Source organism: Phyllobates terribilis, unplaced genomic scaffold (genome assembly GCF_046119375.1).
Source record: "Phyllobates terribilis strain yellow unplaced genomic scaffold, ASM4611937v1 Scaffold_3__8_contigs__length_932513732, whole genome shotgun sequence".
Lineage (NCBI taxonomy): Eukaryota > Metazoa > Chordata > Amphibia > Anura > Dendrobatidae > Phyllobates > Phyllobates terribilis.
The window spans coordinates 645716851-645861029 of record NW_027362763.1 but is presented as its reverse complement, the minus strand read 5'-3'; the positions used below and the strand labels follow the sequence as shown (position 1 = coordinate 645861029).

Genomic DNA, 144179 nt, shown 5'->3' with positions numbered 1-144179 from the left:
TCCTCCAAAATGGAGGTGCCCGAGCAATGTTGTTGCACTGTTCACTACTCTGCTTCAGCCCTCAGGTCCCGTTGCCAGTTACCTGCCAGATTCCTGCCAGTTTGCTGTCTGATTCCTGCCTGATATTCCTCCTACCTGCTTGCTAGCCTGAGGTCCGACGGTCTGCCTTCCTACTCCTGTCAGTCTGTCTATGGACCAGCTTGCCCGCTCACCTGGGAGCGCACATCTGCTACCTGCCTGCTAGCCTACCTGGAGGCTCCGCCGTCACGTGCTGTGACCACCTGCCATTCCAGAGACTCCTGCCCGCTCACCTGGGAGCGCTCATCTGCTGCCTGTCTGTTGGCCTACCTGGAGGCTCCGCCGTCACGTGCTGTGACCACCTGCCATTCCAGAGACTCCTGCCCGCTCACCTGGGAGCGCTCATCTGCTGCCTGTCTGTTGGCCTACCTGGAGGCTCCGCCGTCACGTGCTGTGACCGCCTGCTATTCCAGAGACTCTTGCCCGCTCACCTGGGAGCGCTCATCTGCTACCTGCCTGTTAGCCTACCTGGAGGATCCGCCGTCACATGCTGTGACCACCCGTTTATCCAGAGACTCTCGCTTGCTCACCTGGGAGCACACATCTACCATCTGCCTGCTAGCCTACCTGGAGGCTCAGCCATCACAGGTCGTACCTACACTTTATCCAGAGACTGCCCCGGTCACTTGCCGTGACCTCCTGCCCGTTCATCCAGAGACTGCCCCGGTCACTTGCCGTGACCTCCTGCCCGTTCATCCAGAGACTGCCCCGGTCACTTGCCGTGACCTCCTGCCCGTTCATCCAGAGACTGCCCCGGTCACTTGCCGTGACCTCCTGCCCGTTCATCCAGAGACTGCCCCGGTCACTTGCCGTGACCTCCAGCCCGTTCACCCAGAGACTGTCCCGGTCACCTGCTGTGACTGCCTGCCCGTCTTCCCTGGTCGCCACCCGCTCCCTTACAAGGACCGCCCCCTTGTATAGTAGCTCAGAGGTTCCGCCTCCCAGACCCGTTACAGTTTGCTCGGGCCATGGAACCCGGTGGAACCCAAGCTCCCTCACTCTCGGACCTGTGTCATGAACTGTCCCGTCAGAGGTCCCAACAGGAGTCCATCCTGGGTCACCTGCGGAATGTCAATTCTCGCCTGGACACTCTGACTGCTCCACCAGCAACCACCGCCAGTGCCATGACTCGCAATCCGGCAGCTCCGCTGCCCACCAATACTATGGTATCCTACCCCGGACCCCGGCTTTCTGCACCTCCTCGCTTCGGAGGCGACTCCGCTCAGGCTCGGGGCTTTATAAATCAGTGCACCCTGCACTTTGAACTCCTGTCCCACCAGTTTAACTCCGACCGGGCCAAAATTGCCTTAATCATGTCCCATCTCACCGGGGAGGCCCTGGCCTGGCTAAATCCTCTATGGGAGAGAGGAGACCCCCTGGTGTCCGACTTGCCTGCCTTTCTCACGGCTTTTCGGAAAGTCTTCGACGAACCCGGACGGAAGACCTCATCCGCATCATCTCTGCTACGTCTCCGTCAGGGAAGTCTCACCGTGGGCCAATATGCCATACGGTTCCGTACCCTTGCCTCGGAGCTGGCCTGGGATAACGACGCTCTGGTATCTGTCTTCTGGGAGGGTCTGTCCGGCCGTATTAAAGATGAACTCGCCGGTCGAGACATTCCTACCACTCTCGATGACCTAATAACTCTTGCCACCCGGATTGACCTACGGTTCCAGGAGCGTGCCAAAGAAGTCACCCGTGAGAGAAGGTTTCCACGTCTAGCTCCTACTTTTCAGAAACCCGTCACTCCCTCCGTTTCTCCCCAGGTACACTCTCCTGAGCCTATGCAGGTCGACCAGACCAAGATGGTCAAAACCCGTCAGGACTTACGCCGTGCCGAGGGGAGCTGCTTCTACTGTGGCAGTAAGGAGCACCGGATCCGTACCTGCCCGGAGAGGTCTGGAAACGCCTGTGTCTAGGTTCGCTCAGAGAGGTCGACCTAGACAAGAATAAATCCTCTCCATCTCTGCTGCTGTCAGTCTCAATTATCTGCGGGGAGAATCGTTATTTCGAACTAGCCCAACTTGACTCTGGAGCGGCCGGGAATCTTATTTCACAGGCCCTGGTAGAAAAATACTGCATTCCCACCAAACCTCTGGCAATACCATTATCTGCCGCTGCTGTGGATGGGGGCCTCTTACCACGTCCCATCCAACTCATCACCGAATCCATAACTCTGCAGGTGGGAATGCTGCATTCTGAGAGCATCTCTTTTCATGTTCTGCCTGGACTCTCTCACGCCCTCTTACTAGGCCTACCTTGGCTCCAGAGACATGCACCCGTGCTTGACTGGCAGACCGGAGAAGTCCTTCGCTGGGGACAGGACTGTCATAAGACTTGTTTGGTTCCTGTTCATCCCGCCCGTCCTTCTCCTACCCCAACTAATCTACCTGGACTTCCGATTCCCTATTGGTCATTTGCTGATGTCTTTAATAGAAAGGAGGCAGAGACATTACCCCCTCATAGACCATACGACTGTCCTATCGACCTGTTACCCGGTACTACGCCTCCCCGTGGGCGTATTTACCCATTGTCCACTGCTGAGACCCGGTCGATGTCCGAATATATTGAGGAGAATTTGGCCAGGGGATTCATCCGGAAATCTAGCTCCCCGGCGGGAGCAGGCTTCTTTTTCGTAAAAAAGAAGGACGGCTCTCTCCGTCCCTGTATAGACTATAGAGGCCTTAACCAGATCACGGTGAAGAATAAGTACCCCCTTCCGCTCATTCCAGAATTATTTGATCGTCTGAGGGGGGCTAGAATCTTCACCAAACTGGACCTCCGTGGGGCGTACAACCTGGTCCGTATCCGTCAAGGGGATGAATGGAAGACTGCATTCAACACCCGGGACGGCCACTATGAATATCTGGTAATGCCCTTTGGTCTCTGTAACGCTCCTGCCGTCTTTCAAGAGTTGGTCAATGACATCTTCCGGGACCTTCTCTACTCCTGCGTAGTGGTGTACCTGGACGACATCTTGGTCTTCTCTCCGGATCTCCAGACTCACCGGAGGGACGTTCGTCAGGTCCTGCTCAGGCTCAGGCAGAATCACCTCTTCGCTAAATATGAGAAGTGCCTCTTTGAGCAGACCTCGCTTCCGTTTTTGGGCTACATTATTTCTCAGACTGGCCTACGAATGGATCCAGAGAAACTGTCTGCCATCGAGAAATGGCCCCGACCGGAGGGGTTGAAGGCCATTCAGCGGTTCCTGGGCTTCGCCAACTACTATCGCCTCTTCATACCGCACTTCTCTTCCCGGACTGCCCCAATTTCCGCGCTCACCCGTAAGGGCACTAATCCCAGAGAGTGGCCGCCTGAAGCAGAGGAGGCCTTTCTTTCCTTAAAACAGGCCTTCTCTTCCGCCCCGGTGCTGCATCGCCCAGATGGCAACAAGCAGTTCTTCCTGGAGGTTGACGCCTCCTCCTCTGGAGCCGGAGCGGTACTTACCCAAAAATCATCTTCCGGGAGAATGGTAACTTGTGGCTTCTTCTCCAAACTCTTCTCCTCTTCTGAGCGCAACTATTCCATAGGAGATCGAGAGTTATTGGCCATCAAGCTGGCATTGGAGGAGTGGCGTTACCTGCTCGAAGGGGCTCTTCACCCGGTAATAATTTACACTGACCACAAGAACTTGGCTTACCTCCAGCATGCCCAGAGACTTAACCCGCGCCAAGCTCGGTGGTCCTTGTTTTTTGCTCGCTTTGATTTTATTCTTCATTTTCGCCCGGCTGACAAAAACATCAAGGCTGACGCCTTGTCCCGATCCTTTCTGGTGTCTGATCTCGAGGAGGAACCGAAACACATCATCGATCCCGCCAGAGTAATGCAGGTGGCTCCCGTGAGTCTAAATCGTCTCCCTCCCGGTAAGACGTTCGTATCAGTACCTGATCGGGAGTGTAACGGGTCTGGGCGGCGGAACCTCTGAGCTACTATACAAGGGGGCGGTCCTTGTAAGGGAGCGGGTGGCGACCAGGGTAGACAGGCAGGCAGTCACAGCAGGTGACCGGGACAGTCTCTGAATGAACGGACAGGAGGTCACTGCAAGTGACCGGGGCAGTCTCTGGGTGAACGGGCTGGAGGTCACGGCAAGTGACCGGGGCAGTCTCTGGATGAACGGGCAGGAGGTCACGGCAAGTGACCGGGGCAGTCTCTGGATGAACGGGCAGGAGGTCACGGCAAGTGACCGGGGCAGTCTCTGGGTAAAGGATTGGTACGACCTGTGGCGGCAGATGATAGACGTGAGCTCCCAGGTGAGCAGGCGAGAGTCTCTGGATAAACGGGTGGTCACAGCATGTGACGGCGGAGCCTCCAGGAAGACCAACAGACAGGTAGCAGATGAGCGCTCCCAGGTGAGCGGGCAGGAGTCTCTGGACAGGCGGGTGGTCACAGCACGTGACGGCAGAGCCTCCTGGTAGGCTAGCAGACAGGCAGCAGATGAGCGCTCCCAGGTGAGCGGGCAAGCTGGTCCTTAGACAGACTGACAGGAGTTGGAAGGCAGACCGTCGGACCTCAGGCTAGCAGGCAGGTAGCAGATGAGCGCTCCCAGGTGAGCGGGCAAGCTGGTCCTTAGACAGACTGACAGGAGTTGGAAGGCAGACCGTCGGACCTCAGGCTAGCAGGCAGGTAGCAGGATATCAGGCAGGAATTAGACAGCAGACTGGCAGGAATCTGGCAGGTATCTGGCAGGTAACTGGCAACGGGACCTGAGGGCTGAAGCAGAGTAGTGAACAGTGCTACAACATTGCTCGGGCACCTCCATTTTGGAGGAGGTGCCTTTTATATGGGAGGTCCTCCGGCAATTGGCCGGGGACTCCTTAGGACGGCGCGCGCGGTCCCTTTAAGAGAGGGGGAGCGCGCGCGCGCGCCCTAAGCACACTGCCGGGGAAGGAGCGCGTGCCGGAAGCAGCGGGGAGAGAAGCGCTGGGGGACGCCGCGCCAGGAGCGGGGAGGTGAGAGGGACGGCGTCTCTGCCTAGAACGGGGCAGAGACGCCGATGCTACAGGGAGAAGATCCTACACTGGGGTCACTCGTCTAAACTAGCTGGCCACGCCGGTCAGAAAAAGACCCTCCAGCTTATTACCCGGCACTACTGGTGGCCTACCCTGCACAAGGACGTAATAGACTTTGTTTCTGCCTGTGTGTCCTGCGCCCGCAACAAGGTTCCGAGACATCTGCCAGCCGGTCGCCTCCTTCCGCTTCCAGTACCTGCTGCCCCCTGGCAGCATATAGCAATGGACTTTATAACTGATCTCCCCGTCTCTGCCGGTTGTACGGTCATTTGGGTGGTCGCTGATCGCTTTTCCAAGATGGCTCATTTCGTTCCCCTGCCAGGCCTCCCGTCTGCACCCGAGCTGGCTAAAGACTTTATCCGCCACATCTTCCGTCTTCATGGACTGCCCCTCCACATTGTGTCGGATCGTGGGGTACACTTCACCTCACGCTTCTGGAGAGCCACTTGTAAACTGCTAGACGTCACCCTGGACTTCTCCTCCGCTTACCACCCACAGTCTAATGGTCAAGTGGAGCGGATCAATCAGAACCTGACCAGTTACCTCCGGCACTTCGTTAATGCCCACCATTCAGACTGGGTGGATCTCCTGCCATGGGCCGAATTTTCTTACAACAATCACGAGAGCGAATCTTCCTCCAAATCCCCGTTTTTTGTAGTCTTCGGTCAGCATCCTCGGATCCCATTTCCCGTCTCCACTTCGGTGGACAATCCGGCTGCGGAATCTCTTGTTAACAAATTTTCCTCCATATGGGAGAGTACCCGGTCCGCACTCCTTCTGTCATCCGAGCGTATGAAAAAACATGCTGACAAAAAACGTCTGGATCCTCCTCAATTCCGTCCAGGGGATAAGGTCTGGCTCTTGTCCAAGTATGTCCGGCTCAAGATTCCTTCCTATAAGTTAGGGCCTCGGTTCATCGGTCCTCTGGAGGTCATCAGTCAGATCAACCCGGTGGCCTATAAATTGAAACTCCCGGCCAACTTGCGGATCCCTAACTCCTTCCATGTTTCTCTCCTCAAACCTGTGGTACTTAACTCTTTTTCCAAGTCTACAGGTACGCCTCCTGCTCCGGTTTCCGCTGAAAACGAATTTGAGGTAGAGAACATTCTGGCCACCAAAAGGGTAAGAGGGAAGACCCTTTTTCTAGTAGATTGGAAGGGATTTGGTCCTGAAGAGTGAACGTGGGAGCCCCGGGAGAACATCCATGCCCCTCTCATCCTAGCTAAATTTCTCTCTGGCCTAAAAAAGGGGGGGCCTAAAGGGGGGGGTACTGTAGCGCCGGCGTCCCTGCCCTCTGCTAGGCAGGGACGCTGTTCCCCTCACCCCTCTGCTCCGAGCCCGGCGTCCTCCTCCCGCTCTGCTGGCAGCGCGCGCTCCTTCCCGGCCACTGTGCTTAGGGCGCGCGCGCTCCCTCCCTCTTAAAGGGGCTGCGCGCGCCGTCCTAAGGAGTCCCCGGCCAATGGCCGGAGGACTTCACCATATATAAGGCACCTCCTCCAAAATGGAGGTGCCCGAGCAATGTTGTTGCACTGTTCACTACTCTGCTTCAGCCCTCAGGTCCCGTTGCCAGTTACCTGCCAGATTCCTGCCAGTTTGCTGTCTGATTCCTGTCTGATATTCCTCCTACCTGCTTGCTAGCCTGAGGTCCGACGGTCTGCCTTCCTACTCCTGTCAGTCTGTCTATGGACCAGCTTGCCCGCTCACCTGGGAGCGCACATCTGCTACCTGCCTGCTAGCCTACCTGGAGGCTCCGCCGTCACGTGCTGTGACCACCTGCCATTCCAGAGACTCCTGCCCGCTCACCTGGGAGCGCTCATCTGCTGCCTGTCTGTTGGCCTACCTGGAGGCTCCGCCGTCACGTGCTGTGACCACCTGCCATTCCAGAGACTCCTGCCCGCTCACCTGGGAGCGCTCATCTGCTGCCTGTCTGTTGGCCTACCTGGAGGCTCCGCCGTCACGTGCTGTGACCGCCTGCTATTCCAGAGACTCTTGCCCGCTCACCTGGGAGCGCTCATCTGCTACCTGCCTGTTAGCCTACCAGGAGGATCCGCCGTCACATGCTGTGACCACCCGTTTATCCAGAGACTCTCGCTTGCTCACCTGGGAGCACACATCTACCATCTGCCTGCTAGCCTACCTGGAGGCTCAGCCATCACAGGTCGTACCTACCCTTTATCCAGAGACTGCCCCGGTCACTTGCCGTGACCTCCTGCCCGTTCATCCAGAGACTGCCCCGGTCACTTGCCGTGACCTCCTGCCCGTTCATCCAGAGACTGCCCCGGTCACTTGCCGTGACCTCCTGCCCGTTCATCCAGAGACTGCCCCGGTCACTTGCCGTGACCTCCTGCCCGTTCATCCAGAGACTGCCCCGGTCACTTGCCGTGACCTCCAGCCCGTTCACCCAGAGACTGTCCCGGTCACCTGCTGTGACTGCCTGCCCGTCTTCCCTGGTCGCCACCCGGTCCCTTACAAGGACCGCCCCCTTGTATAGTAGCTCAGAGGTTCCGCCTCCCAGACCCGTTACATGTGCATAATAGTGAGGGGTACTAAAAGAAGCCATACAATCACCTTATACCTCTGGCTCATTAAAGTTATATGAAACATATAAGAGACAGGGAGTTTTACCTGTCAGGAGCTGTAAAAATACGCTAGGGACGGGCTGCACCTCAATGGGGAGGGTGCAGGTGTGCTGGGGGAGAAAATGGCTAGAAGGTTGGAGGAGTGTTTACAGGATCAGTAGAATATCAGGGAAAACAGGGGAAAAGACTAGCCCAAAGACTGTAACAGAGATATGAAGTTATGAAGTGGGGTGCAAGAGGGTGAAGCGGGATGTCTCACAGCGGCATGTGGTGCAATAATGCCGTGACGGAGTTTAAATAGGAGCAGTGTGTGGTAATTTACAATGATGCAGCGCAGCTGTGTTGGGAAACGGCCCGTGCGCATGCGTGAAGTGAATCATCGGCCGGAACCAGCCGAGGTCCCAGCGCAACTCCTACAATCGGAATGGCTAGTGCGCATGCGCGAATAAGATGTCAGCCGAACTAAGTCGAAAAAAGCTGAGAGGATAGCGTGACTCCTGCGATTGAGTCATCAGAGATGTGCAGGGACAGCGCATGCGTCCTGACATAGTATTCTGTGCGCAGCTATCGCTAATCAATAGCAAAGGAGGGTCAGTTATATAGAACAACACATAAGAGGAAGATATTAAGAGTGTGAATCGCTGATCGGGTTGACAGATTACTGGGAGGGGCTGGTGAGGACCCAGCGGTCATTGTGCACATTGGCACAAATGACAAAATTAGAGGTAGGTGGAAGGTCCTTAAAGATGATTTCAGGGAATTAGGCTGCAAGCTTAAAGCAAGGACCTCCAAGGTGGCATTCTCTAAAATACTGTCTGTACCATGTGCCACGCCAGAGAGGCAACGGGAGATTAGGGAGATAAATAAGTGACTCAGGAACTGGTGTAGGAAGGAGGGGTTTGGTTCCTGGAGAACTGGGCCGACTTCTCAGTTGGCTACAGACTCTACGCTAAGGACCGGCTGCACCTCAATGGCGAGGGTGCAGCTGTGCTGGGGGAGAAAATGGCTAGAAGATTGGAGGAGTGTTTAAACTAGGGATTGGGGGGAGGGTATTCATTTTATAGGTGGGGAAGATAGTGCAGATAGTGACCTGGGCACAAATAAAGAAATTGGGGATGGGGTTAGAACAGTCAATATAGTAAGAAGGAATAGAGGTACAGAGAGATACATAAAATGCATGTACACTAATGCCAGAAGCCTCACCAACAAAATGGAGGAATTAGAATTAATTTTGTTGGAAAATAATTATGACATGGTAGGGATATCTGAGACGTGGCTGGACGAGAGCCATAACTGGGCAGTTAATTTACAGGGCTATAGCCTGTTCAGAAATGACCGTACAAACAAGCGAGGGGGGGGGGGGTGTTTATATGTAAAATCATCCTTAAAACCCGTCTTGCGGGAGGATATATGTGAATCTAATGAAAATGTAGAGTCCCTGTGGGTGGAGATAAGGGGAGGGGGAAAAAATAATAAATTACTGATAGGAGTTTGTTATAAGTCTCCAAAAATAATGGAAGCAGCGGAGAATATCCTCGTAAAGCAAATAGATGAAGCAGCGACTCAAGGAGAAGTCATTATTATGGGGGACTTCAACTACCCTGAAATACATTGGGGAACAGAAACCTGTAGTTCAAGCAAAGGTAATAGGTTACTGACAACTATGAGAGACAATTACCTTTCACAACTGGTTCAGGACCCAACAAGAAGGGGGGCACTGCTAGACCTAATATTAACCAATAGGCCTGACCGCATATCAAATATACGAGTTGGGGGTCACTTGGGTAATAGTGATCACTAAATAATACGTTTTCATGTATCCTTTAATAAGATGTGTAGTAGAGGGGTTACAAGGACACTAAACTTCAGGAAGGCAAATTTCCAACGGTTGAGAGATGATCTTAGTGCAATAAACTGGGACGATATCCTGAGACATAAAGCTACACAAAGCAAATGGGAGACATTTATTAACATCCTGAATAGGACCTGTGCACAATATATACCCTATGGGAATAAACATGCTAGAAATAGGAGGAAAACACTATGGCTAAATAGAGCTGTAAGGGGGGCAATAAGTGACAAAAAGAATGCATTTAGAGAACTAAAGCAAGTAGGTAGTGATGAGGCATTAAATAAATATAGAAAATTACATAAATTCTGTAAAAACCAAATCAAGGCAGCAAAGATTGAGGCAGAGAGAATCATTGCCAGAGAAAGTAAAAATAACCCCAAAATATTCTTTAACTACATAAATAGTAAAAAACTAAAAAATGATAGTGTTGGCCCACTTAAAAATAGTCTGGGTGAAATGGTGGATGAGGATGAGGAAAAAGCCAAGATGCTAAATGATTTTTTTCCAACCGTATTAACACAAGAAAATCGCATGACAGAAAACGTGATTAGTGATAACAAAAATTCTCCATTAAATGGCACTTGCTTCATCCAGCAGGAAGTGCAGCGGCGTCTAAAAATCACTAAAGGTGACAAATCCCCGGGCCCGAATGGGATACACCCGCGAGTACTGCAGGAGTTAAGTAACGTCATAGATAGACCATTATTTTTAATCTTTAAAGATTCCATAATAACAGGGTCTGTACCACACGACTGGCGTAAAGAAAATGTGGTGCCAATATTCAAAAAGGGGACAAAAACTGAACTTGGAAATTATAGGCCGGTAAGCTTAACCTCTACTGTGGGTAAAATCCTGGAGGGTTTCCTAAGAGATGCTATACTAGAGTATCTGAAGAAGAATAACCTCATGACCCAATATCAACGTGGGTTTACGAGGGACCGTTCCTGTCAGACTAATCTGATCAGCTTTTATGAGGAGGTTAGTTCTGGACTGGACCAAAGAAATGCAGTGGATGTTGTGTATATGGACTGTTCAAAAGCTTTTGATCCGGTTCCACACAAAAGGTTGATACATAAAATGAGAACAATGGGGATAGGGGAAAATATATGTATGTGGGTTAAGAATTGGCTCAGTGATAGGAAACAAAGGGTGGTTATTAATGGAAAACACTCAGACTGGGTCTCAGTTAACAGTGGGGTACCACAGGGTCAGTATTGGGCCCCCTTCTTTTTAACATATTAATGACCTTGTAGGGGGCATACAGAGTAGTATTTCAATATTTGCAGATGACACTAAACTCTACAGGGTAATCAATACAGAGGAGGACAATTTTATATTACAGGAGGATCTATGTAAACTAGAAGCTTGGGCTGATAAATGGCAAATGAGCTTTAATGGGGATAAATGTAAGGTAATGCACTTGGGCAGAGGAAATAAAATGTATAATTATATGCTTAATTGTAAAACACTGGGCAAAACTGTCACTGAAAAAGACCTGGGTGTATTGGTGGACGACAAGCTCACGTTTAGTGGCCAGTGTCAGGCAGCTGCTGCAAAGGTAAATAAAATAATGGGATGCATTAAAAGAGGCATAGATGCTCATGAGGAGAACATAATTTTACCTCTATACAAGTCACTAGTGCGACCACACTTAGAATACTGTGTACAGTTCTGGTCTCCGGTGTATAAGAAAGACATAGCTGAACTAGAGCGGGTGCAGAGAAGAGCGACCAAGGTTATTAGAGGACTGGGGGGTCTGCAATACCAAGACAGGTTATTAGAGGACTGGGGGTCTGCAATACCAAGACAGGTTATTAGAGGACTGGGGGGTCTGCAATACCAAGACAGGTTATTAGAGGACTGGGGGGTCTGCAATACCAAGACAGGTTATTAGAGGACTGGGGGGTCTGCAATACCAAGACAGGTTATTAGAGGACTGGGGGGTCTGCAATACCAAGACAGGTTATTAGAGGACTGGGGGGTCTGCAACACCAAGACAGGTTATTAGAGGACTGGGGGGTCTGCAATACCAAGACATGTTATTAGAGGACTGGGGGGTCTGCAACACCAAGTCAGGTTATTAGAGGACTGGGGGGTCTGCAATACCAAGACAGGTTATTAGAGGACTGGGGGGTCTGCAATACCAAGACAGGTTATTAGAGGACTGGGGGGTCTGCAATACCAAGACAGGTTATTAGAGGACTAGGGGGGTCTGCAATACCACCAAGACAGGTTATTAGAGGACTGGGGGGTCTGCAATACCAGGACAGGTTATTAGAGGACTGGGGGGTCTGCAATACCAAGACAGGTTATTACTAGTGTTGAGCGAGCATGCTCGACACTGCTCGGTACTCGCCCGAGCATCTCACTACTCTGGATGTTCAGCGAGCACCGAGCATTTCCGGGTTACTCGGGCGGGAGCTCGGGTCTCCGCCCTGCACGTCTGGCGCTCTTTACAGAGCCAATGAACATGCAGGGATTGCCAGCCAGTCACTGTAATGCCGCAGCCATGTTTTCATCTAAATCCTCTTTTTTTTTCCTCAGTCAGACTGTACAAATACGCGTCTTATTAACCTTTTGGTATTCCCCCCCCCAAAAAAAAAATTGAGTGTGTCTGTGAGTGTTCAGACACAAATATATCTGTTTAAAAGAGTCAGGTTTCGGCCACATAACTAGAACTGTGGTTTTGCAGTTCCACGCTTCAAATCTCTGTATTATCCAGCTTTTTGCCTTTTTTCCATAAAAAAAAACTGTTTGAGTGTGTCGCGGACTGTTCAGACACCAAATACATCTGTTTAAAAGATACTGGTGTAGGCCAGAGAAATAGAACTGTGGTTTTCCTCTTCCACGGTTCTAATCTCCTTTTTATTACCCTTTTCCATTGATAGTGCGAGTGTAAGCTATTTTACTTCCTTTACAGTGGGCAAGGCGCGTGGCAAGGGATGTGGAACTGGACGTTCTGGTGATGGTGCGTGTAGAGGACGGGGCCGTGGCCAAGGTGAAAATGTGCCACAACCAACAGCCACATCTTCTCGCTCCCACTTCTTGACCGAATTACTAGGGAAGCACAGAACAACACCAGTATTGCGAACTGATCAGTGTGAACAGGTTATTAATTGGATAGCAGATAATACTTCCACTCACCTGGGCACCACCACCTCCGGTCTGTCTTCCACACGGTCAAGTGTTAGTAGCAGTGAGTCTCGACCGCATACTCCTCCTCACCCTGAGGCTCCTTCCTCCCACCATGCCGAGTGTCGTCAGACAGCAACTGATCCCACACTTGGACACTCTGAAGAGCTGTTCACTGGTCCATTTCCATATTTGGGCCCCTCGCCTGTTCCGCTTGAAGTGGTGGAAAAGGAGATCCCATGTAGCAATGGCCAAATATTTGAACAGCCACGGCCACAGGAAGGCGACGCTGGCAATTTGTCACAAGAGGTGGACGATGACGAGACACAATTGCCACGAAGTGAGGAGGAGGAGGTGGTGGATGATCTAGAAACTGACCCAATGTGGCAGGAGGACATGCAGAGTGAGGCCAGCAGCACACACGGGGAGGGAGGCAGAGTACCCCAACAGGCAGGAAGAAGCAGTGTGGTGGCCGCAGACAGAAGGCGGGCAACCGTTCCCCGTAACACCAACACGAGGGACGTTGCCAGTACAAGCGGTAGGTCTTCCAGAGTCTGGAATTTTTTTAAAGACTGCTGATAACCCCAAAAAGGCCATTTGTACCACCTGCCAGGCCAGCATCAGCAGGGGTGACAAAACTACCAGCCTGACCACCACCAGCATGATCAGGCACATGTCAGCAAAGCACCCGACTTTGTGGGGCGAACCCCAGGGTCCACGACCAGTGTCAGCGGGTGTCACCACTGCTTCTTCCGCTGTTGTGCATGTAATAGAACCCCCTGTTGTGTGTGCAAGGTAATCCCCTGTCCATACTGCATGCAAAGATGCCCTCTTCTCTGTCTTCACTTGTTATGGCAGTTTCTCAAGAAACAGCATCAACGTCCACATCCCACCGCAGTGTTCAATTGTCTATATCCCAGACCTTTGAACGAAAGCGCAAATTCACAGCCAACGCCCCACAGGCCACAGTCCTAAATTCGCACATTTCACGACTGTTTGCGTTGGAAATGCTGCCTTTTAGGCTGGTGGAGACGGAATCCTTCCGCAACCTTATGGCGGTGGCCGTCCCTCGGTACTCGGTCCCCAGCCGACACTATTTTGCCCGGTGTGCCATCCCCGCACTACACAAGCACGTGTCCCAAAACATCTGCCGTGCCCTCAACAACGCAGTTACTGGGAGAGTCCACCTGACAACGGACACGTGGACAAGTGCTTGTGGCCAGGGACGGTACATCTCCCTGACGGCACACTGGGTAAACATAGTGGAAGCCGGGACCCAGTCGGACCTTGGGATGGAACACATCCTCCCCACACCGAGGATTGCTGGCCCTATGTCAGTCAGAGTTGCCCCCACAGTGTACAGCTCCTGCGCATCATCCTCCTCCTCCTCATGTTCAGCCTCCATCTCAGATATCACCACGTCAGTTACAAGCTGGAAGCACTGCAGTACTGCCTCAGCCAAGCGGCAACAGGCTGTGCTGAAACTCATAAGCTTAGGTGATAAACCTCACACTGCTTGTGAGTTGTGGACAGCTGTGAAAGAGCAGGCAGATCTGTGGCTGAAACCGCTGAACCTACATCCAGGCATGGTCGTGTGTGACAATGGCCGTAACCTGGTGGCGGCTCTGAGGCGAGGCGAGATCACACACGTACCATGCCTGGCTCATGTGCTTAACCTCGTGGTTCAGCGGTTTCTTAAATCGTACCCCGAGTTGCCAGATCTGCTCGTCAAAGTACGCCGCCTGCCAGCTCATTTTTGGAAGTCGGCTACAGCTTCCGCCGCCCTTGCTGTGTTGCAGCAGCGTTTGCAGCTTCCGGCACACCAACTGGTGTGTGATGTCCCCACACGTTGGAACTCTACCCTCCACATGTTGCAAAGGATTTGTGAGCAGAAGAGAGCATTTGTGGAGAACCAGCTGCAACAAGGCCGTCGATATTCAGGTCAGACTCCACACATAAGACCTCAGGAGTGGACCTGGATGTCTGACATATTTACCATCCTGACAAACTTTGAGGAGTCCACCAAGATGGTGAGTGGCGATGACGCCATCATTAGCGTCAGCATCCCACTTGTCTGTCTTTTGCAACGCTCTCTGCAGAGAATTAAAGAGGAGGTATAGCAGCCAGAGTATGATGAGATGGATCAAGAAGCCGTAATGGGCGATTACACACAGCCCAGCCTCATCTCATCCCAACGTGCATTGGGGGACAATGAGGGAGAGGAGGAGGAGGAGGAGGAAGAACAGGAGCTGGTATCATGCGCTGTAGACGGTAGTACCTGTACAACTGTCATACCGTCGGTTCAGCGTGGGTGGCCTGAGGACAGGGGGGAGGAGGAGAGCATGGTCAGTCATCATCTTGGTGAGGACACGGAAGTCTTGCCCATTACCAGTCTGGCACGCATGGCTGACTTTATGTTACGCTGCCTTAACCGTGACCCTCGCGTTGTCAAAATGTTGGGTGACAGTCAATACTGGTTGGTGACACTTTTAGACCCCTGCTACAAGGAGAACTTTCACTCTCTTATTCCTGAGGTGGAGAGGTCTACAAAAATGGGGCAGTACCAAAAGGCCCTTGCTGCAGAACTGTTAAAAAAATTCCCATCTGAACATGCTGGCGGCAGAGGTCACAGTTCGTTGCCCAACCAAGGCGTACAGACGAGAGAGACACAACTCCAATCCAGCAGAGGCAGGGGAACACTGTCAACGTTCTGGGACAGTTTTCTGAGACCCGCCCAGCTTACAGGCCCTGAGGAGCGGGGTACTCTCACAAGGAGTGGAAAGTTTCAAAAGATGGTGAGGGAGTACCTTGCCGACCGTACCAGCGTCCTCCGTGATTCCTCTGTGCCTTTTAATTATTGGGTATCCAAGTTGGACACTTGGAATGAACTCACTCTGTATGCCTTGGAGGTCCTGGCCTGCCCTGCCGTTAGCGTGTTATCGGAGCGTGATTTTAGTGCCGCTGGGGGAATTATAACTGATAAGCGCACTCGCCTGTCAACTGACAATGCTGACAAGCTGACCCTTATCAAAATGAACAAGGGCTGGATTGGACCAGACTTTTCATCACCACCAAATGACAGCAGAGTAACATAAAGTCAAATCCACTGAGTTATTTCGGGAGGTGTATTCCCATGCACAGCTTCACACCCACACATGGGTATACGCTTCCTCATTTCGGCTGTTTTTTGCTCTTCTCCTTATCCTCAGCCTCCACCACCACTATACCACCAGGGTGCCAGCATTGCAAGTTCCTCCATCCTAATTTTTGGCAGCTTTTGCTTGGAAGGCATAGGCAAAGACTATGGGAGACCCACTCCCCAATAATGGGAATAATGTTTTTAATATGCTGTACTGCATGGCTCTTGTAAGGGGCATTAAAATCGTCTTGTTAAGCTACTGTGACCTCCACGTCTCTTCCAAGGGTCATTGATAGTCTTTTTATTCCACTGGGACCTCCACGTCTCTTCCAAGGGGCATTGATATTGTCTTTTTATTCCACTGTGACCTCCACGTCTCTTCCAAGGGGCATTAAAACAGTCGTGTTAAGCTACTGTGACCTCCATGTCTCTTCCAAGGGGCATTAAAACAGTCTTGTTAAACCACTCTGAACTCCACGTCTCTTTCAAGGGGCATTAAAATTGTCTTGTTAAGCTACTGTGACCTCCACGTCTCTTCCAAGGGGCATTAAAATCGTTTTGTTAAGCTACTGTGACCTCCACGTCTCTTCCAAGGGTCATTGATATTGTCTTTTTATTCCACTCGGACCTCCAGCACTCTTCCAAGCGGCATTGATATTGTCTTTTTATTCCACTGGAACCTCCACCACTCTTCCAAGGGGCATTGATATTGTCTTTTTATTCCACTGGGACCTCCACGTCTCTTCCAAAGGGCATTAAAACCGTATTGTTAAGCTACTGTGACCTCCACATCTCTTCCAAGGGGCATTAAAACCGTCTTGTTAAACCACTCTGAACTCCACGTCTCTTCCAATGGGCATTAAAACCGTATTGTTAAGCTACTGTGACCTCCATGTCTCTTCCAAGGGGCATTAAAACCGTCTTGTTAAACCACTCTGAACTCCACGTCTCTTTCAAGGGGCATTAAAATTGTCTTGTTAAGCTACTGTGACCTCCACGTCTCTTCCAAGGGGCATTAAAACCGTCTTGTTAAACCACTCTGAACTCCACGTCTCTTCCAAGAGTCATTAAAATCGTCTTGTTAAGCTACTGTGACCTCCACGTCTCTTCCAAGGGGCATTGATATTGTCTTTTTATTCCACTGTAACCTCCACCACTCTTCCAAGGGGCATTGATATTGTCTTTTTATTCCACTGCGACCTCCACCACTCTTCCAAGGGGCATTGATATTGTCTTTTTATTCCACTGAGACCTCCACCACTCTTCCAAGGGGCATTGATATTGTCTTTTTATTCCACTGGGACCTCCACGTCTCTTCCAAGGGGCATTAAAACCGTCTTGTTAAACCACTCTGAACTCCACAGCTCTTCCAAGGGGCATTGAAATGTTGTTTTTAATTACCTCTAACCTCCACGACTCTTCCAACGGGCATTGCATTTCCTCCTAATTTTAGTCAGCTTTTGCTTTTCAATGCATAGGCGAACACTAGGGGAGACCCACTCCCCAATAATGGGTAGAAGGTTTTTAGTAAGCTGTAATCCACGTCTGTTTCAAGGGGCATTGCAGTTCCTCATAATTTTTGGAAAGCCTTCCATTCACTGCTTAGGCCAACAGTGTACAGGAGACCCAGTTGCTATAAATGGAAAAAACGGTTTAGTGAAGGCCCTCTGACCTCCATGTCACTTCCAAGGGGCATTGGAGTGCCTCGAAATTTTTGGTAGGTATTGCACTCACTGTATGCCCTATAACTGTGTAGCCGAAGTGCTCTTTTTGGTACAGAAACATATCCTACAAGACATGTGTGGTTGGCTGGCCTGATATTGATGTGAATGGTCCCTGTTCCTCCTGCTCTTTCTCCTTTGCCACCACCTCATCCATCATTCATCACCTGAAGCTTTGTTTTAACGGGAGTCATAGAACTGGGATAGTAGCAGGAAAACATCCTGCAATCCTCGGAGGAGGTAGGATATGCGCCAAAACGCTGACCACCTCAGGCCTAGCCGCTACTACATACATGCGCTTGCATTCCAAGGAACAGAAAGCTAAGGAGATGGATGGCCTCATGATCATGAATAATTTACTCGTGTAGGAGGCCGACCACTGCTGCTGTCTACCTTCTGAACTTTGTGTTGAAGCCTGATTGACCCAGGACCCGCAATCCTCTACGTCTGGAGGACGTGTTGCATCCCAGTGTCCAACTGTGTCCCGGCTTCCACAATATTAACCCAGTGTGAAGGCGTCAGTGAGATGGACCATCCCTGGCCACATTCACTTGTCCACGTGTTTGTGGTTAGGCTGTCCTTCCCACTAAATGCACTGGGGAGGGCACAGGTAATGTTTTGGTATGCGCGCTTGTGTATAAGGTGCACCGGGACAAATAGGTGCGGCTGGGGACCGAGTATGGACACCCGGCCGCCCCCTGGCGGCTGGGGACCAAGCGTGGACACCCGGCCGCCGGGTGGCTGGGAACTAACTATGGATAACAGGCTGCCGACGCAGCCATGACGTGGTGGCCAGATTCTGCCTCCACACGCCTAAAAGGCCCAATTTCAAGTGCAAGCAAGCAAGCAGTATGGTATTGCAGCCTGGGTGTGGGTGGGTGGCAGGCTGCATACTTGCGCTTGCATTGCAAGGAATGGGGGAGGTACAATTGAACACTGCCCTGGGACAAGGACTTGCACGGGGATAGTTGCAAGTCTGCATCTTCTGATGCGGCAAGGATCACTTATGATGGGCACACTTTTAGGCAGTGACCTGGGTGTCAGAGATGCTTCTAGGGGTCTTCCCCATGCTGTTCCCATGTCTTTTCAGCACTGTATGCATGTGTCACACAGCACATGGCCAGATAAGGTTGTAAAATGTTAAAATGACATTTCCCGGTGAATGCATTTGTCACGGTTGAAAGCAATACAAAAATTCAAAAATGCATAAAAAATGCTACTTGTGAACATAGCCCAAGGTGTGGAGGAGTATTTTTGTTTTTGGTTATTTATTTTACCTTATACACAAGTCTTTACCCTGGAAAGGAAGTTCCTTAACATATTTCACAGGAAAACCGTTTCAGTTTCGTTTTTGAACATTTTATTGTGAGCCCGTAAAAGTGGCTTAATATCTCTGACCACGTTGTTGACAGCAGTGACCTGGGGGTCAGAAATGCTTCCTGGGGCGATGCCCATGCTGTCCCCATGTCATTTGAGCACTGTCTCTATCATTTTGGGCACTTTTTAGGCTTTCTACAGACTGCCGGGGGTGCCGCCGCAAAAATGCTCGGGTCTCCCATAGACTAACATTGGGCTCGTTGCTCACGGTGTGCTCGGCCCAAGTTTCGAGCACCTGAGCATTTTAGTGCTCGATCAACAGTAGTTATTACACTTGGGGTTATTTACTGTGGAAAAACAAAGGCTTAGGGGGGATCTTATTACTATGTACAAGTATATGAGGGGACAGTACAAAGACCTGTCTACTGATCTTATTACTCTGAGGCCTGAGATGGGGACAAGGGGGCATCTTCTACGTCTGGAGGAAAGAAGGTTTAATCATAATCACAGACGGGGATTCTTTACTGTAAGAGCAGTGAGACTATGGAGCTCTCTGTCACATGATGGTGTAATGAGGGATTCACTACTAACATTTAAGAAGGGCATGGATGCCTTTCTTGAAAAGTATAATATTACAGGCTATATATACTAGATTCTTTGATAGGGCGTTGATCCAGGGAAGTAGTCTGATTGTCGTATGGAGTCGGGAAGGATTTTTTTCCCCAATGTGGAGCTTAGTGTTTGCCACATGGTTTTTTTTTGCCTTCCTCTGGATCAACATGTTAGGCTATGGGGTGAACTAGATGGACTTAGTCTTCCTTCAACCTTAAAAACCTATGTTACTATGAACAGATGCCCACCAGGTCTCAGGTATAGAAACATATGGTGTATACCATCTCTTCATATAATTTATCTCCACCAGAAAACTTTTTCATTGCTTCAAAAAGGTCTCATTTAGTCCGACTCCCGTCTTTGATTAATTCACTTTGGACAAAGAAATTCATGTTTTTTTTAGGACATTAAGACTCAAAGTCCATTCCTCTGATGATGCGCTTCAACAGCCCTCTGGGAGCATCACTTCTTCACAAGGCAATAATGGAGGTAGTACAGGGTGGGCCATTTATATGGATACACCTAATTAAATGGGAGTGGTTGGTGATATCAACTTTCTGTTTGTGGCACATTATTATATGGGAGTGAGAAAACTTTTCCAGATGGGTGTTGACCATGGCGGCCATTTTGAAGTTGGCCATTTTGGATCCAACTTTGTTTTTTTTAAATGGGAAGAGGGTCATGTGACACATCAAACTTATTGAGAATTTCATAAGAAAAACAATGGTGTGCTTGGTTTTAACGTAACTTTATTCTTTCATGAGTTTTTTTTACAAGTTTATGACCACTTATGAAATGTGTTCAAAGTGCTGCCCATTGTGTTGGATTGTCAATGCCGCCCTCTTCTCCCACTCTTGACACACTGATAGCAACACCGCAGAAGAAATGCTAGCACAGGCTTCCAGTATCCGGTGTTTCAGATGCTGCACATCTCGTATCTTGATGGTATGGTGTGGTATATGGGGTCACCACCCATCTGGAAAAGTTTTCCCGCTGCCATAAACTAATGTGCCACAAACAGGAAGTTGATATCACCAACCATTCCCATTTAATTTAGGTGTATCCATATAAATGGCCCACCCTGTACATCGAATCCCAAGGAATCTAAGGAGACTTTCACATTTAAGCAACTCCAGCTACATGTACCAAGTAACTATAATCCCCCAAGAACATAACATCCCATTGAAATGTATATTTCTTTAGTCAAGAGGGACATAGGAGAAAAATTACAACAAATCCACAAGGGACGTCTACGTATTCACCATAACGTCTCCAGAGTTGAACAGAGAGACGTCAAGGACTTAAGCAATAATAAATCATTATTAAAGCCGCCGATAAAGGTGGATCAATTGTAGTCATGGACAGATCTTATTACACATCAGAGACTTACTCACAATTGAATGATCGGAATACTTATTCTCCTATCCCACGAGCCCCTACATTTGATATAGCAAAAGAAATACGCGATTTGGTCCATCAATTTAAAGTCTTGGGAGTCATAGATGCCAAATTAAGTGAATTTCTTATTAACTTCCATCCAGTAATTCCGGTATTCTATACCCTGCCTAAGATCCACAAGAATCTGCATTATCCACCAGGGCGACCAATAGTGGCATCTACTAATTCTCTTATCTCCTCTAGCCATTACTCTTGAGAAAATCCTAACACCATTATTACCATCTGTACTTTCATATCTTAAGGATATGTCACATATTTTATCATGTATACGTGATCTAGATACAGTCCCATTGTTACATTCCTGGTGGCATGCTTGCATGGTGCACCACCTCCCACCATGCAAGACCGCGATCTTACCTGTCAGTCCATGCTGCACTCTTTGTTTCAGTTCCTGCTGTGTCCATGTCTCTTGTCTGATTGCTTAGGGCGTTGGCGCGGCTTTCTGCTTGTTTCTTATAGCTACTGTGTGCACAGTCCTAATGCATCCCCAGCCTATTGCTGTGAGTCACTGGATACTTAAACCCCCTCCACCCAGTAGGAGGTACCTGAGCATCACCTTCACTCAGTTTGTCTTTGCAACTGAGTTGCCAGGTCCTGTCCTGTATCTAGTCTGTTTCTGCCACCCTGGGGGCAGTATACCCAGGCCTGTTACCTGTACTTGTGACTTTAGTCAGTTTCCACCACCCTTGGGGCTGAGTTCCCAGGCTCATTCCTGTATCTTGTTCCTGGTTCAGATCCTGTCTGAACAGTGTCCTAGTCCGTTACCTGTTTGTCTCTATGTCTGTACCTTTCCCCTTTCCTGCAGTATCTGAACCTGCACCTAACTCCAACTTGTTGTCTCTGTACTTCTGTTTGTGAGTTTTGTGTCCACTCGCTACTTCATTGCAAGTACTTTGTGTGTATCTGGTTCTGCTCGTTCTGTTTCCCTGCTTCTGTATCTAACTCCTGTGTTCTAGCTATCTTCTTGTGTTCTCCAGTCTGTTCCATGTGAACAGAGCCCTGTCCTGTCTACCACATCTGCGGGTTTTGCTCTGCTTTGCTTGTCTACCGCATCTGCGGTTTTGCTCTGCTTTGCTTGTTCACCGCATCTGCGGGTTTTGCTCTGCTTTGCTTGTCTACCGCATCTGCGGGTTTTGCTCTGCTTTGCTTGTTCACCGCATCTGCGGGTTTTGCTCTGCTTTGCTTGTTCACCGCATCTGCGGGTTTTGCTCTGCTTTGCTTGTTCACCGCATCTGCGGGTTTTGCTCTGCTTTGCTTGTTCACCGCATCTGCGGGTTTTGCTCTGCTTTGCTTGTTCACCGCATCTGCGGGTTTTGCCCTGCTTTACTTGTCTACCGCATCTGCGGGTTTTGCTCTGCTTTGCTTGTTCACCGCATCTGTGGTTTTTCTCTGCTTTGCTTGTTCATCGCATCTGCGGGTTTTGCTCTGCTTTGCTTGTTCACCGCATCTGCGGGTTTTGCTCCGCTCTGCTTGTCTTCAGCACCTGTGGCTCCGTTCCTGTATCCCTGTCTGTACTGGTCCCTATCCTGCCTGTGTTTCTACCTGCCAGTACCAGCTTCTCTGCATGTCAGCCGTGCCTGCCAGTGCCCACCTGTCTGCATACTAGCTGTGCCTGTCAATATTCACCTGTCAGCATACCAGCCGTGTTTGGCAGTACCCACCTGTCTACATGCCAGTCTAACCTGCCTGTTCCTGCATTCCCCGGTGTGGCTCAATAGCTGTGACCGGGGTCTGACCTGGAGCAGCGCCTGGTCCCTCTGCTCGGTTCCCCCTTGGTTCACGGAGTCGACTGAGCCGCCGTGCGACCTTGGTCGGATCGGGTTGATACTTAGTTACGCCCCTCCAGGCACTCCTCTGTTCATGGTACAGTGGGATCACTAATCACGCTCACGCCAGTCAGTCTGGGCGCGAGCGTAACATCCATCTGATAGCCTGTTGGTCACTCTTGACGTCAACAGTTTGTACACCAGTATTGATCATGAAAATGGTATTCAAGCGGTTAATGATTTTCTCAATGATACTACTACATTTTCTGCCGCGCAAAAAGAATTCTGTATTTCCATGTTAACACTTATTCTGACCAAAAATTATTTCATATTTGAAGATCAATTTTTCATGCAGATGACCGGAACCGCAATGGGCTCCAATGTCGCACCTCCATATGCGAATATTTTTATGGCCCATTTTGAAACCACATACATTTATTCTGATGCTCTCTTTCAGAAGCATGCGCTTATTTGGAAAAGGTATATAGACGACATATTCATGATATGGCAAGGGGACTTCACTACAAACTTGTTTCGCCTCAATTAATGACCAAATCCCCACTTGACTTTCACGTTACATCAACACTCTCATCAAATCAATTTCTTAGATACTAATGTCATCTTGGATAGTGAAGGTAAGTTAACTACTGATTTGTACACTAAGCCCACCGATAGAAACAGTCTCCTTCATTATTCGAGTTGTCATCCTTTTCATGTAAAGAGATTGTTACCTCGCTCTCAATTCCATCGGGTCAACCGCATTGTTTCCAACAGTCTCACTCGAGATATCAGATTAAGTGACATGAAACAGAAATTTAGAGATAGAGGCTACCCTGAAACCCTTCTATGTTTCTCTCAATCCCATTCGCAATATAGAGACCCCGAAGGTAGCATTTGTGAATACTTATCATCCATTCATGCGCTTCATTCACCGGGCTACTTACAAACACTGGGCCGTATTAGGCAATTCATATCCTAATATAGCTGAATTAAGAGTACCACCTTTGATATGCCAGAAGAAACCTCTTAGTCTCAGGAATTTACTTGTAGGTGTAACGCAGGTGTCGGAATACAACGCACAGAGACCACGAGGTGGGAACAGTCAGGGGTTGATATAACCACTTTATATGTATAACAACTATTCTGAAAGGGGTTAATAACAATGGTAACAAAAAGTAACTTGGAATAACAATAAGAGATCTTTTCAGTAAGTAACAGTAAACTTCTTTGCAAAAATGTGATGCACCCACTTGTGGGAGTCACCACGTGAGTTCTCTTTTTATCTGTATGGCCCTAATGGGGGTCACTGGTTCTTCCCGCTAGGCCACAAGTCTCTCCCAGATATAGTCAATCAGGTCCCTTTTAGCCTCCCACGCACCAACCGGCCCCCTCCCAACCTGAAGTCCTAATCCCAACTGTCCCCAGTACCGTAGGTGAGAGTTGGAAGTGAAATCCGTGCTCATTCGCGCGATTCCTCCGCTTTTGCTGACGCGTTTCTCCTGTCGCAGTCCTCTCTCAGCTGTTCTCAGCTCGAACGTCGACGCTAGTCTCGCAGGCTTGGGGTAAGGGGGTCCAGACCTCGGGTCTTGACAGGCGACGTTGGGTTCCGGGAACTTAATCGGTGCAGAGCGCAGGTCCTGACCGCACTTGGAATTTTTCCGGTACACAATATGGTAAAACCAGTGATGGCGTTTAAAAGTGCAACTCGTCCCGCAAAAAATAAGCCCTCGCACGGCCATATTGACCGAAAAATAAAAAAGGCCATGGCTCTGGGAACAAGGGGAGCAAGAAACGAAAACGCAAAAACGGAAAAACCCAGGGTCCTTTAGGGGTTAAAGGATACTTTACCTGCGATTCATCACATGTCATTTATTTGATTAAATGTCCTTGCAGGCCTTGGATATGTTGGGAAACTACCCAACATAAATCAACAATTAGATGTAAAAACCTATGCCGCCCATTCCATCACACTTCGTTTCCACGGGTCATAACGTATCGCAGTTAGGTTTTCAGGTATTGGAATCCATTCCCTTATCTAGGAGGGGGGCAATGAATTCAGAGACTGAAAGAAAGCGGGGCATATTGGATATACAAGCTACAAACTGCATGGACTTAACCAAGAGTATGTCCTTTTCTACTAAGATGTTACATACGTTGACTTTGTGCCTAGTGTTACGGTATGTCTGATTACTACTAATTTTTCTCCCCCTTTTTTCCTTTTAGGTCAGCTAGCACCCCATCAGGTATCAATTTTCCTTTTCTTTTTCCTGCTCCCCCTTTTTCTTCCTCTTTCCTTTCTTCTTTTCTTTTCTCGTTTCTCATTCTCTTTTTTCCCCCTTCCACCCTCTTTTTTCCCCTTTTCCTCCTTTTTTCTCCCCTTTTCTCTGTTTTTCCTTTTTTTCCTTAATCTCACCTTTCCCTGTCTTTTCTTTTTCTTTTCTCCCCTCTTTTTCCTTCCCTTTTTTACCTCCCTTTTCTTTATTATTTTCCCCTTTCTTTCTGCCTTTTCCCCCCTTTTCTTCTCTTCCTTAGATATATCTATTCTTTTATTTATGAAGCCTGGAAACTAGATCTTTGATGTAATTTGGGGTTCAGCTCCATTCACACTCTTAATATCTTCTTCTTATGTGTTGTTCTATATAACGGACCCTCCTTTGCTATTGATTAGCGATAGCTGTGCACAGAATACTATGTCCGGACGCATGCGCTGTCCCTGCACATCTCCGATGACTCAATCGCAGGAGTCACGCTATTCTCTCGGCTTTTTTCGGCTTAGTTCGGCCGACGTCTTATCCGCGCATGCGCACTAGCCATTCCGATTGTAGGAGTTGCGCTGGGACCTCGGCTGGTTCCGGCCTATGATTCACTTCACGCATGCGCACGGGCCGTTTCCCAACACAGCTGCGCTGCATCATTGTAAATTACCACACACTGCTCCTATTTAAAGCGCACGTGTCAGCAGGATTGTGCTCAGTAAACCACATACACTGTCAGGTGGGTGACATTACACTGATTAATATGATACCTTGGTTGATGAAATCCGTCCTGTGGTTGTTCTGTAATTTTTACTCTCAGTTTGGAGATAATGATATGCTCGTGCTCCGGGGCGGCCTGTGGGGGGGGCGGGGCGCTCTATCTGGTGCTCTGCTTACATATTCATCTGTATGCTCTTATGACAGCTCATTGTGCCTTCACTGACCTGCCTCCTATTTTACATAATGCATCTAGTAGTGCGGGGCTAGGTAACATAGGAGGCAGGTCAGTGAACGATCAGTGAGCTATCATAAGAGCATACAGATGAATATGTAAGCAGAGCACCAGATAGAGCGCCCCCCACAGGTCGCCCCAGAGCACGAGCATATCATTATCTCCAAACTGAGAGTAAAGATTACACAAGAACCGCAGGACGGATTTCATCAACCAAGGTATCATCATATTAATCAGTGTAATGTCGCCCACCTGACAGTGCATGTAGTTTACTGAGCACAATCCTGCTGACAGATGCGCTTTAAACTCAGTCACGGCATTTTTGCACCACATGCTGCTGTGGAACATCCTGCATACCACTTCATAGGTAATATCTCTGTTACAGTCTTTGGGCTATTCTTTTCCCCTGTTTTCCCTGATATTCTACTGATCCTGTAGATGTATTTTTACAGCTCTTTTGCAGGCCAGCACTCCTGACAGGTAAAACTCCCTGTCTCTTATATGTTTCATATAACTTTAGTGAACCAGAGGTATAAGGTGATTGTATGGCTTCTTTTAGTACCCCTCACTTTTATACACATACAATTGTGCGCAAAAGTTTACATACCCCGGCAGAATGTTTGCTTTCTTGGCCTTGTTTCAGAGAATATGAATGATAACAAAAAACCTTTTCCTCCCCTCATGGTTATTGGTCGGGTGAAGCCATTTATTGTCAAACTACTGTGTTTTCTCTTTATAAATCTTAATGACAACCAAAAACATCCAAATGACCCTGATCAAAAGTTCACATACCCCAGTTCTTAATACCGTGTATTGCCCCCTCTAACATCAATGACTGCTTGAAGTCTTTTGTGGTAGTTGTGGATGAGGGTCTTTATTTTCTCAGTTGGTAAAGCCGCCCATTCTTTTTGGCAAAAAGCCTCCAGTTCCTGTAAATTCCTGGGCTGTCCAGCATGAACTGCGTGTTTGAGATCTCCCCAGAGTGGCTCAATGATATTGAGGTCAGGAGACTGAGACGGCCACTCCAGAGCCTTCACTTTTTTCTGCTGTAGCCAATGACAGGTCGACTTGGCCTTGTGTTTTGGATCATTGTCATGTAGGAACGTCCAAGTACGTCCCATGCGCAGCTTCCGGGCTGATGAGTGCAAATTTGCTTCCAGTAGATAAAGTGCTGCATTCATCTTTCCTTGAACTTTTACCAAGTTTCCTGTGCCTTTGTAGCTCACACATCCCCAAAACATCAGCGATCCACCTCCGTGCTTTACTGTAGGAATGGTGTTCCTTTCATCATAGGCCTTGTTGACCTCTCTCCAAATGTAACGTTTATGGTTGTGGCCAAAAAGTAAAATTTTGGTCTCATCACTCCAAATTACCTTGTTCCAGAAGTTTTGAGGCTTGTCTCTGTGCTGTTTGGCGTATTGTAGGCTAGATACTTTGTGGCATTTGCACAGTAATGGCTTTCTTCTGGCAACTCGACCATTCAGCCCATTTTTCTTCAAGTGCCTCCTTATTGTGCATCTTGAAACACCCACACCGCTAGTTTTCAGAGAGTCCTGAATTTCAGCTGATGTTATTTGTGGGTTTTTCTTTGCATCCCAAACAATTTTCCTGGCAGTTGTGGCCGAAATTTTTGTTGGTCTACCTGACCATGGTTTGGTTTTTACAGCGCCCCTGATTTTCCATTTGTTAATCACAGTTTGAACACTGCTGACTGTCATTATCAATTCCTTGGATATCTTTTTGTATCCCTTTCCTGTGTTATACAGTTCAACTACCTTTTCCCGTAGATCCATTGACAAATCTTTTGCTTTCTCCATGACTCACAATCCAGAAACGTCAGTGGCTGGATGAAAGATGCAAGAGTCTGTCTGGATCCCAGAAACTCACTCAGCTTTTATTCACACACACTGATTACAAGCAAACAGGTCACAGGTGCGGATGTTACCTTTAGTAGCCATTCAAACCCATTTGTGTCAAATTCTGTGCATGTTATCAGGCCAAAATCACCAGGGTATGTGAACTTTTTGATCACCATCATTTGGATGTTTTTGGTTGTCATCAAGATGTAAAAAGAGAAAACACAGTAGTTTGACAATAAATGACTTCACCCAACCAATAACCATGAGTGGAGAAAAAGTTTTTTTGTTATCATTCATATTCTCTGAAACAAGGCCAAGAAAGGAAAAATTCTGCCCGGGTATGTAAACTTTTGAGCACAACTGTATATACCTTTGGCGATTGATCTCAGTTCACCTTCTTACTTTGGTACTGATCTTGGTCCATTTCATTCCATTGTGTAATGCAGCGGCTTGCGGCATTACTGTAATGGTCCAGGGTGTGTTCTGGCTGACCATGTACCTCTCCCTCAGGTGACTGATCACATGACTGTGACATCAGCACAGGTCCTGTGCACACAGAAGCACTGATCACATGACTGTGACATCAGCACAGGTCCTGTGTAATGGAGGATATATAAATCTTGGTGCTTTTGAAACAGTGAAAAAAAGGCGTGAGGCCTGTTCCCTGTGTATGGGACACCGTTGGCCTGATGAGGCCTAGTAAGAGAGGCCTGGTGAAGCCTGGAAGGCAGAGGCTGGATCCCCCTGTGTTTAGGATGCCAGTAGCCTTGGAGGGCGAGAGGCCGGGTCCCTGTGTGGGACTCCACTAGCCTGGAACGCAGAGGCTGAATCCCCCTGTGTTTAGGATACCAGTAGCCTTGGAGGGCGAGAGGCCGGGTCCTTGTGTGGGACTCCACTAGCCTGGAAGGCAGAGGCTGGATCTCCCCTGTGTTTTGAGATACCAGTAGCCTTTGAAGGTACGTGGCCCGGAGGCCCCATCTGGGAAGCCTTAAAGCCACAGTGGTGGCAGAACCGAGCTGAGAGAAGCAGCCAAAACCCGGCAAAGGTGAAAATGCTGCTCGATGTGGACATTGATATTGTTACCTTGCTGAAGGATGTATCTGGAGCCAAGTGGACATATTTGTCACTGGAAAGGCTCTTGGACATTATATGTGTAATATGTCGGCGAGCCACTGAGATGGACTATGTTATGAGCGGTTTATGATAAGTAATAAACTGCTGGATTGTGAAATACCAGAAAGACGTTGCATGTTGCTTTAATTGACCCGGTGAAGCGAGTGCCCCTCAGCATGATGAATAGTGCTACCTTACAATTGATACGCATGGTCCGCCTGACCACGTTTTATGAGAACATAAGCCAATATATTTTATGTAACTATTGTGATCAGATGATACTTTATGTTCATGTCCCTGTTAATGTCATGAAATCTTCTTCCTTACTTTACAGTGAAGACTCACTTGTGCATGAAACGCGCCTTACTACACGGAATGGGCATCACGTTCATATTTTGACATATGTCATTTACAACAGATTATTGTATATATTTTTTCATTTGATGTTATGAGATATATTATATCAATTTTGGATCTATTTTATTTTATACAGATAAACCTTGATAAAGGCCAGTGGGCAGAAACGTTGGTGAATATATATCCGTCTCAGGCTTATCAAATACATTATTATGAGTTTGAACATTCGTGCCTAGGGTTTCCTTTTTCTATGTATGGACTTTTCCTTATGGCACTATTCTGAGTGACGTGGATCCCTTGTGCTTATATTTATACAACCCTAACACACCCCTAACCCTAACACACCCCTAACCCTAACACAACCCTAACCCTAACACCCCTAACAACCCTAACCCCCTAACACAACCCTAACCCTAACACAACCCTAACCCTAACACCCCTAACCCTAACACACCCCTAACCCTAACACACCCCTAACCCTAACACCCCTAACCCTAACATACTCCTAACCCTAACACACCCCTAACCCTAACACAACCCTAACACCCCTAACAACCCTAACCCCCCTAATACAACCCTAACCCTAACACAACCCTAACCCTAACACACCCCTAACCCTAACACACCCCTAACCCTAACAACCCTAACCCTAGAGTTTATTTTTTACGCCGTTCGTCGTGTAATTGTGATAATTATCTGGGAGAAATACTTCATTTTCTAGAACAATTTCAAGGGTGCCAACACTTTCAGCCTTAACTGTATACAGTGTTGAACTGGGGTGTTTGGGGCCCACTGGGGGAATTGATCCTCGGGGCCCACCATACAGCTATATGCATATACCTATTAGCCATTATCCCTGTTATAGTGGAGCGTCGGCTGTAAATCACAGGCGGCTCCTGTACATCTACTGTGCGCCACCATAACTGGGATGTACAATTACGGTAGTTTGCATTAAAGGGCTTCTTTAGTTAAAACAAGTTATCACCGATCCATGGGATCCACAGGATCGGTGATCACTTATTGATCGTTTGGGTTCGAACATTAGAAAATGCAGCGATCGGAAAAATGGGGAAGTTTTATCCCTGTCAGGACACTTATCCCCATTTTATAATGCAGCGGCAGGTGGGACTTCTGACCGCAGCTCCAGTCATCCTCTTTGGGGCTTACAGCAAATAACAAGAACAACCACTGAGGGAATGAATGGATCAGTGGTCAAGTCGCACATGAGCTCCAGTCTAATGGGGATAAAAGCTCCACATTCTACCAATCGGTGCGGGTCCCAGCAGTCAGACCCCCACTAATCAATAATTTATCACTTATCCTGTGGAGAGGTGATTACTTGTTTTCCCCGGAGAACCCCTGTAAGTGCATCTTGTTCCAAGTATTTAATCACTAATGGAAATAAAGAATCTTCTCCTAATTAATATCAGAGAGAACAAATGACCGTCATACACAACACAATCCACTATACCAACACCAACAGTACCACATACAAGGGAGAAATACCGCCACACCGTGACCAGACCACATATTACCACCACATAGTGACCGAATAATACCACATACAAGGGATAAATATCACCACACTGTGACCAGACCACATATTACCACCACATAGTGACCGAATAATACTACATACAAGGGAGAAATACCGCCACACCATGACCAGACTACATATTACCACCACATAGTGACCGAATAATGCCACATAAAAGGGAGAAATACCACCACACCGTGGCCAGACCAGATATTAACAGCATATAGCGTCCAAATAATTCCCCATCATTGCCATGCCCTATCCCCCCCACCTCCTCCATCATCATTGCTCTCCCTCATCCCCAGTGTATTAGTTAAAAAAAAAACACTTACCTCTCTGCCCGTTCCCCCTAGCATCCTCGTTGCCGGCAACTTTCTCCCTGACACAGGTCCGCACTGTAAAAAAAAGGCAGCTTTATTCTTCGGGTCAGTACATTTACAGCGATACCACATTTATATCGTTTTTTTATGATTTGGTGCTTTTACACAATAAAAACTATTTTATAGAAAAAAATAATTTTTTTGCATCGCTTTATTCTGAGAGCTATAACTTTTTTATTTTTCGGCTGATGGCGTTGAATGGCGGCTTGTTTTTTTGCGGGACAAGATGACGCTTTCAGCGGTACGATTTTATTTACAATCATCTTTTTGATCGCGTTTTATTCCATTTTTTTGTTTGGCGGTATGATGATAAAGCATAATTTTTTGCTTTATTTTTTCATTTAATTTTTTTTACCGTGTTCACTAAAGGGATTAACTAGCGGGACAGTTTTATAGAGATCAGGTCGTTCCGGACGCGGCGATACCAAATATGTGTACTTTTATTGTTTTGTTTTCATATTATTTATTCATGGGTACAGTATATTTTTATGTATTATTTTTTCATGTTTGTTTTTATATTTTTACAATTTTTTTTTTCACTTTCTGACACTTTTATACTTTGTCCCACTATGGGACTTTCATTTTTTGCAGGCTGATCACTTGCATAGCATAGGGATGCAGCAGCAGCATCCCTGTACTATGCCTTATAGCTGTCAGCTCTACAGACACAAGTTCTGCTGCCTAGTAGTGGTGCTCAGTCTCCAAGGCAAAAAGTTTTCTTGCCTCCCTTTGGTGAACACCCCAGGGATGATGGAAATCATGAATGTAGTAGGGGTACTGATGGCAGCCCTCAAGTCACAAAGCAGATTTTTTTAAAATCTACATAACTGGCTCATTAAAGAAAGAAACGCATCTACATCTTCAGATTACACTGAATTTACCAACCAAGGATATCCAGTAGCTGAAGAGAAATTACATTGTTTGAAGTCCAATGACTTAGTAGACGGTTATTAGACTACTAGATGGAGGCCCGATGCTATGGCATTGGGAGGGCGGTAATGTCACGATGGGGGCAGGCTGTGCAGCGCTGAGAATCTCTCCCCCATGTGCTCACCCACCTATCCACGCTCTCTCCCCATCTGCTATCTTCTCCTTTCATGTGATTTCTTCTTTGACCTGTCTACCCCATGTGCTCACCCACCTATCCACGCTCTGTCTCTCTCCCCCTGAGCTCTGTCCCTCCCCCCTGTGCTCTGTCTCCCCCACCTTTTCTTCCCGAAAAGTAGGAAGAATGGGAAGCATTTAAGGAAACCAGGATGGATGAACACAGAACTTAAACACATGCTAAAAAGAAAGAAAGAAATGTTTATTAAATGGAAAGAGGGAGGCATATCTAAAGAAGATTATAATGCAGTCTGCAGATCCTGCAGGGCACGTATCAGGTTAGCTAAAGCTGACAATGAATTAAGGCTTGCAAGAGATGTCAAAAGCAATAAAAAAGGATTTTGGGGGTATGTCAAAAGTAAAAGAAAAGTCAAAGATGCTATAGGATTTTTACAGGATGAAAATGGAGAAATGGTAAGAGAGGATGTTGAGAAGGCCGAACTTTTTAATTCCTATTTTGCATCTGTTTTCTCTCAGAAAGAAAATGTAACATCAACTGATTTTCACTGTCCTTTTAAAGGAATAGAAGAATCCAAGTTATCTGTAAACAGAAAGATTGTGAGGGAATATTTAGCTAACATAAATGAGTTCAAGTCTCCAGGTCCAGATGAATTACACCCCAGAGTACTGAAGGAGATCGTAGAAGAAATTTTAGAACCACTCTCCATAATCTTTGAAAATTCTTGGAGAACAGGAGAAGTCCCAGAAGACTGGAGAAGAGCAAATGTTGTTCCTATCTTCAAAAAGGGGAAGAAGGTGGACCCAGGGAACTATAGGCCGGTGAGTCTGACTTCTATACCAGGAAAGATCTTTGAACAAATTATTAAACATCATGTATGTAAGTACCTGGATAAGAATGAAGTGATTAACCAGAGTCAGCATGGGTTTGTAACTAACAAGTCATGTCAGACTAACTTAATTTCCTTCTATGACAGAATCACTGACTGGGTGGATCAGGGAAATGCTGTAGATATAGTATATCTTGACTTCAGCAAAGCATTTGACAAAGTATCTCACACCATCCTTATTGAAAAAATGACCAAGTATGCAATGGACCAGGCAACTGTTAGGTGGATTCATAACTGGCTTAGTGATCGGACTCAAAGGGTGGTTGTAAATGGCTTCACATCCAGCTGGATGAATGTCTCAAGTGGGATACCACAGGGCTCTGTCCTGGGACCTGTATTGTTCAACATCTTCATCAATGATTTAGATGAAGGAATTGAGGGTAAACTGATTAAATTTGCTGATGACACAAAGCTAGGAGGGATAGCTAATACTAGAGAAGAGAGAGAGAGGATTCAAAAAGACCTAAATAAACTGGAGCAGTGGGTAGCAACCAACAGAATGGTTTTTAACAGGGAAAAATGCAAAGTACTACATCTGGGCAATAAAAATGAAAAAAGAATATACAGAATGGGAGGAATAGAGCTAAGCAACAGTACATGTGAAAAAGACTTAGGTATACTAATAGATCATAGACTGAACATGAGTCAACAGTGTGATGCAGCAGCAAAAAAGGCAAATACAATTCTGGGATGTATTAACAGAAGCATACAGTCTAGATCACGTGAAGTCATTATCGGTCTTTACTCCTCTTTGGTCAGACCTCATCTGGAATACTGTGTACAGTTTTGGGCACCACATTTTAAAAAAGACATAGACAAACTGGAGCAAGTTCAGAGAAGAGCGACCAGAATGGTGACTGGTCTGCAAACCATGTCCTATGAGGAACGGTTACAGGATTTGGGAATGTTTAGCTTGCAAAAAAGAAGACTGAGAGGAGACTTAATAGCTGTCTACAAATATGTCAAGGGCTGTCACATTGTAGAAGGATCATCTTTATTCTCATTTGCACAGGGAAAGACTAGAAGCAACGGGATGAAACTAAATGGGAGGAGACACAGATTAGATATTAGAAAAAACTTTTTGACAGTTAGGGTGATTAATGAGTGGAACAGGCTGCCACGAGAGGTGGTGAGTTCCCCTTCAATGGACGTCTTCAAACAGAGGCTGGACAGACATCTGTCTGAGATGATTTAGTGAATCCTGCTTTGAGCAGGGGGTTGGACCAGATGACCCAGGAGGTCCCTTCCAACTCTACATTCTATGATTCTATGATTCACCTGTGCTCTGTCTCTCTCCCCCCTGTGCTCTGTCTCTCTCTCCCCTCTATGCTCTGTCTCTCTCTCCCCTGTGCGCTTTCTCTCTCCCCCCTGTGCTCTGTCTCTCTCCCCCCCTGTGCTCTGTCTCTCTCCCCTCTATGCTCTGTCTCTCTCCCCCTGTGTGCTTTCTCTCTCCCCCTGTGCTCTGTCTCTCTCCCCCCTGTGCTCTGTCTCTCTCCCCTCTATGCTCTGTCTCTCTCCCCCTGTGCGCTTTCTCTCTCCCCCCTGTGCTCTGTCTCTCCCCCACCTGTGCTCTGTCTCTCTCTCCCCTCTGTGCTCTGTCTCTCTCTCCCCTGTGCTCTGTCTCTATCTCTCCCCTGTGCTCTGTCTCTATCTCTCCCCTCTGTGCTGTCTCTCTCTCTCCCCTGTGCTCTGTCTCTCTCTCTCCCCTCTGTGCTCTCTCTCTATCTCTCCCCTGTGCTCTGTCTCTCTCCCCCCTGTGCTGTCTCTCTCTCTCCCCTGTGCTCTCTCTCTCTCCCCTGTGCTCTGTCTCTCTCTCCCCTGTGCTCTGTCTCTCTCTCTCCCCTGTGCTCTGTCTCTCTCTCCCCCCTGTGCTCTGTCTCTCTCTCCCCTCTATGCTCTCTCTCTATCTCTCCCCTGTGCTCTGTCTCTCTCTCCCCTCTGTGCTCTGTCTTTCTCTCTCCCCTGTGCTCTGTCTCTCTCTCCCCTCTGTGCTCTGTGTTTCTCTCTCCCCTGTGCTCTGTCTCTCTCTCTCCCCTCTGTGCTCTATCTCTCCCCTGTGCTCTGTCTCTCTCCCCCCTGTGCTCTGTCTCTCTCTCTCCCCTGTGCTCTGTCTCTCTCTCTCCTCTGTGCTCTGTCTCTATCTCTCCCCTGTGCTCTGTCTCTCTCTCCCCTGTGCTCTCTCTCTCTATCTCTCCCCTGTGCTGTCTCTCTCCCCCTGTGCTCTGTCTCTCTCCTCCCTCTATGCTCTCTCTCTATCTCTCCCCTGTGCTCTGTCTCTCTCTCCCCTCTGTGCTCTGTCTCTCTCTCTCCCCTCTGTGCTCTCTGTCTATCTCTCCCCTGTGCTCTGTCTCTCTCTCTCCCCTCTGTGCTCTGTCTCTCTCTCTCCCCTGTGCTCTGTCTCTCTCTCCCCTCTGTGCTCTGTCTCTCTCTCTCCCCTGTGCTCTGTCTCTATCTCTCCCCTCTGTGCTCTGTCTCTCTCCCCCTGAGCTCTGTCTCTCTCCCCTCTGTGCTCTGTCTCTCTCTCTCCCCTGTGCTCTGTCTCTCTCTCTCCCCTCTGTGCTCTGTCTATCTCTCCCCTGTGCTCTGTCTCTCTCTCTCCCCTCTGTGCTCTGTCTATCTCTCCCCTGTGCTCTGTCTCTCTCTCTCCCCTGTGCTCTGTCTCTCTCTCTCCCCTCTGTGCTCAGTCTCTATCTCTCCCCTGTGCTCTGTCTCTCTCCCCCTGTGCTCTGTCTCTCTCTCCCCCTGTGCTCTGTCTCTCTCTCTCCCCTGTGCTCTGTCTCTCTCTCTCCCCTGTGCTCTGTCTCTCTCTCTCCCCTGTGCTCTCTCTCTCCCCTGTGCTGTCTCTCTCCCCCCTGTGCTCTGTCTCTCTCCCCCTGTGCTCTGTCTCTCTCCCCCATGTTTGCTTTCTCTCCCCCATCTGCTGTCTTCTCCTCTCATGCGATTGTGGCACCCCAGGGGTCTGGTTTCCACAGTAATAGCAATATTACGTCTGTGAGCAGGTGGGAGGTTTCCTGGTCAGACATCCTATGCATGCCACACCTCCTGCCCAGTCCTGGGAGGGGAAGAACTTCCCCTATATAAAACTAGGGCTGAGGCAGGGTTAGGGAGAAAGAGCAGAGAACACAGACAGAGACACAGTCTGGTCTGTAGTGGAGCAGCTTTAGGAACAAGAAAGATCAGGAGCTCAGTGGGAGCAGTGCTAAAAGAGATCAGGGGCTGGAAGCTGTAGAGCTCGCCCTGATTGAAGAGTTCTTACCGGACCCGGAGTCCGAGGCTGTGGGGACTAATCCTTACCCAGCAGCAGAAACCGCCCGGCAGAGGATTTCAGGTCCTCTGGCCAAGAAACCCGAAGGCACGGTCACACGCAAGGGACCAGCACCGCGACGTGGAGCGGAAGCTACCAAAAGGCCCCGAGTCACCGGCCATACGGGTGAGCACTACACGGTACACTCAGGGACGTGGGCTACTTTTACCCGCCTCTAGCAAGGTAGCCAGAAGAGTACGATTAGTTGGGGAGGCCTACAACTCCGCCTGGCCAGGGGAGATCCCATCAGCTCACGGACTGACCAGGCCCCGATCGCTAGCCAGTACTCTGGGAGGGTCTACCTTGTCACCAGTAAAGACCCAGAACTACACCGCACCGTCTCTGAGTGGTTCCTGCTACCCCCTTCAAACACGTCGGCTGCCCTGAGGCCATACCCCTCCCGTTGGGGGTTCTACCAGCTACGCTGCACAACCTTACCACCGGCGTCAGCGGTCTGCCCTGCAGCGGCGGCTTCATAGCCGCATTCAACGGGTGGCGTAGTCGAACACCGTACCATCTTCTGCTAAACACTGCCACTTAGTTTGACTCCCTGGGCACGGACCGGGTCACCGCCACGAAACTACTACCCCTATCAGATCCGGCTCCGGGTAGGCCCCCGCGTGCGCAACGCTACTCAGCACAGGCCCAGGGGCGCGTCACGATCTCTTCTTTGACCTGTCTACCCCATATGCTCTCCCCCTTGTCTGCTGTCTCTCTCCACCCCTGTGCTGTCTTCTTCCCTCATGTGTTCTCTTGTTTGAACTATCTCCCCGCGCAGTAAATCAGACTGCCGCCATCTTTGTGCAGACAGATAGCAGCGGTCACATTAAAACTGCGCATGCGCTACTCCTGTACAAAGATGGCGGCGGTCAGTGAATCATTCGGCTGATCCCGAAGGCAGCGTGGTCCGCTTGTGGTACCGCGCAAGAGGCTGCATACGGCGTATACAGTGTGTGTGTGTACGGCGTATACAGTGTGTGTGTGTGGTGCATACGGCGTATACAGTGTGTGTGTGTGAGTGGTGTGTACGGTGTATACAGTGTGTGTGGTGTGTACGGCGTATACAGTGTGTGTGTGTGGTGTGTACGGCGTATACAGTGTGTGTGGTGCGTACGGCGTATACAGTGTGTGTGTGTGGTGCATACGGCGTATACAGTGTGTGTGTGAGTGGTGTGTACGGTGTATACAGTGTGTGTGGTGTGTACGGCGTATACAGTTGATCTGTGTGGTGCGTACGGTATATACAGTGTGTGTGTGGTGTGTACGGCGTATACAGTCTGTGTGTGTGTGTGGTGCGTACAGCGTATACAGTGTGTGTGTGGTGCGTACAGCGTATACAGTGTGTGTGGTGCGTACGGCGTATACAGTGTGTGTGGTGTGTACGGCGTATACAGTGTGTGGTGCGTACGGCGTATACAGTGTGTGTGTGGTGCGTACGGCGTATACAGTGTGTGTGGTGCGTACGGCGTATACAGTGTGTGTGTGGTGCGTACAGCGTATACAGTGTGTGTGTGGTGCGTACAGCGTATACAGTGTGTGTGTGGTGCGTACAGCGTATACAGTGTGTGTGGTGCGTACGGCGTATACAGTGTGTGTGGTGTGTACGGCGTATACAGTGTGTGGTGCGTACGGCGTATACAGTGTGTGTGTGGTGTGTACGGCGTATACAGTGTGTGTGTGGTGTGTACGGTGTATACAGTGTGTGTGTGGTGCGTACGGCGTATACAGTGTGTGTGTGGTGTGTACGGCGTATACAGTGTGTGTGTGGTGCGTACGGCGTATACAGTGTGTGTGGTGCGTACGGCGTATACAGTGTGTGTGTGGTGCGTACGGTGTATACAGTGTGTGTGTGGTGTGTACGGCGTATACAGTGTGTGTGTGTGTGGTGCGTACGGCGTATACAGTGTGTGTGTGGTGCGTACGGCGTATACAGTGTGTGTGTGGTGTGTACGGCGTATACAGTGTGTGTGTGGTGCGTACGGCGTATACAGTGTGTGTGGTGCGTACGGCGTATACAGTGTGTGTGTGGTGCGTACGGCGTATACAGTGTGTGTGTGGTGCGTACGGCGTATACAGTGTGTGTGTGTGGTGCGTACGGCGTATACAGTGTGTGTGTGTGGTGCGTACGGCGTATACAGTGTGTGTGTGTGTGTGGTGTGTAAGGTGTATACAGTGTGTGTGTGGTGTGTACGGCGTATACAGTGTGTGTGTGGTGCGTACGGCGTATACAGTGTGTGTGTGGTGCGTACGGCGTATACAGTGTGTGTGTGGTGCGTACGGCGTATACAGTGTGTGTGTGTGTGGTGTGTAAGGCGTATACAGTGTGTGTGTGGTGTGTACGGCGTATACAGTGTGTGTGTGGTGTGTACGGCGTATACAGTGTGTGTGTGGTGCGTACGGCGTATACAGTGTGTGTGTGTGTGGTGCGTACGGCGTATACAGTGTGTGTGTGTGGTGTGTACGGCGTATACAGTGTGTGTGTGGTGCGTACGGCGTATACAGTGTGTGTGTGTGGTGCGTACGGCGTATACAGTGTGTGTGTGTGGTGTGTACGGCGTATACAGTGTGTGTGTGGTGTGTACGGTGTATACAGTGTGTGTGTGGTGAGACGGTGTTCCGCTGGTTGTACCGCACCAGAGGCGGTTACCACCAGTGGTTTCCATATTGGGTTTCATCACTTGGGTGTCTCAATATGGCGGTCGGTGAACTTCCGCTGCTTGGAATTCTGGGATGCGGACACATCTGGATGGAACAGGATGTGACGACGTTACAAGGTCAGTGTAGATTAGATCCGACAACAGGATTGTTAGGATGATAGCAGGTAGGTGTCCGCAACCTTATCGGCAGCACTCTGCTCTGCAACCTTATCGGCAGCACTCTGCTCCGCAACCTTATCGGCAGCACTCTGCTCCGCAACCTTATCGGCAGCACTCTGCTCCGCAACCTTATCGGCAGCACTCTGCTCCGCAACCTTATCGGCAGCACTCTGCTCCGCAACCTTATCGGCAGCACTCTGCTCCGCAACCTTATCGGCAGCACTCTGCTCCGCAACCTTATCGGCAGCACTCTGCTCCGTAACCTTATCGGCAGCACTCTGCTCCGCAACCTTATCGGCAGCACTCTGCTCCGCAACCTTATCGGCAGCACTCTGCTCCGTAACCTTATCGGCAGCACTCTGCTCCGCAACCTTATCGGCAGCACTCTGCTACGCAACCTTATCGGCAGCACTCTGCTACGCAACCTTATCGGCAGCACTCTGCTCTCAATATAGCTTGCAGAGGGGGACCCTGACATCCTCAATGATGCGGTCCAAGCAAACTAATATTCTTCCTATTTAATAGAGGAAGATGGAAAGACATCGGAGATGTTCAATAATTTACTTGAATATGAAAACAACATTTTCTGAGAAAACTGAACTTATTACTTTCAATGTAATCTCCTCTGACTTCAAGACACTTATTCCACTCTGCCTGCAGTGATCGGACGCCCCTAGAACAGGAGGAGACTTACTGCTGCTGCAACAACCCTGTAAGGCTATGTGCACACCATGCAGAAATGCTCTGGATTTTTCCTGAGCGTTTCTGCATCTCCCTGGCAGAAAAATGCATGCGGATTGTACGTGCAGATTGTACGTGCGGGTTGTACGTGCAGATTGTACGTGCGGGTTGTGCGTGCGGGTTGTGCGTGCGGGTTGTGCGTGCGGGTTGTGCGTGCGGGTTGTGCGTGCGGGTTGTACGTGCGGGTTGTACGTGCGGGTTGTACGTGCGGGTTGTGCGTGCGGGTTGTACGTGCGGGTTGTGCGTGCGGGTTGTGCGTGCGGGTTGTGCATGCGGGTTGTGCATGCGGGTTGTACGTGCGGGTTGTACGTGCGGGTTGTGTGTGCGGATTGTGCGTGCGGGTTGTACGTGCGGGTTGTGCGTGCGGATTCTGCGTGCGGGTTCTGCGTGCGGGTTGTACGTGCGGATTCTGCGTGCGGGTTGTACTTGCGGATTCGGCGTGCGGATTCTGCGTGCGGATTGTACGTGCGGGTTGTGCGTGCGGATTGTACGTGCGGGTTGTGCGTGCGGGTTGTGCGTGCGGATTGTACGTGCGGGTTGTGCGTGCGGATTCTGCGTGCGGATTGTACGTGCGGGTTGTGCGTGCGGATTCTGTGTGCGGATTCTGCATGCGGATTGTACGTGCGGATTGTACATGCGGATTGTACGTGCGGATTGTACGTGCGGATTGTACGTGCAGATTGTACGTGCAGATTGTACGTGCAGATTGTACGTGCGGATTGTACGTGCGGGTTGTGCGTGCGGGTTGTGCGTGCGGGTTGTGCGTGCGGGTTGTGCGTGCGGGTTGTGCGTGCGGATTGTGCGTGTGGATTGTGCATGCGGATTGTACATGCGGATTCTGCATGCGGATTCTGCGTGCGGATTCTGCGTGAGGGTTGTACGTGCGGATTCTGCGTGCGGGTTGTACTTGCGGATTCTGCGTGCAGATTGTACGTGCGGGTTGTGCGTGCGGGTTGTGCGTGCGGATTCTGCGTGCGGATTGTACGTGCGGGTTGTGCGTGCGGATTGTACGTGCGGATTGTACGTGCAGATTGTACGTGCGGATTCTGCATGCAGATTCTGCATGCGGATTGTACGTGCGGGTTGTGCGTGCGGATTGTGCGTGTGGATTGTACATGCGGATTGTACATGCGGATTCTGCATGCGGATTGTATGTGCGGATTGTACATGCGGATTCTGCATGCGGATTGTATGTGCGGATTGTACGTGCGGATTGTACGTGCGGATTGTACGTGCAGATTGTACGTGCAGATTGTACGTGCAGATTGTACGTGCAGATTGTACGTGCAGATTGTACGTGCGGATTGTACGTGCGGATTGTACGTGCGGATTGTACGTGCGGATTCTGCATGCAGATTCTGCGTGCGGATTGTACGTGCGGGTTGTGCGTGCGGATTGTACGTGCAGATTGTACGTGCAGATTGTACGTGCAGATTGTACGTGCAGATTGTACGTGCAGATTGTACGTGCAGATTGTACGTGCAGATTGTACGTGCAGATTGTACGTGCAGATTGTACGTGCGGATTGTACGTGCGGATTCTGCATGCAGATTCTGCATGCGGATTGTACGTGCGGGTTGTGCGTGCGGATTGTGCGTGTGGATTGTACATGCGGATTGTACATGCGGATTCTGCATGCGGATTGTACGTGCGGATTGTACGTGCGGATTCTGCGTGCGGGTTGTACGTGCGGATTCTGCGTGCGGGTTGTACGTGCGGATTCTGCGTGCGGGTTGTACGTGCGGATTCTGCGTGCGGGTTGTACGTGCGGATTCTGCGTGCGGGTTGTACGTGCGGATTGTACGTGCGGATTGTGCGTGCGGATTGTACGTGCGGATTCTGCGTGCAGATTGTGCGTGCGGATTCTGCGTGCGGGTTGTACGTGCGGATTCTGCGTGCGGGTTGTACGTGCGGATTCTGCGTGCGGGTTGTACGTGCGGATTCTGCGTGCGGATTGTACGTGCGGGTTGTACTTGCGGATTGTACGTGCGGGTTGTACGTGCGGGTTGTGCGTGCGGATTGTACGTGCGGGTTGTGCGTGCGGGTTGTGCGTGCGGATTCTGCGTGCGGATTCTGCGTGCGGATTGTACGTGCGGATTCTGCGTGCGGGTTGTGCGTGCGGATTGTGCGTGCGGATTGTGCGTGCGGATTGTGCGTGCGGATTGTGCGTGCGGGTTGTGCGTGCGGGTTGTGCGTGCGGGTTGTACATGCGGATTCTGCGTGCGGATTGTACGTGCGGATTGTACGTGCGGATTCTGCATGCGGATTGTACGTGCGGATTGTGCGTGCGGATTGTACGTGCGGATTGTACGTGCGGATTGTACGTGCGGATTGTACGTGCGGATTGTACGTGCGGGTTGTGCGTGCGGGTTGTGCGTGCGGGTTGTACGTGCGGATTCTGCGTGCGGATTCTGCGTGCGGATTGTGCGTGCGGATTGTACGTGCGGATTGTACGTGCGGATTGTACGTGCGGATTGTACGTGCGGATTGTACGTGCGGGTTGTACGTGCGGGTTGTACGTGCGGGTTGTGCGTGCGTGTTGTGCGTGCGTGTTGTGCGTGCGGATTGTACGTGCGGGTTGTGCGCGCGGATTCTGCGTGCGGATTCTGCGTGCAGGTTGTGCGTGCGGATTGTACGTGCGGATTCTGCGTGCAGGTTGTGCGTGCGGAATGTACGTGCGGGTTGTGCGTGCGGATTCTGCGTGCGGATTGTACGTGCGGGTTGTGCGTGCGGATTGTACGTGCGGGTTGAACGTGCGGATTCTGCGTGCGGATTGTACGTGCGGGTTGTGCGTGCGGATTGTACGTGCGGATTGTACGTGCGGATTGTACGTGCGGATTGTACGTGCGGATTGTACGTGCGGGTTGTACGTGCGGGTTGTGCGTGCGTGTTGTGCGTGCGGATTGTACGTGCGGGTTGTGCGTGCGGATTCTGCGTGCGGATTCTGCGTGCGGATTCTGCGTGCAGGTTGTGCGTGCGGATTGTACGTGCGGGTTGTGCGTGCGGATTCTGCGTGCGGATTGTACGTGCGGGTTGTGCGTGCGGATTGTACGTGCGGGTTGTGCGTGCGGGTTGTGCGTGCAGATTGTACGTGTGGGTTGTGCGTGCAGATTCTGCGTGCGGTTTGTGCGTGCGGATTGTACGTGCGGGTTGTGCGTGCGGATTCTGCGTGCGGGTTGTGCGTGCGGGTTGTGCGTGCGTATTCTGCGTGCGGTTTCTGCGTGCAGATTGTACATGCGGATTCTGTGTGCGGATTGTACGTGCAGATTGTACGTGCGGATTGTACGTGCAGATTGTACGTGCAGATTCTGCATGCAGATTCTGCATGCGGATTGTACGTGCGGGTTGTGCGTGCGGGTTGTGCGTGCGGATTGTGCGTGTGGATTGTACATGCGGATTGTGCATGCGGATTCTGCATGCGGATTGTACGTGCGGGTTGTACGTGCGGGTTGTGCGTGCGGATTGTACGTGCGGACTCTGCATGCGGATTGTATGTGCGGATTCTGCGTGAGTGTTGTACGTGCGGATTCTGCGTGCGGGTTGTACGTGCGGATTCTGCGTGCGGGTTGTACGTGCGGATTCTGCGTGCGGGTTGTACTTGCGGATTCTGCGTGCGGATTGTACGTGCGGGTTGTGCGTGCGTGTTGTGCGTGCGGATTCTGCGTGCGGGTTGTACGTGCGGGTTGTGCGTGCGGATTGTACGTGCGGGTTGTACGTGCGGGTCGTACGTGCGGGTCGTACGTGCGGGTTGTGCGTGCGGGTTGTGCGTGCGGATTGTGCGTGCGGGTTGTGCGTGCGGATTCTGCGTACAGATTGTATGTGCGGATTGTACATGCGGATTCTGCGTGCGGATTGTGCGTGCGGATTGTACGTGCGGATTGTACGTGCGGATTGTGCGTGCGGGTTGAACGTGCGGATTCTGCGTGCGGATTGTACGTGCGGATTCTGCGTGCGGATTGTACGTGCGGGTTGTGCGTGCGGATTCTGCGTGCGGGTTGTACGTGCGGATTGTACGTGCGGGTTGTGCGTGCGGGTTGTACGTGCGGGTTGTGCGTGCGGATTCTGCGTGCGGATTGTACGTGTGGGTTGTGCGTGCGGATTGTACGTGCGGATTGTGCGTGCGGATTGTGCGTGCGGATTGTACGTGCGGGTTGTGCGTGCGGATTCTGCGTGCGAATTGTACGTGCGGGTTGTGCGTGCGGGTTGTGCGTGCGGATTCTGCGTGCGGATTCTGCGTGCGGATTGTACGTGCGGATTGTACGTGCGGATTCTGCGTGCGGATTGTACGTGCGGATTCTGCGTGCAGATTGTACGTGCGGATTGTACGTGCGGGTTGTGCGTGCGTGTTGTGCGTGCGGATTCTGCGTGCGGGTTGCACGTGCGGGTTGTGCGTGCGGATTGTACGTGCGGGTTGTGCGTGCGGATTGTACGTGCGGGTTGTACGTGCGGGTCGTACGTGCGGGTTGTACGTGCGGGTTGTGCGTGCGGGTTGTGCGTGCGGGTTGTGCGTGCGGATTGTACGTGCGGGTTGTGCGTGCGGGTTGTGCGTGCGGGTTGTACGTGCGGATTCTGCGTACAGATTGTATGTGCGGATTGTACATGCGGATTCTGCGTGCGGATTGTACGTGCGGATTGTACGTGCGGATTCTGCGTGCGGATTGTACGTGCAGATTGTACGTGCAGATTGTACGTGCAGATTGTACGTGCAGATTGTACGTGCAGATTGTACGTGCAGATTGTACGTGCAGATTGTACGTGCAGATTGTACGTGCAGATTGTACGTGCGGGTTGTACGTGCGGGTTGTGCGTGCGGGTTGTGCGTGCGGGTTGTGCGTGCGGGTTGTGCGTGCGGGTTGTGCGTGCGGGTTGTGCGTGCGGGTTGTACGTGCGGGTTGTGCGTGCGGATTCTGCGTACAGATTGTATGTGCGGATTGTACATGCGGATTCTGCGTGCGGATTGTACGTGCGGATTGTACGTGCGGATTGTACGTGCGGATTGTACGTGCGGATTGTGCGTGCGGGTTGAACGTGCGGATTCTGCGTGCGGATTGTACGTGCGGGTTGTGCGTGCGGATTCTGCGTGCGGGTTGTACGTGCGGATTGTACGTGCGGGTTGTGCGTGCGGGTTGTACGTGCGGGTTGTGCGTGCGGATTCTGCGTGCGGATTGTACGTGCGGGTTGTGCGTGCGGATTGTACGTGCGGATTGTGCGTGCGGATTGTGCGTGCGGATTGTACGTGCGGGTTGTACGTGCGGATTCTGCGTGCGAATTGTACGTGCGGGTTGTGCGTGCGGTTTGTGCGTGCGGATTCTGCGTGCGGATTGTACGTGCGGATTCTGCGTGCGGATTCTGCGTGCAGATTGTGCGTGCGGATTCTGCGTGCGGATTGTGCGTGCGGATTCTGCGTGCGGGTTGTACGTGCGGATTCTGCGTGCGGATTGTACGTGCGGGTTGTACTTGCGGATTGTACGTGCGGGTTGTGCGTGCGGATTGTACGTGCGGGTTGTGCGTGCGGATTGTACGTGCGGGTTGTGCGTGCGGGTTGTGCGTGCGGATTCTGCGTGCAGATTGTACGTGCGGGTTGTGCGTGCGGGTTGTGCGTGCGGATTCTGCGTGCGGATTGTACGTGCGGGTTGTGCGTGTTGTGCGTGCGGATTGTGCGTGCGGATTGTACGTGCGGATTGTACGTGCGGATTGTACGTGCAGATTGTACGTGCAGATTGTACGTGCAGATTGTACGTGCAGATTGTACGTGCGGATTCTGCATGCAGATTCTGCATGCGGATTGTACGTGCGGGTTGTGCGTGCGGATTGTGCGTGCGGATTGTGCGTGTGGATTGTACATGCGGATTGTACATGCGGATTGTACGTGCGGATTGTATGTGCGGATTGTATGTGCGGATTGTACGTGCGGATTCTGCGTGCGGGTTGTACGTGCGGATTCTGCGTGCGGGTTGTACGTGCGGATTCTGCGTGCGGGTTGTACGTGCGGGTTGTACGTGCGGGTTGTACGTGCGGGTTGTACGTGCGGATTGTACGTGCGGATTGTACATGCGGATTGTACGTGCGGATTGTACGTGCGGGTTGTGCGTGCGGGTTGTGCGTGCGGGTTGTGCGTGCGGGTTGTGCGTGCGGGTTGTGCGTGCGGATTCTGCATGCAGATTCTGCGTGCGGATTGTACGTGCGGATTGTACGTGCGGATTGTACGTGCGGATTGTACGTGCGGGTTGTGCGTGCGGGTTGTGCGTGCGGGTTGTACGTGCGGATTCTGCGTGCGGATTGTACGTGCGGATTCTGCGTGCGGATTCTGCATGCGGATTGTACGTGCGGATTGTGCGTGCGGATTGTACGTGCGGATTGTACGTGCGGATTGTGCGTGCGGGTTGTACGTGCGGGTTGTGCATGCGTGTTGTGCGTGCGGATTGTACGTGCGGGTTGTGCGTGCGGATTCTGCGTGCGGATTGTACGTGCGGGTTGTGCGTGCGGATTGTACGTGCGGGTTGTGCGTGCGGATTGTACGTGCGGGTTGTGCGTGCAGATTGTACGTGCGGGTTGTGCGTGCGGGTTGTGCGTGCAGATTCTGCGTGCGGGTTGTGCGTGCGGATTGTACGTGCGGGTTGTGCGTGCGGATTCTGCGTGCGGATTGTACGTGCGGGTTGTGCGTGCGGGTTGTGCGTGCGGGTTGTGCGTGCGTATTCTGCGTGCAGATTGTACATGCGGATTCTGTGTGCGGATTGTACGTGCAGATTGTATGTGCGGATTGTACGTGCGGATTGTACGTGCAGATTCTGCATGCGGATTCTGCATGCGGATTGTTCGTGCGGGTTGTGCGTGCGGGTTGTGCATGCGGATTGTACATGCGGATTGTACATGCGGATTGTACATGCGGATTCTGCATGCGGATTCTGCATGCGGGTTGTACGTGCGGGTTGTGCGTGCGGATTGTACGTGCGGATTGTACATGCGGACTCTGCATGCGGATTGTATGTGCGGATTGTGCGAGCGGATTGTGCGTGCGGATTGTGCGTGCGGGTTGTACGTGCGGATTCTGCGTGCGGGTTGTACGTGCGGATTCTGCGTGCGGGTTGTACGTGCGGATTCTGCGTGCGGGTTGTACGTGCGGATTCTGCGTGCGGGTTGTACTTGCGGATTCTGCGTGCGGAATCTGCGTGCGGATTGTACGTGCGGGTTGTGCGTGCGGATTCTGCGTGCGGGTTGTACGTGCGGGTTGTGCGTGCGGATTGTACGTGCGGGTTGTACGTGCGGATTGTGCGTGCGGATTGTGCGTGCGGATTGTGCGTGCGGGTTGTGCGTGCGGGTTGTGCGTGCGGATTGTACGTGCGGATTGTACGTGCGGATTGTACGTGCGGATTCTGCGTGCGGGTTGTGCGTGCGGGTTGTGCGTGCGGGTTGTACGTGCGGATTCTGCGTACAGATTGTATGTGCGGATTGTACATGCGGATTCTGCGTGCGGATTGTACGTGCGGATTGTACGTGCGGATTGTACGTGCGGATTGTGCGTGCGGGTTGAACGTGCGGATTCTGCGTGCGGATTGTACGTGCGGGTTGTGCGTGCGGGTTGTACGTGCGGATTGTACGTGCGGGTTGTGCGTGCGGATTGTGCGTGCGGGTTGTACGTGCGGATTCTGCGTGCGGATTGTGCGTGCGGATTCTGCGTGCGGATTGTACGTGCGGATTGTACATGCGGATTCTGCGTGCGGATTGTACATGCGGATTCTGCGTGCGGGTTGTACGTGCGGATTCTGCGTGCGGGTTGTACGTGCGGATTCTGCGTGCGGGTTGTACGTGCGGATTCTGCGTGCGGGTTGTACGTGCGGATTCTGCGTGCGGATTCTGCGTGCGGATTCTGCGTGCGGATTGTGCGTGCGGATTGTGCGTGCGGATTGTACGTGCGGGTTGTGCGTGCGGATTCTGCGTGCGGATTGTACGTGCGGATTCTGCATGCAGATTCTGCGTGCGGATTGTACGTGCGGATTGTACGTGCGGATTGTACGTTCGGATTGTACGTGCGGATTCTGCGTGCGGGTTGTGCGTGCGGATTCTGCGTGCGGGTTGTGCGTGCGGATTCTGCGTGCGGGTTGTGCGTGCGGATTGTACGTGCGGATTGTACGTGCGGGTTGTGCGTGCGGGTTGTGCGTGCGGATTGTGCGTGCGGGTTGTGCGTGCGGATTCTGCGTGCGGGTTGTGCGTGCGGGTTGTGCGTGCGGGTTGTGCGTGCGGGTTGTGCGTGCGGATTGTGCGTGCGGATTGTACGTGCGGATTGTACGTGCGGATTGTACGTGCGGATTGTGCGTGCGGATTGTGCGTGCTGATTGTACGTGCTGATTGTACGTGCGGATTGTACGTGCGGATTGTACGTGCGGGTTGTACGTGCGGGTTGTACGTGCGGATTGTACATGCGGATTGTACATGCGGATTGTACATGCGGATTGTAGATGCGGATTGTACGTGCGGATTGTACGTGCGGATTGTACGTGCGGATTGTACATGCGGATTGTACATGCGGATTGTACATGCGGATTGTGCATGCGGATTGTGCATGCGGATTGTGCATGCGGATTGTACGTGCGGATTGTGCGTGCGGATTGTGCGTGCGGATTGTACGTGCTGATTGTACGTGCGGATTGTACGTGCGGATTGTACGTGCGGATTCTGCGTGCGGATTCTGCATGCGGATTGTACGTGCGGATTGTGCGTGCGGATTGTACGTGCGGATTGTACGTGCGGATTGTGCGTGCGGGTTGTACGTGCGGGTTGTGCATGCGTGTTGTGCGTGCGGATTGTACGTGCGGGTTGTGCGTGCGGATTCTGCGTGCGGATTGTACGTGCGGGTTGTGCGTGCGGATTGTACGTGCGGGTTGTGCGTGCGGATTGTACGTGCGGGTTGTGCGTGCAGATTGTACGTGCGGGTTGTGCGTGCGGGTTGTGCGTGCAGATTCTGCGTGCGGGTTGTGCGTGCGGATTGTACGTGCGGGTTGTGCGTGCGGATTCTGCGTGCGGATTGTACGTGCGGGTTGTGCGTGCGGGTTGTGCGTGCGGGTTGTGCGTGCGTATTCTGCGTGCAGATTGTACATGCGGATTCTGTGTGCGGATTGTACGTGCAGATTGTATGTGCGGATTGTACGTGCGGATTGTACGTGCAGATTCTGCATGCGGATTCTGCATGCGGATTGTTCGTGCGGGTTGTGCGTGCGGGTTGTGCATGCGGATTGTACATGCGGATTGTACATGCGGATTGTACATGCGGATTCTGCATGCGGATTCTGCATGCGGGTTGTACGTGCGGGTTGTGCGTGCGGATTGTACGTGCGGATTGTACATGCGGACTCTGCATGCGGATTGTATGTGCGGATTGTATGTGCGGATTGTGCGAGCGGATTGTGCGTGCGGATTGTGCGTGCGGGTTGTACGTGCGGATTCTGCGTGCGGGTTGTACGTGCGGATTCTGCGTGCGGGTTGTACGTGCGGATTCTGCGTGCGGGTTGTACGTGCGGATTCTGCGTGCGGGTTGTACTTGCGGATTCTGCGTGCGGAATCTGCGTGCGGATTGTACGTGCGGGTTGTGCGTGCGGATTCTGCGTGCGGGTTGTACGTGCGGGTTGTGCGTGCGGATTGTACGTGCGGGTTGTACGTGCGGATTGTGCGTGCGGATTGTGCGTGCGGATTGTGCGTGCGGATTGTGCGTGCGGGTTGTGCGTGCGGATTGTACGTGCGGATTGTACGTGCGGATTGTACGTGCGGGTTGTGCGTGCGGGTTGTGCGTGCGGGTTGTACGTGCGGATTCTGCGTACAGATTGTATGTGCGGATTGTACATGCGGATTCTGCGTGCGGATTGTGCGTGCGGATTGTACGTGCGGATTGTGCGTGCGGGTTGAACGTGCGGATTCTGCGTGCGGATTGTACGTGCGGGTTGTGCGTGCGGGTTGTACGTGCGGATTGTACGTGCGGGTTGTGCGTGCGGATTGTGCGTGCGGGTTGTACGTGCGGATTCTGCGTGCGGATTGTGCGTGCGGATTCTGCGTGCGGATTGTACGTGCGGATTGTACATGCGGATTGTACATGCGGATTGTACATGCGGATTCTGCGTGCGGGTTGTACGTGCGGATTCTGCGTGCGGGTTGTACGTGCGGATTCTGCGTGCGGGTTGTACGTGCGGATTCTGCGTGCGGATTGTACATGCGGATTGTACATGCGGATTGTGCATGCGGATTGTGCATGCGGATTGTACGTGCGGATTGTGCATGCGTTTTTCCTGCCTGGGACATGCGGGTGTGAAGCGTTCTTCACTTGCATTTCCGCATGCGGATGTGAAGAGATTTTAGCATCACTTGGAAAGTGCTTGACAACTTGGTCACACTATATAAATCCATGCAACCGGCAACCGGCATATATAGTGTGACCGAGTAATAGTTAAAAAAATAATAAAAATGGTAAAAAATAAAAGAAACATTATACTCCCCTTCCGATGGCCCCCGGTCTCCTTCTTCGGTCTGCCCAGTAAAAGGACCTTCCATGATGTAATTTAGTCATGTGACAGGTCACTCCACCACCGACGTCAGTGGTCACGTGACCCGTCACATGACTAAATGACGTCATGGCAGGTCCTTTTAGACCATTGAGAGCCACCAGGGAGCCAGGACGCATCACTAAGGAGAGCGGGGGCCATCAGAAGGTGGGTATAATGTTGTTTTTTTTTTATTTTATTCTTTTTTTTACAGTTTCTATGGTACCCGGGTCTGGATGACAGTCTCCTGTCCTCCACACCTGGGTACCATCCGCACACTGAATCGCATGTTATCTGCATGTACAGATGCAGTGATGCGGATTCCATGCGGTCCAATGCAAGTCAATGGCGGCAAAAACGCCGCGATTACACAAAATAATTGGTAGTGCTGCGTTTTTTTCCACAATGATAATCCGCAGTGGAAATTTCCGCAGCATGTGCACAGCACACGCGGATTATCATTGGGGGACATGGCAGACCTTCTACCAAGCGTTTTATAAGCGTTTCTGCAGCGGAATTGCCTCTGTGGAAACGGTTAAAAAATGCATCGTGGGCGCACAGCCTAATAGGGGGGCACACAGCGTAACAGGGGGGCACACAGCCTAATAGGGGGGCACACAGCGTAACAGGGGGGCACACAGCCTAATAGGGGGGGCACACAGCGTAACAGGGGGGCACACAGCGTAACAGGGGGCACACAGCCTAATAGGGGGGCACACAGCCTAATAAGGGGGCACACAGCCTAATAGGGGGGCACACAGCCTAACTGCTTCTTCGACTACATTATCATCAGGAAATTGTTACCCGGGCAGAAATCTCTTCCGGTTCCAAAATATAAAAGTAACAAATTGGCTACCGGATGGGATAAAACAATGTTCCTACCAAGAGTGTATTGCCAGATATCAAGGAGGGTAGAATACAAGATGAAGAATATGTCAGAGATACATTAAGGGGACATTAAACATCAAAAACAACAACTTAAATTGCAAGGAGTTATTTTGCCAGACCGTGGACAGAATTGCTATTCCCAATGTTAAGGAAACCGGACAGATTGCAAATAGAATTAAGTTCTGCCCTTTTCAAAAAGTGGATCCTCTTTGAGTAAGGGACAGCCTGCCCATGACATGGAAGAGCTTCATGTCTTTCTCTCCATTCCTACAATATTCAGACCTGGGTAACATTAAAGAAAGTAGAGGCTAGTGATGAGCGAGCAAGTTCGCTACTGCTCGGTGCTCGCCCATCTCACTGCTCGAGATGCTCGGACCTCGGCGAGTATTTCCGGGGTTGCTCGGCGGGAGCTCGGGTCTCCTCCCTGCATGTTTGGCGCTCTTTTCAGAGCCAATGAACATGCAGGGATTGCCTGCCACGCACTGTAATGCCGTAGCCATGTTGGTTGTGGCATTACAGTGATTGGCTGGCCGCACAGCGTCATCAGGTGTATATCAGACCTGGCGCCACCATGCTCGTCACAGTCACTCCGGATCAGACAGTGTAGTGAGAGCTGCTGCTGAGCTAGGGAGAGATTTGCTTGTTTCTAGTTAGTGTAGGTATACCAGACTATATTAGAGACACATATCCATCTTAACACACAGTCCTTCTGAGGACTAATCCATCTGCAGAGATATCAGGCAGGCAGTGTATATAGGCAGGCACGCAGGGTATATAGCAGACTGCAGTGCACATAGCACAAGAGGCTCCATTCCAATTCTGCCTTCTTCTGCTGTTAGATATTTCTAGACAAAGGTCCAGGTATCAAGGACCAGGAATAATTTTTTTTTGGATCTTAATCCTCATTATTTGCTTAAAAAGCAATCCAGAGAACACCATTTTTCTGCGCCATTTGCTTGTTGGCACTGCAGAATACAGCCAGGTCCTTTCCATATCACAGCGCTAGAAATCCAGCTATTTAAAACTGTGGTTTGTCAGTCACACGGATCACATATAATTGCGCTGAAAATACTGACATTTCTGGCCTCCATTAAAAATTTGTTTCAGTGTGTCAGTGAACTTATTGACACCAGTTTGATGTTCAAACTACTTACCTACAGGCCAGGTATTTAAAACTGTGTTTTCTCCGTCACACAGATCACATATAAGTTCGCTCCAAATTCAGCCATTTGTAGTGAGCGTGGAAGATATTGTCCTCCATTTAAAATGGGCAAGACATGTGGCAAGGGACGGGTAACTGGACGTGATGGTGAATGCAGAGGCTGAGGCCGTGGGCAAGCAGAAATTGTGCCACAACAAACACCCACATCTTCTCGCTCAACCTCCCTGTCCCAATTAATAGGGGAAAGCAGAACACATTGAACACAAAGCAGTGTGAAAAGGTTGTTGGTTGGATAGCGGATAATGCTTCCAGTCACTTAGCCACCACCACCACCTTGTCTTCCACACAGTCAAGTCTCAGTAGCCATGAGTCTGGACCGCATATTCCTCACCCTGATCCTACTTCCTCCCACCATGCTGAGTGTCCAGAGACAACTGATCCCACACTTGGACACACCGAAGAGCTGTTCACTTTTCCATTTATAGATTCGAGCCTCTCGTCTGATCCACTTGAAGCAGGACAAGAGGAGATCGCATGTAGCGATGCCCAAATATTTGAGCAGCCGCGGTCACACGAAGGCGACGGTGGGAAAGTGTCACAAGAGATGGACGATGATGAGACACAATTGCCGGAAAGTCAGGAGGAGGACCAGGGTGCAGAAGTGGAAGACGAGGTGGTGGATGATATAGTAACTGACCCAACCTAGCAGGAGGACATGCAGAGCAAGGACAGAAGCACACAGGGGAAGGGAGGCAGAGCACCCCAACAGGCAGGAAGAAGCAGTGTGGTGGCCGCACCCTGTAACACCAACACGAAGGAAGTTGACAGTACAACTGTTAGGTCTTCCCGAGTCTGGTTATTTTTTAAAGACTCTGCCGATAACCTCAAAAAGGCCATTTGCACCACCTGCCAGGCCAGCATCAGTAGGGGTGGCAAAACGACCAGCCTGGCCACCACCAGCATGATCAGGCACACGGCAGCAAAGCACTGGACTTTGTGGGCCGAACCCCAGGGTCCAGGAACAGTGTCTGCGGGTGGCACCACTGCTTCTTCCGCTGTTGTGCATGCATGCCAATCCCCTGTACATGGAGCATGCGAAGATGCCTCCTGCCCTGCACCTGTCATTGCACACTCTCAACTAGCAGCATCAGGAAGCACGTCCACGTCCTTGTCCCAGTGCAGCGTTCAGTTGTCCATACCCCAGTCCTTGGAACGCAAGCGCAAATATGCAGCCAACGCCCCAGATGCCACACTACTAAATTCCCACATTTCGTGACTGCTTGCGCTCGAAATGTTGCCTTTTAGGCTCGTGGAGACGGAAGCATTCCACAACCTGATGGCAGTGGCCGTCCCTCAGTACTCGGTCCCCAGCCGCCACTATTTCTCCCGGTGTGCCATCCCTGCATTACATAAGCACGTGTCCAAAACATTAGCCATGCCCTCAACAATGCAGTTACCAGGAAAGTCTACCTAACCACGGACACGTGGACAAGTGCTTGTGGGTAGGGACTGTAGATCTCGCTGACGGCACACTGGGTTAACATTGTGGAAGCCGGGACCCAGTCGGACCTTGGGACGGAACACGTCCTCCTGACGCCAAGGATTGCGGGCCCTAGGTCAATCAGGGTTGCCCCCACAGTCTACAGCTCCTGCACCTCAGCCTCCTCCTCTTCAGCCTCCATCTCCGAAATGACCACGTCAGTCACAAGCTGGAAGCACTGCAGCACTGCATTGGCCAAGCAGCAACAGGCTGTGCTGAAAGTAATATGCTTAGGTGACAAACCGCACAATGCTGAAAAGTTGTGGACAGCTCTGAAAGAGCAAGTCGATCTGTGAACCTACAGCCAGGCATGGTCGTGTGTGACAATTGCCGGAACTTGGTGGCGGCTCTGAGGCGAGGCGAGATCACACACGTATCATGCCTGGCCCATGTGCTTAACATCATGGTTGAGCAGTTTCTCAAATCCTACCCGGATCTGCTTGTCAAAGTATGCCACCTGTGTGCCCATTTTAGAAAGTCACCTACAGCTTCCGCCGCCCTTGCCGTGTTTCAGCAGCGTTTGCAGCATCCGGCTCACAGGCTGGTGTGTGATGTCTCTTCCCACTTCCTAATAATGGGAACATTGATTTCAGGAGGCCCTACTCTAAGTCTCTTCAAAGGGGTATTGGGGTGCGTCCAAATTTTGGGCAGCCCTGCCACTCACTGCATACGCAATAACAGTAGAAGAGACCCACTCTTTAGTAATGGAAACAACAAAGCATAGCCGGCTGATGGCTCTCTAAGAATAGTGAGGGCCGACTGCTGGCCCCTCAAAAATAGTAAAGTTCATCTGATGGCCCTATAAAAATAGGCTTTGTGACTTTGTGTCCCTCCTTCATAAATGAAACAGGATGTGTCTGATGATGTGTCACACAGCACATGGCCAAATAAGGTTGTAAAATGTTAAAATGACATTTCCAGGTGAATGCATTTGTCTTGGTTGAAAGCAATGCAAAAAGCAAAAAAGCAAAACCGCTACGTGTGAACATAGCCCAAGGTGTGGAGGAGTATTTTTTTTTTTGGATATTTATTTTGCCTTATATACAAGTCATTACCCTGGAAAGGATGTTTCTTAACATATTTCCCAGGAAAATCCATTTTGGTTTCGTTTTTGTATGTTTTATTGTGAGTCCGTAAAAGTGGCATAATACTCTGACAATACTGTTGACAGCAGTGACCTGGGAGTCAGAAATGATTCCAGGGGTCTTCCCCATGTAGTTCCCATGCCATTTGAGCACTGTTCCCATCGATTTGGGCAATTTGTAGGCCCTCTGCAGACCGCCGGCGGGAGCCGCCTGAAAAAATGCTCGAGTTTCCCATAGACTTACATTGGGCTCATTGCTCGGGTCGAGCACCCGAGTATTCCAATGTGCTCGACCCGAGCAGCGAGCACCCGAGCATTTTAGTGCTCGCCCATCACTAGTAGAGGCCATTGCAGCAGAAATTCTTTGGACTTGCAAAGCTTGGTTTTTACCTTCTGTTTCAAAACAACATTAACCACCCAAATCTATCCAAACTATGTCCAACAAGCCAGAGACTGAGTGGGACGGTCAAATAAATTTAGGGTTTATGGCAGCCATAAAATCAAGATATACTCTATGGTTTGGGAGATCTTAAGTGCCAAGTGTAGAGATCCCAATCATTATCTGACCAAATAGACTCAGTGTTTGAGATTTTTCAGTCTGGGTTTGAAAAAGGCCTCCAGTAGAACATTTAGAAAAACTCATGTTTTCCTGTAAGTTCTGGTTACAATTTATTATGTGGGTTCATCAAGGCGATGAAAGCATTATTATCCTCCTTTCATGGGCCCATTTTATACTGGGACCTCTCGCAGAACTGAACTGGTTAATGTTCCATGGTGGAACATCCATGGTGGGTGACAGACTCCTCTAGGGGTGGCTTATCTCACTAGGAACAATAGGATCAGCAGTCTCAAATCGGACATGTGCCAGGGAAGAGTTGGGAGGCCTTCATACATATCAGACTGTCAGCTGAGCCAGCCAACATCAGTGGGTTCGAATGACGTTCACCTAATATATTTGAGGGCCTTTAGATATTGTTTCCACACTCTGGTATTTTTATATATTTAATTAAAGCAAACCAAGGAAAGGATAGTAAACCAATAACATCTATGAGGTAAGGATGTAAAAGGACCTTGCTGCAAATGTACCAAAAATTATGGTAATCTTAATTGACCTAAAACAGGAAAGGTTTATTCTGATTTCATGTCAGATACCTTCAGATAAAAACATGCACGTGTGTCTTTTTCTATAGTGTATGTAAACTTCTGGTTTGAACTGTACCTTCACTGTGCTCGGTCAGCTTTCTAAGCATACCGCTACCTCTTCTCTGTGGGTAACTGACAAAAGCAGGGTGCTACTTGTAGGGGTAGTTGGCCCTAGATGCCTCGAAGTCACGGAGATTAATTGCCAGCGAGCCAGCGGAAGGATAAGACTGTCATTTGCACCATCTTGTGTACAATATGTTGTTGACTCTTGGTGATCCAATAAAGTCTTACCGGAGTTTGGTACCCTCACCCTGTGTTGTCTGAGTAGTGTTCTGTCCATGAGGAAGGAGTAACGGCGTTCAGTGGGATGAGCCCTGGCCGGTGTGGTCTTTCTAAAGACAGGCCAGCTGACAAGAGCATCCACTGACCCTTGTGTGTCCACACTTTGTGGCAGCAGTGGGATACTACTCAGCCCGGCACATCCGGGGGCACTGCAGTGGATTGGTGTTCGTAGACAATGTCCATGGGCTCCACTACCAGGGAGGCATACAGGTGAGGCATACACAGCAGGTTTCGGACGCCACCATGTTCAACCCCACCAGCTCGGCCTTGGGAAGAGGACCGGAGAGGATATACAAGCCACAACAGGAAATGGCAACTACAGGAGCTGTGCCAGCTTCGACGGATCAAATACCGGGCCACTGACACTCGGTCGGATTTGATCCAGGAATTGGTCCGTTGGGATGCCTAGAACGTCGTGGAGGATGACTAGGTTGACCCAGAGGAATTGAACTGCATGCCAGATCAAAAATCCAGTGGCTGCCTGGAATCAACAACCCAGTCCCAAGCAGCCCAAATCCAGGAGTTGTTGGTCACATAGGGGTCTGGAGCTTCAAGCGGGGAGAGGGCTTGTGTTATGGAATAAGTTTTGGGAGTTCCAGTTCCCCTACCGCCAGCGCCGGCCCCTACCTCAATGATGTTCCACCACTAAAGAAATCATCTCCGCTACCGAGACGTGCCAGTATATGAGTCCAACACTGGGATTGATAAACACCTGCATAGTTGTGAGACCCTGATTCTGATGAACCAGTTGCCCACAGCTAATTGGGCCAAATACCTGTGGACTAGTTTGACTAGCCGGACCCAGGATGCTGTCCGGTTGCTTGGGCCTCGGGACTGCCTGGACTATGGGATTATTAAGGACACTCTGTTGGCCCTTTTTACAATCACCCCTGAGAGATATTGTACCAAGTTCAGGACATTGTCTCGCCGGGGGGCCTCCTATGTAGAATTTGGCAGTCAACTCCGACGGCACTGCAACCACTGGCTCCATGGTCGGGCTGACCACTCCACTGCTGCCCCATAGGTATGATCATGCTTGAGCAACTTATGGAAAAGATGGCCCCAGAAATACAAGAGTGGGTAGCCGACCAGAAGCCAATACACCAGAGCAAGCAGCCCGATTGGCCGACGAGTATACAACCAATCGACCACACTGGAGACCCGATATATCCACTGATCCCAGGAGACCTCTCAACCAACGATTTGAGTGGCAACCAGCCACTCGAGCAGGACTATCCCACTACTCAACAGAAACCCCACCAGTACAAAGGTTTACAAACAGGACCTGTGATTTGTACAATCCACGGCGCTGTTATACGTGCAGGCGCCTTGGACACATAGCCAAAGTATGTCTCCTGGGCCAGGGCCTCATCCCGATGCCTGGAGCCCAACTAGTCAACGTCTCCCAAGATGAGCCACCAGGGTCTGAGGGACACTACCCTTGGGATACACCAGCAGCAGAGAAAGTGATATATCCTGTCAACAATCTACGGCGGGTTGGCCACCCTACACCAGCCAACCTCCATCGCCACATACAGCTGGTCAAGGTCGGTGACATCCAGGCCCATGGACTTCGGGATATTGGCTCTTCCATCACCCTGGTCAGCCCTAATATTGCCCCCCACAACACCATCTACCAGGCCGCCAAGTGACCAACTCCCTGACTGGAGGTCAGTGCTCTGACATTTCTCTGGCACAAGTGCAGTTGGACTGGGGCATCGACCAAAGAGAGGTCAAAGTGGAGCTCATGGACGGCTTCCCCACACCTGTTATTTTGGAGAACGACCTAGAACAAGGGCTACCCAGCCAGTTTGTCACAGGCATCACCTGCAACCAAGCAAAGCAGCACCCTGATGTGGATCCTTCTGCCACCCCTTCTGAGGATAACCCACACTCCAAACCTCCATTACCCTCCTCTGAGCCGGTGATGGTGAGTACACCTGACTAGACTGTGGCCACTGATTGGGGAGAGATAGATCTCGAGTTTAAGGAAGCCCAAGCCACAGACCCCACCCTAGATCTTGTCCACAGTACAGCTGCCGACCCGGGGAAAGAAATCAGGGAAAGGTATATAGATGGGAGAAGGGGCTCATATCGGGAAAGCCCACATCCTGCCCAGTGAAGCCCTGGACCCGTGTCCATCAGCTCATGGTACCCCACAGTACTAACCCCAACTCCTGCGCTTGGCCCATGACGTCCCTGCAGCTGGACACATGGGAATCAAAAAGAGCCGGACTCGTCTGCGGTGTAGTTACTTTTGTCCAAGGGTCACTCAAGAGGTGCAGAAATACAGAGCCTCTTGTCCAGTGTGTCAACGCATGGGGGGAGCACCCTGTCATGCCCTGCTCTATACAATGCCCTTGATAGGTGAACCATTTCAGAGGGTTGCCATCAATTTAGTAGGCCCCTTAGCCACCCCCAGCCACAGCAGAAAGAGCTTCATCCTCACCCTGGTCGACTTTTCCACCCGCAACCCGGAGGCTGTTGACAGGTCATTCATAGATGCGGAGCACATGGCTCAAGCTCTACTGGACATCTTTAGGTTTCAACAGGAGGTACTGACAGACCAGGGGGTCCTATTCCAAAGCGAACAGATTCAGACCCTCAGAGAAACATGGGGTTCGCCCCATGTGCACCACCCCCTACCACCCTGAAACTAAAGAGTCGTGCGAGCTTTTCAACGGAACATTCAAACAGCTAATTAGCAGTATGTGGAGTACGAGGGGGAAGACTGGGAGAAAAACGTGCAACAGCTCCTCTTCGCCTAACAGGAGGTGCCACAGGATTTTACCAGGTTCTCTCCCTTCGAATTGCTGTATGGCTGAAAAGTATGAGGGCCTTTGGAGCTAGTACGAGAGAGGTGGGAGGGAAAATTCCCCCCAAAAGAGGTTCTCATTCTCGATTATGTCCAAAATTTTAGGGAAAAGATGAGGCACCTCGTGGCCTTAGCCCACAGGAATTTAGAAGTACAAGAGTACTCGCTTCTGTGTGGACTATAGGCGACTCATTGATGTCACCGTTAAGATGCCTACTCCGTGCCTCGGGTGGATGAACTACTGGACAGGTTAGAAGAGTCATGATTCATATCTACCAAAGATCTGTCCAAGATACTGGCAGATCTCACTCACAAAAGAGGCTCAAGATAAGTCCGCGTTCATCACCTCTTTTGGCCTGTTTGAGTTCACCAACATGCCATTTGGGATGAAAAACACCCCGGCTACCTTCCAAAATTTGGTGGACCAGTTTCTAGAGGGATGTCAGGGGCATGCCCAGGCCTACCTGGATAAAATCGCTATCTTCAGCGACACCTGGGAAGTGCATCTTCAGCACGTGTCTCAGGTGATGAAGAGGGTAGCCAAAGTCCAGCTTACCATCCGACCTGACAAGTGCCAGATGGGGATGGTGCTATATCTGGGACATTGGGTGGGAAGTGGGTACATTCGTCCAGAACCTGCAAAAGTAGAAGCCATTACGCTGTGGCCCAGCCCGGTCAACCAAAAACAGGTCCACGCATTCTTAGGAAATGCAAATTATTATCGAAAGTTTATTCCCAATTACAGCACAGTAGCAAAGCCCCTCACTGACTTCACCACCTAAAGATATGCCCGCAAACTCCAGTTGAAAACACAGCTAGCCCTGAATGCTCCTGACTTCCGCCGCCTGTTCATTGTCCAAATAGACGTATAGGATACCGGACTGGGAACTGTACTCAGCCAAATGGGGGAAGACGGTCAGGAAGACCCAATAGCCTATGTGTCCTGGAAGCTGTTGGATCGGGAGAGGGTATATGCCACAATAGAAAGAGCATGCCTGGCCATAGTCTTGGCCATTAAAAAAATTGCAGCCGTACCTCTACGGCAAGTAGTTCATGATCCTAACCAACCACAAACGGATTTTTTAGACTGGTGAGTGCTCTCTTGTTTTTCTCTGTATTGTTACTTGTTGTACTCACTTTTTGCACTTGGAGCAGCACCCGGTCTCCACAGGGTGAGGTGCCTCAGCTTACCTTAAACGGCAACTGATTACAGACTCTATAACAGTACTTGGTGCTGGCTTTCTCTTCTTCCCAATTTGGATACAGCTTGAAGACTTACTAAACACTAATGTTGCTCAGGCACCTCCCTACAGGGGAAGGTGCCTTAAATTCTTAGTGCCTCTTAGCTATTGGCTGAGGACTCATTAGGAGTGTGTGCGCTACCACTTTAAAAACTGGGGAGTGCGTGCCCTAAGTGCGCTGCCAGGAGACCTGTGTCGCGTGCGCAGGCCCTGAAACACAGGAGGTGCGGGAAAGCAAGAACAAAGGACGTTGCTGGGCGGCCATGGTGGTATGTCGGCATCCCTGCCGGGTGGAGGGGGAAGCAGCATGCAGGGACGCCAGTGTTACGATACCCTCCTCCATACACTCCCTCCTTTTCAAGCCCGCAAGGAATTTCTTCAGAAATGGGGCATGAATATTCTCCCTGGGCTCCCACAATCTCTCTTCTGGACCAAACCCCTTCCAATCTACCAGAAAAAAAGTTTTCTCCTCTCACTTTCTTCATGGCCAGGAGTCTCTCCACTTCAAAAGACATCCTCAGAGCTGACTGCCGCAGGAGTAGAACCAGGATCCTTAAAGAAGTGGCTTAAGATGACTGGCTTGAGGAAAGATACATGGAAGGAGTTAGGCACACGTAACAAGGCTGGAAGCTTCAACTTGTAAGACACTGCATTGATCTGCTTGAGGACCTTGAAGGGACCGATAAAGTGAGGACCCATTTTGTAAGATGGCATCTTAAACGGGATGTATCTTGAAGAGAACCATGCCTTATCTTCTGGAAGAAAAGAAGCGTCTCTTGTTGGCATGTCTTTTCGTCCATTCGGAGGACGTCTCGAGAGTGGTTTTGGTATCCCTTTAGATCTTGGAGAAATCTTCAGTGAAAGCATAGGCTACAGGAATGCCAAAAGCGGCAGACACTGGAAGAGGAATACCAGGCTGGTGACCATAAACAATGAAGAACGTTAATTTCGCTGAGGCTTCACATACATGATTATTATAGGAGAATTCCGCCCAGGGCAAAAGCTTGACCCAATCATCATTGTGCACATTCGTGAAATGGCGCAGGAAATTAGACAGAACCTGGTTGACTCTTTCCATAAATAAACTTCTCTGCAAGTTCAGGAGCAGATGGTGGTGATCCATGTGAGGACCTGGCCATTTTCTAAATACTTTTCCAGCACTGAGCAACCTTTTTTCATCAATCTTAATTTTGTGTTTTGTTAGAAATTTGCTTGCTGTGTTTTGTTAGTGATTTGTTTGCTCATCAGTTCAACGTCAGGTATCTATTCCATTCAGTGACCTTATCTCCCAGACCTTGGGCCATTGTTCTCTCCGTCACCACAGGTAGTCTCACATGCTAACCCAGGGGATGGGTCCACCTGAGAAAATATCTCCACTAAGGTACAATTAGCTGGGGGAGGGAGGTGTGAGCTCTTCTGCCAATTCAGGGGGCTGAACCCTGTGCAGGAGAAAGAGAACATGATTGCTGGTCAGACGGAGAGCTGGGTGGTATCACAGGCTGCGGTCGTGATATCCATCATCCGAAGGAGCATATGCTGTGACTGCCAAAATACCGGTGGGAGATACCAAAAGCTGTGGGCCAACCAAAAGTTGGGGGACAGTGGGTATCACCTGGTACGGGGCAGTGGAACTACTGATCCCAGGTTGGAAACTCAAGGAATAAGAGAATTGCCTGTTGGACATTTACCTGGAATTGCTGTTCACGTGTTCGGAAGGAATAAAACTAATTGCATCGATAACCTGCCTAGGTGATTATTAAAATCCACAACTGCACATCTTTACAATCCACCACCACCCAGATCACAGAGCATCCAGAGGACACAGGGAGGTCTGTAATAAAGTCCATACCAATGTGCTGGATTGGGGCTGAAGGCACAGGAAGAGGTAGAAGCCGCCTGAATGACAGTAGCATGGGAGTCCTATTACGACCACAGGAAGGACAGGCTGAAACAAAATCCATATCTTTTCGCATGGTATGCCACCAATAATAATGAGAGATAAGCTGCGAAGTCTTTCTCTGACCAGCATGATGAGCCACTTTTGAAGAGTACCCCTACAGCAGATCTTGCCTCCTATCCGATTCGGACACTAAAGTCTTGAAGGGAGGAATTGGAGACAAGTTTACTGAAGCCACAGTAATCATCTTGGAAGGTTCGATGATAAGTTGGGGTTTCTCTTCTTGTTCAGTGGGTAAGAAAGAACTAGAAAGCGCATCCGCCTTGACGTTCGTGCCAACCACCTCGCCTGGCGCAGATTCAACATTTGTGCGGAGTGCAGGTAAGCCTGAGTCTTATGGTCGGTGCATATGACAACCAGATGGGCTGCTCGTTCAAGAAGGTAACACCTTTTTAATCTCCAATAACTCACGATCACCAATTGGGTAGTTACATTCAGGAGTAGAAAAGTGTTACGGGTCCGGGGGGTATCAACTCAGACCGACCCTGGTCGTACGGCGGCTAACGACTCCGTGACCAGGGAGGGACCGAGCAGAGGGACCAGGTGCTACTCTGGGGACGACCTTGTAAGAGAGCAGGTGGCTCCCACGGGTCAGCAGACTGGGACTGACCGGTATAGCGGATGGACACAACAGGCAGGCAGAAGTCTCTGGATAGTTTACGGGTGGTCACGGCACGTGACGACAGAGCAGGTTGAAGTCTCTAGGTAACAAACAGGTGGTCACGGCAAGTGACAGCAGGAGCCTCCAGGTAGGCTATCAGGTAACAGGCAGGTAACAGGCGAGTGCTCCCAGGTGAGCGGGCTAGCAGGCATGGCAGGTAGCAGGCAGGTAAAGGGCAGGAACAGGCGGGTAACAGGCGAGTGCTCCCAGGTGAGCGGGCTAGCAGGCACGGCAGGTAGCTGGCAGGCACCTGGCAGGTGCTTCCTGGTAAGCAGGCGGACTTGCCCATAGACAGACTGGCGGGCAGAACGGAAGGCAGACTGTCGGGCTGGAGAGTAGTCAGACTGGCGGACTGGAACAGTAGTGAGGCTGGCAACTGGACCTGAGGGCTGAAGCAGAGGTAAGTATACTGTGCATCAACTTTTGCTCGGGCACCTCCATTTTGGAGGAGGTGCCTTATATATGGGAGGACCCTAGGCTATTGGCCGGGGACTCCTTAGGACGGCACGCGCGGCCCCTTTAAAAGAGAGGGAGTGCGCGCGCGCCCTAAGCACAGTGCCCGGGAAGATGCATGCGCCGGCAGCAGCAGGAAGAGGAGCGCAGGAGGACGCCGCGCGGGGAGCTGCGAAGGACGGCGTCTCTGCCTGGTAGGGGGCAGAGACGCCAATGCTACAGTACCCCCCCCCCTTTACGCCCCCTCTTTTTTAGGCCAGAAAGAAATTTTTCAAGGAGAAGCGGGGCATGGATGTTCTCCCTGGGTTCCCAAGTTCTCTCTTCTGGGCCAAACCCCTTCCAATCCACCAGAAAAAAAGGTTTTTCCTCTTACCCTCTTGGTGGCCAGAATATTCTCTACCTCAAACACGCCCTCAGCAGAAACCGGAGCAGGGGAAGAACCTGGATTGTTGGAAAAAGAGTTAAAGACAACTGGTTTGAGGAGAGATACGTGGAAGGAGTTGGGAATCCGTAAGGTGGCTGGGAGTTTTAGCTTTTAGGCCAATGGACCGATGAACCGAGGACCCAACTTATAGGAGGGTATTTTGAGCCGAACATGTTTGGAGGAGAGCCAAACCTTGTCTCCCGGACGGAATTGAGGCGGATCCAGACGTCTCTTGTCAGCATGTCTCTTCATCCGCTCGGAGGACCAAGTACTCTCCCAAATGGTGGAAAACTCGCTGACCAGAGACTCCGCGGCAGGGTTGTCCACAGAAGCGGAGATGGTAAACGGAATCCGGGGATGTTGACCATAGACTATAAAGAACGGAGACTTGGAAGATGATTCGCTCTCATGGTTGTTGTAGGAGAATTCGGCCCATGGCGTTAACAAAGTGCCGGAGGTAGCTGATAAGGATCTGGTTGATCCGCTCCACTTGACCATTGGACTGAGGATGATAAGCGGAGGAGAAATCCAGGGTGACATCCAGCAGCTTACATGTAGCTCGCCAGAAACGAGAGGCGAACTGAACCCCTCGATCCGACACGATGTGGAGGGGTAGGCTATGGAGACGGAAGATGTGGAGGAAGAAGTCCTTAGCTAGCACTGATGCAGACGGGAGACCAGGCAGGGAGATGAAGTGAGCCATTTTAGAAAAGCGGTCGGCGACCACCCAAATGACCGTACAACCGGCAGAGACAGGGAGATCTGTAATAAAGTCCATAGCAAAGTGTTGCCACAGAGCATCAGGTACGGAAAGAGGCAGGAGATGACCGGCTGGTAGATGTCTGGGAACTTTGTTGCGGGCACAGGACGAACAGGCTGAGACGAAGTCTACCACATCCTTGCACAGGGTAGGCCACCAGTAATGCCGGGCGATGAGCAGGAAGGTCTTCTTTTGACCAGCATGGCCGGCTAATTTAGAAGAATGTCCCCAGCGAAGAACCTTCACACGATCTGGTACTGCTACAAACGTCTTACCGGGTGGAAGATGAGTCAGATCCAAGGGGGCCACATTCATCACCTTGGAGGGGTCGATGATGTGCATAGGCTCCTCCTCTTGGTCGGAGGACAGGAAGGATTGGGACAAGGCGTCGGCTTTGACATTCTTGTCCGCCGGGCGGAAATGTAGGACGAAGTCGAAGCGGGCGAAGAACAAAGACCACTGGGCCTGACGCGGATTGAGTCTTTGGGCATTTTGGAGATATGCCAGATTTTTGTGATCCGTATAGATGATCACCGGGTATAGAGCCCCTTCAAGCAGGTAACACCACTCCTCCAGTGCCAACTTGATGGCTAACAATTCTCGGTCTCCAATGGAGTAGATGCGCTCAGACGAGGAGAAGAGTTTGGAGAAGAAGCCGCAGGTTACCATTCTCCCGGATGAAGATTTTTGGGTGAGCACCGCTCCGGCTCCGGCGGAGGAAGCATCAACCTCCAGGAAGAACTGTTTGTTGCAGTCCGGACGGTGCAGTACTGGGGCAGAGGAGAAGGCTTGCTTTAAGGAAAGAAAGGCCTCCTCAGCTTCGGGCGACCATACCTTGGGATTTGCTCCCTTACAGGTGAGCGCAGATATGGGAGCAGTCCGGGAAGAGAAGTGCGGGATGAAGAGACGATAGTAATTGGCGAAGCCCAGGAATCGCTGAATCGCCTTCAACCCCTACGGACGGGGCCACTTTAGGACAGCAGAGAGCTTCCCATTCGTAAGCCTGTCTGGGAGATGACAAAGCCCAGAAATGGAAGAGAGGTCTGCTCGAAGAGGCACTTCTCGTATTTTGCATAGAGGTGGTTCTGCCTGACCCTGAGCAGGACCTGACGAACATCCCTCCGGTGTGTGGGAAGATCCGGAGAGAAGACCAAGATATCGTCCAGCTATACCACCACGCAGGAGTAGAGAAGATCACGGAAAATGTCATTGACCAATTCTTAGAAGACGGTGGGAGCATTGCAGAGACCGAAGGGCATCACACGGTATTCATAGTGACCGTTCCGGGTATTGAATGCCGTCTTCCACTCGACTCCTTGACGGATACGGACCAGGTTATACGCTCCACGTAGATCCAACTTGGAAAAGATCCTGGCGCCTTTAAGGCGATCAAACAACTCGGAGATGAGCGGCAGGGGGTATTTGTTTTTACCGTGATCTGATTGAGTCCTCTATAATCAATACAGGGGCGTAGCGAGCCATCCTTCTTCTTGACAAAGAAGAATCCGGCTCCAGCCGGGGAGGTAGATTTCCGGATGAATCCCCTAGCCAGATTCTCCTCAATGTATTCGGACATGGCCCGGGTTTCGGCCGCCAACAACGGATAAATACGCCCACGTGGTGGAGTGGCGCCAGGTACCAGGTCGATTGGGCAATCATATGGCCTATGGGGTGGCAGTGTCTCTGCTTCCTTTTTACCGAAGACATCCGCATAGGACCAGTAAGGAGCCGGGAGACCGGGTAAATTAGCTGGGGTAGGTGGTGGACGAGCCGGGCGAACCGGAACCAGGCAGGTCCTGTGGAAGTCCTGACCCCATCGGAGTACTTCACCGGATTGCCAGTTCAGCACGGGTTCATGGGTCTGGAGCCAGGGTAGACCTAGCAATAGGGAGTAGGAGAGTCCGGGTAGCACATGGAAGGAGATTTTCTCAGATTGCAGCATTCCCACCTGCAGGGTTATGGGTTCAGTGACGAGCAGGATGGTCACTGAAAGGAGTCTTCCATCCACGGAGGCGACGGACAATGGTTCAGCCAGAGGTTTGGTGGGAATCCGGTATCTCTCTACCAGGGACTGGGAAATGAGGTTTCCAGCAGCTCCAGAATCCAGGTGAGCAATTTCAAAGTGACGGCTTTCACCCCAGGAGATAGAGAAGGACAAAGTCAGAGTTGGAGAGGGCTTACTTTTGCCTAGGACGACCTCTCCGAGCGGTCCTAGACACTGGCGTTTCCCGGCTTCTCTGGGCAGGAACGGATGAAGTGCTCCTTATTGCCACAATAGAAACAGCTTCCCTCGGCTCGGCGTGACTCTTGGCGAGATTTGGCCATCTTGGTCTGGTCGATCTGCATAGGTTCGGGCGAGTGCGCCCGGGGTGTGACTGGTTGAGAGACAGTTCTCTGGAAGGTAGGGGCCAGACGAGGAAATCTTCGCTCCCGGGTAGTCTTTTTAGCACGCTCCAGGAAACGGATATCAATCTGGGTAGCTAGCGAAACCAGATCATCCAGGGTGGTAGGAATGTCTCGTCCGGCTAACTCGTCCTTAATCCGACTGGAAAGACCCTCCCAGAAGATGGACACCAGGGCCTCGTTGTCTCAGGCGAGCTCAGAAGCGAGTGTACGGAACCGTATGGCATATTGGCCCACGGTGAGACTCCCTTGGCGGATACGAAGCAGAGAGGAGGCTGAAGAGGTTTTTTGTCCAGGTTCTTTGAAGACTTTCCGGAAATCAACGAGGAAAGACGACAGATCGGACACCATGGGATCCCCTCTCTCCCACAGAGGATTCAGCCATGCCAGTGCTTCTCCCGAGAGGTGGGACATGATGAAGGCCACCTTGGCATGATCGGAGGGAAACTGGTGTGCCAAAAGTTCAAAGTGCAGGGTGCACTGATTTATCAAACCCCGAGCTAGCGCGGGGTCGCCTCCAAAACGAAGAGGTGCAGAAAGCCGGGGACCGGGGCTGGATGCCATGGCACTGGTGGCGCTGCCGGAGTGGGAGTCGTACGACTCGCGGCAGACGCAGGTGGAACATTCAGTATGTCCAGGCAGGAGTTGACACTCCGCAGGTAGTTTAGGATGGTCTCCTGTTGGGATCTCTGACGGGACACCTCCTGGAATAGGTCAGAGAGCGAGGGAGCTTGGGTGCCACTGGGTTCCATGGCCCGAGCAAACTGTTACGGGTCCGGGGGGTGGAACCTCTGTGCCGCGGTGCAAGGAGGGACCCAGAGGGGCGTGACTAAGTATCAACTCAGACCGACCCTGGCCGTACGGCGGCTAACGACTCCGTGACCAGGGAGGAACCGAGCAGAGGGACCAGGTGCTACTCTGGGGACGACCTTGTAAGAGAGCAGGTGGCTCCCAGCAGACTGGGACTGACCGGTATGGCGGATGGACACAACAGGCAGGCAGAAGTCTCTGGATAGTTGACGGGTGGTCAACGTGACGGCAGAGCAGGTTGAAGTCTCTAGGTAGCATACAGGTGGTCACAGCAAGTGACAGCAGGAGCCTCCAGGTAGGCTATCAGGTAACAGGCAGGTAACGGGCAGGAACAGGCAGGTAACAGGCGAGTGCTCCCAGGTGAGCGGACTAGCAGGCACGGCAGGTAGCTGGCAGGTAACGGGCAGGAACAGGCGAGTGCTCCCAGGTGAGCGGGCTAGCAGGCACGACAGGTAGCTGGCAGACAACTGGCAGGTGCTTCCTGGTAAGCAGGCGGACTTGCCCATAGACAGACTGGCAGGCAGAACGGAAGGCAGACTGTCGGGCTGGAGAGTAGTCAGACTGGCGGACTGGAACAGTAGTGAGGCTGGCAACTGGACCTGAGGGCTGAAGCAGAGGTAAGTATACTGTGCATCAACTTTTGCTCGGGCACCTCCATTTTGGAGGAGGTGCCCTATATATGGGAGGACCCTAGGCTATTGGCCGGGGACTCCTTAGGACGGCGCGCACTGCCCCTTTAAGAGAGAGGGAGCGCGCGTTTGCCCTAAGCACAGTGCCCGGGAAGCTGCGCGCGCCGGCAGCAGCAGGAAGAGGAGCGCAGAAGGACGCCGCGCGGCGAGGTGAGAAGGACGGCGTCTCTTCGGGTATACGTAGTACAAAGCAAAGGAGAAGGCCTGTTTCTAGGATAGAAATGCGTTCTCAGCCTGCAGAGTCCATATCTTTGGATTTGAACCCTTACGGTCATTGCTGAAATGAGGGCGGTCCGAGACGAGAAATGGGGAATAAATTGTCGGTAATAGTTAGCAAATCCTAGGAATCACTGGATTGCCTTAATGCCAACAGGACGCAACCACTTGAGAATGGAAGACACCTTCTCCCGATCCACGTTTAAACCCGTGACAGAGAGGATATATTCTTGGAATGGCAGGGAAGATTGTTCAAAGACGCACTTTTCGAACTTGGTGTACAGGCGATTCTCCCTAAGTTTCTGCAAGACTTGGCGAACATTTCTCCTATGAGAGGGCAGATCTGGAGAGAAGACCAGGATATTATCGAGACAAACCCCCAAGCAAGAATAAAGGAGGTCTCGAAAAATGTCATTCACAAATTCTTGGAAGACTGCTGGGGCATTACTGACCCCAACAACATAACTCGGTACTCATAATGGCCGTCCCAGGTGTTGAAAGCAGTCTTCCACTCATCTCCTCGGCGTATGCGGATTAGGTTGTAAGCTCTTCTCAGATCCAGCTTGATGAAGATCCTGGCACCTCTAAGACGATTAAACAATTCTGGGATTAGTAGCAATGGATATTTGTTTTTAATCATGATCTGGTTGAGACCCCTATAATCTATATATGGCCAGAAAGTTCCAAAGAAAAAGCTAGCTTCTGCCGGTGAGGAAGACTTCTGTATGCAAAACCCTTGCCAGATTCTCCTTTACATACTCGGATATGGCTAGGGTCTCCACCTTGCGACAGAGGGTAGATATGACCTTGAGGTGGTGAGGATCCCGGGAGCAGGTCTATGGGACAGTCGTAATGGCCTATGTGAAGGAAAAATCTCTGATGCCTTCTTATCGAAGACGTCAGCATAGAACCAGTAAGCGGATGGTAGACCCGGCAAAGTAGATGACACTACCAGTGGCCGAACTGGACATACAGGAAAACACCTTTCGTGACAAGACTGTCCCCAATGAAGCACTTCTTCGGATCTCCAGTCAAGGACAGGTTCATGAATACGTAGCCACGGAAGGCCTAGGAGAAGTGGATGTAACAAACCAGTAAGCACATAGGAATGCGGCACATGGAGAAGATCACCTTCTATCTGGAGCTCTACCTGCTCAGTAACAACATGAACGGCTTTGGATAGTGCCCTTCCATCGACAGATGATACCATCAAAGGACTCTGGAGGTGCTGAACGGGAATCTGGTACCGATCTATTACTGCTTGCTGTATAAAGTTCCCTGCCACTCCGGAATCCAGGTAAGACGTCTCAACGAACCGGGAACCTCCACATGATACAGATAAAGTCAGAGTCAACGGCGGAGAAAAAGGACAAGAATGACTAAGGTGTCCAGTGCTACCACAGTAGCAACACAATCCCATGGCTCGATGGATCACCTGTCCTAGCTCAGCCAGCTGAACGTGGTAGATCTGCACAGGTTCAGAGGATACTGCTGCCGTGGAAGGCTGGGGAATGAGCGGCCTCTGGAGAGATCCTGGAACCTGAGGTCGATATGAATAACCAGGGAAATTAGGTCATCCAGAGTAGCAGGAATGTCTCGACCAGCCAGTTCATCTTTAATCCTTCCAGAAAGACAATCCCTTCCAAAAGGCGGCTACCAGCGCCTTGTTGTTCCAGCCGAGTTCAGAAACCAGGGTGCAGAACCGGATGGCAAATTGGCCTACAGTGAGACCTGCCTGATGCAGTCTGAGGAGGGAGGAAGCTGCAAAGGTGACACGGCCTAGCTCGTCAAAGACCTTGTGGAACATCCCCAGGAAGGCCTGCAGATCCGAGGTTACAGGGTCCCCTCTCTCACACAATCCCACAAGGCTTGAGCCATGCTAAAGCCTCTCATCTAAGATGGGACATTAGGAATGCCACTTTAGCCCGATCGTTTCTGGTGAGCCAGCAATTCAAAGTACAGAGAGCACTGATTGATGAAGCCATGGCATTGCTTGCGATCCGCGTCATATTGTGGGGGTGCAGACAGATGAGGTCCAGGTCCTGGTGCATGAGTTGCAGGCAGGATAGTCACTGCCAAGGTTGCTGCAACTTGGACTGGAGCGGATGCAGCAGCTGACATTGGGACTCGTGTTCACTGTTCGCAGATAGGACAGGATTTTATCCTACTGATCACACTGGGGGGGTTATCTCCTGAAACAACTCCGAGAGGGGTATTGGGAACAGCAGGGTCCATGGCCTGAGCAAACTGTCACACCGGTGGGTGTGAACCCACTGCGCCATGAACCGGGGAGAGTCTGGAGGGGCATAACGAAGCGACCACCTAGTTCTTCACTACAGTCCCTCATGGTGTGGTTAGACTTGAGCTGCAGGTGGTCCCTAGGTACCACTCCAGGACAGACCCCGGAACTGCAGAAGCTGACTCCAAGGGGACAGGGACAAAGGTACGGACTATTAGTGGCTGGTATGACAGGAACAGGATCACGACCAGAACAGATTGGAACTGGTTCAGATGATGCAGATTCAAGATCGTCAGACAGACTCCAGGTCCAGGCAGAACTGGATGGCAGATTAAGACAGGATGAAGTCAGGGTATAGGTATGATATGTCCGGGTCCTGACAACGGACTAAGCAGCTTCATGACTTATGAAGCACTAATATTGCTCAGGCACCTCCCTACAGGGTAAGTTGCCTTAAATACTTAGTGCCTCCCAGCTATTGGCTGGAGACACATTAGGAGTGCTACCCCTTTAAGAACCCGGGAGAGCACGCGTCCTAAGCTCGCTGCCAGGAGACCTGTGCCGGAGCAGAGGACACAGCCGGGTGGCGAGGTGGTGAGTAGGTCAGTGTCCCTGCCGGGGAAAGGGGGAAGCAGCATGCAGGGATGCCGATGCTACACCTTACAATCCTATGATTTTTTGGTCTCACATAAAAAGGGCAAAGATCATGGAAATGCAGACTGTCCAGGCAAGTGTAAAAGGATGTTCGGAAGCCTATCACGTCTGGCAGCCCCATCAACAGTGACCCACGACAGCATCCAGCAGTCTAATTAAGAAGGGGGAAGAATGTGACGACACAAACTGGCAACTGGTGTAGGGGTGAATTATTCTTAATTATGCTAGAAGTAGTGTTCATTTGTTCAGTAGGTCAAGGGACATGAGACATTGTTTCATGTGAGACTGTCCATTGACCCTTTGTGACACTGAGTCACTTATCACGGACAAGCCAAGAGTCAGGATAGTCAAGGAGTAAAAGGTGAAGAGCCAAAAGGGTATGTCATAAACATAAGGAAGAGACAAAAGCATAGTCAGGTAACGGTCCGAGGTCAGAATACCAGGAGGAAAGTGGATCAGAGCAAAGGGAGTAGGCAAAATGTAAGGTCAGAACGAGGTCCAAAGTCAGGCGGCAAAAAGATCAACAAGCACAACACAAGGCACAGAGAGATAAACCACAGAGCTGAATGTACATCTGACAGAGATCTGGGACTGACAGCCCAGCTAAGTAGCTCAGCAATAACCTGGGACAGGGCACATCTGGAGGCAGCCCAGAACCTCCCAGTCTCAGATTGGCCAGCCGCGCCATCAATGAAAACACCAACAGCTCAACACGCCTTTGCACCAGACTGGACAACTGAGCTGTCAAAGTACTGACAGCTTCAGCACACCCCTGTACCAGACTGGACGGCTGAACTGTCAGTGACTGTATCCCAGCCACATTGAGGGGTGGAATCGTGACCGTACCCCCTCTTCTAGGGGGCCCATGGACCCCCAGGTTTCCCAGGAAATCTCAGATGGGAGGCCCTGACTAACTGCTCAAATCTTGAGCTTAGACCCAGGATCGGGTCCGTATTCCCTCCAGTGGAAGAGGTATTGGATGGAATTTTGGATCCTACGAGAATCCACAATTCTCTGAACCTCATACTCCAAGCCCCCATTGACTGAAACCAGAGGAGGTGAAGATGAGTGAGACACTACTGGAGGAGGTGAAGATGAGTGAGATACTACCGGAGGAGGTGAAGATGAGCGAGACACTGCCGGAGGAGGTGAAGATGAGCGAGACACTGCCGGAGGAGGTGAAGATGAGCGAGACACTGCCGGAGGAGGTGAAGATGAGCGAGACACTGCCGGAGGAGGTGAAGATGAGTGAGACACTGCCGGAGGAGGTGAAGATGAGTGAGACACTGCCGGAGGAGGTGAAGATGAGTGAGACACTGCCGGAGGAGGTGAAGATGAGTGAGACACTGCCGGAGGAGGTGAAGATGAGTGAGACACTGCTGGAGGAGGTGAAGATGAGTGAGACACTGCCGAAGGGACAAATTGCTTTAATAGAGACCTTATGGAAAACATTTGGGATGTGAAGGGAAGGAGGGAGCTTTAATCTAAACGACACAGATTGACCACCTCCAGGATCCCATAAGGCCCAATAAATTTGGGACCAAACTTCGCCGACGAAACTTTAAGTCTAAAATTTCTAGATGATAACCACACTCTATCCCCAATTCTAAAAACAGGACCCACAGAATGTTTTCTACCGCCCTTCCATTTTTTGCAAATCTGGAGGTCCCAATATTCTTTTGTACCTCCCTCCAGACATCCCCAAGTCTCTGCATAGCGACCACTGCCCCAGGACATTCAGAACTAATCCTAGAAAATTCTCAAAAATTGGGATGAAAACCATAATTACAGAAAGACAGCGAGGTACCAGTAAACTAATTTACCCGACTGTTAAAGGTGAACTCAGAGAGAGGTAAAAATGAAGACCAATTGTTCTACCAAGCTGCCACAAACCACCTTAAAATTTGTTTCAAAGATTGATTTTTCCTCTCAGTCTGACCGTTGGTTTCAGGGTGGTAAGAAATGGAAAGTGACAATTTAATCTCCAGTTTACTACAAAAAGCTCTCCAGAATTTGGAGACAAATTGCACTCCCGTATCGGACACAATGTTAACAGAGATCCCATGTAACCTTACAATATGGGAAATAACAACCTGGAGAGAGTGTCTCTGCATTAGGTAATCCTGACAAAGGAACAAAATTAGCTTGTTTTCTGAATCGGTCAACTACCACCCAGATACCAGTTTTCCCACCAGACAGAGGCAAATCCGTAATGAAATCCATGGACAGATGAGCCGATGGTCTTTCTGGAATTCACAATGGAGCCAATTGATGATGTCAAGGATCATCTGGCCTGTCTGGGGGTTAATTGTTTAAAGAATAAGTGCAGGGCAACAGTGTACTCAATAAATATCGCTTTTATTGAAAAATTTGTTTAAAAAAGTTTTGAAAAAGTAAGACACAAGATAATCAAAGCTGATGAGCATAGCTTTGTATAAACAACATGATTTATATCTGATATGAAACAGGATTAATACTAAAATGGTAGATATCCGAGGTAAGTATAATGGTATAGCAAAATATACAAAGTGTAATCCCAGTATTACAAACGGATGCCAGTTAGCATAAGATACCAGAGTAGTAGACAGACACAATATGTCAGAGTGACCTATCATGAAGTATGAAAAGTATAAATCCCATAAGTGAGAGATACAGGGAAAAAAAAGTGAGAGATGTAAGTGTGCACAGTGGCATGAAGGAGACTCACCAGTCAATGAAAGAACCACACCCGATGCTTTGACGATGCAAGGTGCGAAACGCGCGTCGGGTGTGGTTCTTTCATTGACTGGTGAGTCTCCTTCATGCCACAGTGCACACTTACATCTCTCACTTATGGGATTTATACAAAGCTATGCTCATCAGCTTTGATTATCTTGTGTCTTGCTTTTTCAAAACTTTTTTAAATGAACGGCCACCACAATGAACGGTTCTTGGAGATCGGGTTGGAATAAAACAGGGGCAGACTTGAAATACTCTTTCAATTTTTCAACAGCCCTAATAGCATCCGGTGACCAACCCTTGAGATTCACTCCCGTACGTGTAAGGTTAGTAAGAGGTTTAACAATTTGAGAAAACCCCTTTGTCAGGAATTCCACAGCGACGACACCGGGGAGATCACGCAATATCTTACCGTGCTGTCACTATGTCACGGATTTCGTCGGGAATTGCGAGCACACGATCCAGACTACTCACTTCTTACGTATCGGCAAGCGACTAGTGAGCGTATGGCGTCACACCTCGGGATTCCAACGCATGGAATATGTGTTTACGCCCTCCGTACGGTCACTGTCAGCTTCACGATAGCTCGACTATTAATATTATTCGCTGCCACCACCGTCCAGCTTTGAAATATAATACAGGCCTGTGCGGACGCCTGCGTTCTGATAGCGTATGGCTTCGGGGAAGGAAACGATTACAGGACAAAAGAAACAGAACTATTAAACTTTATATTTAATCCAAAAGGGAGGCAGTGTTTAGGAAAAATATATACAGGGATGTTACAAAGGAGACATTAAAATACATAAGCAGTGTAAGGTAGCACTATACATCACGCTGGGGGGGGGGGCACTCTCTTCATCCGGTCAATTAAAGCACACATGCAACGTTTTTCCAGTAATTCACAGACCAGCAGTTTATTACATCTCATAAACCGCTCATAACATAGTCCATCTCAGTGGCTCGCCGACATGTTACACATAATATCCCAGAGGCTTTCTAGTGACAGATATGCTCACTTGGCTCCAGATACAGCCTTCAGCAAGGTAACAATACCAATGTCCACATCAAGCAGCATTTTCACCTTTGCCGGGTCATAGCTGCTTCAGTCAGCTCGGTTCTGCCACAGCTGTGGCTTTAAGGCTTCCCAGATGGGGCCTCCGGGCCACGTACCTTCCAAGGCTACTGGTATCTCAAAACACAGGGGATCCAGCCTCTGCATTCCAGGCTAGTGGACTCCCACACAGGGACCTGGCCTCTCGCCCTCCAAGGCTACTGGTATCTCAAGCACTGGGGATCCAGCCTCTGCCTTCCAGGCTTCACCAGGCCTCTTTCTCTAGGCCTCACCAGGCCACTCTTTCTCTCCCTGTTTCAAAACTACCAGGGTTTATATATCCTTTTGTGCACACAGGACCTGTGATGGTGTCACAGTCACGTGACCAGTCACCTGAGGGGGAGGTAAATGGTCAGCTAGAGCACACCCCCTGGACATTCTAGCAATGCAGCAAGTCACTGCATTACAGCAGTTACACAAAATAATAAGGATTAAATAAGAAAACTGAGACGATTCAATATAGGTGGAGGAGGGGCTCCCCAATTTGATTAGACTGTTATCGAACAGGATCCTGTTACAGATCCGGGTGGTGGAACCTCTGTGCTGTGATACAAGTAGGGACCAGAGGGGCGTAACCAAGTGCCTACCTTGACCGACCCTGGCCACACGGCGGCTTAGTCGACTCCGTGAACCAAGGAGGGACCGGGAAGGTGAACCAGGTGCCACTCTGGGACAGACCTTGTGTGAGAGCAGGCAACTCTCACGGGACTGATGGCCGAATCCGACAGGCACAGCAGATGAGCACGGCTGGTAGACAGGCAGGAGATGCGAGTAGACAAGCAGGCGGGCACAGGAACCTGAGGGCTGGAGAGTGTTAGCACACAAACAACAACCTTGCACAGACACCTCCATTTTGTAGGAGGTGCCTTATATAAGGGCAGTCCTCCAGCCATTGGCCGGGGACTCTTTAGGACGGCGTGCGTGGCCCCTTTAAGAGGGAGGGAGTGAAAGCACCCTAAGTACTGGGCCCGGGGAACTGCGCGTGGTGCGACCTCCCCAGGCAGATGCAGCAGGTGAGCCGAAGGACGCAGGACCGGGACCGCGGCGGTGAGGGGATCGGCGTCTCTGCCTGGCAGGAGTCAGAGATGCCGACACTAAAGATCAGTCCTTACACCCCTCTGGCAATGAATGAATCTCCAACTTCAGCAAATTATTTTATGCTGAAGGGAGAGACTTGCCAACCCCCTCCCCCTGTGCTGACATCATGTGTACTCGGCTCCACCTCTTATGTTTGTATTAAAATCTGGCTTGTGGGATAACTTATCGCTCGTTGATCCCAGAAGCCCAAAAGTAGTACCATATTTTCTATTATGATTTTACCTTCATTTAGAGACCACACATTGCGCCGTTGCGGTCTGCTATTCTGGTGCTTTTGCACTACAGCTCCACGGAGGGGTTTTCGGCTACGAAAAAATTATAATATTGCTCCTTGGCTGACCCTGCCACTAAAAATATAGGTCCCATTATTATCAGAATTATGGAACTTCAGTTATTCCATTCGTATTGGTGCCAGCGAGACTAGAGGTTTCCTTTTGAAGCTCGGGAAGCAGCTTCAACAGCTACATGCAAACTACTGCAAGCCTGAGTCTAATCACTCTCTGCTTCTGCCAGGTAGAAAGATGCTCGCATTTCAATTAGGTTGGTGACACCTATCTTGCCAGCATTTGTGTACAAGGCCTTACTCATGAGAGTGCTAATTGGGGTTTTGTGTTGAGATCTACACGGAGATAGCTTTTGTACTGACAAGTAGTCAATTGCTAGCTCTTGTCTTGGGACAAAGGGTGGAAGGGAGGGGTGAGGGGGCTTCAGGTCAAGAAAGAAAATGTTCAATATTTCTCAATATTTCCCTGACACCCTTGATAAATTTTCTATAGTAGTTGACAAATCGAAGAAAACGTTGCAAAACTTTAAGGTCACAAGGTTGAACCCAATCAATTATGGCCTGCACTTTCCCAGGGTCAATCTTAAACCCTTCTGCTGATGAGATAAACCCCAAGAATTTTTTTTTTCCTGAACAGAAAAAAAAACATTTCTCTAATGTAACAAAGTTCTTCCTCAACCTTTGTAATACCACACGGACATGTTCCTGGTGAGAGTCCAAATCAGGTGAGAAAATTAGAATATTATCCAGGTAAATCATAATAAATCTTCCAATGCAATCAGGGAAAATATTCATAAAATTTTGAAACACAGCAGATGCATTGGAAAACCCAAGTGGCACAACAAGATTTTCAAATAGACCCTCAGATGTTAAATACACCGTTTTCCACTCCTCCGCCTTCCAGATGCGAATCCAATTGCAAGCCTCTCTAAGATCAAATTTAGAGAACACCCTGGCCCCCAGAAGCTGATTATATAGGTCGGGGATGAGTGGAAGTGGATATGTATTTTTAACTGTCATTTTGTTTAGTTCTCGGAAATCGAGGAGAGGACGGAGGTCGCCATCTTTCTTTTTTATAAAAATCCGGCAGTTACCGGAGAGGAGGAAGGACGGATATGACCCTGTCGTAAACTTTAGTTAACATATTCTTTCATAGCGGTCCATTCAGGTCCAGACATATTGTAAAGGCGAGCTTTAGGTAATTTGGCATTAAGGGCAAGATTAATAGGACAATCATAAGGACAATGGGGAGGAAGTATCTCTGCTTCGTTTTCCGAGAACACATCTTCTTCGAAGTCCTTCAGGTACCCGGGCAGACCCTTCAGACTTGCAGAGCATATTTGTAGAGATTTTAGACATTTCTTGTACCAACTGGGGCTCCATTTAACAATCTCCTTCTGATACCAGTCGCTAAAAGGTTTATGAATCTGCAGCCTTGGAAGCCCCAGAACCAACCAAGCAGGTAACTTATCCAAGAGAAGACAGGAGATGGATTCAGAGTTAAAGTGCTCCCACTTCAAGGGGGAAATCAACCGTTACCCTCTGACCAAATTCAGTGTTTTGTCAATGGTGAAAATTTGAATGGGTCTTTCTAGACTAACTGTATCTATCCTAACTTTAGTACCAGTTCCGAATCAATAAAGTTAGCAGCAGACCCACAGTTAATGAAGGCCGATGCTGATAACACCAGGTTCTTGAAGGATAACACCATATTCATTAATACTTTATCAGAGGAAGAAAAAGGTACCTGGGAGTCTGAGTGACCTCCTCGGCAATCACCCAGACCCAGATGTTCTCCCGATGGTTTGCTTCACTGAGGACGAGTTGGTAAATCCTTGACAAAATGTCCAATGAGACCATGGTATAGACAGAGTCCGAGATGTTGTCTACGTTTCCTCTCCACCACATGAAAGCTGGCAACTCTACCCTCCAATGACTCAACTTCAGGTAAATGGACCTGCTCCGGGGAAGTATAATGGGTGGCCTGCTGTCCACCCCGTCTCTCATGGATTCTGTGGTCCATTCGCATGGGCTCGGTCATGGCCTCCGTTAGAGAACAAGTGGCGTCATTAAGAACCAGAGAGAATTTCGGAAAAAAAACTTTTCGGAACTGGCACCTTGGAACTGCATCGTTCCACAGAACTTCAGTGGATCGCTGCTGGAACAGTAATCCTCAGCTGTGCCAGGTTCATGATCTTTGCCTCAGCGACCTGGATCCTGTCGCATTCATTATAGATCAACCCTAAAGGGTCAAAAAATGCATCCGCAGATGAGCATTCTAGGGCTAGAGGTGACAAAGAAAATGCCCAGGTCTGAGGACCCCCAAGCAGTAGTGACATGATTATACCCACCCGCTCGCAGTCTTCCCTTGATGACCAAGGTCGCAGGGTAAAAAATAGTCTACAGATCTCCGTGAACACCCTAAACTGTTTTTTCTCCCCCGTAAAGTTATCAGGGAGGGCTATTACAGGTTCGGGAGAGATGAACTGTACATCACAGAGTACTGACATCACAGCCTCTGCCGCAGTGGAGGGCTATAGGAAGATTTCATAAAATTATTTATCTGATCCTGCAACTGATATTGTGATGACTTCAGACTCTGACATTCCTTAGCCACATCCGGCATCATCTGCATCAAATTCGCCACTTGGTTAGATAGTGTGAACTGGATTCATACTGGCGAAAAAAAACAAAAACGTATAGGCCAGACGTAATGTGACGCTAAGTCATTTCTCATGGACAAGCAGTGAGTCGGGGTAATCAAGGAGTCCGAGGTCAAAAGCCATGAGGGTACAGCATAAAAAGAAGGAAGAGACAAAAGGTGTAATTTGGTAATGGTCAGAATACCAGGAGGAAAGTGGATCAGAGCAAAGGGAGCAGGCAAAACGGATGCTCAGAATGAGGTCCAAGGTCAGGCAGCAAAAAGATCCACAAGCAGAACACAAGGCACAGAGACAAACCACAAAGAGCTGAATGTACGTCTGGCAGAGATCTGGCACTTATAGCCCAGCTAAGTAGCTCGACAATAACCTGGGACAGGGAACATCTGAAGGCAGCCCGTAACCTCAGACTGGCCAGTCGAGCCGTCAGTCAAAACACCAACAGCTCAGCACGCCTCCGCACCGGACTGGACGACTGAGCCGTGGGTAACTGCATCCCAGACACATTGTGGGGTCTAATCATGACACCATCATTGTATATTAATTTGTGGAATGCCTGCTGATTACGTATTGCATCAGCCCAATGCGGTGCACTAGTCTGCACAACTTGGAGGACAAATACGCAGTTTAAATGAACAATCGAACAAAGAGGGATTACCTCCCCCCACCTTTCCCCAATCCTGTGGGACAATGCCCTGAAATAAGAGCTATGGGATATAAAAGGGGCCTGCCCCTGGTGTCATTCTACAGGACGTCAGCCAAGGAACCACGGTTTGGAGAACCCTGGTTGGGACAATCAGGTCACCTGGCCACATACCTCGCTGTGCTTGGTCAGCTTCCTAAGCTTGCTGCTACCTCCTCTCTGTGAGTGACAGAGGCGTAAAGATTGTGAAACTAGTATTAATATTCACTGTGCTCCAAATTTCACACACATTTTAAGTTCATACCCTGTACACGCAACATGTTCTTCACACATATTTATATAGCTCCAATATATAATTTTGTTCCATGGCTCTTATATTTATTCTATTTCATTTCATTTTTTTTTGCAACATTTACTTCATGCACATTACTCCTCAGCACTTGTTCTACAATCCAGCAACCTTACTCCTATCTCATCACTTACCTTCACAATCTTTACAACAGGAATTACAGTTTGAGGAAGGTAATTTGCATATTTCCAGTGCATTCTGGGAAGAGTGAAGAGTCGCAGCGAGTCTAAAGATCTTTGGGTGTAGTTGGATCGAAAAAAATGAAAAAAATAACAAGAAAAAAATTCTAATTACATCACTTTACCCCCATGATGTCGAAAGAGAGTCCCATCCGTGAAATCATAAAATTATTGAATCCAGATGTGAAAAAAAAAAAAAATCCAGGACTGCTGCTTTTTGGTTGGTATTTCCCCTCCCAAAAAAAAAATGGTCCAAATTTTGCACTCCAATATAGTACCTGTAAAACAGTCAGCTCGGGGCGCAAAGAACAAGTCCTCACAGAGCGAGATCAACGGAAAAGTAGAAAACGTACAAAGTGGCGGCACAAACAAATACTTATTCTTTTTTGTTTTACAAATACTTATCCTTTTTTTGTTTTACAAATATCAGAATTTTTTTGAGCTCTAAAATAAGAAGAAACGTGAAAGTTTGGTATCGATTTTTTTTGGAACGACGTGTAGATGTGAGTCCAGCTCATCTTTGCCAACAATGGAATAAGTAAAACTAAACCAAAAAACTGGCAGAAATGTTTTATTTTTCCCAATCACAGTTTTTCAGTACGTTATATGGCAAAATGAACGGTGTAATTCAAAACCACAACCTGCAGCCGAACACGTTGATCCAGGGGAAGCAAAACCCCCTGGGGCTGACACTAATAGCTCTATATAAGGGAGATTCCTTCCCGAATCCACATACGCAGTCAGACAAGTTCTCTGGATCCACGTCCATCACAGAATCTAGTGTCCATAACCTGTAATGTTATATCATCAAGAAAGGCGTCCTGACCTCCATGTACTTGTGTAGTGAACCAGCTAGTACAGCATTATGTGGCAGAAAGATCCATAGTCCCACTGCTCTTACAGTAAAGAATCCATGGTCTCACATTAAGAATCTGTGTCTGTGATTATGATCAAACCATCTTCTCTCTAGATGTAGATGAGGTCCTTTGTCACACAGTGTCACGCAAGGTGTGGGAAAGACTTCGTGAAACACAAAGGGAAGAGGGAAAGGGAGCCCAGACTCTAGGGAAAGGGGGGGGGGGGTGGAGACCTCCTAGGTTGATCTAGCGTCACCCTGTCTCCCATAACATCCCTGTATTGGCTCTTCACCAGTAGCCGCACGCGTGCCTCGCCCTGTCTTTCCCTGGTGTATGACTAAGGCTAGGGAAGGGAGGAGATGAGCACTAGTCGATCTCCACTAAACACTATAGACAGCAGGGCTGGACAAACAGGGGGAAATAGCTTAGCTTTAGACGACTCCAAACGTCTCAGTCGTGCCTGTCCTTGCTTGTGCCTTCCAGCTGTACCCGCCTGGGCCCACCTGTATACCAGCCGTACCTGCCTGTACCAGCCTGTGCCCAACTATATACCAACCGTACCCGCTTGCACCTGCCTGTCTCCACCTGTATACCAGCCGCAGCTGCCTGTCTACCAGCCGAGTCCCCCAGAACTTGCCGCTCCTGGGTTCCTGCCTGTACCAGCTGAACTTTCCCTTCTTGTTCGATCCAGTCTCCTGTCCCTTGATGGTCGGCTACCGTGCATCCGAAGTCATTCTTGGTATACCACCTAGTCACGCCCCTCCAGGCTCTCCTTGGATCGTGGCACAGTGGTTCCACCACTTCTGTTATAGCCTGTAATTTCCAGACTCAGATTTCATCCCCTTTCAGAAAGCTAAGCATGCTAAACATTCCCAGTTCCTTTAACCGTTCCTTGTAGGACATAGTTTGCAGACCAGTCACCATCCTGGTAGATCTTATCTGAACTTGCTCCAGTTTTTCGATGTCTTTTTTAAAATGTGGTGCCCAGAACTGGACACAGTATTCCAGATGAGCTCTGACCAAGGAGGAGTAGAGGGATATTTACTTCACGGGATCTAGACACTACAGTATGCTTCTCCTAATATATCCCAGAACTGTGTTCGCCTTTTTTGCTGCGGCATCACACTGTTGACTCCTGTGCAGTCTGTGATCTATTAGTATACCCAAGTCTTTTTCACACGTGCTGTTGCTTAGTTCTATTCCTCCCATTCTGTAGATGTAATTTTCATTTTTCTTGCCCAGATGTAGGACTTAGCATTTCTCTCTGTTAAATCCCATTCCATTAGTCGCTGCTCATTGTCCAAGCTTATTTAGATCCTTCTGAATCATTTCTCTGTCTTCTCCAGTGTTAGCTATCCCTCCTAGACTTGCATCGTCTGCACATTTGAAATTAGATTATCATTAGGAGCAGAAGGTGAGCGGAGGGACGAGCAGAGGGACGAGCAGAGGGACGAGCAGAGGGACGAGCAGAAGGACGAGCAGAGGGACGAGCAGAGGGACGAGCAGAGGGACGAGCAGAAGGACGAGCAGAAGGACGAGCAGAAGGACGAGCAGAGGGTGAGCAGAGGGTGAGCAGAGGGGCGAGAGGAGGGACGAGCAGAGGGACGAGCAGAGGGACGAGCAGAGGGACGAGCAGAGGGACGAGCAGAGGGACGAGAGGAGGGGCGTACGGAGGAAGAGCGGAGGGACGAGCGGAGGGACGAGCGGAGGGACGAGGGGAGGGACGAGGGGAGGGAAGAGCGGAGGGACGAGCGGAGGGACGAGCGGAGGGAAGAGCGGAGGGAAGAGCGGAGGGAAGAGCGGAGGGAAGAGCGGAGGGAAGAGCGGAGGGAAGAGCGGAGGGAAGAGCAGAGGGAAGAGCGGAGGGTGAGCAGAGGGACGAGCAGAGGGTGAGCAGAGGGTGAGCAGAGGGTGAGCAGAGGGACGAGCGGAGGGACGAGCGGAGGGACGAGCGGAGGGACGAGCGGAGGGTGAGCAGAGGGTGAGCAGAGGGACGAGCAGAGGGACGAGCAGAGGGTGAGCAGAGGGACGAGCAGAGGGTGAGCAGAGGGACGAGCGGAGGGTGAGCAGAGGGACGAGCGGAGGGTGAGCGGAGAGACTAACGGAGGGAAGTGCGGAGGGAAGAGGGAGAGACTAACGGAGGGACGAGCGGAGGGTGAGCAGAGGGACGAGCAGAGGGACGAGCAGAGGGTGAGCGGAGGATGAGCAGAGGGTGAGCGGAGGATGAGCAGAGGGTGAGCGGAGGGTGAGCGGAGGGTGAGCGGAGGGTGAGCGGAGGGTGAGCGGAGGGTGAGCGGAGGGACGAGCGGAGGGACGAGCGGAGGGACGAGCGGAGGGACGAGCTGAGGGTGAGCAGAGGGACGAGCGGAGGGTGAGCACAGGGACGAGCGGAGGGTGAGCAGAGGGACGAGCGGAGGGTGAGCAGAGGGACGAGCAGAGGGACGAGCAGAGGGACGAGCAGAGGGACGAGCAGAGGGACGAGCAGAGGGACGAGCAGAGGGACGAGCAGAGGGACGAGCAGAGGGACGAGCAGAGGGACGAGCGGAGGGACGAGCGGAGGACGAGCGGAGGGGCGTACGGAGGACGAGCGGAGGGGCGTACGGAGGACGAGCGGAGGGGCGTACGGAGGACGAGCGGAGTACGGAGGATGAGCGGAGGGGCGTACGGAGGATGAGCGGAGGGGCGTACGGAGGACGAGCGGAGGACGAGCGGAGGGACGATAGGAGGACGAGCGGAGGGACGATAGGAGGACGAGCGGAGGGACGATAGGAGGACGAGCGGAGGGACGATAGGAGGACGAGAGGAGGGACGATAGGAGGACGAGCGGAGGGACGATAGGAGGACGAGCGGAGGGACGATAGGAGGACGAGCGGAGGGACGATAGGAGGACGAGCGGAGGGACGATAGGAGGACGAGCGGAGGGACGATAGGAGGACGAGCGGAGGGACGATAGGAGGACGAGCGGAGGGACGATAGGAGGACGAGCGGAGGGACGATAGGAGGACGAGCGGAGGGACGATAGGAGGACGAGCGGAGGGACGATAGGAGGGACGAGAGGAGGGTGAGCAGAGGGACGAGAGGAGGGACGAGCGGAGGGACGAGCGGAGGGTGAGCGGAGGAAGAGCGGAGGGACGAGAGGAGGAAGAGCGGAGGGACGAGAGGAGGAAGAGCGGAGGGACGAGAGGAGAGACTAACGGAGGGACGAGAGGAGAGACTAACGGAGGGAAGAGAGGAGGGTGAGCGGAGGGACGAGCGGAGGGACGAGCGGAGGGTGAGCGGAGGAAGAGCGGAGGAACGAGCGGAGGGACGAGCGGAGGGACGAGCGGAGGAAGAGCGGAGGAAGAGCGGAGGAAGAGCGGAGGAAGAGCGGAGGGACAATAGGAGGACGAGCGGAGGGACGATAGGAGGACGAGCGGAGGGACGATAGGAGGACGAGCGGAGGGACGATAGGAGGACGAGCGGAGGGACGATAGGAGGACGAGCGGAGGGACGATAGGAGGACGAGCGGAGGGACGATAGGAGGACGAGCGGAGGGACGATAGGAGGACGAGCGGAGGGACGATAGGAGGACGAGCGGAGGGACGATAGGAGGACGAGCGGAGGGACGATAGGAGGACGAGCGGAGAGACGATAGGAGGACGAGCGGAGGGACGATAGGAGGACGAGCGGAGGGGCGTACGGAGGACGAGCGGAGGGGCGTACGGAGGACGAGCGGAGGGGCGTACGGAGGACGAGCGGAGTACGGAGGATGAGCGGAGGGGCGTACGGAGGACGAGCGGAGGGGCGTACGGAGGACGAGCGGAGGACGAGCGGAGGGACGATAGGAGGACGAGCGGAGGGACGATAGGAGGACGAGCGGAGGGACGATAGGAGGACGAGCGGAGGGACGATAGGAGGACGAGCGGAGGGACGATAGGAGGACGAGCGGAGGGACGATAGGAGGACGAGCGGAGGGACGATAGGAGGACGAGCGGAGGGACGATAGGAGGACGAGCGGAGGGACGATAGGAGGACGAGCGGAGGGACGATAGGAGGACGAGCGGAGGGACGATAGGAGGACGAGCGGAGGGACGATAGGAGGACGAGCGGAGGGACGATAGGAGGACGAGCGGAGGGACGATAGGAGGGACGAGAGGAGGGTGAGCAGAGAGACGAGAGGTGGGACGAGCGGAGGGACGAGCGGAGGGACGAGCGGAGGGTGAGCGGAGGGTGAGCGGAGGAAGAGCGGAGGGACGAGAGGAGGAAGAGCGGAGGGACGAGAGGAGGAAGAGCGGAGGGACGAGAGGAGAGACTAACGGAGGGACGAGAGGAGAGACTAACGGAGGGAAGAGAGGAGGGTGAGCGGAGGGACGAGCGGAGGGACGAGCGGAGGGTGAGCGGAGGAAGAGCGGAGGGACGAGCGGAGGGACGAGCGGAGGGACGAGCGGAGGGACGAGCGGAGGAAGAGCGGAGGAAGAGCGGAGGAAGAGCGGAGGGACGATAGGAGGACGAGCGGAGGGACGATAGGAGGACGAGCGGAGGGACGATAGGAGGACGAGCGGAGGGACGATAGGAGGACGAGCGGAGGGACGATAGGAGGACGAGCGGAGGGACGATAGGAGGACGAGCGGAGGGACGATAGGAGGACGAGCGGAGGGACGATAGGAGGACGAGCGGAGGGACGATAGGAGGACGAGCGGAGGGACGATAGGAGGACGAGCGGAGGGACGATAGGAGGACGAGCGGAGGGACGATAGGAGGACGAGCGGAGGGACGATAGGAGGACGAGCGGAGGGACGATAGGAGGACGAGCGGAGGGACGATAGGAGGACGAGCGGAGGGACGATAGGAGGACGAGCGGAGGGACGATAGGAGGACGAGCGGAGGGACGATAGGAGGACGAGCGGAGAGACTAACGGAGGGACGAGAGGAGGGTGAGCGGAGGGACGAGAGGAGGGACGAGCGGAGGGAGAGCGGAGGAAGAGCGGAGGGACGAGAGGAGGAAGAGCGGAGGGACGAGAGGAGGACGAGCGGAGAGACTAACGGAGGGACGAGAGGAGGGTGAGCGGAGGGACGAGATGAGGGACGAGCGGAGGGACGAGCGGAGGGACGAGAGGAGGGTGAGCGGAGGGACGAGAGGAGGAAGAGCGGAGGGACGAGAGGAGGAAGAGCGGAGGGACGAGAGGAGGAAGAGCGGAGGGACGAGAGGAGGAAGAGCGGAGGGACGAGAGGAGGAAGAGCGGAGGGACGAGAGGAGGAACGAGAGGAGGGTGAGCGGTGGGATGAGCGGAGGGACGAGCAGAGAGTCAAGCGGCTCGAGGAGGACGAGCGGAGACGGACAGCAGTGGCTCTGACACTAATATGCAGCCCTCACACTCGGCGTGAGCACAGCACACAAAGCCTCCAATCAAAAGCCTCCTTTCACTTTACCACAGCAGGTGTTATTATATAAGCCTCTCTGTGATTGGTCGGCATGGTCTCACTTCCGGCTGGATATTGCTCCTTATAGCGGTCTCAGAGCTGCACTGGTCGCTAGAGGCTGCCCGGTTTCTCTACTGATTGTCTACAGTTCGGCGCCATCTTGTTGAGGCTCAATGTCTGGTGACTGAAGCTCTGGACTCCGAGAAGATGTGCAGCGGACAGACTTACAGAAGACTCGGACTGTGACGTCACACGTTTAACGTGGGGATTCCGGAGGATTACCCAGCGTGCCTCGCGGAAACATGGTTGCCAGCAGGTGAGAGGAGGAGGAGGCCGGCCGCCTGTGAGATGACGGTGCGGGGAGGGGGCGCCATAGAGATGTGTGAGAGGGAGACTTACACCTGCCCCTCTGCGGGGGACACGGCGGGGGTCGGTGTGTGTGTGTGTGATGTGTGAGGGGGACACGGCGGGGGCCGGTGTGTGTGTGATGTGTGAGGGGGACACGGCGGGGGCCGGTGTGTGTGTGATGTGTGGGGGGGACACGGCGGGGGCCGGTGTGTGTGTGTGTGTGTGTGATGTGTGGGGGGGGACACGGCGGGGGCCGGTGTGTGTGTGATGTGTGAGGGGGACACGGCGGGGGCCGGTGTGTGTGTGTGATGTGTGAGGGGGACACGGCGGGGGCCGGTGTGTGTGTGTGATGTGTGGGGGGGACACGGCGGGGGCCGGTGTGTGATGTGTGGGGGGGACACGGCGGGGGCCGGTGTGTGATGTGTGGGGGGGACACGGCGGGGGCCGGTGTGTGATGTGTGGGGGGGACACGGCGGGGGCCGGTGTGTGATGTGTGGGGGGGACACGGCGGGGGCCGGTGTGTGATGTGTGGGGGGGACACGGCGGGGGCCGGTGTGTGATGTGTGGGGGGGACACGGCGGGGGCCGGTGTGTGATGTGTGGGGGGGACACGGCGGGGGCCGGTGTGTGATGTGTGGGGGGGACACGGCGGGGGCCGGTGTGTGATGTGTGGGGGGGACACGGCGGGGGCCGGTGTGTGATGTGTGGGGGGGACACGGCGGGGGCCGGTGTGTGATGTGTGGGGGGGACACGGCGGGGGCCGGTGTGTGATGTGTGGGGGGGACACGGCGGGGGCCGGTGTGTGATGTGTGGGGGGGACACGGCGGGGGCCGGTGTGTGATGTGTGGGGGGGACACGGCGGGGGCCGGTGTGTGATGTGTGGGGGGGACACGGCGGGGGCCGGTGTGTGATGTGTGGGGGGGACACGGCGGGGGCCGGTGTGTGTGTGTGTGATGTGTGGGGGGGACACGGCGGGGGCCGGTGTGTGTGTGTGTGTGATGTGTGGGGGGGACACGGCGGGGGCCGGTGTGTGTGTGTGTGTGATGTGTGGGGGGGACACGGCGGGGGCCGGCGTGTGTGTGTGTGTGATGTGTGGGGGGGACACGGCGGGGGCCGGCGTGTGTGTGTGTGTGATGTGTGGGGGGGACACGGCGGGGGCCGGCGTGTGTGTGTGTGTGATGTGTGGGGGGGACACGGCGGGGGCCGGCGTGTGTGTGTGTGAGATGTGTGGGGGGGACACGGCGGGGGCCGGCGTGTGTGTGTGTGTGATGTGTGGGGGGGACACGGCGGGGGCCGGCGTGTGTGTGTGTGTGATGTGTGGGGGGGACACGGCGGGGGCCGGCGTGTGTGTGTGTGTGATGTGTGGGGGGGACACGGCGGGGGCCGGCGTGTGTGTGTGTGATGTGTGGGGGGGACACGGCGGGGGCCGGCGTGTGTGTGTGTGATGTGTGGGGGGGACACGGCGGGGGCCGGCGTGTGTGTGTGTGATGTGTGGGGGGGACACGGCGGGGGCCGGCGTGTGTGTGTGTGATGTGTGGGGGGGACACGGCGGGGGCCGGCGTGTGTGTGTGTGTGATGTGTGGGGGGGACACGGCGGGGGCCGGCGTGTGTGTGTGTGGGGGGGACACGGCGGGGGCCGGCGTGTGTGATGTGTGGGGGGGACACGGCGGGGGCCGGCGTGTGTGATGTGTGGGGGGGACACGGCGGGGGCCGGCGTGTGTGATGTGTGGGGGGGACACGGCGGGGGCCGGCGTGTGTGATGTGTGGGGGGGACACGGCGGGGGCCGGCGTGTGTGATGTGTGGGGGGGACACGGCGGGGGCCGGCGTGTGTGATGTGTGGGGGGGACACGGCGGGGGCCGGCGTGTGTGATGTGTGGGGGGGACACGGCGGGGGCCGGCGTGTGTGATGTGTGGGGGGGACACGGCGGGGGGCCGGCGTGTGTGATGTGTGGGGGGGACACGGCGGGGGGCCGGTGAATGGGTCGGCTGACGGGTGGTCTCTGGGGTCCGGACCCTCCATTGTACCGGCTCATGTTTGTGTCTTGTAGATGAGGTCTGGGCTTCTCTTCCGGAGGACCGAGCTGTGAGGTAAGGAGCTGGATCCGGGCTTTATTCTGTGTTCTCCAGTAGGGGGTGCTGTAGACCCTGAACCTGGGTCATGTGACTGCTATTCACACTTGCATTCTCGGAGTGTTCTGTGGGGGGCGCTGCAATCCCTGGACCTTGATCATTCAGACTAGTGTTCTGTCAGCTGTGAGGCTCGGTGACGCCGGCGCCTCCGGTCTGTGAGTCACGTCTGGACTGTGACCTCTCCACATCTCCCTGGACTTTGGCTCGTTCTCGGCCGCTCGGTGTCACTCGTGTGGAGTCCTGAGACTGAAGAAGATGGGAGTTCTCCTGGGGAACGTGTGAGGTCAGCATAAGAGTAGTTTCTGCTCAGCGGATGATGGGAGTTTTTCCTTAGTGTGTGTTTAATGGATATTTGAAGCTTTTCTTTGTGCTTCGTGTTAGTGGATGATGTGAGCATTTGTTCTCCCCCTCTCTGTGTAATGGGGGTTCTGTGGGCGGGGGCCGTCCTCGAGCGGGACGGTCTGTGGGCGGGGGCCGTCCTCGGGAGGGGAAGGTCTGTGGGCGGGGGCCGTCCTCGGAAGGGGAAGGTCTGTGGGCGGGGGCCGTCCTCGGGAGGGGAAGGTCTGTGGGCTGGGGCCGTCCTCGGGAGGGGAAGGTCTGTGGGCTGGGGCCGTCCTCGGGAGGTGAAGGTCTGTGACACCGTACAGGATCATTTCTCGGCCCTAAAAAGATTTATTAAGGAGCAGAGTGGAGCCCTGTCCTCTCCGCACAGTCACATGGCTGCTTGGGTCAGAGCTGGTTTCTTCTCCCGCTGGTGGTCTGCGCTGGGTGGGGGATGGTTGTGCAGTCGCTATATTTCCCGTCTTTCCTGCATTCTCATCGTAGCGATACCATCTCAGGGTGCCAAGATCTGAGGTGTTAAACTACAACTCTCAGGAAGTTCTGAAGGTCTACAGATGCCAGTGAACTCTTGGACTTGTAGTTCATAGAGCTGAAGAGGACGACTTACACAGAGTTTGCAGCCAATCAGTGGCCACAGACTGGCTGCAGCGGTCATGGGATGTTCAGGTCATAATAGGATGTGAAAAGAGCAGTGGGGGCTTGGGCAGCTATCCTGGTGCACTGCGGGGGTCTTGTCGGAACATAGGCCTGGTTTTCCTACCCCATGGGCCAGACCCTCTAAGCGTCATGATGGGGGATGTGCTTGTGCTCTGGTGTCTCTGGCTTTCTTCCTAGAACCATAAATACGAACGACACTTTGTGCCCCGCTGCTGTTTGTTGAGGGACGACTCAGAATCACAATATAAAATGTACAGAGAAAATCCAAGGGGGTGGATCTAGCCTGTCCCGGCTTATTGACCCCATCATGGGGACACAAGACACTTTGCTGCTTTTGGGCCGTGCAGAGACCAGTTGTAGCCGCTCCGGCATCGCAATCGTCTCCTTATTTCTGTGGAATTTACAGTTGTAGATTCAGATCTTTTCGGACACGATACCAAATATTGTGGATTTTTTCCTTTATTTTTGATGGTAAACTGCAGGATAATTTAAACACACACATATATGTATGTATGTTCTTTTTGTTTTATCTTTTTTTTAAACCTGAGAAGCGGCTTATAGCAAATCCGGCATTGTTCTGGGAAGCCCGGCACGTGGGCGAGCGTCCCGGGAGGACGGACGTGGCCACCACCGGCCTTCAGCAGACCCTTGCTGTGTATGGTCCTGTCCGTGCCCCACACGTGGGGGAATGTGATGGGGACCCTTACAGGACGTGTCCCCTAGAACAGCTATACACAGCGGCACACTGATGGAGGGGAGTCACTGACACAACAGAGGCGTCCATCACACCCTGGCACCAGCAGGGGAAGGAGGGAGTGTGCTGTCAGTGGGCCCACCGGGGAATCCTCCAGCCCCTCGGTGGACCAGTCCGAGCCTCTGTGTTTTGTATCTGCAAATGATGAAGAAAAAGAAAAGGAAACAAAATGATCACAACCTCCGGCCGCGGCTGCTGTCACGGAGTTATTAATGGGCGTCTGAGAAGGTTCTGCCCCCGAACACAATAGAAAGCAGAAGGTTGGTCGACGTTTCCCGCTGCCCCTGGAGCGGGAGATGGAGTCCCGGCAATCCAAATCACAGGTTTCACCAGTAATCGATGGATGTGACTGCTTGATTCTATTTTATCTACTCATATACTGGAATAAATGGCGCTATAATCATAATAATCTACTGCTGCTGGACCCGGCTGGGGGCTGCAGGGGAGGTCTGTCCTCAGCAAGGAGTCCGGCTTGGACGCTATGATGGCTGGAGTAGCCTAGGTATCCATGGTTACGACCACTCATATAGTCACAGCTAGCTAGTTGCTAATGGTCGGAACCATGGATCCCTAGGCTACTGTGATGCCTGCACATGAGGAATCAGAAGAACTACATGTGCATCTCACTAAATTAGAATACCATCAAAAAGTTACTTTATTTCAGTTCTTCAATCCAAAAGTGAAACTCCTATATTATATAGAGTCATTACACACCGAGGAATCTATTATATAGAGTCATTACACACCGAGGGATCTATTATATAGAGTCATTACACACCGAGGGATCTATTATATAGAGTCATTACACACCGAGGGATCTATTATATAGAGTCATTACACACCGAGGGATCTATTATATAGAGGCATTACACACAGAGGGATCTATTATATAGAGGCATTACACACAGAGGGATCTATTATATAGAGGCATTACACACAGTGGGATCTATTATATAGAGGCATTACACACAGTGGGATCTATTATATAGAGGCATTACACACAGAGGGATCTATTATATAGAGGCATTACACACAGAGGGATCTATTATATAGAGGCATTACACACAGAGGGATCTATTATATAGAGGCATTACACACAGAGGGATCTATTATATAGAGGCATTACACACAGAGGGATCTATTATATAGAGGCATTACACACAGAGGGATCTATTATATAGAGGCATTACACACAGAGGGATCTATTATATAGAGGCATTACACACAGAGGGATCTATTATATAGAGGCATTACACACAGAGGGATCTATTATATAGAGGCATTACACACAGAGGGATCTATTATATAGAGGCATTACACACAGAGGGATCTATCATATAGTCATTACGCGCAGAGGGATCTATCATATAGTCATTACGCGCAGAGGGATCTATTATATATAGAGTCATTACGCGCAGAGGGATCTATTATATATAGTCATTACGCGCAGAGGGATCTATTATATATAGAGTCATTACGCGCAGAGGGATCTATTATATAGAGTCATTACACGCAGAGGGATCTATTATATAGAGTCATTACACTCAGTGATCTATTATATAGTCATTACAGACAGAGGGATCTATTATATAGGGTCATTACACACAGAGGGATCTATTTCACGTGTTTATTTCTGTTAATGTTGATGATTATGGCTTACAGCCAATGAGAACACAAGTCATTATCTCAGTAAATTAGAATACTTTATAACAGCTTGAAAAATGATTTTAAAATCTGAAATGTCTGATCAGTAAATGCCTCAATACTTGGTCGGCTCCTTGTGCATCAATGCGGCAATGTGGCATGGAGGGATCAGCCTGTGGCATGGAGGGATCAGCCTGTGGCATGGAGGGATCAGCCTGTGGCATGGAGGGATCAGCCTGTGGCCCTGCTGAGGGGTTATGGAAGCCCAGGTGGCTTTGATAGCAGCCTTCAGCTTGTCTGCATTGTGGGGTCTGGGGTCTCATCTTCCTCTTGACAATACCCCATAGATTCTCTATAATAGATTCTCTATGGGGTTAAGGTCAGGCGGGTTTGCTGCCAATCAAGCACAGTGATACTGTTGTGTGTGAACCAGGTGTTGGTACTTTTGGCCGTGTGGACAGGGGCCAAGTCCTGCTGGAGAATGACATCTCCATGTCCATAAAGCTTGTCGGCAGAGGGAAGCATGAAGGGCTGTAAAATGTCCTGGTAGACGGCGGCGCTGAGTTTGGTCTTGATAAAACCCAGTGGACCTCCACCAGCAGATGACATGGCCCCCCAAACCATCACTGATTGTGGAGGCTTCACACTAGACCTCCAGCAGCTTGGATTGTGGCCTCTCCACTCTTCCTCCAGACTCTGGGACCTTGTGGAGTGTGTCAGTGACTGTCTTCTGGACATCTGTCAAGTCAGCAGTCTTCCCAATGATTGTGGAGCCTACTGAAACAGACTAAGGGACCTTTTTAAACGTGTAGGAAGCCTTTGCAGGTGTTTTTTGTTATTTATTCTAATTTACTGAGATAATGACTTTTGTGTTTTCATTGGCTGTAAGCCATAATCATCAACATTAACAGAAATAAACACGTGAAATAGATCCCTCTGTGTGTAATGACTCTATATAATAGATCCCTCTGTGTGTAATGACTCTATATAATAGATCCCTCTGTGTGTAATGACTCTATATAATAGATCCCTCTGTGTGCAATGACTCTATAATAGATCCCTCTGTGTGCAATGACTCTATAATAGATCCCTCTGTGTGTAATGACTCTATATAATAGATCCCTCTGTGTGTAATGACTCTATATAATGGATCCCTCTGTGTGTAATGACTCTATATAATGGATCCCTCTGTGTGTAATGACTCTATATAATGGATCCCTCTGTGTGTAATGACTCTATATAATGGATCCCTCTGTGTGTAATGACTCTATATAATGGATCCCTCTGTGTGTAATGACTCTATATAATAGATCCCTCTGTGTGTAATGACTCTATATAATAGATCCCTCTGTGTGTAATGACTCTATATAATAGATCCCTCTGTGTGTAATGACTCTATATAATAGATCCCTCTGTGTGTAATGACTATATAATAGATCCCTCTGTGTGTAATGACTATATAATAGATCCCTCTGTGTGTAATGACTATATAATGGATCCCTCTGTGTGTAATGACTCTATATAATGGATCCCTCTGTGTGTAATGACTCTATATAATGGATCCCTCTGTGTGTAATGACTCTATATAATAGATCCCTCTGTGTGTAATGACTCTATATAATAGATCCCTCTGTGTGTAATGACTCTATATAATAGATCCCTCTGTGTGTAATGACTCTATATAATAGATCCCTCTGTGTGTAATGACTCTATATAATAGATCCCTCTGTGTGTAATGACTCTATATAATAGATCCCTCTGCGTGTAATGACTAATGGATCCCTCTGTGTGTAATGACTCTATATAATAGATCCCTCTGTGTGTAATGACTCTATATAATAGATCCCTCTGCGTGTAATGGCTCTATATAATAGATCCCTCTGTGTGTAATGGCTCTATATAATAGATCCCTCTGTGTGTAATGGCTCTATATAATAGATCCCTCTGCGTGTAATGACTCTATATAATAGATCCCTCTGTGTGTGTGTATGTATGTATGTATGTATGTGTCTCCATTCTGCCCACCCCGTGTCGGCGCGGGCTGTTGTGTAATTGAACCTGCGTCTCACATGTTTCACTTGTGTCTTGTTTGGATGTAAGAGCCGCAGTTTTTCCAGACATTTGAGCTGTGGCCTCGGGTTTCAGGGCTCGGGCCTGGTGTATGGTCAGGGTCATGGTACGCTGCACTGCGGAGGAGGGGGATGGTGCTGGTTACTTCTTTGCAGGAAGAATGGAACAGGTGTGGTCACGAAAGCATCACTGCTATACCACACACGTATGCCATTGTGCCGCCGTAGAGCTGTGTGCGCGCGCCAGGGTCTGTGTGCCGTGGTAGCGCTTCGTGTGTGCGCGCTAGGTTCCGTGTGCCGCCGTAGCGCTGTGTGTGCGCGCTAGGTTCCGTGTGCCGCCGTAGCGCTGTGTGTGCGCGCGCTAGGTTCCGTGTGCCGCCGTAGCGCTGTGTGTGCGCGCTAGGTTCCGTGTGCCGCCGTAGCGCTGAGTGTGCGCACCAGGGCTTGTGTGCCGCTGTATTACAGAAGATAAACCTCCATTGCCAAAGGACACGTGCTGCGCAGTATGACTTATGGGCCCTATGATGATACAGCGTAAAATCTTAATAAGCCAGACCATTAAGCCCCCGTCTCACATAGCGAGATCGCTGCTGTGTCATGGTTTTGGTGACGCAACAGTGACCTCACCAGCGATGTCGCTATGTGTGACACTTTGCAACGATGAGGCCCCTGCTGTGAGGTCGCTGATCGCTGCAAAGTGTCCTGGACCATTTTTTTGGTTGTTGCTCTCCCGCTGGTCAGCACACATCGCTGTGTGTGACCAGCGGGAGCAGCGATCAGGCTGGTAACTATGGTAAACATCGGGTAACCATGATAAACAGTGGGTTACTAAGTGCGCGTGTGCCCCTTGTAACCTGCTGTTTATCATGGTTACCAGCCTGCTTCAGCAGCAGGCTGGTAACCAGGAGCAGGACATCGTGGAAAGATTCTTTCCACGATGTCGCTGCTCCCCTGATCGTTGGTGAGCCTGCCTGTTTGACAGCTCACCAGCGACCACATAGCGACGCAGCAACGATCCCTGACAGGTCGTATCGTTGTCGGGATCGTTGTAGCGTCACTAAGTGTGACGGGGCCTTTAGATTTGTTAATCCAAGAGAAATACCTTATTGTGTTGTATTAGAGATTGCTGGCTGTGTTTTATTAATGTTCTGCTTGCTCGTCAGTTTACTATATGTACACTAATTTAACTTGTAAAGTGTCCAACATTCCACTAATCTCATTAGTATCGCAGGAGCCTCTAACCATTGTTCAAAAATCATCTAGGCCCATTGTGTAAGTGTTGAAAGAAGATCCGGCGGAGCCTTCACCACAGGGAGTTTCACATGTAAACCCAGGTGATAAGGGCCCCGTCACACTAAGCGATGCAGCAGCGATCCCGACAACGATACGACCTGTCAGGGATCGTTGCTGCATCGCTAATACATCGCTGGTGAGCTGTCAAACAGGCAGGCTCACCAGCGATCAGGGGAGCAGCGATATCGTGGAAAGAATCGTTCCACGATGTCCTGCTCCCGTTACCAGCCTGCTGCAAGCAGGAGCAGGCTGGTAACTATGGTAAACATCGGGTTACTAAGTGCGCGTGTGCCCCTAGTAACCCGCTGTTTACCATGGATACCACTCTGCTACGGTGCGCGGGACCCTCCGCGCACCGTAGCAGAGTGGTATCCATGGTAAACAGCGGGTTACTAAGTGCGCGCGTGCCCCTAGTAACCCGATGTTTACCATAGTTACCAGCCAGATCGTTGGTCCCGCTGGTCACACACAGCGATGTGTGCTGGCCAGCGGGAGGCCAACGACCAAAAAATGATCCAGGACACTTTGCAACGATCAGCGACCTCACAGCAGGGGCCTGATCGTTGCAAAGTGTCACACACAGCGACATCGCTGGTGAGGTCGCTGGTGAGTCACCAAAACCGTGACTCAGCAGCGATATCGCTAGCGATATCGCTATGTGAGACGGGGGCTTAAGGATGACCTGAGTAAAGCCCCCGTCTCACATAGCGATATCGCTAGCGATATCGCTGCTGAGTCACGGTTTTGGTGACTCACCAGCGACCTCACCAGCGATGTCGCTGTGTGTGACACTTTGCAACGATCAGGCCCCTGCTGTGAGGTCGCTGATCGTTGCAAAGTGTCCTGGACCATTTTTTGGTCGTTGGCCTCCCGCTGGCCAGCACACATCGCTGTGTGTGACCAGCGGGACCAACGATCTGGCTGGTAACTATGGTAAACATCGGGTTACTAGGGGCACGCGCGCACTTAGTAACCCGCTGTTTACCATGGATACCACTCTGCTACGGTGCGCGGAGGGTCCCGCGCACCGTAGCAGAGTGGTATCCATGGTAAACAGCGGGTTACTAGGGGCACACGCGCACTTAGTAACCCGATGTTTACCATAGTTACCAGCCTGCTCCTGCTTGCAGCAGGCTGGTAACGGGAGCAGGACATCGTGGAACGATTCTTTCCACGATATCGCTGCTCCCCTGATCGCTGGTGAGCCTGCCTGTTTGACAGCTCACCAGCGATGTATTAGCGATGCAGCAACGATCCCTGACAGGTCGTATCGTTGTCGGGATCGCTGCTGCATCGCTTAGTGTGACGGGGCCCTTAGATACCTCCACTAATGCACACTGAGCTTTGGGGTGGGGGGGGGGGTGAGAGCAGTTCTGCCATTCTGGGGGCTGAGCCCAGAGAAACAGAAGGGACAGGTGTTTCTGTAGGAGTCAGACTTGAAACAGATTGGAGAAAGACTTTACAAGGAGAATGAGAGACATCCTTCAGGACAGTAGATGGATTGCATGGCATTACCCAAAGAAACACAGATTTGAATTCTATATGATTCTAGCCTAAGGGTATCGGCCCTGACTGAAAAGATTCGGATCTGCTCCATTAACCATCAGAGAGACATGGATACAATTTTGGGAGACCAGGGTGGGACGAAGAAGTCACCTGGCCCCATGGATATGTTGTTTGAAGAAGCCAGATTGGGACCCACCGGTCATCTGGCCCCATGGAAGCTCTCGGAGAGGCCAGGGTGGGACCCTTGAGTCTCATGGCCTTGTACCTCGATGGACTGCTAGCTTCCTAAGCTTGCCGCTACCTTCTCTCTGTGGGGGCCCGCCAGAAGCGGGGGGCCACTGGTTGAGGTAGTCGGTCCTGGAAGTCTCCAAAGCCAGCTGTTCTATCCCAGGAAGGCGGAGAAGGAAGGGTGAGGACTGTGTAATGTTGCACCATCTTGGGTATTTGCTGGAACTGTTCTGTGTGTTTTATTGTCCGCTTTGTGGTTCAGTAAAGTATTGCCACACTGTTTTACCATCACCCTGTGTTGTCTGAGTAGTGTTACGCCCACGTGAGACCCCGGGTCTTCACGGGACCCATTTGTGACAGACAGCCCTTAGTCGTAGTGACTGCCTGCAGCGTGGGCCGGGTGCTCGCCTGGTCTCTGGCGGTCACACGTGTCAGTGTTTCCTGTATGACACCCGTGGCCCCGCACCCGCCCAGCGCTGTGAGCCCGGGTGACTGGAGCCACTCTGTGCAGGTCGTGTCTCGCCGCTCGGGTTACCCGCTCTGCCAGGTCTTGTCTGGACGTGGGAGGATGATGGAGGTTTTGTCCTGAGTGTGTTTTTTTGGCATACGATCGCGCTTCACATTCCTGTAGGTAGGAGTCAGGCACGCTGTTCATAGCTGGGGGGCACAAACTTTAGAAAGAGACGAGGAAAGGGCGGGGCGGCACCACGCGTGTCCTCACCTGGATACACCTGAAGCCCTAGAGGCACGAGTCAATATAAGAGGTGGAGGAGGGGCGGCATTACTGCGCTGATTCCTAGACAAACAGCACTCTCCAAGAGTACCCCCCCCGATGATCACCTCTCCTGCGGGGGCCACGCTGTGTACTATCTGCTGCACCAGCCAACTGCCCTATGGGATGAAAGTGCCCCCTGCGGGAGGATAGGGCCCCGATGTATTGTGACTGCGCCCCCTGTGGGAGGATAGTCCCCCGGTGTATAGTGACTGCGCCCCCTACGGGAGGATAGGGCCCCAATGTATAGTGACTGTGCCCCCTGTGGGAGGATAGTCCCCCGGTGTATAGTGACTGCGCCCCCTGCGGGAGGATAGACCGCCAATGTACAGTGACTGCGCCCCCTGCGGGAGGATAGGGCCCCGATGTATGGTGACTGCGCCCCCTGCTGGAGGATAGTCCCCCCGGTGTATGGTGACTGCGCCCCCTGCGGGATGATGGACCCCCGGTGTATGGTGGCTGCGCCCCCTGCGGGAGGATAGACCCCCGGTGTATGGTGACTGCGCCCCCTGCGGGAGGATAGACCCCCGATGTATGGTGACTGCGCCCCCTGCGGGAGGATAGACCCCCTATGTATGGTGGCTGCGCCCCCTGCTGGAGGACAGACCCCCCGATGTGTGGTGGCTGCGCCCCCTGGGGGAGGACAGACCCCCCGATGTGTGGTGGCTGCGCCCGCTGGGGGAGGATAGACCCCCGATGTGTGGTGACTGCGCCCCCTGCGGGAGAACAGACCCCCGATGTGTGGTGACTGCGCCCCCTGCTGGTGAAAAGACCCCCGATGTGTGGTGACTGCGCCCCCTGCGGGAGGACAGACCCCCGATGTGTGGTGACTGCGTCCCCTGCGGGAGGACAGACCCCCAATGTATTTGCGGAAGGACAGACCCCCGATGTATAGTGACTGCGCCCCCTGGGGAAGGATAGACCCCCGATGTATGGTGACTGCGCCCCCTGCGGGAGGACAGACCCCCGATGTGTGGTGACTGCGCCCCCTGCGGGAGGACAGACCCCCGATGTGTGGTGACTGCGCCCCCTGCTGGAGGACAGACCCCCGATGTGTGGTGGCTGCGCCCCCTGGGGGAGCATAGACCCCCGATATGTGGTGGCTGCGCCCCCTGGGGGAGGATAGACCCCCGATGTGTGGTGGCTGCGCCCCCTGGGGGAGGATAGACCCCCGATGTGTGGTGACTGCGCCCCCTGCGGGAGGACAGACCTCCGATGTGTGGCGACTGCGCCCCCTGCTGGAGGACAGACCCCCCGATATTTGGTGACTGCGCCCCCTGGGGAAGGATAGACCCCCCGATGTTTGGTGACTGCGCCCCCTGGGGAAGGATAGACCCCCGATGTATGTTGACTGCGCCCTCTGGGGGAGGATAGACCCCCGATGTGTGGTGGCTGCACCCCTGCGGGAGGACAGCCCCCCGATGTGTGGTGACTGCGACCCTTGCTGGTGAAAAGACCCCCGATGTGTGGTGACTGCGCCCCCTGCGGGAGGACAGACCCCCGATGTGTGGTGGCTGCGCCCCCTGCGGGAGGACAGACCCCCGATGTGTGGTGGCTGCTCCCCCTGCGGGAGCATAGACCCCCCGATGTGTGGTGACTACGCCCCCTGCTGGAGGATAGACCCCCGATGTGGGTGACTATGCCCCCTGCGGAAGGACAGACCCCCGATGTGTGGTGGCTGCGCCCCCTGCGGGAGGATAGACCCCCCCCCGATGTGTGGTGACTGCGCCCCCTGCGGGAGGATATAGACCCCCGATGTGTGGTGACCGCGTCCCCTGCGGGAGGACAGACCCCCGATGTGTGGCGACTGCGCTCCCTGCGGGAGGACAGACCCCCGATGTGTGGTGGCTGCGCCCCGATGTATGGTGGCTGCGCCCCCTGGGGGAGGATAGACCCCCGATGTGTGTGCGGTAGGACAGACCCCCCGATGTATGGTGACTGCGCCCCCTGGGGGAGGATAGACCCCCGATGTGTGGTGACTGCGCCCCCTGGGGGAGGACAGACCCCCGATGTGTGGTGACTGCGCCCCCTGCGGGAGGACAGACCCCCGATGTGTGGTGGCTGCGCCCCGATGTATGGTGGCTGCGCCCCCTGGGGGAGGATAGACCCCCGATGTATGGTGGCTGCGCCCCCTGGGGGAGGATAAACCCCCAATGTGTGGTGACTGCGCCCCCTGGGGGAGGATAGACCCCCAATGTGTGGTGACTGCGCCCCCTGCGGGAGGACAGACCCCCGATGTGTGGTGACTGCGCCCCCTGCGGGAGGACAGACCCCCGATGTGTGTGCGGTAGGACAGACCCCCCGATGTATGGTGACTGCGCCCCCTGGGGGAGGATAGACCCCCGATGTATGGTGACTGCGCCCCCTGGGGGAGGATAGACCCCCTATGTGTGGTGACTGCGCCCCCTGCGGGAGGACAGACCCCCGATGTGTGGTGACTGCGCCCCCTGCGGGAGGACAGACCCCCGATGTGTGGTGACTGCGCCCCCTGGGGGAGGACAGACCCCCGATGTGTGGTGACTGCGCCCCCTGGGGGAGGGCAGACCCCCGATGTGTGGTGACTGCGCCCCCTGCTGGAGGACAGACCCCCCCCGATGTATGGTGACTGCGGCCCCTGGGGGAGGATAGACCCCCGATGTGTGGTGGCTGCGCCCCCTGCGGGAGGACAGCCCCCCGATGTGTGGTGACTGCGCCCCCTGCTGGAGGACAGCCCCCCGATGTGTGGTGACTGCGCCCACTGCTGGAGGACAGCCCCCCGATGTGTGGTGACTGCGCCCCCTGCTGGAGGACAGCCCCCCGATGTGTAGTGACTGCGCCCCCTGCTGGAGGACAGACCCCCGATGTGTGGTGACTGCGCCCCCTGCTGGAGGACAGACCCCCGATGTGTGGTGGCTGCGCCCTCTGCTGGAGGACAGACCCCCGATGTGTGGTGACTGCGCCCCCTGCTGGAGGACAGACCCCCGATGTGTGGTGGCTGCGCCCCCTGTGGGAGGACAGCCCCCCGATGTGTGGTGACTGTGCCCCCTGCAGTAGGACAGACACCCGATGTGTGGTGACTGCTCCCCCTGCGGGAGGACAGACCTCCGATGTGTGGCGACTGCGCCCCCTGCGGGAGGACAGACCCCCGATGTGTGGTGGCTGCGCCCCGATGTGTGGTGGCTGCGCCCCCTGGGGGAGCATAGACCCCCGATGTGTGGTGGCTGCGCCCCCTGGGGGAGGTTAGACCCCCGATGTGTGGTGACTGCGCCCCCTGCTGGAGGACAGACCCCCGATGTGTGTGCGGTAGGACAGACCCCCCGATGTGTGGTGACTGCGCCCCCTGGGGGAGGATAGACCCCCGATGTGTGGTGACTGCGCCCCCTTCGGGTGGACAGACCCCCGATGTGGGTGACTATGCCCCCTGCGGGAGGACAGACCCCCGCTGTGTGGTGGCTGCGCCCCCTGCGGGAGGATAGACCCCCCCCCCCCCCCGATGTGTGGTGACTGCGCCCCCTGTGGGAGGATATAGACCCCCGATGTGTGGTGACTGCGCCCCCTGTGGGAGGATATAGACCCCCGATGTGTGGTGACTGTGCCCCCTGCGGGAGGACAGACCCCCGATGTGTGGTGACTGTGCCCCCTGCGGGAGGACAGACCCCCGATGTGTGGTGACTGTGCCCCCTGCAGGAGGACAGACCCCCGATGTGTGGTGACTGTGCCCCCTGCAGGAGGACAGAGCCCCGATGTGTGGTGACTGCGCCCCCTGCGGGAGGACAGACCCCCAATGTGTGTGCTGGAGGACTGACCCCCGATGTGTGGTGACTGCGCCCCCTGCGGGAGGATAGACCCCCGATGTGTGGTGGCTGCGCCCCCTGCGGGAGGATAGACCCCCCCGATGTGTGGTGGCTGCGCCCCCTGCGGGAGGACAGACCCCCGATGTGTGGTGGCTGCGCTCCCTGCGGGAGGACAGACCCCCGATGTGTGGTGGCTGCGCTCCCTGCTGGAGGACAGACCCCCGATGTGTGGTGGCTGCGCCCCCTGCTGGAGGACAGACCCCCGATGTGTGGTGGCTGCACCCCCGATGTGTGGTGGCTGCGCCCCCTGCTGGAGGACAGACCCCCGATGTGTGGTGGCTGCGCCCCCTGCTGGAGGACAGACCCCCGATGTGTGGTGGCTGCGCCCCCTGCTGGAGGACAGACCCCCGATGTGTGGTGGCTGCGCCCCCTGCGGGAGGACAGACCCCCGATGTGTGGTGGCTGCGCCCCCTGCGGGAGGACAGACCCCCGATGTGTGGTGGCTGCGCCCCCTGCGGGAGGACAGACCCCCGATGTGTGGTGGCTGCGCCCCCTGCGGGAGGACAGACCCCCGATGTGTGGTGGCTGCGCCCCCTGCGGGAGGACAGACCCCCGATGTGTGGTGGCTGCGCCCCCTGCGGGAGGACAGACCCCCGATGTGTGGTGGCTGCGCCTCCTGCTGGAGGACAGACCCCCCCCGATGTGTGGTGACTGCACCCCCTGCGGGAGGACAGACCCCCGATGTGTGGTGGCTGCGCCCCCTGCGGGAGGACAGACCCCCCGATGTGTGGTGACTGCGCCCCCTGCGGGAGGACAGACCCCCCGATGTGTGGCGACTGCGCCCCCTGGGGGAGGACAGACCCCCCGATGTGTGGCGACTGCGCCCCCTGGGGGAGGACAGACCCCCCGATGTGTGGCGACTGCGCCCCCTGGGGGAGGACAGACCCCCGATGTGTGGCGACTGCGCCCCCTGGGGGAGGACAGACCCCCGATGTGTGGCGACTGCGCCCCCTGGGGGAGGACAGACCCCCGATGTGTGGCGACTGCGCCCCCTGCGGGAGGACAGACCCCCGATGTGTGGGGACTGCGCCCCCTGCGGGAGGACAGACCCCCAATGTGTGGCGGCTGCGCCCCCTGCGGGAGGATAGAGATCAGCTGCTGCAGGACGGTGAAGGGGCTGCGGGCACAGATGGTGGATATGATACTCGTCTCCTCATGTTTCGCAGGCACAATGCCGTCTCCTGCATCTTGAATTACACGGACGGAGCAGATTCAGCCGACATCACCCAGATGGCAGCAGGTGGGAGCGGGACGCTGTACCTTTCACAGGTGAGAAGACCCCTGCCCAGCCTCACCCCCACAGCTCTCTAGATGGTTGGACCCTGGCTGTGCCCCCTAGGTTCATATCGCCTCATTGTTTGTGTTGTAATAGTGCCACCCAAATGTGTAGTGAGGGTCCGGCAGCCGTCCGGGCATCTGTGCCTCTGCTCACCCCTGATAGTCCTGTGCCCCCTTTTTTCCAGGGTCTTGTGCTCCTACCGTTACTTGTGCTTCTCCGCAGGCCTCCTGACACCCTGCGGAGCTCCCTTCTGACCTGGTGTGGAGTTTTGTATGTGGTGAGTACAGTCTGTCCTACGCACAGTCGTCGATGCTTCTGGAGGTGTGGAGTGTCAGCTCCTGGGTCCAGTGTATGATGTGAGGTCGGCCTCCCCGCCTCGTGTTGTCCTGCCTGTCCAATTGATCTTTCCCCAGTGATCGTCGCCCCCTCCTGGAGGGATCAATATTCTGCCTGTGGCTGTGGATGTGTGTGCTGTGCTCACTCTGCCGCCCCGGTGCCCTGAGTGTGCAGCCGCTGACTGTTCTTACTCTGCCATAGGATCGGTGCCTGTAGATCTCAGGATGAGCAGCACAGCCCCCATTAAGAAGCCGTACCGTAAGGCTCCGCCACAGCACCGCGAGGTCCGCCATGAGCCACCTGGAGCGCGGGAGGAGGTGATGGAGCAGCTGAGCAGTCAGGTAACCGCAGGTGGAGAAGTCGGGAACCAGTGCTTCAGCCGGGCCGAGGCGGTGGAGCTGGACACTTCAGACCGCTTGAGCTGCTCCTCCTCCTGGTCCATAGCCTCCAGCAATGATAAGGAAGCAGAATGGGAGGGCAGGGGTAGGAGGAAACCGCGGACCCTGCTTCGAAGGGTAAAGTCCCTCAGGGGTAAGGGTAAGGTGGGCAAATCCAAAAGGCTTATGGGACTGCGCCAGTTCCTGAGCCACAGTGAAGAGAACATCGCCGCTTCGGAAGTGGGAAAGCCGGAGAGCAAAAACCGCAGCCTGGAACGTAGCCTGGTGTTTAAAGAGCCGGCTGAGGTCCTGGCCCCCAAGAAATCCCAGCACTCGTCCAGCGGTCAGCCTCTGAAGAGCATCCTGAAGCAGCCGGGTGCCCTGAACCCGGACACCCTGCGCTCACCATACCACCCAGGGTCCCCCTCCCCAGACCGCAAGACCCTGCAGGACAAGGCCAACTTCTCCAGGTTTCTGGATGAGATCACCTCCCGAGTGCTGAGCCCCACCAACCAGGAAATGGCCCAGAGAAGAGGGGGAAGCACCGATGACGAGGATCCCCTGTCTGTCAGGACACCTGGCAACGGATGTGGGCGCCCAGCAGAAGAGAGACATGGCAGGAGGACGGGGCACCGGAGGGCGGTGGGCAGGAGGAGGTCAGCAGACAGGAGGCATGAAGCCGCCTCGCACAGTAAGGAGCGGTGTCACTCTCCATCCGAGCAGGGCTTCCTGGACACAGAGTCCATTTCTTCTGCTTCTCACTGGAGTCCTGAGGGCAAAAGCCCTTCACCCAGGACATCACCTTCTCTTACTGCTGTTCGCTACAAGGTTAGTGCCCCCACCCTCCCATAGCAGTAATCTAGGCCCTCCCGCTGTCTGCGGCGGCACGCTAGGCCCTCCCATAGCAGTAATCTAGGCCCTCCCGCTGTCTGTGGCGGCACTCTAGGCCCTCCCATAGCAGTAATCTAGGCCCTCCCGCCGTCTGTGGCGGCACTCTAGGCCCTCCCATAGCAGTAATCTAGGCTCTCCCGCCGTCTGTGGCGGCACTCTAGGCCCTCCCATAGCAGTAATCTAGGCCCCCCGGCCGTCTGCGGCGGCACTCTAGGCCCCCCGGCCGTCTGCGGCGGCACTCTAGGCCCCCCGGCCGTCTGCGGCGGCACTCTAGGCCCCCCGGCCGTCTGCGGCGGCACTCTAGGCCCCCCGGCCGTCTGCGGCGGCACTCTAGGCCCCCCGGCCGTCTGCGGCGGCACTCTAGGCCCCCCGGCCGTCTGCGGCGGCACTCTAGGCCCCCCGGCCGTCTGCGGCGGCACTCTAGGCCCCCCGGCCGTCTGCGGCGGCACTCTAGGCCCCCCGGCCGTCTGCGGCGGCACTCTAGGCCCCCCGGCCGTCTGCGGCGGCACTCTAGGCCCCCCGGCCGTCTGCGGCGGCACTCTAGGCCCCCCGGCCGTCTGCGGCGGCACTCTAGGCCCCCCGGCCGTCTGCGGCGGCACTCTAGGCCCCCCGGCCGTCTGCGGCGGCACTCTAGGCCCCCCGGCCGTCTGCGGCGGCACTCTAGGCCCCCCGGCCGTCTGCGGCGGCACTCTAGGCCCCCCGGCCGTCTGCGGCGGCACTCTAGGCCCCCCGGCCGTCTGCGGCGGCACTCTAGGCCCCCCCATAGCAGTAATCTAGGCCCTCCCATAGCAGTAATCTAGGCCCTCCCATAGCAGTAATCTAGGCCCTCCCATAGCAGTAATCTAGGCCCTCCCATAGCAGTAATCTAGGCCCTCCCATAGCAGTAATCTAGGCCCTCCCATAGCAGTAATCTAGGCCCTCCCATAGCAGTAATCTAGGCCCTCCCATAGCAGTAATCTAGGCCCTCCCATAGCAGTAATCTAGGCCCTCCCATAGCAGTAATCTAGGCCCTCCCATAGCAGTAATCTAGGCCCTCCCGCCGTCTGCGGCGGCACTCTAGGCCCTCCCATAGCAGTAATCTAGGCCCTCCCATAGCAGTAATCTAGGCCCTCCCATAGCAGTAATCTAGGCCCTCCCGCCGTCTGCGGCGGCACTCTAGGCCCTCTCACAGCAGTAATCTAGGCCCACCCGCCGTCTGCGGTGGCACTCTAGGCCCTCCCGCCGGCACTCTAGGCCCTCCCGCCGTCTACGGCGGCCTCTTCTCCCAGGTTCACTCTCTTCTCTCCTCATGGCTGTTTCCTACTACTACTGCTCCCAGCATCCTGAGCCCCTACAGCTTTGCTCGGCGGTCCAGTATGAATATTTTGAGGGGCTCAGACACTCATGCTTGCAGAAATCAGGGTGATGTGTGTAATGGTCCCCCTCAGCTTTCTCAGACCCCTGATATCCGCCCTGCACCCCACAATGTAAGAGGTTATAAGGAGAGAGAGCTGACGGTGTCGCAGCCCCCGGACGGTGACGACTGCTCGATCAGTGACTGATCTTCTCTCTGTTCACAGGAGCCCGTGACCGAAGCCGACAGAATTCAGTAAGTTTTCCACCTGTCGCCTCTTTCTTCGTCTGTCCTTCACCCCTCCCCCAGTATTCTGCTTTCCTATTTGCCCCCCTACTCCTCCTTCTGTTGCCATTTTTCTGCCCCAATCTCCTCCTCTTACCCTGAACATGCCCTCGGCCTCCTTCAGTCACGAGGCGTGCATTATACCGGGTGCCCCCGAACATGTAGTGTTCTCACCGGTGACGTACTCTGCTGAATCTAGGACACCAGAGCCGTCACCATAGTGAAGCGCGCCCACGCAGGAGGAGTGGTACTGTGTGCATGGCACAGGCGATGTATGACATCTGGGCGTGTTATAGGGTGACTGGCGTGTTACAGGCGGTGTATGGCATCCAGGCGTGTTATAGGGTGACTGGCGTGCTACGGGAGGTGTATGGCATCCAGGCGTGTTATAGGGTGACTGGTGTGCTACAGGCGGTGTATGGCATCCGGGCGTGTTATAGGGTGACTGGCGTGTTACAGGCGGTGTATGGCATCCAGGCGTGTTATAGGGTGACTGGCGTGTTACAGGCGGTGTATGGCATCCAGGCGTGTTATAGGGTGACTGGCGTGTTACAGGCGGTGTATGACATCCGGGCGTCATATAGGGTGACTGGCGTGTTAGAGGCGGTGTATGACATCCGGGCGTCTTATAGGGTGACTGGCGTGTTAGAGGCAATGTATGACATCCGGGCGTCTTATAGGGTGACTGGCGTGTTACAGGCGGCGTATGACGTCTGGGCGTGTTGCAGGCGGCGTATGACGTCTGGGCGTGTTGCAGGCGGCGTATGACGTCTGGGCGTGTTGCAGGCGGCGTATGACGTCTGGGCGTGTTGCAGGCGGCGTATGACGTCTGGGCGTGTTGCAGGCGGCGTATGACGTCTGGGCGTGTTGCAGGCGGCGTATGACGTCTGGGCGTGTTGCAGGCGGCGTATGACGTCTGGGCGTGTTGCAGGCGGCGTATGACGTCTGGGCGTGTTGCAGGCGGCGTATGACGTCTGGGCGTGTTGCAGGCGGCGTATGACGTCTGGGCGTGTTGCAGGCGGCGTATGACGTCTGGGCGTGTTGCAGGCGGCGTCTGACGTCTGGCCGTGTTGCAGGCGGCGTCTGACGTCTGGCCGTGTTGCCGGCGGCGTCTGACGTCTGGCCGTGTTGCCGGCGGCGTCTGACGTCTGGCCGTGTTGCCGGCGGCGTCTGACGTCTGGCCGTGTTGCCGGCGGCGTCTGACGTCTGGCCGTGTTGCCGGCGGCGTCTGACGTCTGGCCGTGTTGCCGGCGGCGTCTGACGTCTGGCCGTGTTGCCGGCGGCGTCTGACGTCTGGCCGTGTTGCCGGCGGCGTCTGACGTCTGGCCGTGTTGCCGGCGGCGTCTGACGTCTGGCCGTGTTGCCGGCGGCGTCTGACGTCTGGCCGTGTTGCCGGCGGCGTCTGACGTCTGGCCGTGTTGCCGGCGGCGTCTGACGTCTGGCCGTGTTGCCGGCGGCGTCTGACGTCTGGCCGTGTTGCCGGCGGCGTCTGACGTCTGGCCGTGTTGCCGGCGGCGTCTGACGTCTGGCCGTGTTGCCGGCGGCGTCTGACGTCTGGCCGTGTTGCCGGCGGCGTCTGACGTCCGGCCGTGTTGCAGGCTAATGATGGGTTGTAATGATGACGGCCGGTTATCCCGATACGGTAACGATCCTCTCGTCATGTACAGTTGTTTTCTCGCCTCCACGCACCATCTCAGCAGCAGTAGGAAGGAGACGATTATTTCCTTTGAAAAGATGGAGACAAGAAATGTACAGACTGCTGCCATGGAAACCACAACCTGTCCCCTCTGCACAGGAAATGTGTCCTTGTTGCACACCAACCAATCGGAGCTTAGCTCTCGAGATACCAATCAAAAATCTGCTTTCGTTTTACCTCAACAGTGTAAGAAATAACTGAAGCCCATTCCCTTATTCCTCCGGGTGGCATGAGGTAGTGATGTGTGATACACGGTGTATGTGATAGTGGAGGGTGGTAGTGATGTGTGATACACGGTGTATGTGATAGTGGAGGGTGGTAGTGATGTGAGATACACGGTGTATGTGATAGTGGAGGGCGGCAGTGATGTGTGATACACGGTGTATGTGATAGTGAAGGGCGGTAGTGATGTGTGATACACGGTGTATGTGATAGCGGAGGGCGGTAGTGATGTGTGATACACGGTGTATGTGATAGTGGAGGGTGGTAGTGATGTGTGATACACGGTGTATGTGATAGTGGAGGGTGGTAGTGATGTGTGATACACGGTGTATGTGATAGTGGAGGGCGGCAGTGATGTGTGATACACGGTGTATGTGATAGTGAAGGGCGGTAGTGATGTGTGATACACGGTGTATGTGATAGTGAAGGGCGGTAGTGATGTGTGATACACGGTGTATGTGATGTGAGATACACGGTGTATGTGATAGCGGAGGGCGGCAGTGATGTGTGATACACGGTGTATGTGATAGTGGAGGGCGGTAGTGATGTGTGATACACGGTGTATGTGATGTGTGATACACGGTGTATGTGATAGTGGAGGGTGGTAGTGATGTGAGATACACGGTGTATGTGATAGTGGAGGGTGGTAGTGATGTGTGATACACGGTGTATGTGATAGTGGAGGGTGGTAGTGATGTGAGATACACGGTGTATGTGATAGTGGAGGGTGGTAGTGATGTGTGATACACAGTGTATGTGATAGTGGAGGGCGGTAGTGATGTGTGATACACGGTGTATGTGATAGTAGAGGGCGGTAGTGATGTGTGATACACGGTATGTGTGATACACGGTGTATGTGATAGTGGAGGGCGGTAGTGATGTGTGATACACGGTGTATGTGATAGTAGAGGGCGGTAGTGATGTGTGATACACGGTATGTGTGATACACGGTGTATGTGATAGCGGAGGGCGGTAGTGATGTGTGATACACGGTATGTGTGATACACGGTGTATGTGATAGTGGAGGGAGGTAGTGATGTGTGTGATACACGGTGTATGTGATAGTGGAGGGAGGTAGTGATGTGTGATACACGGTGTATGTGATAGTGGAGGGCGGCAGTGATGTGTGATACACGGTGTATGTGATAGTGGAGGGTGGTAGTGATGTGTGATACACGGTGTATGTGATAGCGGAGGGCGGTAGTGGTGTGTGATACACGGTGTATGTGATAGTGGAGGGTGGTAGTGATGTGTGATACACGGTGTATGTGATAGTGGAGGGTGGTAGTGATGTGTGATACACCGTGTATGTGATAGTGGAGGGTGGTAGTGATGTGTGATACACGGTGTATGTGATAGTGGAGGGTGGTAGTGATGTGTGATACACCGTGTATGTGATAGTGGAGGGTGGTAGTGATGTGTGATACACCGTGTATGTGATAGTGGAGGGTGGTAGTGATGTGTGATACACGGTGTATGTGATAGTGGAGGGCGGTAGTGATGTGTTATACACGGTGTATGTGATAGTGAAGGGCGGTAGTGATGTGTGATACACGGTGTATGTGATAGTGGAGGGTGGTAGTGATGTGTGATACACGGTGTATGTGATAGCGGAGGGTGGTAGTGATGTGTGATACACGGTGTATGTGATAGCGGAGGGTGGTAGTGATGTGTGATACACGGTGTATGTGATAGCGGAGGGCGGTAGTGATGGGTGATACACGGTGTATGTGATAGCGGAGGGCGGTAGTGATGGGTGATACACGGTGTATGTGATAGTGGAGGGCGGTTGTGATGTGTGATACACGGTGTATGTGATAGCGGAGGGCGGTAGTGATGTGTGATACACGGTGTATGTGATAGCGGAGGGCGGTAGTGATGTGTGAAAAATGGTGTATGTGATAGCGGAGGGCGGTAGTGATGTGTGATACACGGTGTATGTGATAGCGGAGGGTGGTAGTGATGTGTGATACACGGTGTATGTGATAGCGGAGGGCGGTAGTGATGTGTGATACACGGTGTATGTGATAGCGGAGGGTGGTAGTGATGTGTGATACACGGTGTATGTGATACCGGAGGGCGGTAGTGATGTGTGATACACGGTGTATGTGATAGTGGAGGGCGGTAGTGATGTGTGATACACGGTGTATGTGATAGCGGAGGGCGGTAGTGATGTGTGATACACGGTGTATGTGATAGCGGAGGGCGGTAGTGATGTGTGAAAAATGGTGTATGTGATAGCGGAGGGCGGTAGTGATGTGTGATACACGGTGTATGTGATAGCGGAGGGTGGTAGTGATGTGTGATACACGGTGTATGTGATAGCGGAGGGCGGTAGTGATGTGTGATACACGGTGTATGTGATAGCGGAGGGCGGTAGTGATGTGTGATACACGGTGTATGTGATAGCGGAGGGCGGTAGTGATGTGTGATACACGGTGTATGTGATAGCGGAGGGTGGTAGTGATGTGTGATACACGGTGTATGTGATAGCGGAGGGTGGTAGTGATGTGTGATACACGGTGTATGTGATAGCGGAGGGCGGTAGTGATGTGTGAAAAATGGTGTATGTGATAGCGGAGGGCGGTAGTGATGTGTGATACACGGTGTATGTGATAGCGGAGGGCGGTAGTGATGTGTGATACACGGTGTATGTGATAGCGGAGGGTGGTAGTGATGTGTGATGCACGGTGTATGTGATAGCGGAGGGCGGTAGTGATGTGTGAAAAATGGTGTATGTGATAGCGGAGGGCGGTAGTGATGTGTGATACACGGTGTATGTGATAGCGGAGGGTGGTAGTGATGTGTGATACACGGTGTATGTGATAGCGGAGGGCGGTAGTGATGTGTGATACACGGTGTATGTGATAGCGGAGGGTGGTAGTGATGTGTGATACACGGTGTATGTGATACCGGAGGGCGGTAGTGATGTGTGATACACGGTGTATGTGATAGCGGAGGGCGGTAGTGATGTGTGATACACGGTGTATGTGATAGCGGAGGGCGGTAGTGATGTGTGAAAAATGGTGTATGTGATAGCGGAGGGCGGTAGTGATGTGTGATACACGGTGTATGTGATAGCGGAGGGCGGTAGTGATGTGTGATACACGGTGTATGTGATAGCGGAGGGTGGTAGTGATGTGTGATACACGGTGTATGTGATACCGGAGGGCGGTAGTGATGTGTGATACACGGTGTATGTGATAGTGGAGGGCGGTAGTGATGTGTGATACACGGTGTATGTGATAGCGGAGGGCGGTAGTGATGTGTGATACACGGTGTATGTGATAGCGGAGGGCGGTAGTGATGTGTGAAAAATGGTGTATGTGATAGCGGAGGGCGGTAGTGATGTGTGATACACGGTGTATGTGATAGCGGAGGGCGGTAGTGATGTGTGATACACGGTGTATGTGATACCGGAGGGCGGTAGTGATGTGTGATACACGGTGTATGTGATAGTGGAGGGCGGTAGTGATGTGTGATACACGGTGTATGTGATAGCGGAGGGCGGTAGTGATGTGTGATACACGGTGTATGTGATAGCGGAGGGTGGTAGTGATGTGTGATACACGGTGTATGTGATAGCGGAGGGCGGTAGTGATGTGTGATACACGGTGTATGTGATAGCGGAGGGCGGTAGTGATGTGTGATACGCGGCTTATGTGATATTTACTAAGCGATGAATAAACTGCGACAAAAGCCCTCCAACTGAAGTATAAAAATAGAAAACCTTTATTTAACATTTATATTTTAAGACAATTATCACACAATTGAAGCAAATTACATAAACCATGCGCAAAAACAGCCAGGACATGCGAATCGCCCAGAATTGTTGGCGTACAAAGTAATGCATAGAGAATCACTCCGTGTTAATCCGTCCATAGTCCTGACTACTACATGATTATATCCAGTAACAGAGCAAGACCCTTAGTACATGTAGACCGTGTATATACCTTAAATAAGGACTACTGGAGTAATGCCGCTTGCTGGGTGGGCGCACGTCCGCTCCAACGCGCGTTTCTGCAAACCTTCGTCAGGGGTCCCTTTGACCATGTACAGAACATACCACAGCTCCTGGGCAGGGGAGGAAGCAAAAGACAATACCGACATTACAGCAGAGGATTCATTTTGTAAGGTAAAATATTGTTTAAAAACAGGCAGGGAAATGTTTTACCCCACAGAATGAATCCTCTGCGATCCCCGGCTGTAATGTCGGTATTGTCTTTTGCTTCCTCCCCTGCCCAGGAGCTGTGCCATGTTCTGTACACGGTCAAAGGGACCCCTGACGAAGGTTTGCTGAAACGCGCGTTGGGGCGGACGTGCGCCCACCCAGCGAGCGGCATTACTCCAGTAGTCAGCCATTGATTAAAATGAACTTTTGTTCGTGGGAAAACCCCTTTAAACCTATCGTCTTATTTTCCATTTTTTTCTGTTCTGCCTCGTATTCTGCTTGGTGTGTTCCAGCATCCGCAGATCCGCCAGCCACTCTTACTCCTTGCTCTCCATCTTCTTCCTCTCGTTCTTGGCGTTGACTCGTTTGATCTCAGCCTGGATTTCCAGCTGTACTTGTCTTTTTTCTTTTCCATGTTCTTGTAGTCTTCCATCTGTAGCTCCTTCAGGTAGTGGAGCATCTGCTAGACTTCTTGGTCTCGCTGTTCCTCTTGCAGGATCCTCGATTGCTCATTTTCTTCCATCTGCTGAATGATGTGCAGTTTTTCTCTGATCTTTTCCAGTTTGCTCATCTCCTCAATCTCCTCCTGCATCTTGATGTTTTTCTGCCACTCCACCTCCATCATTTGGTCCAGCCTCCCCCCCCCCCCCTCCATCTTCTTGGATATGAAGCTTTTCTTACAGATTTGGTCATCACGGGTGGTGTGGCACTTGACATTAAAAATCATCTGGCTAAGTTTCTTTGTCATGCTCCATGCGCATGGTTCTTTATGTCATGCTCCATGTGCATGGTATTCGCACGCTGTCCTCTCCAGGGCCTTCTCCTCCAGCTCGCTCAGCTTCTCTCTCTACTTGCGGAGCATCTCCTGATCATTAGCGGCGCTATTGGCCATCTCTCTTTTTTTTTTATCTTTCATAGCCTGCATTGCCTTCTCTGATCCGCCTTGGTCAGGACTCGCGCCTGCTCCTTAATGCGACGGAAGTCCTGGTTGGCCATGATCAGGGACAAGCCAGAGGGGTCCTCAGAGGACACGATTTGCTCCCACATTAGGTCGCTGGTGATGGTCTGAGGCTTGTGGCGGCGCTGATGCGGCTTTACGACATCCTTTTTCGCCTTTCTTTGCAATCGAAGCCTCGTTTCTCTCTTGTTGCTTCACTCCAAACAGACTTTTATCTATCTCAGAGCATTGGTGTGGTATTTTCAGGCTTTCCATCCAGGGCTGTGGAGGTAGAATCGGAGTCGGTATAAAATAAACTGACCCCGACTCCTAAAATATATAATAAATTGGGTGCAGTCGTTCAATGCAGTTTGTGGGGAATATTTTTTCATAACAATTGGAGAAAGTTATGAAATGTCCTATTCCTGATCTCAGGGTCTGGACTTTTAGCTGAGATGAATCTGTGCTACAGTAAATTTATAACTTACACATGAGCCGTGTATGAGGGGGTCGGAGCCGTGGACATTGAGGAGTCGGAGGTTTGGCTTACCAACTACACAGCCCTGTTTCCATCGATCGGAACCGACAGATCCAGAACTGATCGACCCAACGACGCTCTCTGGCATGTCTGAGCTCGGCTGGCTCCACTTACAGCGCGCGCTTTTTAGTGTACGCCGAAGAGAGTTGAATCTGGACAAAGCTTCTTCTCGATTGTTTTGAAGCCTTAGCCTGGTAGCTCAGAAGGGTAAGGGAGAAACCTAGTGATTTATTTAAAGATGAAGCCACTCACTGTCCATTATCTTGACAAATTCTCTGTCTTCTACTGACGAGGCTACTTTACTGTCATCCTTAGTTGTGTGAAATACTGATCTTCGTCAGCTTAGAGGGAAGGAAAGGCTTCAGGCAGCTGTAAAATGTCTGGAGACTTCTCTTTCACGTCTTAATGATAAGGGCACTGTTTGCAGAAAATTGGGTGTCCGTCCCCACGCACGGAAGTGTTAAAGGAGTCAACTCCGGCTGATCCAAGCTTACATTTCGTATGACTACCTATCCCAAGTCCAGTCTTGAGAGTATGGGGTGTAGTTAGGACCATTACTCTGTTGATGCACCTTGTGTAAATTGTCTATGCCAAGCAGGAGTAGAATCTGGGCATCTATATCCATAGGTGGGATAAAGTTGGCTAGGTGTCTTAAGTGTGGTTGGTGAAATGCAGCTTCCGGGGTAGGGATCACATTCGATCAGCGTTGGTAAGGATGTTTCCATTGATGGGAGAAGCGATGAATCCTTCTGCCACTAGTCTGTGCGGACCAAGCAAGTGTTCAGAGTGTAGGGTTTTGCTAGTCCCTTGATTCCAAAGGCTTCAAAGAACTTAGGTCCAGCTAAGGATGGGTTGCTCTGATCATCAGTGATGGAATGCACTTTCACTGCCTTTTCTGGTTGTCCTTCCGGTTAAACCCTGATTGGGCATATCTTGATGCAACATTTGACGCTCTGGCTCTCGCCACATACCTCTAAAAACATGAGCAGGAAACATCTGCTGTGGTTTGTGTGATTCTGTGGCTCGCCACCATAGCTTGGAGCGGGACTAGTGGTGACTGTGACCAGTGAATAGCTGGTAGGTGGGCTCGGATGCATAGCTGAGACGTGTCTGTCGCTACCACACTCCTCGCACTTAATGGCAGATTCATAGTCCTTGGCCATATGTTCCAATGAGGCGCAGCATCTGAAACATGACCCATGTTCACGGAGGATGTTCTATGGTTTTGGACCTTCATCCTCTGCACTCATTCAGTGAGTGTGGTTTTTTATGAATGGGACATTCGCGATTGAAAGATTTGTCTCCTGACGAGGTGGTGTGCTGTCTACCGGTAGGTTCTGCCGGTGGTGGCAGGTTAGTCTTTCTAACGCTCACACTGTTCTTAAAGACTTTGTGACGCTTTCATACCTTGATGATGCCGCTGGAGCTGCAGTGTTAAACTCCAGGGATTCGAGGCTGGGGTCCTTCTTTATCTGGGCCCGTTCATCGATGAACCTGCAGAAATGAATAAATGGAGAAAGTGACATTGTGCTCTTTTGTGTCTTGAGACCCACACTGCCCAATTCTCTTGCAATCTGTGTGTCGCAGCTTTGTGACAATTGGGTTCACTCCATCGGTGGTGTCCAGATAAGTCACGACAGATGAGGGTCCAGTTCCATGAGCAGATCACTTAAGTCCAGAAGCTTGAGAACTTCCTTAAAGTGAACCTGTCAGAAGGATTTAGTCATATAAACTAAAATTTGTAGAGCCCTGGGCCCAACCATTTGATCATGAGATTGAGCTCCTGCTCAGATAGGTTGAAGTCGGCAATGACAGCCTTGAAGGTTGCTTTCCAGGCTCTGTAGTTCTCTGCACTTTCGTTAAATTTTAGAGACTGGTATTGATTAGCTCCCTGCTCACCATAAACCTGGCAAAATCAACTGCTGGTGCCCCTTGGGCGTATAAGCTGTCTGGCGTGAAGGAGTGAGATGTTCCCAGGTAGAATAATGTTGCTGCCGGGTTGAGCTGTGGTTTAGCATCTGGATGTTCTGATGTCTGCTGCTTGAGGTGTGGAAACAAGCCAGAAAGCACTTTGTGGTCATCTTGCTGTAATTAACGGTCCTGGAGCGGGCACATCGGGGTGTTTTTTTGGGGTTTGTACAGGTACTGTGGGCAACACCGGCACCGCAGGTAGAGCGGACTTGGAAGTTTTCGCATTGTCAGCTTGAACAGTGCTGAAAATAGGGGGCGCTGCAGATGACTGTTTCAGCACATAGTCACTGGTACGATCAACTGGATCATAGTCTTTCTGTGGTGGTAGGCAACTGGATCAAGACTTTTCCTCCATCGCTAGTGCGATTTCTTCTTCCATCTCAGTTTGAAGAATTTTTATCCGTGCCTCTGCTTCTGCTATCTTTTTGCTTGAGCTCCTGCCTCTGCCTTCTTGGCTGGAGCCTCCTGCCTCTGCCTTCTTGGCTGGAGCCTCCTGCCTCTGCCTTCTTGGCTGGAGCCACCTGCCTCTGCCTTCTTGGCTGGAGCCACCTGCCTCTGCCTTCTTGGCTGGAGCCACCTGCCTCTGCCTTCTTGGCTGGAGCCACCTGCCTCTGCCTTCTTGGCTGGAGCCACCTGCCTCTGCCTTCTTGGCTGGAGCCACCTGCCTCTGCCTTCTTGGCTGGAGCCACCTGCCTCTGCCTTCTTGGCTGGAGCCACCTGCCTCTGCCTTCTTGGCTGGAGCCACCTGCCTCTGCCTTCTTGGCTGGAGCCACCTGCCTCTGCCTTCTTGGCTGGAGCCACCTGCCTCTGCCTTCTTGGCTGGAGCCACCTGCCTCTGCCTTCTTGGCTGGAGCCACCTGCCTCTGCCTTCTTGGCTGGAGCCACCTGCCTCTGCCTTCTTGGCTGGAGCCACCTGCCTCTGCCTTCTTGGCTGGAGCCACCTGCCTCTGCCTTCTTGGCTGGAGCCACCTGCCTCTGCCTTCTTGGCTGGAGCCACCTGCCTCTGCCTTCTTGGCTGGAGCCACCTGCCTCTGCCTTCTTGGCTGGAGCCACCTGCCTCTGCCTTCTTGGCTGGAGCCACCTGCCTCTGCCTTCTTGGCTGGAGCCACCTGCCTCTGCCTTCTTGGCTGGAGCCACCTGCCTCTGCCTTCTTGGCTGGAGCCACCTGCCTCTGCCTTCTTGGCTGGAGCCACCTGCCTCTGCCTTCTTGGCTGGGGCCCTCTGCCTCTGCCTTCTTGGCTGGGGCCCTCTGCCTCTGCCTTCTTGGCTGGGGCCCTCTGCCTCTGCCTTCTTGGCTGGGGCCCTCTGCCTCTGCCTTCTTGGCTGGGGCCCTCTGCCTCTGCCTTCTTGGCTGGGGCCCTCTGCCTCTGCCTTCTTGGCTGGGGCCCTCTGCCTCTGCCTTCTTGGCTGGGGCCCTCTGCCTCTGCCTTCTTGGCTGGGGCCCTCTGCCTCTGCCTTCTTGGCTGGGGCCCTCTGCCTCTGCCTTCTTGGCTGGGGCCCTCTGCCTCTGCCTTCTTGGCTGGGGCCCTCTGCCTCTGCCTTCTTGGCTGGGGCCCTCTGCCTCTGCCTTCTTGGCTGGGGCCCTCTGCCTCTGCCTTCTTGGCTTCTTCGTCCTTTTCTTGCGAAGGAACATTGTGAAGACCCGGGGTCTTTCGTGGGTGTAACACTACTCAGACAACACAGGGTGAGGGTAAAGCAGCGTGGCAATACTTTATTGAACCACAAAGCGGATAATAAACACAGAACAGTCCCAGCAAATACCCAAGATGGTGCAACATTACACACTCACCCTTCCTTCTTCTTCCGCCTGGGATAGAACAGCTGGGTTTGGAGACTTCCAGGGCCAACTACCTCAACCAGTGGCCCCCCACTTCTGGCAGGCCCCCACAGAGAGGAGGTAGCGGCAAGCTTAGGAAGCTAGCAGTCCATCGAGGTGCAAGGCCAGGAGACCCGAGGGTTCCAACCTGGCCTTTCTGAGAGTTTCCATGGGGCCAGATGACCGGCGGGTCCCAATCTGTCTTCTCCGAATGTCTCCGTGGGTTGCAGGCGACTGGTGGGTCCCTCCTGACAACTCCAAAGAACATATCCATGGGGCCAGGTGACTTCTTCGTTCCAACCTGGTCTCCCCAAAGTGTATCCATGTCTCTGATGTTCAAATGGAGCAGATCTGTATCTTTCCAGTCAGGGCCAGTACCCTTAGGCTAGAATCATATAGAATTCAAATCTGTGTCTCTGGGTAATGCAATGCAATCCATCTACTGTCCTGAAGGATGTCTCTCATTCTCCTTGTAAAGTCTTTCTCCAATCTCTGTTTCAAGTCTGACTGCTACAGAAGCACATGTTTTTAAGTACACATCCACAGGTCAAGGGTCATCAATCACATGTCAGAGGTATAGGTGCAGGGCTCAGCTATCATTGTTTTAGCTAATCTATTTACGGAGCTAGCAGACCCCTAGTACAATTTGTCATTAGCATAGTAAACATGATTATTTCCAAAGGAATAGAATTCAACATTTCAGGGTTATACAAATAATGGTCTGTTCTTATTGACCAGACAGAAATACACAAAGATAATAGGGTATTTCTCTTGGACTAATAAAGCTAATCGTCTGGCTTATTAAGATTTTAGGCTGTATTGTCACAAACATCTTACTTTGGATTGCTCTGTGTTTATACGGGCCTCTAGTATTGTCACTAAGGTCTGAACTTGCCAATGAGCGATAGAGTTCTGCTTTATCCTTAACACCCTGCACCATATATATCTATTGATTCTGCTGCGACGTGAGGGAGGATACTCGTTCCCATAGAGCTTCCAGGTTATCGCTGAGCTCCTCTTTTGTGTTATGGTAGTTTTCAATGACTTTTAGTGTCTGTTTGAGAGAGCGCAGTGTGGTCTTCCTGCTCTTCGTGATGGTCAGAGTCAGGTTGTACCTGCTGTATTTCCGCACCTGGAGATTGTGCGGGACGTTTTTCTGCCATTTTGATTTTTTGGGTGTGAAGATTGCTGCACATCTCCTATGGGTCGCTCCAATAAGATTCACAAAATATTTTGAGTAAATTGCGGTGTTTCCAGTCTCGGTGACTGTTGCTACATGGAAAATTGTTATAGGAATCTGAGGCAAAATAGGCAGAAAGTCTCCTTAAAAGGTGTGATCTGAGGTGAAACTGCGCATACATGAACTGATTAATTGTGCAAGCAAAGGGTTAATCTAAACGTGAAAACAGCTTGGTGAAGTTTGTAGAAGACTTGCAGGCGAGTGTAGATTATTGCAGACGCTCTCCGACTTGCCTGTTAGGGAGATTGCTGTGCGAGATGCAGCTGCGCTCTGATGTGCGAGATGCAGCTGCGCTCTGATGTGCGAGATGCAGCTGCGCTCTGATGTGCGATGCAGCTGCGCTCTGATGTGCGATGCAGCTGCGCTCTGATGTGCAGGCATAAGGCAGACACGGTGACTGGACTCAGACCGTTTCTGGCTGCTCCGTCTCCACATAAGGCGATTGGAGGTGCAGCTGACTGATAAGCTGCTGTTAGGTTTCCTACCTCCGTATCCAGGATGAGGAGCAGACAGGACCAGCGCAGGCACAGCATCCATAGACTCGAATGTAGAACCACAGCGTCTGTACAATTCAAGACCTGGTTTATTTAACCCCTTAGTGACCAGACCAATTTATGTATATATTCTTTTTAAAGCTGACCAGTGTCACTTTATGTAGTAATAACTTTGGAACGCTTCAAAATATCCCATTGATTTTGAGACAGTTTTTTTCGTGACACCTTATATTTTAACCTTTTCCCGGCATGCGCCGTACATGTACAGCTGTGCGGGAGCTGTAATCGTACTGACCTGAAGAATAAAAGCTACCTTATCAATTTTACCACACTCTGAACGGCATAAAAAAATCCCCAAAACACAATTTCTGAATTGCTAGTTTTTGATCGCTTTCTATTCCGTTTTTTAGGAGGCAGAATGATCAAAAAATGTCATTTGGCCGAAAAAGCGTCTTTTAGTGTGTGACAGCTGTCAATCATAAAAACCCGATATGAATCTGTAATCGCACCGACCCGAAGAATAAAGTCGTCTAATCACTTATACTGCTGCCACATTGCAGTGAATGAATCCCTCGGGTTGGGGGCTTTGTGCTAGGGTTAGGGGCTTTGTGCTAGGGTTGGCGGGCTTTGTGCTAGGGTTGGCGGGCTTTGTGCTAGGGTTGGGGGGCTTTGTGCTAGGGTTGGGGGGCTTTGTGCTAGGGTTGGCGGGCTTTGTGCTAGGTTTGGCGGGCTTTGTGCTAGGGTTGGCGGGCTTTGTGCTAGGGTTGGCGGGCTTTGTGCTATGGAGACTATAGAAGCAAGCGAAAAGTTTTAAAAAAAGTTTTTAAAAATATTTAAAAAATTAAAAAAATATAAAAGTTTAAATCACCCCCCCCCTTTCAACCCATTCAAAATAAAATAATAAAAAATAAACCCCACATACACATATTTGGTATCGCCGCGTTCAGAATCGCCCGATCTATCAATATAAAAAAAAGAATTAATCCGATTGGTAAACGAGAAAAAAATTCTAAATGCCAGAATTACGTTCTTTTTGGTCGCCGCAACATTGCAATAAAATGCAATAACGGGTAATCAAAATGGTATCAATAAAAACGTCTGCCCGGTGTGCAAATAATAAGCCCTCACCCGGCCCCAGATCCCAAAAAATGGAGACGCTACGGGTCTCGGAAAATACCGCCATTTTTTAAAATATTTTTTTTAGCAAACTTTGGATTTTTTTTTCACCACTTAAATAAAAAAGAACCTGTACATATTTGGTGTCTACAAACTCGTAATGACCTGGTGAATAAGAATGGCCGGTCAGTTTTACCATCCAGTGAACGTGGAAAGAAAAAACAACTGTGGAATTGCATTTTCTCTGCAATTTCACCACACTTGGAATTTTTTTCCCGTTTTCCAGTACATGATATGGTAAAACTAGTAATGGCGTTTAAAAGTGCAACTCATCCCGCAAAAAATAAGCCCTCACACGGCCATATTGACCAAAAATAAAAACGCTATGGCTCTGGGAACAAAGGGAGCAAAAAACGAAAAATGCAAAAATGGAAAATCACAGGGTCCTTAAGGGGTTAAAATAATGGTAAATTTAGGTTGGTATGTTTTGTGTTTATTTATAAAAAAAAATATCAGAAATTTTATTAAAAATTAAAAAATTAGCAATTTTCAAACTTTGAATGACTATCCCTTCAATCCCAATAGTCAGACCACCCAAAAACATAAAAAAATCACATTTCCCTCGTGTCGGCTTTACCTCGGCACCATTGTAAAATGTTTTTATTTTGTTTTAGCGTTTTAGGTTTTTAAAAATGTTGCAGTAATATTTTTCTTTTTTTTTTTTTTTCAAGGAAATTTGCAAAACTTATTTTTATAGGGACCTCCTTCAGTTTTGAAGTGACTTTGGGGGGGGGGGGTCTTATATATTTGGAAACCACCCAAAAGTAATACCATTTTAACAAAACAGCGCCCCTGAACGAATTCAAAACTGCTGTCAGGTGGTTCATTAACCCATCAGGTGCTTTTTAGGAATTAATGCAAAGTGGCATGACCGGAATGAAAAAGGTTATTTTTTTCCACCTTAATGTTGATAAGTTCTGAACAGTCCGCTATAGCCGGCAGACTCTGAGGCCGTTATTTGGCCGTGATCTGCCATGACAAACATCAGGACCACACGATCAAGATCACAGGGTGACAATGGGGTTCAAGAGGGAAACCCCCACACTCTATTAACCATTAAGATGCTGTAGTCATTATTGATAGAAGCGGCTTAAACAGTCATGGTCGGTGCAAACACTGATCATGGCTGATGCAGCAAGTTGTCAGCTGTAGTGTACAGCCGATAGATGCAGGATTGTGACCTGTCGGGGGATGCTAGTCTTTTATCTCAGGTCAGTAAAAAGATGTATTGGTGGTCACTAAGGGGTTAAAACCGGATACAGAAATAATTGTCGGTATTCTGAAGCCAATGACGTCTGTTGCTGCTGGTCAGAAATTGATCACTTCACAAGCCCAGCACAAGTTCTCCCTGTCTCACAGCAACTATGGCTATAAAATGGCTGACAAGAGCAAGTGTCCCACCAACTGCCTTGCAAAGCCACGCCCAGTTTGAACCAACTTAATTGGAACCAACAAGATCAAGCCGTAAACCAATACTGGCCCAGCAGATGGCAGCGTAGCAAGATAATACATTTAGCAGGTAACAAACGAATGCTAACTGAACAGCTGAATTGGGAGAGCAGCATAGTCCCATCACGAGGCGCGAGCTGTAGGTCAGGGTTTGGATTTCATCGCAGCAGCTCTGTAACTATACCCCCAGATCTCCACATCCTCAGAACATGATGCTGCCCCCCCAAGATCATCGGATGTCATTGTCCCCTACTCCATGTATAACGCCATCTGCCTTATAGAATTAACCCCATCCTGTCATTCCACCATTCTTTTTCGTTCAGATGACCTCCACCCGGGCGCAGTGATGTTGGGTGATCCATCTCAGTGCTTTACTCGTTTTCTTCTTCCCTGCAGCTTTCTGCAGCATCAGAATGATGAGCTGCGCAGACGCCTGGCCTACGCCACAACCAAAATGGAGGCCATGGAGCATGAGGTGGATGCCGGCCGACATTATTTGGAGGTAGAACTCAGTCGTAATCGCGAGGAGCTGGAGAAACTCAAGGACAAGTTCCGCAGGTAATTGATGTGGAGCTGAAACGTTGGCATCCCATCACCCGTGACCCCCAATCCCACCATCACATCCTGTGCTGCAGGTTACAGAACAGCTACACGGCCTCTCAGAGGACCAACCAGGACCTGGAGGAGAAGTTACACACCCTGGTAAGACTCTGCAAGTCGACTTCTCGAATGGTGGGGCATGCAGAAATGTCCTACATATTTCTTACATCTTGGCTGAAGGACTAATTCTTGTAGGATGATGAATGTGTAGTGGATAGCTGTTGTTACTGGGGTTGTGCTGTAGGTGTAGGAATGAGGTGAAGGTGGAGGGAATGTGGCCCGGCTGATGTTGTGTCTAAGGTGAAGGTGAAGCGAATGTGGCCTAGCTGACGGCGTTGTGAAGGTGGAGGGAATGAGGCCTGGCTGACAGTGTGCCTAAGGTGAAGCGATTGACGCCCGGCTGATGGCGTTGTGAAGGTGAAGCATTTGAGGCCCGGCTGACAATGTGTCTAAGGTGAAGGTGGAGGGAATGAGGCCCGGCTGACAGTGTGTCTAAGGTGAAGGTGGAGGGAATGAGGCCCGGCTGACAGTGTGTCTAAGGTGAAGGTGGAGGGAATGAGGCCCGGCTGACAGTGTGTCTAAGGTGAAGGTGGAGGGAATGAGGCCCGGCTGACAGTGTGTCTAAGGTGAAGGTGGAGGGAATGAGGCCCGGCTGACAGTGTGTCTAAGCTGAAGGTGGAGCGAATGTGGCCTAGCTGATGGCATTGTGAAGGTGGAGTGATGGAGGCCCGGCTGACTGCGTTGTGAAGGTGGAGGGAATGAGGCCTGGCTGACAGTGTGCCTAAGGTGAAGCGATTGACGCCCGGCTGATGGCGTTGTGAAGGTGAAGCATTTGAGGCCCGGCTGACAGTGTGTCTAAGGTGAAGGTCGAGTGAATGAGGCCCGGCTGATGGCGTTTCGAAGGTGAAGGTGGAGGGAATGAGGCCCGGCTGACAGTATGTCTAAGGTGAAGGTGGAGGGAATGAGGCCCGGCTGACAGTGTGTCTAAGGTGAAGGTGGAGGGAATGAGGCCCGGCTGATGGTGTGCCTGAGGGCCCAGGTGGAGTGAATGAGGCCCGGCTGACAATGTGTCTAAGGTGAAGGTGGAGGGAATGAGGCCCGGCTGACAATGTGTCTAAGGTGAAGGTGGAGGGAATGAGGCCCAGCTGACAGTGTGTCTAAGGTGAAGGTCGAGTGAATGAGGCCCGGCTGATGGCGTTTCGAAGATGAAGGTGGAGGGAATGAGGCCCGGCTGACAGTATGTCTAAGGTGAAGGTGGAGGGAATGAGGCCCGGCTGATGGTGAGCCTGAGGGCCCAGGTGGAGTGAATGAGGCCCGGCTGACGGTGTGACTGAGGCCCAGGTGGAGTGAATGAAGCCTGGCTGACGGTGTGCCTGAGGGCCCAGGTGGAGTGAATGAGGCCCGGCTGACGGTGTGCCTGAGGCCCAGGTGGAGTGAATGAGGCCCGGCTGACGGTGTGCCTGAGGGCCCAGGTGGAGTGAATGAGGCCCGGCTGACGGTGTGCCTGAGGCCCAGGTGGAGTGAATGAAGCCCGGCTGACGGTGTGCCTGAGGCCCAGGTGGAGTGAATGAGGCCCGGCTGACGGTGTGCCTGAGGCCCAGGTGGAGTGAATGAGGCCCGGCTGACTGTGTGTCTGAGGCCCAGGTGGAGTGAATGAAGCCCGGCTGACTGTGTGTCTGAGGCCCAGGTGGAGTGAATGAAGCCCGGCTGACGGTGTGTCTGAGACCCTGGTGGAGTGAATGAGGCCCGGCATACCGTGTGCCTGAGGCCCAGGTGGAGTGAATGAGGCCCGGCTGACGGTGTGCCTGAGGCCCAGGTGGAGTGAATGAAGCCCGGCTAATGGTGTGAATGAGGCCCGGCTGACGGTGTGCCTTAGGCCCAGGTGGAGTGAATGAGGCCCGGCTGACGGTGTGCCTGAGGCCCAGGTGGAGTGAATGAGGCCCTGCTGACGGTGTGCCTGAGGCCCAGGTGGAGTGAATGAAGCCCGGCTGTCGGCGTGCCTGAGGCCCAGGTGGAGTGAATGAGGCCCGGCTGTCGGCGTGCCTGAGGCCCAGGTGGAGTGAATGAGGCCCGGCTGACGGCGTGCCTGAGGCCCAGGTGGAGTGAATGAGGCCTGGCTGACGGCGTGCCTGAGGCCCAGGTGGAGTGAATGAGGCCCGGCTGACGGCGTGCCTGAGGCCCAGGTGGAGTGAATGAGGCCCGGCTGACGGCGTGCCTGAGGCCCAGGTGGAGTGAATGAGGCCCGGCTGACGGTGTGCCTGAGGCCCAGGTGGAGTGAATGAGGCCCGGCTGACGGCGTGCCTGAGGCCCAGGTGGAGTGAATGGGGCCCAGGTGGAGTGAATGAAGCCCGGCTGTCGGCGTGCCTGAGGCCCAGGTGGAGTGATTGAGGCCTGGCTGACGGTGTGCCTGAGGCCCAGGTGGAGTGATTGAGGCCGGCTGACGGCGTGCCTGAGGCCCAGGTGGAGTGATTGAGGCCGGCTGACGGCGTGCCTGAGGCCCAGGTGGAGTGATTGAGGCCGGCTGTCGGCGTGCCTGAGGCCCAGGTGGAGTGATTGAGGCCAGCTGACAGTGTGCCTGAGGCCCAGGTGGAGTGAATGAGGCCCGGCTGTCGGAGTGAATGAGGCCCGGCTGACGGTGTGCCTGAGGCCCAGGTGGAGTGAATGAGGCCCGGCTGTCGGCGTGCCTGAGGTGAAGATGGGTTGAATGACACCCGGCACTGTTGTGGGGATTGTGTAGTGGGTGCCGCACATTGAGCTCTGCTATATCTTACATGTAATTCTCTCTCTCTCTTTGTCTCGCGCTGTCGCAGGCCTCGTTCAGCCAGAGCTGGATCTATTCAGTTGCGTTTGGTAGCGGTTACGGGGGGAGGGGTGGGGCATGTGAAGGATAATTAGTGGATTTATGTGTCATTTCTCCAGAAAGTCCCCTTTTCTCCCGTCTTCCTCTCCTTGGGGTTAATAGTGACACCTCCGGTATGACTGGCACCTGCTGGGTCCTCCTGTATGTTGCCTGTATGACCTCATGTGTTTCCTCACAGCTGCACCTCCCCCACCCTCCGTCATCTGCTCCACATGGTCACCGACCTTTTTTCCCTTTGGTCACTTCTAGATCAAGAAGGCCGAGATGGACAGAAAGACCCTTGACTGGGAGATTGTGGAGCTGACTAATAAGCTGCTGGACGCCAAGACCACCATCAACAAGCTGGAGGAGCTGAGCGTGCGTGTTGCCTCCTCTCCTTGCTGGAGACTTAACGTTTCAGGCCTGGTTATTGTGCCACAAGTTCTCGTTTTCAGAGACATCATTTCTATAATGCTCTGAAAAACAGGAAAAAAAATCTCCAGGTCAATGAAAACCATGTAGTTCCGACCGTTTTTTGGGTTTTGTTATTATGGTTGCTCGTTGTGCAGTAGACATGACCTGGAGACCTGACTGTCCGGGTCGGTTCTGGTTACTCATTGTGCAGTAGACATGACCTGGAGACCTGACCGTCCGGGTCAGTTCTGGTTGCTCGTTGTGCAGTAGACATGACCTGGAGACCTGACCGTCCGGGTCGGTTCTGGTTGCTCATTGTGCAGTAGACATGACCTGGAGACCTGACCGTCCGGGTCGGTTCTGGTTGCTCATTGTGCAGTAGACATGACCTGGAGACCTGACCGTCCGGGTCGGTTCTGGTTGCTCATTGTGCAGTAGACATGACCTGGAGACCTTGTCGGGGTCGTAGCGACATTCCACTCGTCCTCCAGTCACTCCAAATTAAGGCTATGAGCATGGGTCAACCATTCAAAGAATGAGTCAGACAACAAGCTGGTTCAAACTCAGAGCATGCTCAGAAGGCTACTGGCAAGCCACGATCTCAGCAATGTTCTGTCTTTATTTCCGCATGCACAAACCTAAATACACTACATAATGGGGAGGGGAAAGGAAGTGTTCGGGGCGGGGTAAGCCATAAATGTCTAGTATCCAGCCACTCCTGATTGGTCCACGACTCCTTAACTCAGTCTCTGGGCAGACAACAGTCAGTTGATGTTTTGGTTTCATTTCTCTGAAACAGGTGCTTGGCTGATACCGGCGCCATCTTAGCATAAATTTCGATCTAAGTAACACGTAGCAAGGAAAGCTTATTGTTATAAGACACAAAATGGTGGTTAGTACATAAGCAAAGCGTATAAAAGTAGAGAAATATATATTCTTTTTTACCCTGACATTCCCCCCTAAACACTAAGCTTTCCCTTGCTTCGGGGCCTTTGAGACTGTCCATGTGTGGGGAGAGGGGAGGTGGATTTCTTCACCCAATCATCTTAGAGACTGCCCCCTTATGGGACGCCCCCAAACAATTGAGCCCTACCCTAAATGACACATGGAGTTCTCCCAACTGACCCTAAACTAAATCTCTCAGTTGAACTCTGTCATGGGGGGGCTGGTCAGGCTTATTCAAAGGAGTGTATTTCTCCATATCTTCTCTTGATTCAGAGAGGTCCCGGAGGTTGGGACAGCATTGGTTATAGCTTTCCTGTATAAGGGGACTATGCAGCATAGGACCACCAGGCCCAATACTAGTAGACCTCCCATTATTAGACAAACTTGTTGGAGGAATCCCTTGAGCCCTCCCAACCAACCTGAGAAGAAGGAGGTATCTACCCCTGTGTGGTAGCTGTCCACCCTGGGACAGACAGTAAGCATATGGAAAGGATATAGAAGAAGGTAGTCATCTTTTATAGGCTCGTTTTGTCCCTCTTGCAGTGGGAGGCGTGAATCCAGGTGCTCTTGCCCTCAAGCTTCAGAGCTGTAGGAGTAGTCAGGATCACAGTGTAGGGGCCCTCAAATCTGGGTTGGAGACAGTCCCTCCGGACAAACTTCTTTACGTACACCAGGTCACCTGGGGTGAAATCATGTACCGCATCACCTGTGGATTCTGGGAGAGAAGCAGATACTGTAGAGCGGGTGTTAGTCAATTCTTTAGACAGCGCAATCACAAATTTTACTACTCTATCATGTGTTTCAGACAACTCTTGGGGCCTAATTTCTCCTATTTTAGGTGGGGTCCCAAACAAAATTTCATAGGGAGTTAGCCCATGTTTAGCTTGTGGGGTGTGTCTGATATGATACAATACTATAGGGAGTAGGTCGGGCCAGGGGAGGGGATGATCTTGGGTCATTTTCAAGAGCTGGGTCTTGAGTGTGGAATTCATCCTTTCCACTTTGCCTGAACTGGCAGGATGGTATGGAGTGTGGAGGCCCAAATCTGTTCCCAACATGTTCCAGAGTTCTTTGTAGATATTTGCTGTGAAAGCTGGTCCTTGATCCGATTCTATGACTTGGGGAACTCCAAATCTGCAGGCAATTTCGGTGATCAGTTTCTTGGCTGTGACTTTAGCAGTCATGTTGACAACCGGGTAGGCCTCGGGCCAGGCTGAGAACATATCCACGGCTACCAAAACGTACTCATATTTTCCTGCTTTAGGCATTTGGATATGGTTGACTTGTATTCTCTGCCAAGGGTAGTCTGGTTTAGCCAGGTGTTGGAGAGGGACCCGTGCCGCACACGTTGGGTTGCAGGTAGCGCAGACAGAGCAGGATTTTGAGTATGCAGTCACAGTGGAAGAGATTCCGGGTGCAAAGTACAGTTTCTTGATACATGCCAAGGCTTGATTCTTTCCTCTGTGTGTAGGCCCGTGAGCCCATGCTGCCACGGCTGAGTGCATGCGCCTGGGCAAGCAAGGTTTTCCGTCCACTTGATAAAGAGCTGAGTTGACCTTTGAATCTTTGCGACCTGCCAGCACAGCTCCTGCCGCTTTCCATTGCTTGACTTCTTCAGTGGGGGGTCTTCCTTTGTTCCTCACACAATTTTTCTTCAGGCATCTTGACCCCCCTGGATTCCACTCGTGTCTCCGCTGGACTTGTATGGTCTTCCGCCGGCTGTTCTTTGGCTCTTGCTCTAGTGAGCGCCACAACTACGGTTTGCAGGGTCTCCCCCATCTCTTCTTCCTTTTCCTGCCACTTTGATGACACATTCTCCACTGCTGCAGTCTTGGCTGCTCGGTCAGCTAGGTGGTTGCCCCTGGCTTCTCTGGATTCTAGTCTTCCATGAGCCTTGACCTTGATAACAGCAACCTGAATGGGTAGTTCCAGGGCCTTCATTAATCCATGAGACATGTTTCACTGGTGTACCTGCAGCTGTGATGAATCCTCTAGACTTCCACAAGAGTCCAAAATCATTGCAAATTCCATGTCCATACCTAGAATCGGTATATATGTTCGCCGTTGTTCCAGCTGCCAGGTGGCAGGCTTCTGTGAGAGCTACAAGTTCAGCTTCTTGTGCAGACATGTATGGTGGTAGAGCTTCAGCCTTGAGGACTGTTAGGTCCGTTGTGACAGCATATCCCGTGTGGAACTTCCCTTGAGGGTCTGCGAAACGGGATCCATCAGTCTATAGATGCAAGGCAGGGTGTGCGAGCGGATGTGCCACCATATTCTCTGGAGCAGAAGTCTCTTCCTGCAAAATTTTTATACAATCATGAGGTTCCACCAATGGACCTTCACCCTGTTCATCTTCCCCCCCCCTAGAAGGTGGAAGCAAAGTGGCAGGGTTGATAGTCAGACATCTGGTAAATGTTATATTGGAGGGCAACAATAGGGAACACTGCAGCCGCAGGTGTCTTTGGTTGGTTAGATGTTTCGGAGATGTTTGTTGCAGAACAGCTGAGAGATCATGGCCGGCCTGTATAACTAGATCATGTCCAAGGACGATATCAGCTGACTTGTCAAGGAGGATGTGAGCAGCGTGGACCGCCTTAAGGGACATGGGGGCAGTTCGGGCGACAGGGTCCAGGCGGGCTGAGTAGTAGCCCAAAGGCCGATACTTATGATCATAACGTTGTGCTAGAACTCCAGAGGCATGACCTTCCGATTCCGAGACAAAGAGGTGAAATGGCTGAGTATAGTCTGGTAAGCCCAAGGCCGGGGCAGAGACAACAGCCTGTTTAAGGCGGTCAAAACATAGTCTGTGTTGATGAGAAACACGTGGATCTTCAGCATGAAGCCAAACTGAGCCTTCATCCTTGAGACAGTCGTACAGAGGTTGCATGAGCTTTGAGGCATCAGGGATCCATTGCCTGCAGTAAGTGATGAGGCCAAGGAAAGTCTGCATAGCGGAGTAGGTGGTTGGGAAGGTGATATCCATGATGGCTTGTTTTCTTTCTTCAGTCAGATGTCTAGCACCTTGTGATATACAATGTCCGAGGAAAATGACCTTGGGCAGACACCATTGGACTTCGCCTTTCGAGACTTTACAGTTAGCTGAGTGAAGAAACCAGAGAAGGGATGTTGACATCTCTGGCAAATTTTCTTCAGTGCCGCAGAGTAAAAGATCATCCACATATTGTAGAAGAGTGACCTGAGGGTTCTCTTGAACCCATGGCTCCAGAATAGACTTCATAGAATGAATGAATTGGTTAGGAGAGTTCTGGGCTCCTTGTGGAGTCCTGGTCCATGTAAGCTGTGCTCCTTGAAAGGTAATGCAAAAAGAAACCACGAATCTTCATGCAAGGGTATACTGAAGAAGGCGTTGGCCAGATCTAACACCGTAAACAAGGTGGCCGTTGGAGGCACCTGAGACAAGAGGGTGTTTGGGTTGGGTACCACCGGAGTTTCTAAAATGGTAGCTGCATTGACGGCTCTGAGATCCTGAACCAACCGGTATCTTGGAGACTCTCCCGGAGCGGTTTTCTTTTTTTTTTTTTTACAGGAAAGAGGGGTGTATTGCATGGAGATACACATCTGACAAGGACTCCTGACTCCAGGAGGGAAGCGATTTGGGTACCCAAGCTTTGTTCTTGTGCCGCCTTGAGGGGGTATTGTGGCAGCCGTGGGTACCTGTGTCCAGGCTTGAGGTGTACTTGGACCGGGGGAACCTGCAGGAGGCCAACGTCCTCTGGCCCGCTGGACCACAGAGAGTGAGGGAACTGTGAGGTATCAAGAAGAGTGTGAGGTTGTATGGTCATCATCATGAGAGGGAAGGCTTTGAGAACGCAGCGATCTTCAGTCCCTTGTTCGGAATGAGGATCTCGCAGAAGAAGCTCCATACCATGGTTTCCGAAGGTAATAGTTGCCTTCATCCGCTCTAAGAGATCGGCTCCCAACAAATTAACGGGGCAAGTTTCTGAGACCAAGAATCTTGTGAGTACTCCAGTGAATGGTCCTGCAGACACAGGGACTGTGAGTGGAGAGGAAATATGTTGGCCTTCCACCCCAACACAGGTGAGGGTATCCGGTGATAGGGATACCGAGGGAGGGAGCTGTGTGGAAGAAATGACAGATGTGGCCGCCCCAGTGTCCACCAGGAACTTCAATGGTTGATGGTCCACCTGTAAAGTGACAGTCCCACAGGCGGCCGTGGGGTGCGTAGCCGGGAAAGTGGACACTGGTTGACCGGGCCGTCATTGGCGTGGGTGAGATGGTTCACGGGAAGGTCCATGGTTGTGTCTACCGTCATGAAACGAGCGGTCATGGTACTGTCTGCGGGTTGGACAGTCTCTGAGAATGTGATTAGGGCTACCACATTCCCAACACAGTATGCGTCCTTCAGAATCACGAGATTATCTCTTGTCTCTAGGTGGCCCCCTGTCATTTCTTCTGTCTTGTTTTCTATATGTGGGAGGAGTATCATCACCTGTGCCTTTAACCATTACCCACTTGATTCCATGTTGGTTGCCAGGGGGTGGGTAGCTTTCTTGAACTTGATATACCATGGCAGGAGCGGCTTTCTTCTTTGGCTTAGTATCCTTTTCCATTTTTAGCATGGCTTTTTGGAAAGCTTTGACAATGTCCACCGCGTCGTTAAAAGAAGAAGAACGGATCTCGGGGCGTACCCTCAGAACCTCATCTCTGAGAGCGTCTTGTAGGCCATCTACTAGGGCCTGAACCAACAGGGCGGCCTGCGTCTTGACGTGAGGACTGTATCCGAGATCCTCAAAATGCATGCTGAGTCTTGCAGCATATCTTTCCACAGATTCATCAGGGTCTTGTTGAACATCTTGTACAGACCCAGCTTGATCTGACAAGCGATTCTGAGCCCAGGCTTTTAACTGTTTCATGTATTCTAGGCCGGATTCATACGTACTAAGGGATCCTGCTTTTGTGGAATCCATGGCCTTTTGAAAGCTCTCCGTTTTCGGCTAAGTGAGCCTGGCATTCTGCAGCCAGAGTGGAACCAGCAGCAAGGGCAATTTTACGAGCCAATCCTCCAGCATGGCTCATACGGGTGTTTGCAGGGTTGATTATGGCCCCCACCCGATGTGTAAGGATGTCACCATAGCCTATTGACAGAGTGACGGGGCGTCCTGATGGGTCTACTAGGTTCCGGGAGCGGCAGGGGTCCCAGACTTCTGAGGGGCTGGGGGGTGGTGCTCTTTGAGCAGTTGCTTGGAGCAAGGGCCGGAGTACGGGTAATGGATGTGGGGTGGAGGATGCCATAGGAGACGTATGGGGTAAAGGGGGGGGGGGCGCTGGAGTATCTTGAGCCCATCCCTCATCTGGCTCCGTATCGTCTTGAGTAACAGTATGTTGGCGGAGGGAGAGCAGTCTGGCCTGAAATTCTGGGGAGTTGAGGAGGATATCCCCAGAGTTATGGGCGACCCCCATGGGGAACAGAGGGAGCGCCTCAGCATCGTGGACTGGAGCAGAGGGTATCACATTAGTTTCAGATGGGTGCTCTGGGACTGCGGGCTTTTCCACCTGTGCTGGTGGCTGGTAATATGCACCGGACGGATCTAGTAGCGGATATAGGCCGGATTGGGGTTTCCCGGGTCTCCCACAACAAGTAAAAGGTGTAGCAAGATGGCCGTGGGAAGGAGGAGTTAGAGTGGAAGTGGGATTGTTCTTGGAGGCAGGAAAAGGTGTCGTAAGATGGCCGTTGGAGGGAGGAGGGGGGAAGAGTTGGAGTGGGAGTGGGATTGTTCTTGGGGGCAGGCTGGGCATCGTGCCATGGGCGGCCCGCCCCACAGACACAGCAGAACTTCGCCCAGGGCGGGTTCTGCTGTCAGCACATACGACACGTTCATCCTTCCGATGATTTAGCGTCGGCGCCATTATAGGGTGGTGGCTGAGGGCTCGGTGTAGTGACAGGCATCAACGGGGTTACGGCCAATTTAGGGTCACATAACAAATCACATTCTGCAGCTTTCATGTATCCGAACAAAGGCTCGGCATTCTCTGTTCCCCCCTGCACCATCTACTCTAAGATGTGTCTGAGCCTGGTGCAGGTGTCCTTCATCACTCAACTTCCCTTATTTTGTATAACGCATTCCTTCTACACTGAAGGCTGAAGTCTGCCCGTACTGGGTAGTCTTATCATTTAATACAGATTCCTAACATTCTTAACAGCCTCCTTGCTTTCCCGTAACTCCACTAATTGGCTTAACTCCCACAGCAGCATTCCGCAACTTACGAGATCTTTCAAATTTGAATATACGCAACATTTTCTTATAGAATGCAATGATCTGTCGCGACTCAGATCACTGGTGCAGTCCACAGGTCGCCACTCCTCAGTGTAGAGCACACCTCAATACACTGATGAGATAGAGAGACACCTCAATCTAACTCCTTTCCTAGCCTTGAATGGCGACTTTACAGTGCGACTCACCACGGCACCCTGACTACAGGTCACCACCCGTCAGTGTAGAGACACCTCAATACACTGATGAGATAGAGAGACACCTCAATCTATCTCCTTTCCTACCACGGCACCACCCGACAGTGTAGAGACACCTCAATACACTGATGAGATAGATTGAGGTGTCTCTCTATCTCCTTTCCTAGCACGGCACTACCCGACAGTGTAGAGACACCTCAATACACTGTTTCCTAACCTTGACTTTACAGCAGTCTCTGTGTTAGACGAAGAGCACTCCTCAATTCGTCACAGATTCTTTCTCCCTTACACTTCAATTCAAGGACGGCTTGGAATCGACTATCAGTCACGGGAGGCAGCTATCTAAGAAAAGTACAGTGACCGGGGGAGGAGGAGGTGGTGTGCACACGAGCACGCGCAGGCATGCGACGTCACTCGGTCTCACAGTTGCTGGTACGGGACGTGGCGCGTGACGCCCAAGGTCTCACCACTCGACCGGTCACCCACCCAGATCCAAACTGATAATCCCACAGGAACCGCTGCGGCTGACACACAGGCAAGTGAGACATATAAAATACATCTCAACTTACCGTGTTCGATGGAGGTTGATCAGGCCTCAAATTCAGCCGCCGCGGTCACCACCAGGGAAGTCAGCAATATGGGTCCGAGAGGGCGGCGTACCGCTAGCCACGCCCCACGTTGGGCGCCATTTGTCGGGGTCGTAGCGACATTCCACTCGTCCTCCAGTCACTCCAAATTAAGGCTATGAGCATGGGTCAACCATTCAAAGAATGAGTCAGACAACAAGCTGGTTCAAACTCAGAGCATGCTCAGAAGGCTACTGGCAAGCCACGATCTCAGCAATGTTCTGCCTTTATTTCCGCATGCACAAACTTAAATACACTACATAATGGGAAGGGGAAAGAGAGTGTTCGGGGCGGGGTAAGCCATAAATGTCTAGTATCCGGCCACTCCTGATTGGTCCACGACTCCTTAACTCAGTCTCTGGGCAGACAACAGTCAGTTGATGTTTTGGTTTCATTTCTCTGAAACAGGTGCTTGGCTGATACCGGCGCCATCTTAGCATAAATTTCGATCTAAGTAACACGTAGCAAGGAAAGCTTATTGTTATAAGACACAAAATGGTGGTTAGTACATAAGCAAAGCGTATAAAAGTAGAGAAATATATATTCTTTTTTACCCTGACAACCTGACCGTCCGGGTCGGTTCTGGTTGCTCATTGTGCAGTAGACATGACCTAGAGACCTGACTGTCCGGGTCGGTTCTGGTTACTCATTGTGCAGTAGACATGACCTGGAGACCTGACTGTCCGGGTCGGTTCTGGTTACTCATTGTGCAGTAGACATGACCTGGAGACCTGACCGTCCGGGTCAGTTCTGGTTGCTCATTGTGCAGTAGACATGACCTGGAGACCTGACCGTCCGGGTCGGTTCTGGTTACTCATTGTGCAGTAGACATGACCTGGAGACCTGACTGTCCGGGTCGGTTCTGGTTACTCATTGTGCAGTAGACATGACCTGGAGACCTGACCGTCCGGGTCAGTTCTGGTTGCTCATTGTGCAGTAGACATGACCTGGAGACCTGACCGTCCGGGTCGGTCCGATGACAACATCAAGGGGCCGGGATGGCTGATGGCTTATACTATTTACTGCAGTACATAACCAACATCTGTCTCCTTCGAAGCTCAGCCAGTGGACCAAGATGGCAGCCGTCCCCTGGTGGTGCCTCCTCAGTTCTGTCCACCACCAGTAGGGGGCGGTGTGCTCGAGCCCCAGCGCATGTCGCATTAAAATGCCGCTGTCCTAGATTTACACGGTCACGGAGCTCTGCTCCAGCTGTGAGACAGACGCCTGCTGTGTCATTTACCCTCGTCTGCCACCTAGAAAGCCTCAGCTTCCCAGCAGAAATGGTGGAGATCACAGGACGGAGACGTCACTGATCGGCAAATGGTGGAGACGCGGTAATAACATCATCACAAGCTCTGGATTCTCCAGTCCGGAGTCTGAGCCTCAAGCAGAAATCCCTGCACCTCCGGCCTCGGCTGCTGTCACTTTCAATGGCTGTCGGAGGGAGGTTCTGCCGCTGAATGTACAAATCATCAGGATCCGCTGCAGGCAGCTCCTGTGTGATCACCGACCAATAACGCCATCGATGTGCTCGATGGAGACAAGTCCGGAGACGCTGCCGGCAGCTCCTGTGTGATCACCGACCAATGACGCCATCGATGTGCTCGATGGAGACAAGTCCGGAGACGCTGCCGGCAGCTCCTGTGTAATCACCGACTAATGACGCCATCGATGTGCTCGATGGAGACAAGTCCGGAGACGCTGCCGGCAGCTCCTGTGTGATCACCGACCAATGACGCCATCGATGTGCTCGATGGAGACAAGTCCGGAGACGCTGCCGGCAGCTCCTGTGTAATCACCGACTAATGACGCCATCGATGTGCTCGATGGAGACAAGTCCAGAGACGCTGCCGGCAGCTCCTGTGTAATCACTGACCAATGACGTCCCCGATGTGCTCAATGGAGACAAGTCCAGAGATGCTGCCGGCAGCTCCTGTGTGATCACCGACCAATGACGCCGTCGATGTGCTCGATGGAGACAAGTCCGGAGACGCTGCCGGCAGCTCCTGTGTAATCAACGACCAATGACATCCCCGATGTGCTCAATGGAGACAAGTCCAGAGACGCTGCCGGCCCCTCAAGTCTTCATTCCTGTCACTAATATCCCAGCATTACATTGATTGGTGGTGGACCCATTTCTCCAGTGTCCCAGGAACCATTTTTCCACACGACACCCCAAGGACGCATGTTCCTCGCACCACTGTGAGCCACCTGCGTGGCCTGAAATTGTTCCCGTGGCTGCAGCATCTCCATCAAGCACATCGGGGGAAGTCTTTGTTCGGTGATTAGACAGGAGCTGCCGGCAGCATCTCTAGACTTGTCTCCATCGAGCACATCGGGGACGTCGCTGATCGGTGATCACACTGGAGCTGCCGGTAGCAACTCCAGACTTGTCTCCATCAAGCACATCGGGGACGTCATTGGTCGGTGATCACACAGGAGCTGCCTGCAGTGTCTCCGGACTTGTCTCCATCCAGCACATCGGGGATGTCATTGGTCGGTGATTACACAGGAGCTGCCGGCAGCATCTCCGGACTTGTCTCCATCGAGCACATCGGGGACGTCACTGATCGGTGATCACACAGGAGCTGCCGGCAGCATCTCTGGACTTGTCTCCATTGAGCACATCGGGGACGTCACTGATCGGTGATCACACAGGAGCTGCCGGCAGCGTCTCTGGACTTGTCTCCATTGAGCACATCGGGGACATCATTGGTCAGTGATCACACAGGAGCTGCCGGCAGTGGATCCTGATGATTTGTACAATCCGTTTAGACCCTTCCTCAGACGACCATTAATGACCTCAGTGACAGCAGCCGAGGCCGGAGGTGCCGGGATTTCTGCCCGAGGCTCAGACTCTGGACTGGAAACCTCCTGTACAGATCAGTGACGTCTCCGTCCTTTCCATCTTTCCACCGCTCCTCCTCCTCCTCCTCGGTTCGGTAATCTCGGTGTTGAGTGTAGAGTTCTTCCCATCACCAGTCTTGGTGGCTGCAGATTTTAGCTACTTTAACTTGTGACTGGTTCCTTTCTATCTGGAAACTCTAAGATAGGTCATGTGATCACATGATGCCTGCACCCCACCCTGGCAGCGCTATACCTTTATACCGACCACAGGAGTCAATTATGTCAGTCCGCAGAGCTGCGTGCATGATGTGATCACGCGGACTGTACCCCGAACACCCTCCAAAGGGACGGGGGAGACATGAGGGCTCAGCCCCCTGACGGCCCACCACTAATATCAGCTTCTCTAGGAGACTGTGATCACATGGTCCTCCAAGCCGGCAGGCAGGGAAGCGGCGCTAGCTGCTCATGTGACAGTGTGACTGCACCAGCAGAATAGTGAGTGCAGCTCTGGAGTATAATACAGGAGGTAACTCAGGATCAGTAATGTAATGTATGTACACAGTGACTGCACCAGCAGAATAGTGAGCGCAGCTCTGGGGTATAATACAGGATGTAACTCAGGATCAGTAATGTATGTACACAGTGACTGCACCAGCAGAATAGTGAGTGTAGCTCTGGAGTATAATACAGGATGTAACTCAGGATCAGTAATGTAATGTATGTACACAGTGACTGCACCAGCAGAATAGTGAGTGCAGCTCTGGGGTATAATACAGGATGTAACTCGGGATCAGTAATGTAATGTATGTACATAGTGACTGCACCAGCAGAATAGTGAGCGCAGCTCTGGAGTATAATACAGGATGTAACTCAGGATCAGTAATGTAATGTATGTACACAGTGACTGCAGCAGCAGAATAGTGAGTGCAGCTCTGGAGTATAATACGGGATGTATCTCAGGATCAGTAATGTAATGTGTGTACACAGTGACTGCACCAGCAGAATAGTGAGTGCGGCTCTGGAGCATAATACAGGATGTAACTCAGGATCAGTAATGTAATGTATGTACACAGTGACTGCACCAGCAGAATAGTGAGTGCAGCTCTGGAGTATAATACAGGATGTAACTCAGGATCAGTAATGTAATGTAGGCACACAGTGTCTGCACCAGCAGAATAGTGAGTGCAGCTCTGGGTATAATACAGGAGGTAACTCAGGATCAGTAATGTAATGTATGTACACAGTGACTGCACCAGCAGTATAGTGAGTGCAGCTCTGGAGCATAATACAGGATGTAACTCAGGATCAGTAATGTAATGTATGTACACAGTGACTGCACCAGCAGAATAGTGAGTGCGGCTCTGGAGCATAATACAGGATGTAACTCAGGATCAGTAATGTAATGTATGTACACAGTGACTGCACCAGCAGAATAGTGAGTGCAGCTCTGGAGTATAATACAGGATGTAACTCAGGATCAGTAATGTAATGTAGGCACACAGTGTCTGCACCAGCAGAATAGTGAGTGCAGCTCTGGAGTATAATACAGGAGGTAACTCAGGATCAGTAATGTAATGTATGTACACAGTGACTGCACCAGCAGTATAGTGAGTGCAGCTCTGGAGTATAATACAGTAGGTAACTCAGGATCAGTAATGTAATGTATGTACACAGTGACTCCACCAGCAGAATAGTGAGTGCAGCTCTGGAGTATAATACAGGAGGTAACTCAGGATCAGTAATGTAATGTATGTACACAGTGACTGCACCAGCAGAATAGTGAGTGCAGCTCTGGAGTATAATACAGGAGGTAACTCAGGATCAGTAATGTATGTACACAGTGACTGCAGCAGCAGAATAGTGAGTGCAGCTCTGGAGTATAATACAGGATGTAACTCAGGATCAGTAATGTAATGTATGTACACAGTGACTGCACCAGCAGAATAGTGAGTGCAGCTCTGGAGTATAATACAGGAGGTAACTCAGGATCAGTAATGTATGTACACAGTGACTGCACCAGCAGAATAGTGAGTGCAGCTCTGGAGTATAATACAGGATGTAACTCAGGATCAGTAATGTATGTACACAGTGACTGCACCAGCAGAATAGTGAGTGCAGCTCTGGAGTATAATACAGGATGTAACTCAGGATCAGTAATGTAATGTATGTACACAGTGACTGCACCAGCAGAATAGTGAGTGCAGCTCTGGGGTATAATACAGGATGTAACTCAGGATCAGTAATGTAATGTATGTACACAGTGACTGCAGCAGCAGAATAGTGAGTGCAGCTCTGGGGTATAATACAGGAGGTAACTCAGGATCAGTAATGTATGTACACAGTGAGTGCCGCTCCGAAGTATAATACAGGATAACTTCTGTATGTAGTGAGTGGCTGCGTTATGTAGTCAGAGGTCGTCCTTGGCTTTCTGCTGTAACGCCGGTCTCTTCTTTTCCAGGAGCGGTACAGACAGGACTGTAATCTCGCTGTGCAGTTGCTCAAGTGCAACAAGTCTCACTTCAGGAACCACAAGTTTGCAGATGTTAGTATGGACTTTGCAATGGATGTTTCAACTAATGGGTTACACTAGTACTGAGAGCCGGGTCTGGTGTGTATAGATGGGGAGGGGGTTTGTGGTGTCGGGCCCGGTGTATGTAGATGGGGTTTCAGGGCCAGATCCCGGTGTGTGTGTGTGTGTGTGTGTGTGGATTGGGGTTGCGGGCCGGGCCCCAGGGGGGGTGTGTGTGTGTGTGTGTAGATGGGGGGGGGGGGGGGGGGGGGGGGTGTTTCGGGGACCGGCCCGATGTGCGTAGATGGGGGTTGCGGGCCCAGGGTGTGTGTGTAGATGGGGGTTGCGGGCCCAGGGTGTGTGTGTAGATGGGGGTTACGGGGCCGGGCCCTGGGGTGGGTGTGTAGATGGGGAGGGGGGGTTGCGGGGCCGGCCCGATGTGTGTAGATGGGAGTTACGGGCCCAGGGTGTGTGTAGATGGGGGGTTGCAGGCCCGAGCCCCGGTGTGTGTGTGTAGATGGGGGTTGCGGGGCCAAGCCCCGGCGGGTGGGTGCAGATGGGAGTTGCGGGGCCGAGCCCCGGCGGGTGGGTGTGTGTAGATGGGGGTTGCGGGGCCGAGCCCCGGCGGGTGGGTGTGTGTAGATGGGGGTTGCGGGGCCGAGCCCCGGCGGGTGTGTGCGTGTAGATGGGGGGTTGCGGGGCCGAGCCGCGGAGGGTGGGTGTGTGTAGATGGGGGTTGCGGGACTGAGCCGCGGAGGGTATGTGTGTGTGTGCAGATGGGAGTTGTGGGGCCAAGCCCCAGTGGGTGGGTGCAGATGGGAGTTGCGGGGCCGAGCCCCGGTGGGTGTGTGCGTGTAGATGGGGGTGGCCAGGCCGGGCCCCGGTGTGTGTAGATGGGGGGTGGCCAGGCCGGGCCCCGGTGTGTGTGTGTGTGTGTGTGTGTGTGTGTGTGTGTAGATGGGGGTGGCCAGGCTGGGCCCCGGTGTGTGTAGATGGGGGTGGCCAGGCCGGGCCCCGGTGTGTGTGTGTGTGTGTGTGTGTGTAGATGGGGGTGGCCAGGCTGGGCCCCGGTGTGTGTAGATGGGGGTGGCCAGGCCGGGCCCCGGTGTGTGTGTGTTTGTAGATGGGGGTGGCCAGGCCGGGCCCCGGTGTGTGTAGATGGGGGTGGCCAGGCCGGGCCCCGGTGTGTGTGTGCAGATGGGGGTTGCGGGGCAGGGCCCCTGTGTGTATGTGTGTGTGTAGATGGGGGTGGCCAGGCCGGGCCCCTGTGTGTGTGTGTGTGTGTGTGTGTGTAGATGGGGGTGGCCAGGCCGGGCCCCTGTGTGTGTAGATGGGGGTGGCCAGGCCGGGCCCCGGTGTGCGTGTGCAGATGGGGGTTGCGGGGCAGGGCCCAGTCTGACCTCACTGACCCGCCTGCTCTCTTCCCGCAGTTGCCGTACAAGCTGCAGGACATGGTCAGTAAGCATCTTCAGAGCGCGGCCTCCTCGCCGGGGTCTGGTCAGGACACTCCTCCTCCGCGTTTGTCACATTCAGACGTGGTGCCCACTTCCGTCATTGCCCGTGTTCTGGAGAAGCCAGAATCACTTATTCTTAACTCTGCGACGTCCAGCAGCGGCAGTGGCCCCACCGCAGAGGATGTGTTTGTGCATGTAGACATGAGTGGTTCCACCCAGCAACAGAATGGCGTCCTGCAGAAGCAGAGCAGCGTGGACAGTGCTACGGAAGAGCCTCCAGCCTTCGAAAAACTCAGTCCCTACCCAACGCCTCCACCGCCCCATCCTTTGTACCCAGGACGTAAGGTCATAGAGTTCTCCGATGAGAAGGTGCGGATCCCTAAAAACAGCCCCCTGCCCAACTGCACCTATGCCACAAGGCAGGCCATCTCGCTCAGCCTAGTACAGGGCGAGGAGGGCAGCCCCGACAGGCACCGCACTGTCCCAAACAGCCCCGCATCGTCAGGAGGCTACCCCCAGCGGGCACGAAGTGCTGACAATCCCTCGCGGTCTCCGTTAAGTAGTGCGGCCCCTAGCTCGGCCAGCTCAGAGGAGGACATGCTGGCTAACTGGCAAAGGATGTTTGTAGAAAAAGCGGCCCCAAGTTCTGAGGGATCCCTGGCGCACCGCACGTCCTTCAGTCGGGACACCGCCCTAGAGTTGCAGCAGAGATTCAGCCGCTCCATGCAGGAGCTGAGCCACGTGGCACAAGCGTTCTCTGAACGAGAAATGTCCGGGAGCAGCTGGATGAGCAGCCGGGAGAACAGCTCAGAAAAGGAGAACTCCGGCACAAAGAGGGGACAACTCCCCAATGAGTACGGCAAGGAATTCTCCAAGGAGGAGGCACAGGACCTTCTCTCCGGAGATGTGGAGGAGGAGGAGGAGGATGACGTGAAGCCCCTTCAGCCGTCCGAAGACATTGATGAGGACCAGGACCTGGAAGATCAAATCCTCCAGACTTGTGAAGAGCAGGAGGACGGTGACATATTAAAGGAGAAACCTCCGAGTGGCCGTCCGCACCGAAGCCCTAAACGAATGGGTGTGCATCACCTGCACCGGAAGGACAGTCTGACCCGGGCCCAGGAGCAAGGCAACTTACTGAACTAGCCCAAGAATGTCTATGGGCGGCAGCCATTACCTTACAGTATATGCAGACACCCCGGCCCAAGGGTCTCCACACACAGTGCACTACAGGAGGTTACCCACCGCACAGCAGAGGATGTGATCGCTCTGAGACCTTGGAGGGGGATGATCAGATGTGTCCCATCAGGTGCTGCCACACGTAACGATAGTCCAATGTGTGTCCCCCCCTCCACCCCCGAGTGACTACGGCCTCATGTCCCACCGTGCTGAACATCGACCACGAGTTAGGTGGAGGAATGTAATGGAGGGGATGAACTCACCTAATTGTCACGTGGGGGCATATCGAGTCTGGTGGTCTCCTGACGGCAGCTTGGTGCCCACTGATTTATTTGGTGGACGACCTGTTGCTGCAGTGACCTGACCTCCTCTCCTCCGCACTGTCATGGCTGCTGGCGCTGGGTAACTCACTTCTGCTGTATTTCTATAGCCCTGGTGTTGGCGCAGGCTGTCGCACCGCCGCTCGCTCATCGGAGCTTTCCACATCCGCCCCTTCTCTGGTGTTGACTATTTGCAGCTTTTTTTTTGCTCAGTGAGACGGTGGATCTTGGTGAGTGGACCTTTCCTCGGCCCGCTGGCGTTTTGTGTGCTCTGTTCCCTCTGTCTGCGTGGCGCCTGTGTCCTGTCGCTCATGTCAGACTTGTGTCCATCACGTCTGTATATAGATGCACATATATATGTATATATATTTTTGTATCTGGCGGCACAGTGTTACTTGTCCCTGCGTGTCTGGCGCCTCCCATCCTCTGGATCTCAGACTGTTAACCCCGCGTAGATTTATTTTCTGAAATTTTTCAAAGCTGACGTCTATTTTCCAACGAGAAATAAACTATTTTAAATGAGTTGTGCCTTGTTGTCATTGTGAGAGGACGTGACGTGCGGCCGCTGGACTGACGGAGGCAGGAAAGTGACTCGGTGATTGTGGCCTCTGCGCGGGGGGGGCGAAGGAGGTGACGCTCAGTGATTGCTGAGGGGGCGGGAAGGAGGAGCTGAGTGATTGGGGTCACTGCACAGAGATGAGGCTGAAAGGTGACGCTCAGTGATTGCTGGGAAGGAGGAGCTGAGTGATTGGGATCACTGCGTAGAGGTGAGGCGGAAAGGTGACGCTCAGTGATTGCGGCTACCAGTGCAAGGACACATTACGGTTACCTATCCCACGTAGAGTCTGACATGGACACCTGCTGTATTGCTCCTTAGAGATGGTGAATATTCATTGCCGCCATACTGTGATTTGCAGCTGTGAGAGGGGGGGAGGGTGTCGTTATATACTTAGGAGCAGAAGTCTTCAGTCTGC

At 52.2% G+C, this 144179-nt stretch overlaps 1 protein-coding gene and 1 pseudogene across 4 annotated transcripts; one reads left to right on the top strand and one right to left on the bottom strand.

Moving 5' to 3' along the window:
• Window positions 1-87441: 87441 nt before the first annotated feature.
• Window positions 87442-143727, top strand: TJAP1 (tight junction associated protein 1). Of its 4 annotated transcripts, none has more exons than XM_073671626.1 (11): window positions 87442-87550; window positions 89631-89670; window positions 103977-104079; window positions 104312-104366; window positions 104627-104766; window positions 107253-107281; window positions 123418-123579; window positions 123657-123723; window positions 126731-126838; window positions 140202-140285; window positions 141683-143727. In XM_073671626.1, exons 5-11 carry the CDS (start codon window positions 104650-104652, stop codon window positions 142850-142852), a joined length of 1737 nt encoding a protein of 578 aa, XP_073527727.1. In that variant the 5' UTR covers window positions 87442-87550; window positions 89631-89670; window positions 103977-104079; window positions 104312-104366; window positions 104627-104649; the 3' UTR covers window positions 142853-143727. The 4 variants fall into 4 exon arrangements, with proteins under 4 accessions (XP_073527727.1, XP_073527729.1, XP_073527730.1 ...); XM_073671628.1 differs by having other exon boundaries at window positions 104274-104366; XM_073671629.1 differs by lacking the exons at window positions 87442-87550; window positions 89631-89670 and adding an exon at window positions 89851-89995.
• LOC141257850 (uncharacterized) lies at window positions 113634-120439 on the bottom strand (annotated as a pseudogene).
• Window positions 143728-144179: the final 452 nt, after the last annotated feature.

Excerpts from the sequence above, each read along its gene's own strand:
- TJAP1 (XM_073671626.1), top strand. The coding sequence starts at position 104,650 with ATGAGCAGCACAGCCCCCATTAAGAAGCCGTACCGTAAGGCTCCGCCA. Across the intron at positions 123,580-123,656 it reads CTCAAGGACAAGTTCCGCAG|GTTACAGAACAGCTACACGG; the intron begins GTAATTGATGTG and ends CCTGTGCTGCAG. Across the intron at positions 126,839-140,201 it reads ACAAGCTGGAGGAGCTGAGC|GAGCGGTACAGACAGGACTG; the intron begins GTGCGTGTTGCC and ends CTTCTTTTCCAG.